Raw genomic sequence first — 117,946 nt, forward strand, 5'->3', positions numbered from 1 at the left:
CTTCATTTGTACACATATTCATCAAGCATTTCGTGGTTTAGTGCAGTGGAGAATGTTAAAATCAATATTTTTTAAAGTTCTACAAGTAAACATTTTTTTGGTCAATTTCAATTTTTTTAAATCACAGGTAAAAGGAAAATGGTTCCAAATCGTAAGAAATTTTCCAAATGAAATTAATTGCACAAATTAACTCACATAACCACCAGGATTACATTAATACTTTACGCCTCTCACCCCAAACACGGAAGGGCTAAAATAAAAAAGACAAATCGCTTCCGCTTAAATTGCACAGCGTACCTGGCCGACATGCCAGGAAAAATGCTATTACTATGCAAAGTAGGTTGGGAGTCATACAAAACGACCGATACAAAGCAGCAAAGCGACAGGTACACAGTGGCACAAAGTGTAAATGAAAAATGAAAAATTACATACAAATATTTCGCATTTGAAGAAGAGACACACAGAGTTCTTCTCAAACGAGATCTTAAGTGAGAAGGGGTTAATGTGCTGATGGGATTCAGAGCGTACTTGTAAATTTTAAAAGAAAAATTCGATTGCCCGTAAAGTTGCGTAGATGTAAAGGAGAGGATCAACATTTTCCTTGGTTTGCATCTGTCTTGCGAAATTTAAAAAAAAAATTTGATTATTGGTCTCGGGTACTTTAAAATCACGTAATTAACAATTGTCTGTATGCAGAATTGTTTACTTGATTTATGCTGCCTTAAATCCTTTTCATTGCATGCCAGAAAATTGCCGCTTTAACGTTGAAGGGTAAGTGTCACGGGTTGACAATGAAATATTGCACAAAAAATACGAAACTGTCGAAATAGTCTGCCACTCTGCCACTCATTGCATATGCACCTATAGATTAACCTACATACATATATAAGTATGTACGAATGTATGTACATGAGAGAACCGTGCGTAATTCTGATGCCCAACTGGCATACGGCCCGTGGCTTGCTAGTTATAAAAGAAAAGAACAAGAATATGGGAGTCCGAGAATATGGTTTAATGACTAAGAGAATTGACTAATGGGTGAGTCAAATGAAAAGTGCAAATATATTTTTGGATTCATCTTTATTTATGAATTAAAACTACCACAAAGAGAGATAAAATCAAATAAAAAAATGAAAATATGCAGGGTTTTCCAAGCAGAGGCGTTATTTTGATAGAGGACAATACCCTTTTCATGAAATTTTCCATAACCGAATTGCAAAGTGGCTGCCCTATGTCCTCGATAGCCTCTCGTTTGGCTTTCTACCTGCTTTCGCTTATTGCTCCTTCTCTTCTACTTTTTATTTTTATTTTTATTTTTTCTTTCTGTAATGCCGCTCTTGTGTACATTTATATGGCACAAAAAAAAAAAATGTTTTCTATTGCCAAAAAATTTAGAACCTGATCTTTTATATTTTTTAAATTTAATATTAATATTTAATTTATATTTTCTTATTCGATCGGTCGGTTTGAATTTTTCGTGAAATACTTTGCCTTTAGTAGAAAACTGTTTTCAATAATATTTACATTTACATTTCTGCGAATTTCTTAAACCAAAATATAATGCAAACTAAATTTATAGCAAACTTCCATATACTTTTCTAATAATAACTAAATATTTGGTTGTAATATCAAAAAATAATAAAAAAGTATTAATATTTACCTGTACCGCTGACGCTTGGAAAATTATCATTTAATTCCCATAGAAAATAAATTTGGTATAAAATGTTAAAAGCAAGAAATAATTGGCGCGTACTCATACTGTTAGGTGATTGGCCGAGCTCCTCCTCCTATTTGTGGTGTGCGTCTTGATGTTGATTCACGAATGGAGGAACCTACAGTTTCAAGCCGACTCCGAACGGCAGATATTTTTATGAGGAGATTTTTCTTGGCAGAAATACACTCGGGGGTTTGACATTGCCTGTCGAGGAGCGACCGCTATTAGAAAAAACTTTTTCTTTATTTTGCTGTTTCATGCACGGAGATTCGAACCTACGCACAGCACAAATCACGCACCAACCCACTCGGCTACGTTGGACGAAATATTAACAGATCGATAAAAAATTTAAAAAGTTATTAAATATAAACAATTTAATGTTTAACCGTTTCGGGACGGGAACTTTTGTGACGTACAATCTCAAAGAAAAGTGTTTATATCGTCTCCTATGGCTATTTTAAGAAAAGTAATTTGATAATATATTTTTAGCGCATCCCTAAAAGGAGATATTGTCCTGGGATAAAAACATCCCAAATCCATCTGTATTCAAAAATATTAATAAAAATTCTAGACTTAAATTCACTCGATTTCATTTTATTTTGTCGTTTATATATTCAATTTTATCTTATAAGACATTATATTTATATCTGATGGCAAGGAGTAAAACATTTTTTGCAAAATGCCAAGTTGCAAGCAATGCAAATCTGATTCGTACGGCTCTCTTTGCCCTTTTTAGCACAATTTACGCATCGTTGTCTCTTGTTCGTTCTTTGTGGCAAATGATCTCCCAGATTTTGTTTAATTTTTTTCTTCATTGCGGAGACCGGTCCTGTTCGAACTTTGCGCTGAATTTTCGCATTCTTTTTTCCTTCGTCGATCAGGCATTCGGATAGCTCTACCAAGAATCCCAAGAACGGTTCTCTTTTCTGACGTGGATGGTTTGTTTCCGCATGGATAATCCAAGCATTTACGGCGCATGTCATCATAAGTCGAAAGAAAACTTTTCGCCACCATTTAGCAGACTTTCGGTCTAGTTCATACAGGGTAACCATTTTGTCGGCTAAATCTACGCCACCCATAATGTTTCGGTATGTTTTCACCAAATCTGGACAAGTCACATCAACTCTGGTGCCATCTTTTTGTTTTCTTTGAACGGTGCCCACTGTAGCCTCATGGCAATTGCTTAGAAGCATTACATGTTTAGTATCTTGCCAAACCACTGCCAAAGTACCAGATGAATTACACTTGAAAACATATTCTCCTCTGTTTAGTTTTTCAGTAACTTTAGGTAAATTTTTTCTGTTAGATATACAGGTACCTAAAGCTGGAAAAGGAATATTATTTATCAATTTTGTTGACGTGAAAAAACGGTCAAAACACAATGTAGTGTCAGGATATCTGATGGTCGATGCCAATTTCATTATAACGCGTTCGCCTAATGTGGATGATGTATGCGAATTGTCTTCTTTTCCGGAATATATATTAAAATCGTAAGTATAGCCAGTCATACTGTCGCATCTCATCCATAATTTTATTCTTCTCTTCACTGGCTTCAATGGCATATACTGCTTCAAGGTAGAGCGACCCAAAAATTTGGTCATAGACTCATCAATGCTTTGGAATGGAGAGTCGGATCTACATTTTTGAAAGGTGCTTTTGAGGCAATTGACCAAATCATCAATGAAATATGTTTTAGGTTGTGGATCAGGCTGGTATGATAACGAGGAAAAGTATAGTTTGGACATAACGTGTAAGAACCGATCTCTGGACATGGCTTTTTTTATGTATGGATTCCCCAATGAAGGGCTATTTGAAAAATAGTCCTTCAAAGAAGGCACTCGATTATATGACATTACAAATGTGCATCCGCGAATTATGAGGATCTCACCAAAATCGGTTCTAGCTCGTTTGTTTTTTACATGGCTTATATTGTGAATATCAATTCTCTCATTGGTACAATATACTATATTATGTGATGAATAAAGCTTCTAGGCAATAGCTTGAAAAATACCTCCAATGGTTTCAGTCCACGAGTTATGCCCTCATTACTAATCATTCGTTCTTGGCTAATAGTGAATCGTGGCTTGAATGTCGGTTGTGGGTCTGTCCATATTATAATATCATCAGGCCATTCACTCACATTATCTTCTTCCAAACGTTCAACTTCGTATATTTCATCATCAGTACTTTCATTTTCACCATCATTTTCATCTATAGCACTTTCATTTCCACGATCAATTTCTATTTCTTCATCATATGCTCTGCCGGGCTGTGTGTTTTCTCCATCTTCTGAATCAATGTTGCTTTTTTCACTGGGACTGTATGCGGAACCACTATCAGCAAACAGATCATCCTCATCACTCGATTCATTCAAAAAGTTCTGAATTTGTGAAACACCCAGTCTGCGTGGTCTCTCCATTCTGTAAGTAAAATAATGTACATGAGTACGTATGGGATAATAATATCCCACAAATAAACAGATTTGGGATGATTTCTTCCCACGGAACTTACCTTGACTTCTTATAAGAAAAATAAGTTAGTCTTTATTCTAAACTTTTTATTTCAATAGATTAGCACTATTTGCACAAAATGTAACTATATTTCTAAGCTTGTAACTATATTTCTAAGCTTTTTCCAAACAAATACCATATACGCAACAACGTGTCTAAGAAAATGACATTTAATAAAAAACTGATGACTCCAACCAACAGCTGGTATTTTTTTTTTTTGTAGAGAAGAGTATAATGAATGATTTGGGACTGTTTTCAACCAAATCGCTTCCATATTGTGACAGATACGATTTTTTGAATTTCTTCGGGATAAAAACATCCCCATCGTCCCGAAACGGTTAAATCATTTAAAAAATATTTAAAGAAAACTTAAAGCCATCTTACATCACATGGCTTGTTATTAAAAATTTCTTAAGCCAGAAATCAAATTTTTTTTTAATTTCTAACATTTGTAAATTATTTCATATTTTAATAAAGCAAAGACTATCCGGAAATTAGAGGAAGAGGTAAATAATATCGATCTGCAAACATTTTTACGAAATTAACGGAAAAATACGTTTTTCCTATGAGAATTTAATGGCAATTCTCAAGGCGTTGGCGGCACGGGTCAAAGCTAAATAGAATTAAAGAAATTAACCCTCAACAAATTTAGGGGCTGCATCAAGGAAAAAAAAATATATTTTGCTTATGTCCTCCTAATATAATTATTTATATATGTATATTTGCATTTGCCAAAAACAGTTTACGCCAAAATTGAACTACGCTCATGCGGGTACTTCATTAGCTGGTAATTTACGAGCAAGTGGATTATATCCATTGTTGACAATTTGTCAAGTAGCTACGTATGTATGTTTTTATGCATGTGTATTTGTGCGTACATATGACCCATGCCCAAATCAGCAAAATCTTTTATGAGTGCAACTCCTGTGAAAATACCACCAACGAGCGGAGTGTAATGGCTCACAGTCGGATCAACAAAAGCAGCACAGCACATTCCTGCCCAAGCGCCATTTAAGAACTTAAAACCTAGCAATAAACAACATAAATACATACATGCACCTTTCGTTTTTACACACTTTTTGCATGCAGTTGTAGCAAAACAAAGACCAAAATCTAATTTGTGGTAGTACTCGTACGAGCAATTTCGGTGCTGAATGGACCAGCATGCGGTGGTAGCTGGTGGAAATTGAGTTACCTGCTGTGTTTATTTTGACACCTCGCTATGGACGGCTTATTCATTGTCGGCTACCCTTTCCTTCTGAGTTTTCATTTGTTTCGCATCCTTTCTGCTAAGCACGTCCTGTCGTGGCGTGGTTTAAATGTCGGCTAAAATGTTCTTTGATTGTTGTTTATTTTGTTTTTTTTTTGTGAAAAGTGAATGGACTGAAGGTGTTAATGCAAAACGAATTCGGGATTGAAATGCATTTGAATGCAATTGGACTATTTGCAATATGTTCTCGCACTGGTCACTCAAAAAACTCACTAAGAGTTATGAAGGATTTTTTTATTTTTTAAAACGTAGGGAATCAGTTTAATAATTTATAAGCCACGAAATTACATATATGAAAAAAAATCGAAAACTTTCATAGTTTTTTATAAAAGATATTTTTGCTTTTAGACACAAAATCAAAAGGCATTACTAATGTAAGAACTGGTAACTCATGCCTGCAGCGCGATATTAAAGTGGACTCGAACTTATTTAGCATTTACGTTCATACATACGAATATCGTCGCCTTTCTGTGTTAACCTCGTAACTTCATTTTTTTCGAAATTGAGATTTTTAATGAAAAACACTCCTGTTACGTAAAACAAAACATGCAATGTTCATAATGATTATAGAATTTTTTTCAGAGCGTTTCGATTTTTCTCGTATCTACATGTTCGAATTCAAAAAACTCGTATCTACCATAAGTAAATGTCAAATAAGTTATAACTTTTCATAGAAGTTAAGTAACTCTAAACTTTTTTATCGATTTACTGGAAATTATGAATTTGTAGATAATAGGTTAACACAGAAATATATATATCGTTCCTATATATACATATAATTAATTTGTTGCGGCACAAAATACTATAATAAATTGCCCGAAATTTTAAAATTTCAGAGGCCAAAATTAAATTTCAACTTTTTAAAAAGCAAATGGTCTCTAATATTTTTGTTTTAAGCTTCTCGAAATTATTGCAGCACCTGGATTTAAACGTTATATGAAATATTTGGGAAACAGTCATGCAGCGTTGCCAGATTTTTTATGTTTTTTTTTTCAAAAACTGTAAATATCCAAAGGAAAACTATAACCTCTGAACTAAATAGATGTTTTGGAAAATAATTTTTTTTTTAATTTTTTTAAATAACAATACATAACAAAAATTAACTGAAATAAAATAACATAAACAGTTTTAGTTATACTTAAGTTATAAACTGGAATAAGTTACACTTTATTTTGATGAAATTCAGTTTCATTTTTTCGGAAATTGTTTTGTTAATTTTTTAAAAACAATTTGATTCGTTAACTCAGCAATAGTGTAAGCAATAGGAAGCATTTTTTTAAGGAATTTTTTTGTTCTTAAAATATCAGAGAGTGCTAATTTATTTCAAATTGATTTTGAAAAATATTTTGGCGACTGAATGCAAAGGACATCTGAAACAATATTTGTTTCAAAAGAGGAAACGCTGAGGGGCGATTGAGGCCTCTTTTTGTCCCTGAAATTTACTACCAAAATATCGATCTCAATATTAGCGTCATCATTCTAACCGATCAAAATTTATGTGACGTACTTCGCACTATTCACCATCAACTGCCTGCAATTCTTCTTGCAGATTACATTTGTTAAACGACTATGAATGAAAGATATTTTAATCTATTCGTTCAAATCAGAAATGCCGCAAAACTGTAATTTGTACTCTGAGGTAATTGAAAAACCTCTAAGCTTGCCTAAAACACTGTAATTGACAGTTAAAGCGGTGAATCTGGCAACATTTTCGGCGTGACATGAATATCATTTTCAAGAATGAATCATAGTTTTGCATAAGGCAGATGATATTTTTTTAAACAAATACGCCGAACATAAAAGGCGCCATTATCCTATTAAATTTGAAGTATTGTATGAAAACTTGAAAATTTGTACGGTATGTATGTGTGTACATACAGGTACATAGATTTCTTCCACTTTCAGAATGAAATAAATATTCCCCGAAATATGCAAGTGAATACATTTGCTTTTTTCTGTCAAAATGACCTTTGCAGATTTCTTTTCTCTCCAGCAGTCATTCTTAAATTTCGACCTACAGCCGAAAATGGTCGGAATGTTTGTGCGACAAATCTGTAATCAACAACTGCGCGTTTCCTCGAAGAAATGCAAACTGCATTTGGTATATTAGGAGTGGATTTTTAAAATTATATCGTTATAATTTAACCTAAATAAATGCTAAGACTAACGAGGTATTTTTTCATTTAATAAATTTATTAATTTCGTTCGTTAAAATTTTCCAAGCCAATCCATACCTAAGAAAATAATTTCTTTCAAGAAAATCCACATTCATTTTCAGTAAGCTCTGATTTCGGTAAACGCGTTTGGAATTTGGAATTTTAGAGGTCAAAAAAAAGTTTGAAAAAGCCGAGTCTAGACGTTGTTTTAAAATAAAACATGTAAACATTTGGATTCTTTCAGGTTTCATTTCACAATATTTATTCAAAATACGTCTCCTTAAAATTACATGTGAAAAATTACATCATTTAAATGCCCACCAAAAGTACGTCTACTAGGAAAATCCCTCAAACAATCGACTTGTGAATGTCTAATGTTTGAGAACGTCGAGATATCAGTGTTGAAGATTGTTCAGCAACATTTTGCACTACGGCAGCAATATTCTCAATAGGACGCTCAGTTTTTGGACTATCTTCTATTGGTCATTTTTCTATCCTCGATAGAACCCATTTCTTGAATTTTTTCACCAACCTACTACAAATATATTTCACAAACGTCAAAGATGCCATCAAAATAGGTTCGGTCTAGGAATTATGCACTACTGACATCTAGGCGTCACTTTTGAAGGACCCTTTACATGCCATACATGTGTGTGTACAATATAAGTATATTTTAGATGTTGTTTATTAGCTTCAGCTTCCCTGAAAAAGCAAATCACCATAAAAATAGCATCCAATGGGTACGACAAGTTGTAAGAAAAGTTAGGAAAGGTTGTTAAAGGTGCTAGTCATCTCCGAATGTGGGCTGTGGCCAATGAGGCATATAACCCGGCGTTAAGAAGCAACCACTGGATGTGATACTCTTAAACGAGAAGTACTCTCCTCTCAGTTCTTAGATTTAGTTCATTCCCAACTTATGATAAGGTAAAAGCGAAAGTGTAAAGATTTAATATTATTTGATCTCAACAAAATTAATATTTTAAAAATAAATAGAGGCCGATTGTCCCAGCTGATAGTTGCGCTACTAATGTAATGTAATTTTTTATAATTATATTTCATATAAAAAAATCCTCATAAGGAAAATTATAAACTTTATTAACTTATCAAAAGAAAACATTATAATGCCTACATATGTATGTACATAGATATAATTAGCTGTGCGCAATCCCAACAACAAACCATCATATGTTCACATACATGCTTAGAATTAAACAAGAAAAACAAAAACAAATATTAAACAACAAAACAAAAAGTGCTAAATGAAGCCAAATTACTTAAATTTGTGGTAACGACAAATACTTATGTTCATACGTGTGGTATGTATGTATGTATGTATATGTGTAGTACCAAACAAAAGCCCCGAAAGCTGTAAAAATGCTCGCAGCGAATATCTGGTTTTCATAGTGCAACTTTGGAACTATTGCAGCGCTCCTTAGCGGTCGGGTTGTTCTTCTCGATTTGCTTGAGTCTATTATTGCAGTTATCAAAATGTAAAGCCCAAATAGAATGGAAAGTGGAGTGTCGCGACGTTTTGGCTTTGCTGCCACGTTGGCCGGCCACGTTGTCTGCACAAATACTACATACATACATCGCTTGGTTGCAGGCACACACTGACGTACATACATATCTACAATATAAGTGTGGTATTATGTGCATGTGTTTATATGCACACATAAAATATGTGTATTAGTATACATATGTAAATACATACATATATGTATACATATAGATATGTACGTTTGGCAGCACCTATTTGGTGCTAGCGACTTTTGTTGGGTCATTGCACTTTGGCAACACGCACTCAGCGTATACAGTGCCAACACCTACAGCAACAAGGCTTATGCTGCAACGCTATAAAACCATTTTTACCATAAAGGTATCAATAAAGTAGTTGTGCAAGCCAATATTTTGATAAATTCGTACGCACGAACATATTGTAAGACTATGCATGGGTGCAGAGGGGAAAAGCAAAGGGGAAAGATAGTGAAAAAGTAAGAAAGTATAGCAAACGCAAGCTATTTTGTATTTTGTTGTATGCAAGGCAACTCGGCGCCGCTCGCTTGATGTCGAAGTCGGTTGCAAATGAAATGCAAACACTTCATTAATACTCGTAGATTGGCACCAGCAGGAAATGTATAATGGAAGAAAACAAAAATATCAAAAACATAGTGTGCATAATATGCCTACGTACTTAATTAAATGATTGTTTGTACATATGTACATAAGGGTGATCCGTTTTCTATATAATCATTACATTTATAATACGCCCGATGAAAGAAATATCTTCCTTTGGTGCAGAATTGTTAAGCCCGATAAACTCGTACAGGAAACATGGCAACTGACATATAGACCAAAAATATATCCAAACTCAATTAAACTAGGGCACTAAAACTAGGCAAGAATTTATAAGTTATATATATCGTACTTTTAGTGCAAAATGATAAGTATTGGAAAAGAGGGCGTGGCACCTTTCATATAAACTGAAATTTCAAAATCGCTTTTCTCCGAAACCACAAAAGCTAAGCTAATGAAATTTGATACAGTTACACAAATTGTCAATACCTGTATAATGGTGAAAATTGCTAGGTATTCGAAAAGGGGGCGTGCCATCTCCCATATAAACTGAAACCCTCATATAGCTCTTCTCAGGAACCGCTTTTGCAAGTTAGGTAAGGTTTGGTTGTAATGGTTGCCCATAGAGTGGGCCCACTTGGACGAAAGAAGTTTGGTTCATCCTTTGTGATACCATTATATATATGTATATAATTGGCGCGTACACCCTTTTTGGGTGTTTGGCTGAGCTTCTCCTCCTATTTGTGGTGTGCGTCTTGATGTTGTTCCACATATGGAAGGACGTACAGTTTCAAGCCGACTCCGAACAGCAGATATTTGTATGAAGAGCTTTTTCATGGCAGAAATACACTCGGAGGTTTGCCACTGCCTGCCGAGGGGCGACCGCTATTAAAAAAACTTTTTCTTAATTTTGGTGTTTCACCGAGACTCGAACCTACGTTCTCTCTGTGAATTCCGAATGGTAGTGACGCATCAACCCATTCGGCTATGGCGGCCGCCGATTTGGGATACCATTGCAAGGGGGAAAAGGAGGTGAAGGAAAAAAAGATAGGACGAAAAGGAGATGTGTGGGGAGGGTTGAGTATTTGGATCTATACAAGTTAACAAAAATATATTTTGAAGCAAAAAAATAAAATAATAAGAATCAAATTAACTGTCCTGTTTTAGAAATTTTACCATCATGTCACATCGGTTTGAATGGCTTCAATCTATTCATGACCCTTCAATGCAAAAAATAACATAATTTTTGGTCAGAAATTCACTCTCTTCTCACCAATTGATAAAAAGCACCGGACAAAATGCGATACACAAGTATCTGAGAAGCCTCCAATTCCATTCCACAGATGATTTCTTATAATTTTCAATGAAATCACTTTGAGTGTGGGATAAGCAGTTTTCAATCAATAATTAAAGCATATGCTGATACCATTTTTGGAGCATTTGGTGGATGGCTAACAATGACGATGCAATCCAAATGTCATTCTTATTCCACAATATGGCCATGCTGAGCCAATATATACAACCCAAAAATATTTCAAAATGTTTAAAATTTTCAATACGCATTGTTCTGATAACCTTTAAAATGCCAAGTTAAACACCTTTAATAGCCTAACCTGTTTGATTACAAAAAGTTTAATGTCGAAAGCCTTCCGGCATTTGTCTTTCAAAATAATTTATGCAACTTGAGTTATTATAATTATTTAAAATTTTTCCTCAAATCATTAGGCATTCTTTCATATTCCATACTCAGTGGCAGTAGAAGCAGTATTTCTATTCATGGAAAATACGTCTCACCATCTTTTTGTCTCAAATAAGGCACACGAGCGCCTGCAATCTCCATACATTTTTAATTAATATCATTCCAAAGCTAGGCATAAAAATGAATTTCTACTTCATTTTTTATGTTTAATCTTTCCATAAATTTGTACTTTTCACATCTCGACTCTCAGAAACATTTCAAATGGAATGAAAATAACAACGCACAAATTGAAAAGCTAAAATAAATTTAAAATACATTAAAAGTTGAAATTCATCAGTTTGAAACCGACTCCGAACTGCAAATGATTCTTATAAAGAACTTTTTCATGGCAGAAATACACGCAGAGACACCGCTATTGGAAAAAACTTTTTCATTTTGCTGTTTCATGCACGGAGATTCGAACCTACGCTCTCCCTGATAGTAGTCACGCACCAATCTATTCGACTACGGCAGCCTATGCTATTGAGTAAGGTATAGTAAAATATTGGGTTTTCTAATATTTCTGATGAAAATGGAAATTAATTCACTCATATACGGACAACCCTAATTTATATATATGTATATATATATATATATATATATACTATGTATGTATGCACTATTTTAAGCGCATTTACGAGTGCGCAAACTGTACGAAAGCAACGTTTGCAAAGCGAAAGTAATGAAACTCGAAATCCTCCAAAAATTAACCAAGTGTACATTACGCATAGGGGAAGGTGTGTGGGCGAAGGAAATTATTCAACTTCATACACACATACATACGCATATACAACCAATGATTGTGTCGTTCGGTAAAAGTGCAGCAGCTGCACACAAAGCGCGAGTATGCATAATGTTTGCGGTTGCAACAATTGTTGCTATTGCTATTTCTGGCTCTGTCTCTACCATTTGCGCTATTCCACTGCTGCACCAACCGTGTACCAAATAACAAAATGGCGCAATGCGACACAATTCGCGTTGCTTGCCACTTTGATATGCATATAAATATAAGTGCATTACCTACATACATATGTATGTATGTATGTGCATATGTAGTTGAAATGTAGTCGACAGTACGAAATACGGGGAAAGTGTAAATTTTGTGAAATACTCAATCAAATTCTTCATATTTATTTATGTCTGATTTATACAACATAAACACATTTTTTTACTATTTTAATTGTAGTATATACATATTTCGTTTAACGTACAATAAGTAGGTAAATCTAAATGAAAAAAATTTGAGAAAAAGTTAAATTCAGCTGGAGTTCTACTTATCGTAGCATTAGCACTAAAAGCTTCATAATTTCGGATATTATCGACATAGAACATTCAAATTTGTTCGGGGAAGAAGGAAAGTTAATGAATCTGAAACCAAATAAAAAAATAACGAAACTGACAAGAGAGTTCTTCTATCTGTTTTTGTTAAAGTACGGAATCGGATCAGAAAAATTAAAAGAACGCCGAGAGAGATCTTGTGAGATATTTCCAACATATTCAAGTTTGGTACGAAACTAAAGCAGAATGCTGGTATCTAGAATTTTATAAGTATAATATAAATGAAAAAGGAGCTAAATGAGAAGAATGGCGTCGAAGACATGCAAGCACAACTATTGGAATGGCAATAATGTAATTTAAATGCGTAGTGAAACTCAATTTATTATCAAAACACACTCCTAAGGTTTCGAAATCATAAAAGAAGTAGTTACTTTGTGACACTTTTTGTTATTAAAAGATTGTCGGTTCCTAATAAACCAATTATAAAACTATTTAGTTGATTTCAAATTGAAGCATCGATTAGTCACAGAAACCTATTATTTCAGAATAAATTTTAAGATCATCGACATATAGAAAAACTTAGACGTGGAAAAGCAAGAAGAAATGTCATTAATAAATAAGATGAACATAGCTTCATTACGTTGTAGGAAAAACATTTATTTATTTGCATACATATTTTGATATTCATACCTACATACGCATAGCATCAGTACATAGCATTCAAACATTAAAAATTCCAAAATGCATCCTTTTATTTCCTCTATCACTCTATCTAAACAAAAAATACGAATAAGAGTAATTTTGCATTCGAATTTTCACTAGCTAAAACACGAAATAATGCACTTATAAAATTTAATCATATTTCTATTTGTTCAGCGGTTGGGTTTGCTTGAATGCCTCGTTATCGCCAGGCTTTCTTCAACATTTTCCATAAATGATACCATATTTTAAATAACAGCAAAGTGCATTGAACTGTTTTTCGGCATTGCCTTCACTCTTCGCTCCACTACTGTGTTTCGCATCGCAACTTTGTTGTTTTAGTTGCATTAAAAACAAAACTGAAAAAACTACATGCATTCTAATCTTATCAGCAGCAAAAAGTAGGTATTTACTTGTATTTACTTCAGTGCACATTTTTTATGATTCTTCATATGGAAAAGCAACTAAATTCAAAAATATATACGAGTATGTGTTTACTTTTCATTATTTGTGACATTTACTAAAGTATAAATATCAACACAGACGTATACATAGGTACATATGTACATGCACAGACATGCATGCACATTCGCACGTACATATATTTGTGAAAACCCCTCCATTTTTTCATAAGTCATTGACTACTGCTCCCACTTCTATTGTAATTCGTACATTTTCTTGCAGTTGGAACTTCTTATCAGAAGTGTGGAAATTTGACGATAATCACATAGCGTTTTTGTCTTTTCCCCGATTTCAAAAGATTGATAAAGATTTTTTAATTATTAAAAGTTGTGTAAAATTGTAGAATCTGTAAAATCGAAAGAAACTTTCTGAGGAAATTAATATTTTTTATTATTGCAAAACTCTTTATAAATACAACTCAAAATGCATACAACGATATCTTTGTGCGTAAACGTTAGCTCTATATAGGTATGTATGTAGGTATACAAGCTCGAATCCTACTGAAGGGCTAAGCCTATGGGATACCACAGAAAAACATCGCGGAACACACCACAATCCGTAGAGGAAACATGATTTAAACCTTGATTGAGTAAGGTTGTATACGCCACATTTTATTTCAGTTGTATTTAATATAAGAGATATCGGTTGCAGAAGAGTTGGAGATTAAACTCGTCGATGAAATGGGATTAAACTCTTTGAATGCTCTATAAATGGCAGCATTAGCAACATAATTAGTTCTGACTACTTTCGGTGAAAAAATGTCATAATTCCTTAGGCTCCTATGCAGGATATTAAAATAAATGCGTTCTAATGAGAATGGAGAACCAATAGCTCCGCGTGTGACGCGGAAAACAAAATTAAGCGAGAGTAAAGTACTTTTTTTTATCACAATGGAGCTGCCGAAGGTCTAAGTGTGTCTCACGACAACCCTAAAGTACTTTTATTGTGTAATCATTTCAGGTTATTGAGCATGCATCTGGCACTGTAAGAGGGAATAGGAACGTTAAACCTCAAAAAAACTTTCTGAATTCTTTTAAATCTATTAATGCTACATAGATCTACAAAAGAGACTGCGTATTAGAACTGCAATCGCACAAGTGAGGAAAGTTTTAGTTGAAAGTCTGATGTGAAATCTGAGCTGAACAGGCGATGAAAGCCGGCGTTGAATAAGATTTTACAATTTATAATTGAGTTAAGTAGTAGTTAATTGAGTAAAATACCACACCTAGATTAGAAATTTCACCACTACTGGTTAATCTAGAAACACCTAAATGATAGGAAGTGGGAGGTAAGGGAACGGGATTTGGAGCAGGCGATTTGACAACACTTTTGGTAATGTAATTCAGTTTATTTTTACTACACCAAGAAATCTAAGAAGAAGAAGAAGAAAGTAAAGTGAAGAAGTAAACAAGTTATCAATATCTCATTGCCGATTGAATGAGACTGAGTGACCTCTGCCCTAGAATACGATTTTCACAGAGCAATGAGCGATTTTTTAATCGACCCACCCTAATATATACATATATATGTATATAAAATGAGCGTGGCTTTTCTCCGATCTCAATTATATAGAGTTTTCCAATAACAGGTGTTATCGGTGAATGGATTGCGCTATCGAGAGAGGATTAACGATTTTTTATGGCCGGAATTGGATGGTATTGATCTGGACAACGTGTAATTTCAACAAGACGGCGCTACGTATCACACAATCAACGAAACCATTGATCTTTTACGGGAAAAGTTTCCGGACCATGTTATCTCTCGAAGAAGTGATCACAATTGGCCACCGAGATCTTGTAATTTAACACTTTGGGACTTTTTTCTTTGGAGCCACGTGAAAGAGAAGATCTACGCCAACAGCCCACGGTCGATTCAAGACCTCAAAGATGAAATTCGTGAGGCTATCGAGGACATAGGGCAGCCACTTTGCAATTCGGTTATGGAAAATTTCATGAAAAGGATATTGTCCTGTAAGCGTGGTCGTGGTGGTCATTTGCCTGATGTTATTTTCCACTATTAACGGCATACCTTCCTTACTATATACATATACGATGTCACGAATATGTACTAAGTTTAGGCAATAGTTTTTGTAAGTCGTTATGGAAATATACGCATTCACCCAAGAGAGTTTGAGTCACCGCTTCTTATCCAAAATTTTACTTGCATTCTACCAATTTGAGTAATTTTGCTTCGTTTATAATTAACAAATCACGTTTTTCTCCTTTTTGAAATTACGGTTATATCTGCCATATAATGGGCGATTGACCGATTTCGCACATTTTCAATACCTACCTACCTTCGACAAAGAGTAAATGTACCAAGATTCATTGAAATACATATATTTTTGTTCGAACTTTCGTGAGCGCGGACAGAAACAAATATAGCTAAAATATAGACTCCTCTCATTAGTCTGAGATTTTTTGTGTGCATGTACATATATACTTATATATGTCTATAGCTGTGCTCCAATGGTAAATGATCGGGATCCAGATCAAAATTTTGCACGCAAATGCAACAACAACTATGTGATCCCGATAGATACCTGGTTCAATTTATGATCCGAGCTGTTCGGTTTGCTTTCTGTCGTTCGCAGCACTGCCTTTTATGATTGGTAGCACTGTCAAATGAAGGTTTACATAAAAGTGAAGTTACATACATATTTACACATAAAAGATATGTGAACAAAGTTATAGTACACTTGTGTATAAATAAACAGAACTATAAACAAACCTATTTAATAAGACATTAGAATTTAATTACTTTAGAATATGCATCAAAAATTATATTGTTTTCAACAACTCAGCGTGCTACTTTACAAGTAGAAGCATACATATATACATACAAACATACATATGTATGTATATGCACAAGTATATTTTCCACCAACATCTAAAGGACTCGTTCACTCCTCAGTTTCCCGCTGACCTACGGCTTTTCTAATCTATGTGTCACTGCCCTCCTTTCTCTAACAAATCTCGTTCGAAAAACCAGAAAGCAATAATGACTTTTTGACTTTTCATGGGTAGATAATCCCCTACCATAGCACACTAAGAAGTTTTGCAAAAACAACAAAACAACTGCAAAACCATAATCCGATATTTAAAGTCATTAAGGAGACTTGCATAAGCCAACAATGCAAAACCACATAATCCTCCTACTCACTCATGACGGGCACTCCTACGATCTCGCTTCGGCACCCAGGCTACCTGTGTGCGAAAATTGTATGCAAATGACATCTTATTGCCTTTGTGTCCTTTGTTCTTTGTGCGAAAATGAAGACGTTTCGAAGTGAATGAGACAAATCACGGCCGTAGAAATACGACGTAGAATACCTTTTGATTGATGTATTGAAGCGTTCTTTGTAAGCATACACAAGTGCACATACATATTTACGTATAAACATATGTATGTATGCTAATAGCGTTCATGATTGGAAAGATTAGACTTATTTTGATTATTTGTATGTATTTATTATGTACATACGGGATTAAAAACATGGGCACTGAACTTTTTGCAATCAGCACTCGTATTTGTCTGCATGTGGCAAAAATCACAAAGGCATATTCCAGCGTTATTTCATCGCCATTCTGGCTCCAAATACTGGTATATACATATGCATTTCATTTTGCTTGTAACAACATTCGCAAATCAAATCGCTAAATATTTGTATAGTTCCATTGTCGCTCGATGACTTTACTTTGGCTATTATTTGCATTTTAAATACTTATGTATGTAAGCTTTGTGGAATTCTTATCTGGATTCGGGAAATATTTATGCACGCCATGAGCAGATTCGATTTTAGCTCTATTGCAGTTTCAAGATAAGTAGGAATTATAAATAATTTTTAAGTATGCACAGGCACGCAAATTATAAATTATTATTCCATACAATGACGGCTCATTTTCTTACTTGTAGATATTTTATTTTTTTTTATTAATTTTAATGAATTTGAGAAAGGAATGAAAATAATGCGAAGTGCATATTGGTAAATCTAAAATTTTTCGTTTCTTCAAGCTGCTTTCAGACAAAACCATGTACGAAGCTAGGAGTTAAATGAAAATTAAGTTCCCCGTTTAAATTAAAAAGGTAAATTAAGCGCCCTGGGCAGAATTCTCTTTCCATTTCATTCTCTATTCTAAGAGCAAAACCACACTGAATTTGATTATTTCACTTCTCACAACACTTATGTACGTTGATTTTTTAGTGAGTATGAATATTGTGAGCGAAAAACTCGTCGAAAGGAAAGTTCCTAAAAAAAACAGTAACAAGACTCCGACAATAGTTTCTGGTTCAATTTGTTTGTTCCAATTTTGTTTTTGAATAACTCGTTTACTAAATAAAAAATGATTTTGAGTGATGGAAATATTTATTTTACAGCCGTGCAGCTGTCTAATTCAAGTGTCCAATATAATTCATGTACGAGGCCATTTGCAAAAATTATAAATCTTCCGATGGGGTGATTAACATTTCAATTTTCTAAAACAATATTAAAAAAAAAAAAAACTTTAACTATTTTTTCAGTTTGATTACATATTCATAGAACATTTTTACCAATTACGCTGAAGAATTTAGCCCATACGATTTTTTTGGCTTATTAATTTCTACAACATCTCAAGAACATTATCCTAAATTTTCAAGTCGATCCGAATAATAGTTTCGGAGATACAGCCTTCGGAATGTGTGCGCTCCAAGCCACTTTTATTGTTACTCAAAACTTTAAACGCGCTTTTCTCGGAACCGTGTTTTCAAAGTCGGTTGTCAAATTTTCTCGAAAACTACTCAACCGATCTTGATGAAATTTTACACAGGTGTTTGAAATACAATTTACTCGTGCTTGAATGAAGGATTTTGTTTTTTTTTTCAATTACAACTATTTAAAAACAACAAAATGTCAAGCAAATTTGACAGAAATTTTCATTTTTTTGCAAAAATGTCTGTCAAAATTCCAATTTTTACTTTTTTTCTTTCCTTCATTCAAGCACGAGTTTATGGTCTTATGGTCTTATGGCACTTATTTTTGTTTTTTCATTTTTGATGAGCCTGTCAGGAGTTATGCTGACAACGCGGACGCACCTTTTTTTCGAGGGGTCACCGGAAATGACGTCACAATGGAGGAGTTATAATATTTTTTTTTTTTTAATTTCAGAAATTATTCTTTAAATATGTATCTATAAGACAGAAAAAAGTTTGAATTAAATAAATATATTAATTTTTTACATAGAAAAAAAAATATTGAAAGTAGGCCTTTTTTACCCGACGAAACCCATGTAACCCCTTAATATATGTATATATAGAGTAAATAAGCATATCGCAGTTTTTCGGAAACCAAAGATAGCAACACGAATATCTTCTTAAATCTAAAAACCCTAAACACATTCCATTATACAAAATATTTATTTTGCTTCTCTCACTGAATTCTATTCTAAATTATGATCACTATTTATCAATACATAGAAAAACCTTGCGCTTTGTTGATTCCAGTCGTTATGCCCAGATGCAAATGTACAAAAATTAGTGTGTCTGTAAGAATAATGAACCGTCCGCTTCGGTTCCTGCAAACCTTTAAGGAATATTCCACTTAGTTCCTTTTCCATTGTTCCTTTAATAAGTTGGCAGAGTGCGACAAAAACTGAATGATCGTGGTTTGCCAGACGCTTCGCAAAAATTTGCACTAACTCACCATTAACCCTTTTAATTGTTTCAACAACACAAAAAACATAAACATGAGACCCTAAGCGTTGGCGAAGTTACCTGAATGTTCACGTTGTCTTAGTTTTCTTCAGTTCAGCTGAATTTTTCCCAAGGACGTTTCTATTTTGCTTTTCCTTTACGCATTTAACTAACAATTTACACTTTTCATGCTGAATTTTTTTAGGTTGAAAACATTGCCAATTCATAGGGTTGTGAATCTTTGTACTTTTATGAGCTCAAAATATGTTTGCATGAAGCGAAAATTTTCAGGAAAAAATACTACACTGGCATGGATCGATAAGTGTAGAGAGACTGGACGGCAAAGGGTTAAGCTGAAAAAGAATGCAAATGAAAACTGTGTATGTATGCTTGTGTGTATGCGTGCAGACATAATGTCAGGCCTGTTGCAAATGCATTTCACACACATGAGCATATAATTACAAAAACCAATTTAGTTGCACACACTTATTACACACACTCATGCATTCATGCATGCATACAGCATATGTTGCCAAATTTATTTGTAAAACTCTAAATTTCAGTTTCCTTTTTGAGATCTGCTATCCATTTTTAGAAGAACAGAATGCCGCCGAAACCCCTCTTGTGCACACGATGCACATATGCGAATGAATGCATATACAAACATGTGCACATTAGGATGGCACAAAACAAAAAAAAAATTATCTTGATGCTACTCTCTAAATTTTATCCAAAAAATTTAGACAATTATTTTTAGTTGCTTTTTTTTCAATTAATATTTCCTATCGCATTCGTATGGGTAAACTGCATTTTTTTATAAATCTGCTATAAAATATTTAGGGCCCCCCCTAATATGCGCACTACCACATACATATGTACATAAGTACGTACTCCGTGCAGCACAAATGGTGAATTTTACATTAAAACCTAAAATTTTATTGCACATAGTTTTCTTCGCATTGACCTCTGCTTGTATATACCATACATACATATTTATATACTTGTCTTACCAGCTGACGTTTGAACATACGAATTCTGAGCAACGAAACCGGCTTAAATTTGTGGCATGATGAATTGATATGTCAGTGAAACTAATGCTGCTCGAAAAGCAAAGCCTTCAATTGACTTTGCGAGACGCCTAGAAATGCAGAAGTTCTTGGATACGAGTAATAAAAAAATATACTAATAATGAAGTGGAAGTGCAATAAATTTACACACATGCACGAGTCAATACGTATGTATGAGTTCAAAGCAAAAGATATTCGAATGGTGAGATTGTGTGGTTTATTTTTTTTAACTTTATAGATTTTTTGCAGTTTATGTGGATTATTCGCCAAAACTTATCGCGAATTTCGTTATCCATTTATCCATTGCGTTATACATTTTTGAAAGCGAGTTCAGTTTACTAGTTGGAATAAAATTGAAAACCTCAAAAGCTGCATTATGTAGGTTTCTGAAAGCGCCTCCCCCTTGCCATCGCTTTCATTCGCTTTCTTTGTTTCTCTCTCGTGCGGTGGCCTAAAGCGATATGCATTTTCGCGACAGTCGGTTCTACGTTACTGCAACGTCCCGAATTCATATCCGATCAAGGACTGTTACTGGACACCATTACCTGTTTTTTATGTTGCTACAACAACAACAATTCATCATTAATTACTAACCTAATTTCGTCAAAGTCACTAGCATCGAACTCTTAACCAATTCTGACTAGATTTGGCATTCTATGCTCCCTCTACCCTTCCCTGTTGGAAATGGAAATAATGAAAATGCCAATGCAATAATCTTTTGCTGTGAATCGAATGCTTCAAGAGAAAAATAAAGCGTGGAAGAAAGGCAAAGCAATCATAAATTTACATATATAATATGCGTACATCCATATGTACATATGTACATTCAAGTGGCTGTGTGCGTGCCTGTATGTATGAATGTTACGCCGGTTCTACCACGATTCATATGCTCATACCATCATTGGTAAAAGAGGAGAAATCAATTTCTTAATCCAATAATTTTATTCTAATTTTTAATTTATTCTTTTGTATTAAACTCGGAGAGAATCAATTTTTGATTGGACTTTCTGAATTTAGAATTAGCAGCATTGATACACGCCTGAAAAGGCATATGTATATGTTTAGGTATATACTCACACACTCACACACTTTCGTATAGCAGCTTTGTATAAATTAAAAGATGCCAGTACGTGGATTCCTAACTGAAAACAACAGGTAAAATATTGCACAAATATCGAATATGGACCGTTAAATTAACGGCTACCCTCAGCATACAATGTAATAAGTTTCCTTAATGCAAATTTGCATAAAAACCGCTCTTTCCGAAAGTTGGTTTATGTAAATTTTCCTTCAACCCATTTCCTTTGCCCTTTCTCCGTTTTGCAATGCCACAACTCAAACATACATATAGATATACAATGCATATATCCCTATATGCAGAATATTATCAGAGTGGGTTTTCACTTATGGGCAATGGTAATTTTCTTTCTAACAGTAAGCAAAAAATCAGCACGACCTGAAGAAAGTGGTATATAGCAAACTACTATCACGTATATATATATATATTTATATATATAATTGGTGCGTACACCCTTTTTGGGTGTTTGGCTGAGCTCCTATTCCTATTTGTGGTGTGCGTCTTGATGTTGCTCCACAAATGGAGGGACCTACAGTTTCAAGCCAACTCCGAACGGCAGATTTTTTTTATGAGGAGCTTTTTCATGGCAGAATTACACACGAAGGTTTGCCATTTCCTGATGAATAGCGACCGCTATTAGAAAAAACTTTTCATTTGGTCTTTCACCGAGATTCGAACCCACATTCTCTCTCTGAATTCCAAATGGTAGTCACGCACCAACTGATTCGGCTACGGCGGCCGCCGTATACCTTCCTCTAAATAAATATGTATATATACACATACATATGTACATATATCAAAATTCAAGTACTAGAATTAAACATTTTTTAACTTTGCAAAAACACAGTTTTCGTTTCAATTTCATTTTCAGCCATAGGATATCCAATTTAAAGAAGTTAAAAGGTATAGGAGTTGTAAATGCTCACAAGCAAGCATTTAAACATATTATTCCCATACATATATATGTATGCATGCAAGTTCAAACATAGAAACATACACAAGAACACACATACACATACATGCATTTAACTCAGTTCATGCAGCGCCGAACGCGAATGTGAAAAACGCGATGGCGATCGCAAACATCTCTTTTTCGTACACACACGTACCCTTTGAAGCCGCTAAAAAGTGCATATAACACAATAAGAAATAATATTAATTTAACAACAACAATACAAGTGCAGCGGCAGCAACTCGAAACTCGTATGTGGCCATGTGACGATCGTCTACTCGCACAAGTCGCGAACTCGCTCATTCGCTCACTCTGTTCCTATGCATTCCGATGGCATCGTAGCAATATACAAAATAAAAAACAAATCAACCTTTCTGTGCATTTTTTCATATTCCTATATTTCTTGTTGTTGCTGCTTTTCTTTTGCCAATGCCAACGATCGCTGTCGCTGGTATTGAGTATAGCGGCGCACGCATTTTTCCACTCTCTCACACTCACGTGCAAATGTGCAGCGTCTCTGAACACAAGTGTCAATGCATCGCAGTGTGCAATAAAACCTTTAAACTGTTATATCGTGCACTCATGTTGGTGAGGGGAAAGGGATATTGGCAAATGATATTGGTATGGTTGTGTTGAAGAGCACGATTAAAGCAGTATGCGAGCGATAAGGGGAAAGTCTGTGCAATGCACTGCGCTGCAGAAAATTGATGAGGAGAGTAGGCAATAATAAATATGTTGTTTTTGCTGCAGCTACTGTTGTTGCTTTATAACAGTATAGTAGCATAAAATTTCCCCTCTTCATACTGCGCACGCAAAAAATTGTGTGCTCCTCTCAATCCTTGCATTCATATCGTCCAAGGGCCACCTCCACCAACACACACAAGTGGCACACATTCACGCAAAGAGTTTATTAGCCCTTAAAGTGTGCGTGTGCGAGCGTGGGTCAGTGAGTTTTTCGTTTTGTGTTGCTGTTTAATTTCGAATAATGCCTCAGTTTTCTTCCATTTCTCCTGCAGTGTTGCGAGTGTGATGTTTTTTATGGCCTGCTTCTCGAAGGGGCAATGCTGAGGCGCCGCATTTCTGAAATAATACGCTGCTTGTCTTATTTGCTTGTGTGGTTCAAGGGAAGGGTGTGTGTCACACTGAGAGCGGGGAAACTAAGCAATGTATGAAAAATTTGGATTGACTTGCCGCGTGCACCGACAGCGCAGTTTTATTCAAGTTTGAGCACTCGGATCTGCAACAACGCAACGTGTCGCAGAAAAATCAAAAAATTGGGAAAAACAAAAATTCCGCATACATTTATAATTAGACTATAAGATTTCTGTGACATAAAAAAAAAAAAAACAAAAAAAAAAAAAAAAAAAAACAAAAATAAAAATTATTAAACGCTACAAAAACATATACTGCAAAAACAACGAACTAGATCAATTTCGTACGATTGCGTTGAAGGAAAATTGCAGTGTACAGACGCAGAAGAAACACACTATATTTTTAAAGTGAGCAAAACTGTTATTGTACATATTTTAATACCGCCCAGTATTTATTAATATCTGAAAAATTTTACTGATTTTTGGAGTTTTACAAATGCGAATTTTCGACGATATTGAACGATATACATACATACATATGCATTTAGCATATTTATATATATATTTATACGTGGCTTTATGTTCATTGGTGGTCGAAATCGGCTGACATGAGTGCTTAAGTGTGAATACACCTATGTGTATATGCACATATATTTATGTTTGTAAATACATACAAATGAATTGAACTGACTGTGGTTGTGCTAATAACAAATGCAAAAAAGACAAAAAAATAATTGTGGCGAATTTAAAATTTAAAATATAGATGGGTATTGAAATTTGGAACACTGTATCGCCAAAGAAAATATACACCTGCGCTCAGGTATTGTGAGAAGTGCCATTTTTTTTTAATTAATTCAAAATGAAATTTTATGCGAAATGGGTTACAGTGACATTCGATTTCGAAAAACTATTTACTTGTTTCTTCTTCTTTTTTTAAAGTGCAAAAACCTTAAAGTCAAAAACAGAAAAAAGGTATACACACATACATACATATACATTTGCATAAATAAATATTTTTTCAATTAACTCCTCTGAATTTAACCAACAACATCAAAACAAAACAAAAACTCCGCTACGTAGTACATTTTTCACTCGTTGTTTCACGCCCCCTCTTTGAATGATTACCCACCACCGCGCAATCATCTAATGCGGAATACTCTCTTTTACAATTTCAACCACCCCAAACATGGTGTATTCGAAAACCACCCATCCACCCACCCACCTACTCATGTAGACCATCATGGATTCATTGCGCTTTTGCGCTTCCGACAAAATTACCTGCCAAATTGAGCAGCGTAAAAATTTGCAAATATACACTTGCACTTGCATATGTATGTATACATGGGGATATTTACATGAGCTTATATACATGCATACACATACATTTATATTTAATAAGTTGTATATCATTTATCGTCATACGTTGAGCTCCCAAGTGAACCACAAAGTAACCGACACACATGTAAAGTTGCTCAGTTTTAAAAAATTCAGTTTTTTTAATTGATTGCAATTTCATTCATATGCAACTTATTCATAAAGTGTTCTCATTATGAAATCCGTACATGGAACTAGGCGTCATCTGGTATATAACGCTACTCTCAATTAAGGAAATTTAGAAAAATCCCATTCCAGTTCGTTCTACGTTACCGGGACGACCAAGGACTGTCACTCCAGCAACATTTCCCGTACATGTATGGTGAATTTTTATGCTGCAACAACAATAATAACAAACATCCTTTCTCTTATATACACTTTTTACAAGTTAATTAACTATGTTGAGTACAAACTCTACATCAGTTCATCTTTAAAATTTTCCCGTTTCAATACTTTGGATTTTTCAAAGAAGAAACTTATTAATTAATCTTTGGCGAATCATGCACCATTAAACTGAAAGTGCACATTGTGGCAAGGGAAGGTATCAAAGAACCGTTTAAACCAATTAAATTGTATCTTACATATAGCCACATACCTATAGTTGCGAGCAGTTTAATAGTAGTGCTCCCGCCATGTATCCAGAAATGTTGACACACATTTTTAGTTTGCAAAATCAGTATTTTTTAGTTCATAAATTTGTTATCACAACTTAAATAGCAGTTTTCGTATGCAAAACTATTTGCTTTGCATGATATTGAGGGTAAAATAAAATGATAGAGCAAAAAACAGCAGTAATTGAATTTTTTCTATTTGTAGACAATTACAGCAAAAATAAAAGTGAAATAGTACTTATGTAGTTGCATTCCTTTATTTTTATGGCTGCCATACATCTGTTCTTCATGGAGTCGACAAGGCACCGACATCTTTCACGCCCTTGAATTACTTCCCACCAACCTGTATTATTTGTAGTTTTTATTTCTAAACGACTTTCTTCATATCAGTCTACAAGTTCTAATAGCCTAAATGACCTGCTTATTGTGTTGGCCACTTCATCATATGAACAAACATCTTCTGAACGCATTTCCTCCCCATGGCAATTTTAGCTCATCTTTAATTTTGGTAATTGTTGCTGTTGGAGTGGCTCTGGTAGGACTTACTACGGTAGGCAGAATTCAGACCGTGTGTGGCTAACATCAGATCGTTAAACGGCTCTGAGATTATGTTATTGATATTTATAAGAAAAAATCAACGCAGCAAATATACATAAGTATATATTGTACTACTTTGCTACCGTCTGTACAACTACTGATTGGAAGAGCGTAAAAATGTGTGTGAGGTGAATTGGCATAATTCTCTTCCGAATACCCTATGACGTGGTGGTCGAAATTACTATCACAATTGCGCGCCGGATAGTGAAACCAGATTACACGATCATTCTTGGTCCTTCCTATGCGTTTCACAAGAGACGTCCATACATTTTTTTATGGCACTGTGTTTCAGATGAGCCTTGGTGTTTAAGCGCATAAGATATCATTTTTGCGGAGGAAATTTTTAATTTTTGTGTACTTTATTTTTTATATTTTTTTATATAAATAAACTTACTACTTCACTTATCAGACTTTATACCAAATGGCACTTCTTCGGGATACAATGTTTTCCGCGATCCACCGAATTGTGATAAAATCGGGTGTTTTTTAAGAGCTTGAGAACTTAAATTCTCAGTTATCGATATCGATAGTTCAATATGCAGCTAAAAAACACACGATACGTTAATTACTTTAATACGTTGTAGATAATTAAATTACTTACTTTTGTAAACCATATGTAGCCCATTTTAGATGATGGTCAAAGAAAACTAAAAACTGCTTACAAACTGCTTAGCCGTTTTCGCCTTACAAACCGCTAAGCGCTACAAAAATTTAAATGTCGAGATATGAACCTGTAGTTATTTCAGCATTATTACTTTCAAATAGTAGTGTTGGTAAACGCATTAGCAAAAATACAAATTTAAACCAAATAGTCTCTTCAGGGAACTGAAGAAATGTTTGTCTGAATAAAACAGCATATCATTTAAGGAACGTTGAAGGGCTAAATGTGCCTGAGGCGCATAAATAATCACGATGCAATACATATCGGCCCACTGAGACTACAATAAATTATGCGTGGTATGGTAAACACATACATTTATAGGTAAAGTATTAAAGCAAGTGTGCATATAAGTACATGTGTATGTATAAATTACAGTTTGCAGATTTTTTTCATAGCCCGTAACTCAGTGCGAAAAGCTTTGCTCTGCTGTTAATAGCGGTCTTTGGCGATCAAGTTTACTCACTATCTGTTATACCCTATACATATACATTATACATATGTACACTTGTGTAGCAGCAGCAATAAAGCTTATAAACCGGAAACTAAAATCACATTCAACAAGCACCAACAAATGCTCCGCAACTGTGTTTTGTTGATTGAGCTTTTCTCGGCCTAGTGAGTGCAAAAACTATAAGTACATACATTGAAAGCAACCAAAGGCGTAGCTGATATTTTTAAAGCTTTCAAACAGAGCCAAACCTTTCTTACTGGGCATAATTTCCCCATATAATAGTGATCTTCACACCAGCGAAATTACATTACTATAATTCCTCAGTACATCTGGCGGCTTCTCTTCTTTTCTCTCTGAGAATAGTATTTTTTTTTTTTTTTTTTGTTGTGACGATCATTTTCTGGAACATTCTAATGATTGCTCCTTAAAATATAAGAGAACTTCTCCTTGGCACATAGCCAAGGGAAAAATCACTTGCACCGCAATTCGATAAGGTGAGGCTTTCCCTCTCACACAATCTTATTAATTTAATCTTCGTCAATTTTAACGGTCCTACACATTAAAAACAAACAACGAACACTAACTTTCTGTCCTAATTAAGACACGGTGCATTTTCGAAGAGAGGGAAAAAAGTAATATAAATATACGAGTATAAGTTAATGTTTGCATGTGTTTGGTTTTTGTTTTGTTTGATTTGAAAGCTAAACACGCAAAAGCAAATCAAAATCAAAATAGGTACACACCACACTTGTAAGGCGAATGAAAGAAGAAATCAGCTTATCTAAGAACAGATTTGCTTATAATAATATAACTACATACATGAGGATTCCATTTGTGGACCAACATCAAGACGCACGTCACAAATAGCAGGAGGAGCTCGGCCAAACACCCAAAAAGGGTGTACGCGCCTACATACATATATCTATATATATACACGAGGATAGGATTATTAAAATTTAAATTTTTTTGGGTATATATTTTTTTAGGTACCCTTATCGTAAATAAAACATCAAAAAAAATAAGACACTAGCGAACTTTGAGATGGAAGTATTCTGCAAAAAAAAGTAGAAGAAAAAGAAGTAATCGTTTGACACCAATGAGGTTTCAGAGAGCGGGACTTTTTGAACATAATGCTAGAAAAGTGTGTCCAGTATAATCATAGTCGCAAAAACCGAAATTTCATCGATAAAGAAGCGAAGCGAATGGGTCTACTGGTGAACGAGGCCAAAACGAAGTCATTAAGTAAACAGTCGACGCACAAAAGTCTTGGCACCCACGTGACAAATACCGCAGGTGATGAAACCATGATAACAATAATCGCGTGGCAGGCTTTCACAACAGTGAACGAGAGCATCAAAGGACGGTGGACTAAACTTTTGACAGCCGACTTAGAGCTATGGCTGAAACGACCTCATGGGGACGTTGACTTCAAACTCACGCAATTCTTCACGGGCCACAGTTACTTCCGCAAATATCTCTAGAGAATGGGCAGAGTGGAATCTCCATGCTGCCTATACTGTGGAGATGTGCGCACCATAAATTCTTTGTGTGTGAACACTTCGCCGCCTCGCGAAGAAATGTGCAGTACAGAGTAGAGAACATTGGGCCGAGCAACATCATCGGGGCAATTACCTCCAGTTAAGGACGCGAAGCAAGGAACAGAAGTTGTCTGTTAAAAACAGCCTAAATAAACGCCCCATCTTAGAGAGAACATTCCAGCGGCTCACATAGGGCGCCTCCTTATCTGAAGTAATGCTATCGTAGTGTCGGATGCGGGGCAAACGCGTGGGTGGTAGGAGTTCGAGTTTTAGTTCTTAGATGAGTAAGTTTTAGTGGGAGTTTTGTTTGTTGTTGTAGCATCATAAACATTCCCATACGTGGAATGCTACGGGAGTGACAGTCCTTGCCCGGATATAAATCCAGGTCATTCCGGTAACGTAGAACCGATTGCAGTTTGTCCAACGCTGTTCTAGTTTGTTCATCCTTTCCGAATAATAGAATTTGTCCAAGCCTGAAAAATAGTACTTCCTTTCTGCAATCACCTCCTTCTTTGAATACAATATTTTTGCTGTTAGCCATTTCTTGAAATTGGGGAACAAATAGTAGTCCGAGGGAGCCAAGCTTGGAGAATAGAGGAATGTGAAATGAGTCAGAACCCTATTTCAATTAATTTTGCGACCACAACTGCTAAGGCGTAAGCTGGTGCGTTGCCGTGATGGAAAAGGACTGCAAATTTCCCGTTTTTTCACTCAACTTCCTCGATTCAAACAAATGCCGAGCTGGCTGAAACTTGGTGTGTGTTCTTTCGAGATATGCTGCTAACTAAACATAACCTCGATATGCGCCAGCAGTACCCTCTCTCAGACTTTGCACGGACTTTTCAAACGGCTGTCGTAGTTGCTGTGAAAGGGTATTACCAAACTAGCGGAAGTTAATCAGAAAGGTTGTTCACAGTAAAACAATTTTGCGGAATTGAGAACTGCCAAACCGACAAAATGTGGGTGTTATTCACGAGCGAGTTTCTCCGCTAGCGTCATGCACTTGCTTTATTTATTGTTACGTCACAGCCAGAATTACTCTCATGGTTGTCGCAATCTTGTAATCTATCAGTCTGGAATAATTATAATTATAATAACAAAAATAACAACATTACATTTTTGTTCTAAATTTAAAACAGTTCAAGGAACTACTCTCTGCGTATAGCCTTTTTTTAATCATAACGTCAAACATGGTGCGACTAATAGCACATTGAAGCGCACCTAATCGCTTGAAAGTGTTAACATTTATAATACGTCTTATTGTTTCAATTCTTAAAATCTCACAACCTAATTCGCTCAGCAACACGCAAAAGTTAATCCGATTTGATCACAGATCGTTTCTTCTGCGCCCGCTAGGCTGTAAAACATCGACCTTTACGCATGCGCAATACGAAAACTATCCCAGCAGGTCACTAACGTCATAAGAATGTCTACCCGCTACTGCATTTTATTGCGCAAAAAATACCAATAGCGCAAACAATAAAAAAATTGCGTTCTTAAACAAAAGAGATCTTACAAATTTTTGAAAGGATCCCTTAAAGCAGTCAACCTGATAAACTGACAGCCTGACAACCTGACTGCGCACCTATTGTTTGGCTGCGTTTGTCTGCATTTGTCTGCATTTATCTGCATGTGCAAAAGTTGTTTTTGTTTTTGCGTTCATTTCATTGCGTACATTTTTCATCAATATACTGGCGTTCGTCTTTTCTTTATTTGCACCCTCCATCAATTATTTCCTCGCACACGCACACGCACAATTCTTGTCAAAAGAAAAAGGTGAAAATCGCAAAGGAAATAAAAGGGAAATCAAAATGAAAAATTCGAATGGTTAACGCTCAAAACAATTGTGCCAATAATTTCCGAAGTGGAAAATTGTATACGAAATAGATTTTTTTCGTATCCTTATAATTTTTGTTTTTGCTTTTATGCATTCAATTTTTTACGTTTTATTTTTCCCCCCTTATTTCCTTTCGGTTTGAAGCTCCTCAATTCGATATGTTAGAAAAAGGAATATTCAGCATTGTTTGTCAAGTTATTGCGAAATACTAGCGATGCATATTACATGCAATTTCTCAAATTTCAATCGCACTTGCTTCCTTCGTCGATCAGGCTGAACGTTTCAATATCAGCTCGCGCTCTTGGATCTTTATTTACTTATTGTTTGTTTGATAAGATCGCTTAGATAGAGCTCAACTTACAATTGTTTGCCTTTATATTCCATTTACGAGTATATGAAAGTGAGTATTGGATATTCCTGGCGTGCTAAGAAAATGAATAGGTTTCGCACATTTGTAGGTATGTGTTTCCACGACAATAAGGCCTTTCACCGCAAATGCGTTTCATCGATATATTTTTTTGTTATTCGTTGATGCATATCTTACCCACACACGTTTAGTAAGACCAATGTCTTTTAAAAAGTTGTTCCTACTGATTTGTGTCGCCACTGGTTCGCCATCGACCGATCCTCAAAAACATTTTTGCGTTACATACATAAATGTTTTCTGCACAGTGTGTGATTTTTGTATTCTTGCCGAACTAAATTAACTTCTTCGACCCAGTCATTTGATATATATGTATATATGCATGCGTCTTTTGAAAGACCCTTTATTAGGATGTACATATGTAGGTCCCTCCGTCACGCACCAACCCTTTCGGCTACTCGGCCGCTGAATAGTCTTTAAATATCCAAGTCAGGGCGTATCGAAACAAAATAATAGATAACAACAGCATAAAAATAAAATTTGCTTGTATTTTGTTTTTCCAATTTAGAGATTTGATTGTGCAAATTTAATTGAGAATATAAACAAACAAACGAAACCCCAAAAAAAAACAGATCAGTTTGAAATTCAAACCACCAAATCGAAAGAAAAAAAACCAGATCAGTTTAAAATTCAAACCACCAAATCGAAAGAAAAAAAAACAGATCAGCGGCTCCTTATAACTATGAATTCGCTTTAATCCGTCTGGTGCCAATATGAAGTTGACTGACTTTTTACCACTAAATCAGCTTTCGCTGGTATAGTCCGAGAGCCAGGGGTCGATTTTACACTGCGTTTTTATACCGTTAAATTCTTGACTATACTTATGATTTAGCTTTCATGAATAACGAAAGTGGACATCAGCGGGCGTACCCGCGGTAGGTGTGATTGTGGGAGGGTACGAAACGTGTCGAAAAAAAATGTCTACCGACTCATTTATAATAATATACGTCAGTTGAACGCTATGATACATTCTTGCTTCGGCTGACGATCTTCCCACCACTATAAACGCAGCGGACCATCATTATTATATTTTCATATGTTTCCAAAATTATGTAAAAAAATTCAATCGGCATAAGTAGTTTTACTTTTTAATTTATTTTACAAGTTCACCTATTCAGCTGACGTATTTTCCCCCCTCTACGGCGCAGCTGACTATTCATTTTATTTTACTAAATGTCAACAATACAAAAAAAAAACTCAGCCGGTATTAAATGAGTTGTTAAAAAGTTTTTTTCAACACGTTTCGCAGCATCCCACGCACGTACCCACCGCTACTGAACCAGGTGACGGTTGGTTTCGCCATCCATTGGATGGCGTCTGCCTTTAGTATTAAAATCAGTCGGCATGAAATGATGAGGTCAAAATGACCCCTGGCTCCCGGACTAGTATGTGGGCGAGCAGAATTGATGTATATGGAGTAAGAACATTCCTCAAGCAGAAGATCTCCTGTGCCCGTTACATTTAAAAAAAGTTATTGATCGGTTGACATGGGAAAAGCAACATTGGGGCAAGCTTTTTCAAAACTGCAGGTGGAGCCAACATTGCTATTAATGGTGAGCGCTATAGGGAAATGGTTCCTAACCTTATGTTAGAAAAATTGGTACTAATGCCCCTATTACACGTGCTAGAATCGAACTTAAAATGAACTCTAACAAAATACCATTTGATATTGCTTTTTCCGGCCTAATGGATGTCATAGGATACTGTCGCGTCAGATGCTCGAACTTATTTTCATATTTTTTCTTTTCACTCGGATAAAGATTATTATTATTATTTTTTTTTAATCTAATTTGTTTATTGAATAATTTCATAAATTTTATTTGTTATACCCACGAGCACATAAACATAACTTTTGTATGTAACAGCAGAAAGGATGGAGAGATGGATATAGACGTATGGTTATATAACATACATACATGTTATATAAACCAAAATGCTAAGAATGATTTAACGTAATTGATTATTAAAGTCAACGGACATCGCTCTTGAAAAGCAATAAAAAATACTTACATACATATGTACATTTTATATCTACTGCGAAATTACGTATTAGCACAATTGGATACGCTAATAAAGCGAAAGGACGCAAAATATTAATATTGTTAAATATTAAAAATAACTGGTTATAACAACTCTTAAAGTAAATAATTCGAAACAAATAAAGACATAAGTATACATTCATACGTAAATAGTAGTTGCGGAAATAAACAAAACGGCAAACTTAGCTTACAGCAACTGGGAGTAATGGGAGAGTGTCACAGGTGCCGAAAGGGCATACGAGGGGAAACTGGTATTCACTATGCGGGTGGGTGTGGGAGAGTTTATCATAAAACACAAGCGTGTGAAGATAGAGATGAATACTGCCTGCAAGGTTAGTGAATTGCCCCTTTTTGAAATTTATGTGTGACGATTGTGTTACGAACATATCTAATGTGGATGATGCACTTAAGCAGATGCTCTCTATATCAAATATCAACAAAATACAAATTCGCGAACAGATAATAGTAATAGAGAAGCTAATAAGCAATCACAATAAGGAGATCATTGCTTTATTGGCAAGCAATGGCGCAAAGAGATTAAGAAAGCAAATAAGGAGAAAGACGATCTAATTAGGAGGGTAGAAAAATTGCGCTCGGTTAATAAAGAGTATTTAGTGAAATCTACTGAAAGCCTGTCAAAACAAAGAGAGGAGATAATACAGGAAGCAAAAAAAGTTGGGGAACAGAATAAAAATTAGGAAAAAATAAGGTGTCTTATGCAATTACTTTGAAAGGTGCCCCACGAATTATTGTCAAACCGAGATCTAAGTAAAAGTTGGTATAAGAAAAATCAATTTATAGAAATTGATGCTTATATGAAAATTAATAGGGCGAAAGGCAAATATGGATCGATTGTTGTTAGGGCAAACGACATTTCTGAAAAGAATAATATTAAAAATGTCATACTTTGCAGAATAAGTTAAATTTGAAGGTTGCATGAAATCAGTGAACCCAAAATCGTTTAATCAGAAATTAAAGTCATCTATGAGTGAGGAATATAGTGATATTGAAATAGTTACGATACAAAAAATAACAAAATGAATTTCGTAAATATACAAACTTAATAATAATAATAGCTCAAGATGCACTTTTAATGCAATTATTGGCATTGACCATGAGAAATACTCTGAAGCGTTAAAGCATGCAAAAATAAATATCACTTGATGATCAGAATATAAAAATATGCTATAAGAGTTTGAGTTTCAACCACAACCTAAACACCTGTACTAAGAAGTTGAAGTGTGGGCGTTGTCTGTTTGAGCATAAATCCGGTCAATGTGAGGTATAAGAATTAGGTATAATTTTAAACTTCTGTATTGAAAATCTACAGCAGGAGTTGCCCTATAAAGGCTAAACAATAAGGCGGGTCGATTTAAAAATCGCTCATTGCTCTGTGAAAATCGTATTCAAGGGATCAAAATAAGAAACTTTGCCGAAGAAACATTACCTCTAAAACGAATTCTGATGTCCCCCAATTTGGGTGGAACGAAAAATCGTACTTTGACCTATTTCAAGTGCTCCAATCGAGTCCAAATGTATGACCGACCCCCACTAACTTTGGACGGCCGATCCACCCATGCCAGTGGCACACCCCCTGGAACTCCCCTGGGGGATTCCCCATACAATCATTTCAAAATATCACAATTTATCGCCTTTACATGAGCAAAGAAACTAAAAAGTTCGGCCCAAATTGGGGGACATCAGAATTTGTTTTAGAGGTATGGTTCCTTGGGCAAAGTTTCTTATTTTGATCCCTAGAATATGATTTTCACAGAGCAATGGACGATTTTTTTGCCTCCCCACAAATCGACCCGGCCTTCTAAACAAAGTACAACGAACTGCCAGCAGATATAAGGAGCTCCAACGGCTTACAAAATTTTTAAAATAAGCCACTGCAAAATTCCAACTAATATGTAGTTCCTTGAATATCAAGCCTAGTCCTTACAACAGTTTGTGTATTTTTTATTTTTTGTTCATTTTTTGGCTTAACAACTAACATTGGATATATACCTTTTAAAGCATTAGCATAATACACACTCATACTATTTTCTCTTTATTTTGGCTTGTAGCCTTTAAAACTTCACTTATGAGCTTACTTTTTTGTGCATAGCCCACTGGTTGAATTATCTGCTCTTGTTATTTGCTCCCATTTACCAATGCACATGCTCCTACTATTTTTTTTATGATTTCGAAACTCTTTTTACTAAAATGTTCGCAGCCTGTAAAAGGCTTGGTTCGAACCACATTTAGAATTTCTTAGTTGTTTTCATTGAAAAAAGTTAAACAAATTAGCGCAGAGAATGTTCAGAAACCTGATTCCAAAAAATTCAGCACTTAAGTTGGTATATATGTATATAAATATGTAATATATATAATATATATGTAATAAAAATTGTCTTCCACCAAAAAATGTAACTTCAATAGATCTTCACAGCTTCTTGTGCTCAGTACAACATTTATTAGATCAACATTTTGAATGCAATTATTGCTCAGTAAAAATGCATGTCAGTTGCTTATACAAATGAAAAAAAGAAACAATTTTCGGGAAATCATCTGAAAACTGTAAATCAGTTTAAAAAGATTCAATACCGTAATATATGTGCCTATTTTCGTGGCCATTAGTACATTATACGTATGGTATATGAACAACCATATGTAGATATGTATGTACGAGTACATGCATGGAAAAAGTGAGAGCATTATCAAGTGTAAACTGTACTTTAACGTTAGAGTATCTTACAAATTTAGTTCTTGCTTTTGGTATCTTAATGTCACATATGGTGCTCTTTGTCAGTTGCCACCATTTGGAGACTACTTGAAACTGCCAAGCACATATACACACATGTTGCATTGGACAAGTTATATGCTCGCACATACACACGCGAAGATGCGCGTAACCAAACCTTTAGCAGAGGGGAAAAATCAAATATTAAAAAAAATAATTGAAACAGAAACATCTTGCACGAGTACCACCAAACAGACAGCGGAAGTCGCGCCATTTTAGGAGTTTCAGATAACTATTTTGAAATCGACATGCAAATGCAGGCAAACTATTATTCAGGTTAATGTGTATAGTCGTATACATATGTGTGTATGTGTGTATGTATGCACAAAGTTATGTGTGTATGCATAAATAAAAAATTATACCAGCCAAGGAAAGAGAGAATTAAAAATGTCCACCCCCAAAAAAGCAGTACTTTTTAGCAAAAATTAGTACACATAAAGGTATATATGTACATATATATATACATATATGGGCTTACATACACTTTGATGGCTCTCATTTCCACCACCATTTTTTGAGTGTATAAAACATAAAAAAAAACTTAATACAGCAAGTAAAACAACAAACACATCATACATTTTTTAATAAGTCAAATATTTATATACATACACACATATCTATGATATTTGACATATAAACAAATGAAAATTTTAATTTGTCCAAGCTTTATTTTACAATTTGTCTTAATCTGTGTAATTACTATTAAATATATACACACATATGTACACGTATTATGCGTTTGTTAAATCATGACTATTGAACTTGCTTTGGATTTGCAAAAATAAGGTAGACAACTCATATTTTGGGCTTTAAATTATAAATATTACTGTATACGAGTATCCTGACTCAATACCCTAGTCAAGGCATATACATACGTACATATATGTATATATTATTAAGATAAACAAATATTTTGCTGAAAGTCTTAAAATATCACCTCTATCAACTAGGTGATTTTTTGTAAAAAAATATTTTAAAAATGATTTCTTTTTATTAAAAAAAAAACTCTATTGTTGAAAAACTTAATTTGTTTTAATTAAAAAACTAAATTTGTTATTAAAAAAACTCTATTTTTGGAGCTAACGTAAATCTTAATATTATTCCGAAATATTTTGCAAAAGTATCAGTTTTATAATTTTTTTATATTCTCCCTTTTTTATATGGAGAGTAATACATACTAACATGCATATGTATGTATGTATGTAATTTATCACCAATAACCTGGAAGGCATTAGAAGCGGCTACATGAAATTAGAAGCAATAAATATTGCTGTGTACGCATATGTATGTATGTATGTGTATATACAAATTTATTAGAAAAAATATTAATTTCAAGTAGACTCGAATAAACTTTGCAATTTGCGCACTTGTTACAGTTTGTTTCCATTATGAAAATTGAAGCCAACCTGGATTATATTCGCAATGATGTAGAAAATTTCAAATTTGAATAAAATTCAGTTCAATTTTTCAAGAAATATTCGCAATATCAACGTTTAAACAATTTCTTTATCAACTACATTCGTACCATATAACAGTTTCAAATGGCTATTTTATGTATTTTTCGTGTGTGCTCTTCACAGGTCCACTAATCAATTGCAAAGCTTTAAACTGGCTCTCAAAATTCGCAAAAATCTCACCTATAATTCATCTACATCCTCATCGCCTTCATCATCCGCCATCGATCCCAATTTTGCTTTCTCATCCGCATATAATCCTGAAATCACCCTTCCATCATTATCATCTTCGCTTTTGCCGGCATCATTGCTAAGTACGACATTTCAGAGTCTCATACCATACGCCATTGCAGGCATCACGCCGAGGCCGCATAACATTCTGTCGCCGCCGTCATCAACAATATTGCCCCGGACAACAGCACCTCCGACTTCAAGCAGCATTACCAGCACCGATTGCAGCCCACAAACGACCGCTGTCACTGCAGTCACAACATACACAGCCATGGGTGGCCCCTACCCCCCATTACCGCCCACAATTGAGGGTCAAACATATTGTTTACGTTGGAATAATCATAAATCTAACCTGGTCGAAATTCTCGATGCGCTTATAAAGGTTGAGAGCTATGTGGACTGTACGATTGTTGTCGACGACCAAGTGCAATTTAAAGCGCACAGGGTAGTGTTAGCCGCCAATTCGCCATATTTCCAGGCCATATTGCAGGATGTACCAATGGATCATTGCAGCATTATTTTTCCCGGTGTGAAAGCATTCGAAATGCGCGCACTGCTTGATTACATGTACACCGGTGAAGTGAATGTAACACAGAGCCAAATACCCACTATAATGCGTATTGCCGAAGAGCTAGAGGTGAAAGGACTTTTCGATATGGCCGATCTGAAGGAGAAGTTTAACAAACTGAGCGAAGAGCATGCGGGACGGTCAAGCCATGGTTATCCATATGCGGCTACTAGCGCGTCATCTCTAACAGCGCCTTATGCCATGACGGCTAGTTCAACATCCGCCCAGAGCCTACCAAGCGGTGAGCACAATGGTGCTAAAGATCATGGCGTCGATTTACCAATGCCACCACAAAAGAACTCATCATCCGTGATCTCAACGTCCTCAAACATATCGCCATCGGCTGCAACTTCCAGCACCTCCTCGCCACCATACGTTAACTATAAGTCCCCATACTCAAATTTATATTCCAAATCTCCTGGCCCCTCCAATAGTGGTGGGTCTGCTGGCACCGAGAGCGCAGGACAATCTAAGTCCTCGAATACACCACAGACACCCACTCATTCACAATCTCAGCCATCAAATGCCGAACGTGGCCAATGGCCATTATCGCCGTCAGCAGCAGTAAGCCTGTTGGGCTCTGTCTACGATTCTGTGCCGGATAATCCGCTAAAGCGTAAGAAGCTTTCGTCGATGACCTCAATGCTAATGAACCGTGACACCCCTATTTTACGTAATGTCTTGGCTCAAGCCAATCCCGCCGACTCATCCCAACCAATGTCTTTCTCATTGTCTGGCGCAACTAAATCAGAAAAATCAAATGTCGACAAAAACTCGCCTCATACTGGATCATTGACAGGACATAATAACAATCACGGTCATCACTTCAACGGCGCCGACTACAACAGCGATAAGGTCAGTAGGTTCCATGGAGAACTTAACACTCAAACCTATTAGTTATACTATAAAATGTTGATATCCTATAAACTCCTTTTATTTGAGCAATAGGTAAAAAAGCAACAAATGTCCTTTATTTATTTTTTATAATTCTACTTCCCTTACAGAAATATCCTGATGAACCGCATTCACCCTACACTGATCGATCTTTCGATGACGATGGTTACGATGCAAAGGGCAATTATGCAGGCGGAGGGTTTAGTTCCAATGCGAATCAGAAACCGGAATGGAAACGCTATAAGCAATACACACGCAGCGACATTATGTCAGCTATTCAGTGTGTGCGGGAAGGTATGAGTGCGCTGCAAGCCTCACGCAAGTTCGGTGTTCCGTCTCGCACACTGTACGACAAAGTTAAGAAATTAGGAATAACCACGGGACGGCCAATGAATCGCACCATGAAACGTAGTCCTAGTAACGTAGAGTCGTCCACCGCTTTTCCGTACCCACACGGCTATGGCGCTGAGCCATTAATGTCGTCTATGCATGACGGACGCAACGATGAGCGTGAACCTAAAGATCACCATCGTGCTGAGCACCATCACATTCCTCCTCAGCTGCCGCATTCGTTATTAGATCACGCATTACTGCAACAGGCCTTGGAGAGTCGAGGTGGAGACATTGCAGGACGGGGCGCACTGTTGCTGGCGGCGGCTGCACACGCTGCCGCCAATCGTATTTCAACAAGCCCAGGTCCCAATGGGCCTAATGCCGTGCGTTCTCCCAGTCCACCTAATTACGGTAGGAAGTATGGGCGCGTAAGTGAGTCAGATTTTGCGATGGAACGTGGACTAGATCACGATCGAGAACACGCCATTGAACGTGATGGTGCCCACAGAAATGAACGTCACAGGTTGGAAAATGAATTGGAAAATGAACAAGAAATGGCAACTGAGAGTGACCGCGAACGAGAATATGAGCGTGACCACGAAAGAGAGCAAGCACACGATAGGAGACGTGCGCACGAGTTTGAGCGCGGACAAGAGCGGGAGAACTGCGAAAGGGCTCGCGAACACAATCGGAGAAATCGACAACACTCCCGCGAAGTTGAAGAGACTACTGGCCATGTTGAAGACTTATCTGTGTCACGCAGGCGTTGTATATCGCCGCAAGAGGAAGCATTACAACGACGCACGCGTTCACCCTCATACTCGCCACCCTCACCACGCGCGGCAACAATTCCAGCAGCAGTCGAATGCAGCACAGGAGTTATTAAACTCGCCACTGCAGCATCAGTGGCTGTAGCACCTGCAGCCAATAGCCCGAACAACCATCGAAGTCGAAGCTCAAGTCGGAACAGTAACGGTCTGACGATTGCGGACAACAACAGCGTTGATGAGTACAACAACGAATCAAACTCCACATTAGAAGCAGCAACAACAATGACAACTATAAAACGCGAGGTCATTAGTATCGACGATGGACGCACCGACTGATTAATGCTATCCATGGCGTGGCACTACGCAACCGATACTTGTTACGAATCATTGTTTCTGACCCGTTGACTGTCTGCCATACAAACCATGCAATGCATGAACAAGGCTGCAGAGAAATGGGGAATTGACATAACATAGCATAGCATAACTTTAATAACTTCTTAAGTAAGCTAGTTATGATAAAATTATGATCTTATATAATGTACACATATACGTTACTGCAATAGTGCAATAAGTGGATGGAGCAATGGGCAGTACTAAAAGAAGCTTTAAGTGAGTTCCCAAATGTTTTTAACGTATGTAAGGAACAGCAAAATATGCGGAACGTAGTAGAGAATTACACAAGTTAAACTTTTTCGTGAACCTAGTAAATATGTTTTAAATATATATATATACATTTTTTTTTTGTTGGCGTAATTTAGTTAAATAGCAAGAATTATGTTTTTACGGAATACGAATGGGTTTATTAAAAAACTGAAAGCCAGATATTCCTTAAAAATGCATTTGCGTTTCGTTCAAAAGGAAAAAGAAAGAAAATAAAAAGGAAGCTACTGTTGTCGGAATCACCCTGTGCCTAAAAGTAGACTTTTATAAATAAAACTGAGATGCTACACGTTAGATATGTAGTACTAAAAGTGTAAAATTAGATTTAGAATGAAACAAACAAAGAAGTGAGTATAGGACGTAAAATTAACCTCGGCTCAGACATTTTTATGTAGAACATAATGATCATTTGTTCACCCCACAAAAAAAAAATGAAATGCCACTTTGATGCGTGTGCTAACGTAGAGACAAAACTCACCACCGTTTATATCTTTAAAAGAAGAAAGCTTACACAAGACTGAAGAAGGGATGAAAGTCCGGAAAGCGGAAATGCAGAATCTGGAGAAATTAAAGAAAATTTCACTCAAAATCGCAGTTCGGTTGAAAAATTGTGCATATGTGCATGCAGAACAGCGAACTTCTAGAAGAGAGAGGAGACAACCACAGAACGTCAAAAACAGACCCATCCCAACACCAAAATTTGCAAACAACATTCCCCATTCAAAATATTAATTAGTTCTAAAAGGTACAAATCCGGAACCAATAGGTTTTTAGTTGGGTGAATGTTGGGCTCGAGTTATGATAGATCAGGGTTGAGTATGGAATTTTCGAAATTGTAACAAATCCTCTTAAAAATTATATTTTTTGTAATAAAATTGTACTCATTTTTGTTTTTGTGATTAATTAATATCTTCATTTGAAAATTAGTTTTTGTTTTTATATAAAAATAAGCATAAGAAAACACAAAGGATAATAACCACGGTATCGTTTACGTTTTCAGTAATGAATTTAAAATTAGAATGACACCAGTTGTCTGCCAAAAAGCTTTTAGTCCACGGTAACGTTTTCTAAACTAGTTTCACCGCTTTCTAATTTCCATTTTCATATTGGCTTTAATAAAATCTTTTGTTTTTACTATAGAGGGGACTGAATCATTGAAAAAATATGTTAAATTCTACCATTGCAATACAAAAATAATGCATTATTTATCAAAACTGTATCCGTTGTACTTAAGTACTTTCATTAGTGGTATTGTATGGAAAAAGTACAATTGCATCGAAAAACCCAACTCTGTGGTGGATGAACGAACCATTAGCAAAAACATAACAAGACAAGAAGATGCAATCCCGGCCGGTTTGTCTAACAAAACTCATCTAGAAAATTTCACCACCCAAAATCACATTAGAATTAATTCCAATCAGTTCAGAACTAATTGGCAGAGAACGTCTAAAAAAGAAGGTGCAACTTAAGTACTAAAATCTAACGAATTGGATTTAACTATGATAGATTTTGTGATGTTGAATTTTGTGCGCGAGTTTTAGTACATGAATTACACCTACTGTTATAATACGACTCCACTAAAGACCAAGGCATGGGTATGCAGATTTTGTGTTTCAGAGATAGCCAAATGTTTCCATTGGGTGTTTGATGAAAATTATATTTAAACTGTAAATCGTGTATTTAAATTTTTTATTTTGAAGTGCGATCTGCTGCAATTCTAAAATGGTGCATAAAATGGAAATTTGTATGCTGACTTTGTAATTTTATTTTGAAGTAATAACTAGTGACGCAACGACATATAATTAAAAAATCATATCTAAATTTTAGACACCTGCAGTCAATTAAATTGTCTCGCTATTGGACAACTCGCAAAACATTGTTGTCAGATTTCCTTAAGAATACAATGACAAAAGAGAAAATGTCAAGTAAATGAACACTGCCATTTTATTTTAAATTGCATACAGTGAGCTGAGAAAGTTTGAAATGGATTTGAGTTGTAATATTTGTATGGGATATGACAAGCCTTTTGGCTGGATTTTGCGCTTAAACTCGCTAGAGACAGCAAACCCAAGAATAAGCTGCGGTGGAAACGCATTAAACACTCGCTGCAATAGGTGTTTGTTTAGGTGATGATTTCTCCTAGCCGAGTTTTGTTAGTGGAACGGGCTGGCAACTGAACCTTGTTGTTTTATATGTTCTTCGGCGCAGTATCGGGCCCGTCCCGTTAACAAAACACGATAGGGAATTTGTCTTAATTAAAACTAATTGGCTCTAAATAGATTGTAATCTGGTCGAATTGGCTTTTTGTGTGCTGGATTCGCCTAGCCGAGTTCAGTTAGAGAAATGGGACGTGATTGCACTTTCTTGTCTTTGAATTTAGGTGGATAACTGCTTCAAAAACAGTTCTGTATTATTCTATTGCATGCCTCAAAAGTGGATTTCCTAAACAAATGCTGAAATAAACGGTTGTCCTCGATAAATGTAATGAATTTAAAATAAGAAAATTACACACATAAAGCCTTCTTAGGCGAGGCGTTGTGCAAAATGAAATGCCATTAGTAAACTTTAGAAGCTATTAATTGTCATATTTGTGTTTAGTGCTTAAAGAGAATTTTCAAAAACAAAAAAAAAATAGTTTTCAAAACTACACTCAAATCAATTTGTAATCTTTGAACGTTGTATGCCAGTGATTTGTTTATAAAAATATCCACAGACTAGTAATTAAGCTAAAAAAAATCTGCTGCACTATTTAGATGTCTACTTTTAATTTAGTATTTTTTCTTAAATTAATAATAAAGTCGCTCAAGTATGTAGAATATATAAGTAAGTATAGTTACCAACTAAGTGAATATACATATTTACAACAATTCTACCTCAAATCAAATATAAGTACTGCGGCGTTGTAAAGTCCTTGTGGGCATGTGCATACATACTTACATATGTATGTACTTACATGAGTACAGATGTTAAATTTTTGTTTGTAGCTTTTACTTTATTGTAATAAATATTTAAAAATTTTTTTTTTTTAATTTTGAAAATTCGCCACAAACTAAGTTCAATTTTAAAAGACTGACACTTACCACAAAATAATAAAAAAACATACAATAACAGAGAGGATTTCAGATGGAACATTTAGACTCCTGACGAACCAGTAAATGTTAAATTTAGTTCTATTTTCATGAAAGTTTATTCAAAAATCGACAAAAACCCTACAATGTATTTTTAACATTTCAAAAATAAATCGGAAATAATTCATAGTATAAATTCTCAAATCTTCTAATTTTAAACACACAAAGAATATTTATTCTCATAAATATTCAAAAACTGCGCTGGGGGCAATGCAATTAAAATTTGGATTGGCGTTTCGCATTCAACAAAAATTCAGATAAATTGAATTAATAAATTTAACTGTAAATAATATAAATTCAAATAGAAAATTTCAGAGTCTATTATTATAGTTTGTAAGATTATGTATCTATGTATATTATGTATGTAAGTTTATATGTCTTTTTTAAAATTTGATAAAGTAATTTGAAACAGTTAAAGCCAGAATTTGGTAAAATTGTCCTGTTTATTTTTCGTTTAAATTAAATTGTATTTTGTGTCCACGTAAAGTGTTGATTCCATTGCCAGTAACATTTCGTTGGTTAAAAACAGTTTACATACGAGTATATGCACATAGTTAGATTAGTATCCTTAATTTTTACATTTAACACGCGATTCGTAACCCGAATTGAGATTTTAGTAAAACATGTTGACTGATAAATTCAAAACCAAGAAACACAAACAAACTTCAAATAAAAAACTAAGTTAAAAATTAGCTGAAAACGCTTTTAAATCAATTATATATTTGCATACGATTTTCCTAGCAGTGGATGTTGATGTCGACGGACTGCCGGCTGAGCTATTCAACCATGGCGGCGAGGAGCTGGTAAGGTGCATGCATCAGCTCCTATGCAAAATATGGTCGGATGAAAGCATGCCTGCCGATTGGAATTTAAGTGTGCTCTGCCCAATCCATAAGAAGGGCGATCCTGCAATTTGTGCCAATTACCGCGGGATTAGTCTTCTAAATATCGCCTATAAGGTTCTAGCGAGCGTATTGTGTGAAAGGCTGAAGCCCACCGTCAACCAACTGATTGGACCTTATCAGTGTGGCTTCACACCTGGAAAGTCTACCATCGACCAAATATTCACAATACGCCAAATCTTGGAAAAGACCCATGAAAGGAGAATCGACACACACCATCTTTTCGTCGACTTCAAAGCTGCATTCGACAGTACGGAAAGGAGTTACCTGTATGCCGCTATGTCTGAATTTGGTATCCCCGCAAAACTAATACGGCTATGTAAGATGACGTTGCTCAACACCAGCAGCGCCGTCAGAATTGGGAAGGACCTCTCCGAGCCGTTTGATACCAAACGAGGTTTCAGACAGGGTGACTCGCTGTCGTGTGACTTCTTTAACCTGATGTTGGAGAGCATCGTACGAGCCGCAGAACTTAATCGCTCAGGCACAATTTTTTATAAGAGCGTACAATTGCTGGCGTATGCCGATGATATTGACATCATCGGCCTTAACAACCGCGCTGTTAGTTCTGCCTTCTCCAAACTGGATAAAGAGGCAAAGCGAATGGGTCTGGTGGTGAACGAGGACAAAACGAAGTACCTCCTGTCTTCAAACAAACAGACGGCGCACTCGCGTATCGGCACCTACGTCACTGTTGACAGTTACAGTTTCGAGGTTGTAAAAGGCTTCGTTTATTTAGGAACCAGCATTAACACCGATAACAATATCAGCCTTGAAATCCAACGTAGAATCTCTCTTGCCAACAAGTGCTACTTTGGACTAAGTAGGCAACTGAGCAGTAAAGTCCTCTCTCGACGAACAAAACTAACACTCTACAAGACTCTCATCATGCCCGTTCTAACGTATGGCGCAGAAGCTTGGACGATGACAACATCCGATGAAGCGACGCTTGGAGTGTTCGAGAGAAAGATTCTGCGTAAGATTTTTGGACCCTTGCACGTTGGCAACGGCGAATATCGCAGACGATGGAACGATGAGCTGTATGAGCTTTTCGACGACATAGATATAGCGCAGCGAATAAAGATCCAGCGGCTTCGTTGGCTGGGTCATGTCGTCCGAATGGATACAAACGCTCCGGCTTTGAAAGTATTCGATGCGGTACCAGCTGGTGGTAGCAGAGGAAGAGGAAGGCCTCCTCTGCGTTGGAAAGATCAGGTGGAGAAGGACTTGGCTTCACTTGGTGTGTCCAATTGGCGTCGGTTAGCACGAGACAGGAACGACTGGCGCGCTTTGTTAAGCTCGGCCAAAATCGCGTAAGCGGTTATCGCGCCAATTAAGAAGAAGAAGAAGGATGTCGATGTCGAGAAAATGTGAAGGCATTATAAAGGGTCTTTCAAAAGTGAAGTGGGTGGGCCTTATTGACTTTCGTTTCACATACGAGGCCTTGCCTCCCTTGAGGATGAAAACCACTCTGGCAATGTTTGTTGTTGTTGTTGTAGCATCAATACTAAGGGTCGATACACCCGATATGTGGCAAACGTTAAGGCAAGCTTTTACGATATTTGTGAGAAGGTGGCTTGGAAGGTCATAGGCCGCTTGTAATTCAGCGGAAAAGCTGCCATCTTGAGTCCTTGAGATGTATACACCGTTGGACGGACATAATTACCATTTCACCTTTTTCTAACTTATGATGTTCCCGGAGATACTCCGGGTTCTCAAGTTAACAGTGTTCCAAACAAGATCCCTTGTGCACCTACGAAAATGCGTGCGCATTAGAACTTCTAGCATTTTGTTGCATAAATATATGATTTGCCCAGCAGTGGAAGTTGATGTCGAGCAATATTCAAGGCATTATAAAGGGTCATTCAAAAGTGACGCCTAGATGTCAGTAGTGAAAAACTCCTAGACGGTACCTTTTTTAGTCATCTTTGACATTTGTCAAGTGGACAGATGTATAATTTTGCACGATAGAACAGCGTATTAAAACTATTGAAACTTATTATGAAAATGGTCGAACTTTAAGGGCAATATATCGCAAAACTCATAATTTTTTGGTGGAAACAATCACCCGAATGAGTCGAAAATTCAAAGGTTGGCGAAAAATGTTCAAGAAACTGGTTCTGTCGAGAATAGAAATAGGGCAGTCGTCTCAGCGTTACCGAAACGACCCAGATATATATCTATTCAAAGACTGTCACTCAAGCAGCATTCCCCGTACACGTATTGGGAATGAATATGCTGCTACAACAACAACATGATAGGAAAAGGGTTGGCAGACCAAAAACTGTAAGTTCTGTTGTGGTTTTGTTGTAGTAGCAAAAACATTTCCCATACACGTGCGGGGAGTGCTACTGGAGTGACAGTCCTTGGCCGGATATATAGTAAATCCGGGTCCTTCCGGTAACGCATAAGCGACTGCCGGGCGAAGTTCTGTTGAGAATATTGCTGCTGTAGCGTCGACATCTCGACGTTCATAAATTATGTAATTTTTCACATGTATTAGGTTGGGGAATAAGTTCGTAGCGTTTTTATCGAACACTTTTATTTAAACAAAAATCAATAATTATATGAAGTTAATCAATTTTATATTCCCCGTTGCTGTTTGGGTTTGAGGGCCTGAAATATATGGATTAATAGTATGTAAATTTGGAGTTTGTGAGAAAGCCTGCTTGCGGTTATGTGGGTTAGCCTGCTCGCGGTATGATAGGGGTGGTTTCTAGGGGTTAGGGCTGTGTGTGACTCGGTACCCAAAGGTTAGATAGTGTAGTGGTGTGGGGAGTTAGCACACTTATGGTGTGAGACAAAATTTTAAGAAAAATAAGACTCAATTCAAGAAAATTAGTAATCGACTATATCATGTCTATGTTATCTTAATCGATTTTCAGGTGTAGGAAAATTTCGAAACATGAAAATTTCAAAATGCGATATCTCTGCGAAAAAAAATGATATTTGAGCAAACAAAACGCCATTTGAAAAAAGAAGGATTGTATTTAAAGATGCCATCCTTTAATTTTGGTGAAAGAAAACATCTGCAAGGCTACATAACCTCAAATATGGGCAAAAATGGGGTTTTTTGCACTTTTAGGTTAGGATATCTCGAAAACTCAAACTAATAGAGCAATTCTGAGGCCAGATTTGGATTCAGCGCATCATAAACCTTCGGAAATATATAGTCTGGTTTCTGGGTCTGAATGTTGGTTAAATTTTGTCGGCCTGTGTAATTAGCAGCGGTGATGTCAGTAATAGATAAATTTTTACGGCCAATGCCATAACATTGGCATTAATATCATGACATTTAAACCACCACTTCATCTTATATGAATTCTCATCAGGCGGGTTGTTACGTTGCAAACACAGTGCACGCTGAGACGAAGACGAAGATGAAGACGAAGCTGAAGAGAAATTGCTTGCGTTGCGAGTAAGCGAATAGGTTGCACAGTGCAAGTCGAATTGGTTGCGCTTTTGTTATGTTAGTCGCAATGGATTCCTCATTAGATGATAACCTGCTGATTGAGCAAAGCTTATATTTTAAATTAAAACGTATAAAAGTAAATAAAAAAGCACACCCTATAACTTAGGGTAGAGAAGCATTTGGTGAATTTCATCATTTGTATGATGAGCTGCGCCACAATGAAAAGAAATTTGTGGAATATACCAGAATGACAATTAGAACATTTGATTATATTCTAATTAAAATTGAGCCACGTATTATTAAAAATTGAACTAATTTTAATAAAACGCCAATTATATGTGCTGAAAGGCTAATTGTGACGTTAAGGTAAAAAATAATTTAAAATATATTTAGTTTTATGCCTTTTATTGATTATTACTTCTCATTTAATTACTTGTTTATCGACTGTTTTAACTTAATTACGTGCCAAAGCATAAACAGAACAAACCACGAACCAAAAACCACGGTAACTAGCAAGCGATTCGTCTTCGAATTCAGTACAGCAGCGTTTGAAGCTGATTGCTTGCGTTTCGTCTTCATCTTCGTCACAGCGCTCACTATGCGTACGAGCGAGCGAATTCATACGATTTTTTCTGCACTGTTTTTCGTCTTCAGCTTCGTCTTCATCTTCGTCTTCGTCTCAACGTGCACTGTGTTTGCAACCTTAGCATCAGAAAGCCAGTTTTGGTCGGAACTATATTCGGAGTATATTGAATATAAGCTTTTATAACGTAGTCCATGGGTCAGTGCTGAAAGTCAGTTAGGATATACTCAAGCAACACAATTCAGTACAAAAAAAAGTTTACCTTCATTTCTCCTATTATGAGAGTGTACCATAATTCCCGAACAGGCCTTTTCGAAGTATGCCTGGTATGTCTCTAACTAATGCGAGGTGAAAATAAAATACACCATAGATAATTGTGCCACTTCATTGAACTTGGATTTTCAATTTCTATATATTTGCCTTAAGTGTGGCAACGCTAAATAAACACGGTATAAGATTAAATAAATTTTGTAGTAATAATACAATACGGGAAAAGTGATAGGACTGCCGAAATACTTTTGAATAAATATCGTCTTTAAATTGGCGATACCTTACAAAAGTTAATTACACTTTGGACGCGTGAATAGTTATGCAGAAGAGCAAAAGAATGCGCGTGTCGGGGGCAGACAAGAGTCGTGGTGTTGTAAAGAATTTGCCCAGTGGGGGCCAAGAACGAACCACCAATCGTAAGCAATAAAAATGCTATTCTTCAAGCAGTTTAATTTTATATTGCTATATTTTATATTACTATACCGTAATTTATGTTGTGCATTTTGCAGGCCAGAATGGAAACAAAACAAGTGGCCTTCAAAAGGGGGCGCAGCTGTTCGTCCAACGAAAAAAGCGCCGTTCGCTGCGCGCTGAGAATAATTCTTCCGAGGGAGAAAAGATCTATAGTAATACCAAATGTTGTGTTATCTGTGGAAACAATAATGAAGTAGTTGATTTATCTTCAAACCCTATAATGAAGAGGACAATGGCCTCCTACTGTCAAGACGACGGTGTGGTGAGTAAAAGAGTTAAAATAAGTTTGACCTCCTAATTTTTTTTTAAGCACAAAGTTTTTATCATTTTAAAACAATTGTTAGAAGTTTTGTTGAAGGATGTAAATATGGTTCGTCGCCGGTACATTGCAGACCAAGGATGGGAATGTAATAACAACACTCTTATATGTGAAACTATTATAATTTCTATCAACGTTCAAAATCGGTATAGCCAAACGGGTTCGATATCCACTGTGGACATCAAAAATTAAATGATAAAAAAGCGTTCGCTCTTCCGAAGGCAATAAGAAGCATACTAGAACTCTGGCGTGAAAAAGCTTTCATAAAAATTATTCGCCGTTCAGAGGCTGGGCCTTCTATTGAGGGGCGGTAGGTCCTTTTGATTGTTATACAAAACAGAATCGCGCACCATAAATTGGAGAAGATCCTCGGTGAAACTAAAGAAAGGATCTAAGCATCAATATAAATAAATATATGTATATATAGTACCGGACATCAAATCCGGACTCTGGGTTTTAAATTTTTGTTGTGCCTCTTAGTCCACATATCATTTTATTGTATATTTAAATGTTAGTCGTGTGGTTTTCTGCAAATAGAGAGTCCTACAATTTTATGCCGACTCCAAGCGACAGATGGTTTCTTAAGAGGAGCTTTTTCATGGCAGAAATACACTTAGAGGTTTGTCATTGCCTGCCGAGGAGCGACCGCTATTAGACAAAATACTCTATCAATTGGTTTCGAACCTGTGCACTTCTACCGAATGCCGACCACAATAAATTAGCGAACTAATTGTTCAAAGGTGTTTCTACGTCCAAGCAGAAAAAATATATTATTACTTGAAAAAATACTCTAATTTGATAAATAAATTACAATTTCCAATCAACACTCAATATTTTTTTTTTTTTTTTTGAAGTTTGTGTTAAAACAACAAGGACATTGTTAATTTTTGAGTGTCCGGATTTCAGTGCCTGCTACTGCATATACAGCGACTTAAACGCTTAATATACATATATATGTATCACCAAATTACTCGCAGTAGAACAATTTAACTCGGCAGTTTTATTCAACCACGTGGCTTCTAACACTCAATACTCAATTGAAACATGAAGATGTGAAATGTACAAGTCTTTTAATGAGGCTTGATGAACAATACTCTTACTAAGGTAAATTAAAAATGAATATGTATTAGTTTAACTAGGCGGCCGCCGTAACTGAATGAGTTGATGCGTGACTACCATTCGTGAGTGCATAGGTTCGAATCTCCGTGCATGAAACCCCACAATGATAGAAAGTTTTTTCTAATAGCGGTCGCCCATCGCCTCGCATCAAGACGCACATCACAAGTGGGAGGAGGAACTCGGCCAAACACCCAAAAAGGTGTAAGCGCCAATTATATATTAAATACAATATACATATAAGATATATACTCAATTGAAGCTTTCATTACATCTTCTATTTTCACTATACATCCATACTTCTTCACTTTATAGCCAGTAATTATAAAGTTAATATTACAACATATTACTTTCTTTTTAGAATCTCGATGACTGTTTATCCTCCCTTTGCATAGCATGCGTATTTAAGTCAAGAGCTGTGGAAGAAGTTCAAAATAATATAAAAGTACGCTTGCAAGGATTTAGTAATGGTCTAATGTTGAAATCGACTAAAAGACAAGGTTTTAATATGGGCAGAGAAGAATATGCTGAAGGAAATACGGCGGAAGAAACCATTTTTGGAATAAATGACAGCAATGAACACTCTTCTGAAATGAAACTCAGTGTTATTAAGCGTTCCAATGATATGAGTAGTGAATCGATTCAAACTTCACTTGAACAAGTAAGAATCATGGAATCATGCGAAAGTGATTCTCGATTATGTTGTACTGCTTCCCTAATACCTGCTTCAAGTACTCCACTATCATTTAACCATCCGTCCCGACCCCAACGACACCAACCCACTTTAAGTAAATATATTTACAAAAATAGTGTGCTCGATAACTCCATCGAGAATTCAGATAATAAAAGTAATGTCCAATTGGCGAACTATACACTGACTGAGATTTCACAGCTGTCCTCAATGCATAATGTGGACTCGATGAATACGAAATATAATGCTGAGGTGCAAACTTCTTTATACCAAGAAGGAGTAGAATTAGTGACAATATCGAACCATCCGTCGTCATATACAAATTCTACACACTCGCAGAACGGTATAAATAATTCAATGCTACAAGTTATTCGTGAACGCTCTGAATCAGTTCTAATAACAGAATCCGGTGGAAAAATTAATAACTATAAACGTACTTTGCGCCCAGTAGGCCCGAGGCTCTGCCAATATTGTGGTATTAGCTACATACGCAAAGACCATTACAATAAGCATATACGACGCTGTCGAACACTTTCTATACGAAGTGTATCTTCCTTAACTGCCACTATTGAAGAAAAAAAAGAAACTGTTAGTGCCAAACGTTTTCGAATGAATGGTGTAAACAATTGTGCTCCCCCCGCAGCAATTGAGACATCCAAGCGGACGCGCAGATTTCATTGCACCGAATGTCTGGCAACGGTGGATAGCATCAAAGAGTTGAAGGAACATCGAGCAACTCATCTGCGCAAATATAACTGCGATATGTGTGACAAAAAGTTTAATACCTTGCATGAACATGATTTTCATCGAATCGTTTGTTTGGCGGAAAAGCAGGTCTGGCAAGATCAACAACTCGATGAAGATCAGAAAGAGCGGCATGTAAATAACAAAAATAAATCAATTGTCAGATCGGAGCGATCTGTCACAAAATCAGTAATGAATTGTCGTATTACACGTGCTCGAAGTCGAGCTCGGACAGATGTGGTGGAAAAACCGGCAGAAAAGCCCAAATTAACTGTTGACGAGAAAAGTGATATTGATGCTGGTTACACAAGCAATGATGACGACGATGATGTGTCCGTTGCAGACTCAATGGATTCGAGACGAAGAATCTACACGGATGATTGGTTGGACCAACGCAATGTTACTGAAATTTATGATCTGCCAGTGATGCACATAGATAATGAAAAAGAGTATGGTATGTGTGCTAAAATCAATCGGATCAAATGATACAGCCTGATATAAATTTCAACTCTTTTATTTTTTTATTCACAGATCTTTATTTACTAGAAAAACTAAAATCGCAAATAAAAGCGCAAGAGTTTACGTGTTTGGCCGAAAACTGTAACTTCTTCACAGACACACTATTGAACTTAATGCTTCACGACTATGTTCACCATTTCAAAAGCTCGTGGTTTTATTGTCAGAAATGTGGTAGCGTATTTACAAGCAAGTTAGTATTCTAGTTTCAATTACATTATATATTACATATTTGTTTGTTAGATTTACAAAATATACTACATATATATTACATATACAGTCATGTGAAAAATAGTGACACTTGCTTTAACATATGTCAAACCTAACTCTGCTTCAATTCTTATATGTTGGCTCGAATTAATTAATTAACTTTAAAGGATATACCTCTTATTTGGAATACCTTTTATTGCAAATAAAACAAAGTATAGGTACATATTAACGACCCGGATTTATACCTGGCCAAGGACTGTTACTACAGCGGCATTCCCCGCACATATATGGGAAATGTTTATGCTGCTAGAACAACAACAATAATACCCTGCCTGTAGCGCCCAGCTTCGAGAGTAGACAAAATCCCTTTGAAATAATTTTTTTGGTAGAAAATAGAATAAAATATATGCCATAAAAGAAAGCACGCGAACGAATTGCATAAATATCTCCAGGTCTTGAAAAATCATAGTGAAAAAGAGCCCACATTAAAAGTGAATTTTCTTTGAACGTCGCTACATCCGCCATTCGCAAATTAAAGAAAATTTAGAATCAAAGGCCAAGGAAAGTGTCTCTTCTGTGCAAAAATGGTGCAAGAAAAATGCTCAGATGAGCCTAAATTGGATATGTTTTATCCCGGAGCAGTACACAACATGTAGACCGTAGACCAGTGAACATCGCTTTCAAACCGCCACAAACAATTAAAATTATTGAACATGGAGGAGGATCAATTGGTGTGGGGATGCTTCTCCCAGTAAGGGTTGAATTAAGGATAGAATGTCGGTTACCACTTATTGCACTTATTTATTAAATCAGATAATGTTACTTAATGCCACATCGATGGGTGTTTCAGCAAGAGAACGACCCCAAGCGCACTTCGAAGCTGGCCAAGAATTGGTTTTTGTATAAAAAATCAACATATGGCCTGCTCAGTCAGCCGACTTAAATCCCATTGAGAACTTGTGGCAAGAGGCAAAAATAGCTTTGAGGGGTGAAAAAAGCAACCAATAAAATAGCACTCTAGTTGCTCATTAAGAAAACCTGGTTAGTTAGTTTAAAATTCGTTCAGCCTCGCCGATGTATGGCTGTTATACAAAACAAAGAAACATTAAAGAAACAAAATACTGTAATGATAACCTTTTTGTAAGTATTTCAATATTTTTCACAGCGTAATATGACTTAAGCTCTTAAAATTTGTGTTTTGTTTTTCATATAATTTGAGTATTTTCATTTATTATTTTAAAGGAAGTAACATTAGTCAATTTCGAAATTAAACACAACTCAGAAATTATTGAAAATATAGGTAGTATTATTTTTCGCATGACTGTATATGTGCTTTAAAATGCACAAATCTATACGTTATTTGTTATTTATAAAATCTTGATTTTAGAGTTTTCTTGGATTACCACTTGGATCGTCAAAATGGAGGCAGATTCATTTGTTATAAATGTAACGAACAATTCATGTTTCAACATCAACTGGACTTGCATTTTATAGCACACACCAAGCAAGTGAATCACGCTTGTGGTAAATGCAACTGTGAATTTCTCACGGAAGGAAAATTGTTTCAGCATATAAAGCTTGAACACAACAATGAGATTGAAAAGAAACTAATATGTATTCAGAGTAAAACAACATTCGCATCTTCTCGATCGTTGGATGAAAATAGGTATATAAATGGTAGAGAGCATAGAAAGTATTCCGTAAAAACACTGAATATGCATCTACCGCGCATGTCATCAAAGAGGCCTTTGGAACTACCGGGACATAAACCATACCGTCGTCGCATTGGTGTCATTGAATTCGAGAATGAGAGAAACCCTAATTGTTGTAGTTGTAAATAGTATTTACACAATCAGGGAAGTTGCCCAATGAAATATTTCTTCTGTAGGGTCAATACAAATTTGGCAATCCGTACAACACTCAACAAGAACCAAATACTTGATGGTACAAAAATTCTATCGTTTTAAAACCAAAATATGTATGAAAGAATTTTTGTGCGCTGGCAAATATGTTTTATCCGTCAATCTGCATCCTTTGGTCGCTTTTTGTTTCAAAACCTAGTTTTGAGAATTTTTACCGTACTTAAACTTAACCCATAAGAATTGCTCAACTCTACTTTATAAGAATTCTATGACCTATCCCGTTTCAAACTATAGGAAATTTTATTTTTTGCACTAATATAAAACAAGATAAGGTATTATAAGATAGCAAATGTTTGTATATAAATTACATTGTTGCCTCACTTGTATAAATAAAACAAAGTGTAATAGCCACTGGGCCTTTACAAACGAATTGGATCAATTTGTTAGGTAATTATGTATAACAAGCTTTACACAATACCAAGTACATATATATATATATATATATATACAATATAATTTTTTATTATGCTTTTTATATCGTACACACTTTGTATATATCGCGTTCAAACCCCCATAATGAGCAATCCAATCCTTGTGGCTACGCAATTAAAAAAAGTCTGAACTACTAAACCTTAACTCGAAGAATAAGGAGAAATTTTAATAAAGATGTATTGTACATCTTTTATATACGCAAGTGAATAGTTTTAGAAAAAATGTATACAATGCGTCATTAAAATATATAATTAGAAAAATTCGAGAGATTCGCATGTCTTTATTTAAAAATTGTTTTTGCCCTTTTTTGTTGAATAATGTTATTAGTGTATCTTAAGAGATTATATACTTACATGTAGTATAACTGAAAATTTAATAATAAAAATATGTTCCGCACACCCATATATAAATGCACACCTAGCATATGCGTAATCTAGTTGTAAAAAGGATGTGTAATATTTCAGGTGTAAACCAGTGTCATTAGTTAAAAATACACTACGCTTTCTAGTAACTTAAGCCACTATGTATGTATATTGAATTGTTTATACTAAAAAATTGTGAAAAAATAAATATGTGTATTGAAATACATATGTACGTATGTTCTTAAATTTTTATTATAACAACATAAAATTCAGCATTACCATTACGTTATCTACATAGTTCAGAAGTATACCCGAGTAAGTGCTGGCTGTTGTAGCAGGAGTTAGAAGAGTTTAGTTTACGGGTGAAATTAAGATATGACTAGCCTCTCATCAGGGTAGATTCTTTATAGGTACAAAATTGTTTTAGTGTACAGTTTACCTCACGTTGTTGTTGTTGTTTTTTTAACAGCATAGGTAGCCCTGTCAGTGTAGGCATATCATCGGTCATCATCGTCTAGCTCATCTAGGGGTAGGCCCAGGAAACATGCTGTTTCGACAGGTTGGGTCCAGAGGGAGAGGGGGGGCTAGATGAGTCGGTTTGAGGGGGCATGTGAAGAGGTGGTTAGTGTCGTGCGGGGTACCTTCACATGCCGGACATGTGTTTGGTATGTCGGGGTCGATTCTGGATATGTAGGAGTTTAACCTGCTACAGTGTCCAGAACGTAGTTGTGCCAGTGTTACACGAGTCTCACGGGGAAGCTGGAGCTCTTCGTCTGCAATATGTGGTGGTTGGACTCCGATTACGGCATTCACGGGACGGGAGTTCATGAAGGTGGTAACGGTCTCACGGTGGATGTCGTTTATTGACTGTCTAAGTACTGTCCGGTCCCGTAGGTTGCGGTCAGTTTTGTCCTGGATTTCGTCAGCGTAGTCTAAAAGGTGTCTCCTGACGTGCCTGGGAAGCGGCTCAGGCTCAAGCAGGTGTCTGCAGGGGTGAAACCTGCGGTAACATCCAATCACTACCTCACGTAGTGATTGGTTGTTAATTGTTGTTGTTTCTTATAAATTTTATGGAGAGACGTGCTGAAATGAAAGCACTTGGCCGGATAAAAAACCGAGTCGGTCCCGAAATGTAGAACCGACTGCAATGGGAACGGGGATCCGAACTCTGTAGTTCCAGGTAATTGAGATTATATATATACGGCGCCTACACCCTTTACTTGGCGCTCCAATTAGTGGTGTGCGTCGTGATGTTTACTTGATTATAGAAACCGAAAAAAAAAGATTGGCTATGTACATACATACCTTTACCCTCAAGTCATAGCATTCTACATATTGACAAATAACTCTATTCTCACTTCATTCCCGAGACTCTGGCCCTGGTTCATTTTGTGGGAAATGGCACCACAGTACTTGATGTACATTTTAAACTTAGAAGCACATAAAGCTCAGCCGAACTCTGATATGGAACTGGAGTCCAATAGAACGAATTGTCGTTCCCACGATAGTTGGTTCTACGTAACCGGAACGACCTGGATTTATATCTGGCCAAGGACTGTCACTTCAGCAGCATTCCTCGTATATGCATGGGGAATATTTATGCAGCTACAACAACAACAGAACAAATTTTGTGTGAGGTAGCTTTCCTCACTGCAACTATTGAAGAGATATTGGTTTACTCTCCTGCACCACAGTGTTGACTTAATTGTGTTGATCAAAGTAGTGCTATTCCTGGTCTCATAAAGTAATTATAAAGAAATATAAGGATGTTCTTATTGTGCATAGCTAAAACTGAACTGGACTTATATACTCCGTTTTTATTTTTTTCATACATAAATAAAACTAATAATCTGGGAAATATGCGCTGGACAACCTCTCCCAATCCAAGAAAATAGTTTGAAAATGAATAATCCCATTTATAACTAGTCTGTAAGAATTGCAACTTCATAGACCTGTGATTAAAGAAATAAGTAAAAATACGATGATCATTACAACATCCATTAATTCCGGTAGTTGTTGTAAAGGGTGGTAGGAAAATTGAACAGACCATGAGCAATTTTTGGAAAAGTCTGGATACATGTGAATTTAATTAAATGTTGCAAATATACCAGAAGAAATGTTAGTAATAATAATACATCTCTACTAAAGAAACCACCACATTATTGGGTTTATTTAATATTTCTACATTTCTTTATTAGAATCGCCCTGTTATTGTTTAATTTCATAGACCTGGCAACAATATAGTTATGCGCCATGTTGATGGTTCCCGTAATTTCTCTACAAGAATTTTCCGCATTCTCATTTTTTCACCGCCGCTGTTCGACACAAATTGAGAGTCGGTTTTTAAGAGTAAAAAGTTGCACTATTTAACCTGAAAGAAAAAAATAAAATAACGAAATGGGCGTGCAAGTTATACCTATTAGTTCCGGTGATGGTAAATTTATTTGAAATATTAAAATGTGATTAATTCTAATTCTAACCTTTGTGTGTTTTTCTGAACTGTTGCCGTGCATATATTTTATACATGTGTATGTATATATGTATGTATGTACGAAAATAGGCAGCACATTCCCCAAAACAGGACAGGTGGTCTCTGTGCATTATACCGGAACATTGGACAATGGCACCAAATTTGATTCTTCACGCGATCGTAATAAGCCCTTCAAGTTTACACTTGGTAAGGGGGAAGTAATTCGCGGTTGGGATGAAGGTGTCGCTCAACTATCTGTAGGTCAACGCGCCAAACTTGTCTGCTCGCCGGACTATGCATACGGAAGTCGTGGACATCCTGGAGTTATTCCACCAAATGCTACTTTAACTTTCGATGTAGAGCTATTGAAGGTTGAGTAGCTTGATCCACTTCTAAATCAGTGTGGTATAATTATTGATTATGAATAAGAGTAGAGAAAAAATGCGCAGAAATGCGAGTTAGAAATAGTAAAATTACACATTTATCTCAATTCAATTAAAAACCTATGGCTTACATATGTATTTAACTAAAAACACATTTATCCAAACGCAATGAGCGTGAAAATACTATGTACAAAAGAAATACAAATAGAACAGAATGATTCTTCTAAGGTTTATATAAAAAGTAATGTTTGCGAGTATTCGAAATATTTAGGTACATGCTTATAACGTACAAGCAAGTAAATTGTACCATTTTTATTAAACGTAATCAAAAAGTATGGTTTTCGGAAAGAATTTTCATGGTAGATATGTTGGAATCTTCATTGAGTATCTGAAATGCATTTAACGCACCATAACAAAATTTTACTATTAAATGTTCTTTTACTTGTAGTGTTATAAAATCCCGATTTCTATCTTGCTAACTGTAATTATTTCAGTGATTATAAGCAAAAAATTATACCAGTGTAGAAAGTTGAACAAATAAATTAATGAAAACATACCTACGCCTTCAATATTGAGTTCAGAGTGTAAACTGGCATGTGAGAGAGTAGCTTCTATGTGAATAAATGGATGATAGGTCAAGCCGTTTTAAGACTCACGACAGCCTGACAGTTTTGAAGGTTAGGATGAATGTTTTTTTTTTTTTTGAAAAGTGATCGAAAGCAAAGAAGAAGTGATATTTCAAAAGAAAAGAAATTGAATATACCTTCTTAACGAAATTATATTAAAATTACGATTATTGGGGAAATGTTCGAAAAAAACAAATTGTTTCATGTGACTTCCTTTTTTTCATAAAAACTTTATTTTCTCAAAAACCTCAAGTCTTAAGAATTTAAGAAATATTTACATCAAAAGTAGGGCTTTTAAATTGACTTTTTAATGGTGTACTGGTGACGATTTTGTAAAGGAATGAGTGTGTTTTGAGGTATAAGTTTTAAAATGCATAAAATGGACCTTTGACCTCCTCTCCATTTTTACTTTACATGTAAACATTTTAGGTTTTTAATCAGCATAAACATTTCCAGAGAACCTAATATCTGTTTTTTTTTTAACGAAACGATACGTGTTCGTTACTTATGTATATCTTGAAAGTTGTTCAAAGAGTCGTAGCTTCTTAATATTAAGTTGTACATATATGCAATATCAAAGGAAAAAAGAGCGCCGTAACTGAATCGTTTGTGCGCGACTACCATTCGGTAGTACCCGGGTTCGAAACCCACTGTAGGTAAGAAATAAAATATAATAATTGGCGCGTATACTTCTAGTAGGTGTTGGCCGTGCTCCTCCTATTTGTGGGGTGCGTCTGGATGTTGTTACCACTCTACACTCGGAGATTTACCTATACTTGGCTAGGACCCCTATTATCAACAACTGTTTCTATTATTTGATGTTCTCGCACAGAGATTCGAACCTACGCACTCCCGATTGGAAATCACGCACCAAAAGATTCGGCCATGGATGCCGAAAATATTTCCCTTCTTTTTGTTCATATTTTTTCGGAGCCTGCCATCACAGCGAATTCGAAAGGCTCAAAACTTAAGTATTGGGGTTGTCGTGAAGGTTCGCACAAAATTTTGATTTTCAGCGAGCATAACCGTTTGTGGTGTGGTGTGCGAACATTATATTGAAGAAAAAAAAATCGCATTTGTTGACGCTTGAAGTGTGCGCATTGGCGGAAAAAATCTACGTCCATACCCAACATTTTTTTTATCTAGATCTAGATTCCGACAATTTAAGACGAAAGCTTCACATAGTATATTTCTTCTTCTTCTATTAGCCAATCATTTACCCATACTCTTCTGTGTTTTCCTTTTTATTTTTGCTTTCTTTTCCATTTACTTTTTAAACAAAAAAAATTACGCAAATCAGTAAAAATCACATATGAACCGCTCGCCGTCTGTGGCAAAGAACAGCGAGCATGCTCGTGAGCATGTTCGTCGCCTGTTTCCCACTTTATTCAATCATTCTTGTGAATAATAATGCCGAGACAGAAGTTGACAGAGATGCGAGCTGCCACATCTGGAAATCACGATAATTGTTAAACACACGTACGTAAGCAAAGATGCAAGAGCACAAAGTAATCAGTTGTAAGTTAAGCTTTTGAACGTGTAAACGTGTTGAAATTAAATAAAGCAAGTTGTATTGTCATTAATTTGTGACTTTTATGACTTGCCGACTTCAGAGTATCAGAGGGAAAAACGTTCCACACCGATGACACGGTGCAAACACGATCATAAGTTAGCAGATTGTCAACGCTTCATTAAAGCGACGGTACTTGATCGTTAGTCAGAAACTAAACGCCTCCGCCTATGTTTTTCCTATTTCTTCACCCTAGCCACTCCACTCATGATTGCCGTCACCGAAAGACCTGTATCATAAATGGCTTTAAAAAAGCGCATCACAAGCCCTTATACGATTCCACGCAGAAGTCAGCTCCAGTCCTAGATTCGTCTCCAGCACCTTCAGCTTCGCTAAACCAAGGTAGCAGGCAATCGGTCTTGAGCTGTATTACCGACTTAGTGTAAAACAAGTTCATTTTTCGAATCCTATCAGTAACGCTCTATAGTCGCTCAAAAAAGTCGACACGTGTGGGCCTGCCATTTACCAATTGGGCCTGCTTCGGAAATCCTCAAAACTGTCTTTAAATGCGTACATATTTTTGATTTATAATTACATATGTATATAAAAAAAATTTTAGAAATTCAGCATCTAGACCCATGATTGCATAATAAAAAGTTTGCTTAGTAAGCAACTTTCTCGTTCCCTCTTGACAAATCGGCTCCTTTAGTAAGGCACTAGCTCTAGAAATGTTGAGTAAAAGTGGAGGAAAAGTAAAGTTTATAGAAAAAAAATTTCATTTTCAAAATGATCTGCAACGAGCTGTCCAGAACTCGTATGGAATACATCCTGACATACCGCTTAAGTCAAGCCATGATAGAAAAATTGAGGCAATCCGAGATCAATACATTAATGGAGAATTTAAAAAGCTTCATTTCTTATGATGTGGTGGTTTTGAAAGAATTCATGTTTGGCAAAGCATTACAACAGGGAGCATAACAGGATAGTATACACGCGATCTATAATATGCATTCAATATAAGAAAGTTGGGATTGGAAATTATTTCCAATGATCCTACCTGGATATGGGTGGATGAAGTGTCCAGAGAAGGGTTAGAAAAGCACAGTACCAGCTTTCTGAGTATTGCTAAAAAATTGGATTCTTGCTAAGGGAGCTGATTTGTCAAAAAGGAACGATAAAGCTGCTGATTGAGCAAACCTTTTATTATTGAACAAGGACCTATAATGAATTAAAACCAAATATGAAAATAAGGACGCTTCAAATTTGTGTGCCTCAAACTGGTTGGCATACTTTGTATGATTACACTAAGCTATGAGTTTTCACAATACAAATTATATTTACTTAAGCCGGTAAACAGATTGTAATAATACTGTTCAACCTTCGATTGTTAATTTATTATTACATGCTGCCGTCTATGCATGGAAAATATAAAGAAAGCTGTGATAGCCGCAACAACACAATTGCTAATGGAATGTTTTTCATCCGACAGCGATGTGAAATGGAACAAATTATTGTGGACAAAACAAGATGTGATGCTAAGCTCGTTATTATTAATTTTATTTGCTTAATTTATGTGTATTTATTTGTTACGAGGTAGCGCAAATAAAAAAAAAGGAATTTTTGTTATTTTTCCTACCAACGGCTGTCCGTAAAACTTGCAAATTGTTACTGGTTTTGCTTTCATGTACTGTTATTGAACAGACCTAGTGTTGGTAAAATAGTTGTGACATATCTTTAGCAGCTGGCATTCCAATAAGCCTCATTAGCTAAAGAACGTACGCTCTCAGTATTTGCTGACGGCGAAGCAATAACAAAAGAAGTACAGAAAAAATATTAAATTGAAAAAATCTGTATGAACTGCATAAGTGGCTAAAAAAATTTGTGAAAACGCGTTTTGCTCCCAAAAAGGTACCTACCTTCAGGGGGTACGAAATAATATAAAAATTAACACTGGGCGAATCAAAGTTTCGCCAGAGTAAACCGGGTAATGGAAGGTGTTCGCAACGAAATTTTGGCTTCAAATGAATCCCAAATTCCAGCAACAAAAAAGGAGAAAGATTTTTGTAGCAAGGACACTTTCATTATCGATAATGTAGTGCACAAGGATAATGATTCAATGTCGAATTTGGCAACCACTCGAGCCGATAAGCGGCCAGTATATTTAGACGCTCTGCCCGATGAGATATTAGAGTTCATACTCACTTATCTACCACCCTACAGAGATTTGGAATGTTGTAGCTTGGTTTGTAAGCGTTGGAATGCAGTTGTTAACAGTAAGTATAAAATACACAAAATAAAAACCAAACTCATATACAAATTCTATTTGAAAGATCTTATACGTCGCTCTAAATTAAACCTGCATAAAGGTCTGCTGGATTACCGATTAAGATGGGAGGTTTTTTCGCAGCAAACGGCTGCGAAAGTAGCGGCATGTAAAAATACAACAAAAAATTTAACAGCACCTCCTGCCACGCCCCCAATCATAGCTGGCCGCTTCTCACATTCTGCAGTGAGGCATGGGAATTCGATGTATGTTTTTGGTGGCGGGTCATCTTCGGATACAACATTTAATGATTTGTGGCGCTTCGATTTGTCCGAAATGATTTGGGAACGTCCGCTATCTATGGGATCATATCCTTCACCGAAGGGGAGTGCATCGATAGTTTATTGGGGCGAACAATTGGTGTTGTTTGGCGGATGGCGCTACCCATCATTGCATCCACCCTACCAACCTTGGTGCCTGTTTGACGAACTTCATTTCTACGATTTAAATAGCAACCGTTGGACACTACGTATAACTTTACCAAGCCCACCGCCTATGGCTGGTCACTCGGCCAGTGTGCATGGCGATCGTATGGTTATCTTTGGTGGCTACCAAATTGCAGAGGGTTTGAACAGTAATTCTAATGAAACATGGTGCTTAGATCTGAACGAGTTAAAATGGTGGCAACCGCGATTTATGGGCAACACAAAACCTCCACCACGCTATGGTCAGTTTCAGTTGGTTTTAGATGAGTATCACCTGTTGATTGTTGGAGGTTGTGGCGGTCCAAATAGTGTATACTCAGACGCTTGGCTATTAGACATGTCGCAAGAGGCTTGGTTATGGCGTGCTATACCGATACGTAACAAAAAATTTGGTGCTACTCACATGTGGTGCAATCCTGCCTGTAAGATCGGCTCAAAATTGGTTGTGCTAGGACCCACTCCTAATATGCCACAAGATTTCCAGATGATGAAGCAGATGCGAGTGCATGTGGGTGGATTTAGACGACCAGGTGGAGCACAAGGAGGTGATGTGGCCGCCGAAATGCCAGCACCTCGTTATGGTGCTGTGCAACAACAAAATAATCGAAACAATCCTTTCGATCGACAACGACTTTTAGGAGGCGGACTGCAAATGGCTGCAATTGCACCAAATCCACCTCCTGGACAAAGACTAAACCTACAACATAGACTTGATAATGCACGATTAGTTGGTCCTGATGAGCAATATTTCGCCAATCGGCGTGCTATTCTACAACAGAATCAACAGCAGCAGGCTAATAATATTTTTAATAATAATGATAACAATAGCAATAATAATAATATTCAACCGCGACGTGGCCGGCTTAGTGATTTGCATGTCAATATATCCGCTCAAAATTCACTGGCTGTCGAGGAGCGTAATCAAAACCGTCCAACTTGTTCAAACTCCGTGGCACCCTCCTCTTCTAATTCATCAGCGGCCACATCAACACTTTTATCGTCATCAAGTGCATCCGTATTCCGCACTAATGGAATCCCCTCCCCACGGAACGATAACGACTCCCCTGCGCCTAATAATGGAGGAGTTTCAGCAACTGTGAGTGGTAATCATTCTAATGACATAGAAGCGGCGAATCGTTTGCAACGAAACTTAGCACTACGTTGTAGAGATAACGAACCTTTATTGCCCAAACGTTTCGATGAATTATATGAAGTGAGTACGGAAACAACTATACCTATTGTGTATAATACACAATAACGTATTAGTATTTAAAAAATTATCTAGATTCAATCGCTATATTCAGCTAGTAGAAATTATGAGTAAATTATAAAATTATGCTCGTACCTATTCTAGTATTGTATTTAAAAATATATATTTCAGGATATATTATTTATCATATTTCCAGGATCCTTTTAGAATGGCGGCATTTAACGTTCAAAGTAAGCCTCGCAGCGTTTCAAAAGACCATAATGAGCGTATACGTCGGATGGAAGAAAAGATGAATGCTTTAAGAAACTCGCGTCGTAACGCAATGATAGGAGAACCCAAGGCAATAAAAGAGCCTTCTCCAAAACGAATTAAGCGAAATGTTCTTTCCTTATTTGTATGTGATCTCTCGGCGGCAATGGATAAAGACGATCCTTATCTCCAGTGGGTGGAGTATAAAAACTATGGTGTTATAGCTGGAGCTCCGGAACGATTAATACTATCCACAATGGTTGCGGGACATGGTGAACTGATATTGTTTGGTGGTGTGCATAAAGAGACACTGGGCGAGATAACACATCAGGTTTCGAACTCGGTTCATTTCCTAAGCGCGCCGCGTGAAATAATTTAATTTATCTCAAAGGTAAATAAGGTATGTTATAAAATAAGATTTAATTTTATATTTTTTGTAATTTTATACAAATATAAGCATGTCGGTTGTATTTATCTCTTTTTGTTTTAATAATTGTTCATTTTTTTTAAATAACATATATGTACATTTGTTTTAATCGTTCTATTTGAATTTTTTTACATCCTTTTCCAGAATTTAAAAAATAAGAGAAGTGTGCTGTTCGAATCTTGTTGGAAAGGAATAAGTGATATAACCACTAGTTTTCTAATCCCCTTTTAAAATATCTAACTGTGTTAGAGTTAAGAGCGTTTCACTGAGGAATTTAAAGTGTGTAATAATTAAAAACAAATACAAACATGCTGCCAGAAGATCGAAAAATCAAACTTATATTTCAACGCAGAATATAAAAAATGTAAATAGTGATCAATTTCTATTTTTAAAACTAACCAAGGTACATTTGATAAGTTTTTTCGTCCTTCAGAATAATTATTAAAAATTATTAAGATCAAGTACAATCGGAATTTTGTGTGTGTGTGGGAAAATTAATCGGTTAAAGATCAGATTTTTATCTCTTGTGCAAAAGATGTCAGCTTAATTACTAGTATAAAATATTATACTTAAAATGTTCCAATTTTCTTTAAATATGTTCAATAAAATAATTTTGAATCCATAGATTTACATTTTAAAGGTGCTTTAATTTGGCTCATCTGGACACAACTTTCGGTTCAGTGGCAGGCTAGATTCAAGTTTTATGATGAACAAAAAAATGTAATATTATATTTGTCATTTGTAGCATTAACCAAAAGTTTCAAGTGATAGAAATTGCTTCAGCAGGCAATAGAAAACCTCAAAGTGAATTTCTGTTTTAAAAGAGTTTTTCATATCCCAAAGTATATAAGGATAGTCTGAGTTTCGAAAGTGGCAAAAAACTAGTGCCATCCATATGTAGGGCAACATGAAATCTGCATTCATCTATTCATTCCGGTTTCAGAATAGAATAAAGAAATAAATCAGAATTTATCCAGAATATAGCAAATAAGGATATATGGTATATGCATAAGAATGAAAATTTCCAATATACTGCCCTGAAATTTCATAAAATTTTGACGTGATAACGTCTTATAATTCGATGGAGCCGGCTGCACGCACCAAAACATGCGTCGTTACCTTGCTTGAACTGCAAGCGATAGCGCGGAACGAACGACAAAGAGGCACAATCGGTCCCCGCGTTCGGCAACGTTCGACATCTGGCTCTCTCCTACTTGAGTGAGCATATATAATATATGTATGTATATGCGCATATGTACATATATACATAAATTCACATATTTGTATTTGCATATGCCTTCTTCCTGTGTGCATGGTAATGAACCATTTCTCTGTTGAGAATAGGACGATGATAGGAAAAGTAGGAAATGAATTGAAAAAGTCAAATCGATGATGGTGCCTCTTAGTGTTGTTGACTTATTAACGTCTGATGCACAATCGAAATTGAACATATCTTTTATGACTTTGATAAATGTTTCGTCTTTTTTCACGTTTGTGTAAATGTAACTTGATCTATTCCATTGCGATTCCATTTACCTCCTTCTCTATATCCATACAAAATATCTATCAAACAAATAAAATTAAAATTTTGTTTTGAAAATTGCAACCATTACATCAGTATTTTCTTATGACGTTGTCACGGTAAACTATCGTCAGTAAACCGACTTTACAGACAACCTCTTTTTATTTTAAGGTGATAGTAATTTTTCGTTCTACGGTCCCATTCGGCTTGAAAATGGCACGTATCGCATCCGTTATAACACTGAAATTGGAAACCTTATTGGTGGTGAAAATGTAATACGTTTTATTAAAGCGCAGCGGATTGGATGGATTGCCCACATCATAAGAATGCCTAACGAAAGAATCCAAAAAGGTATGCTTACTTTGCGTTCAATTGGGGGAAGAAAGAGAGGGCGACCAAGAAATGTGAAGCTAAGAGAGAGAGAGAGAGTAATTTTTCGTTGCATTTAACTTTCAGTTGTTTACGCTACGATAACTTTTTAAAAATTAAATAGCCTATCAAATTGTTCACAGCCTATGTCATAGCTGTCAATAAAAAAGATTTTGGCGAAATGTACGTTTGAACCAAGAATGATAAAATACACAATTGCGCCTTCCGAATTCGCTGTGTCGAAAGACCCCATGAGTAAACAAGCCAGAGGAAGGGGAATGACTTGTTTGTGAAGAAGAAGGGTAGGCGAAAGCAATGGAAACCACCAAACACAAGAAGTTATACATACTTTCTTGTCACGGTGTCTTCCGCTTAAAAACGCAAACAAACTGAATTTAGCGGCTTTATATTAATTTGTGCTTCCACATTTTAACACACGGCATTTCGTTTTCATTGGATTGATTAGTTTAAATCTCACAAATCTTAATATTACCAAGCAATTCACTTAATTTTCACAAACATGTACAATAATTTTAGACTTGTCAAAGTCGCGAAAAATAAAGTAACTGTTTTTTAATGGCGCCACCTTAGATGTTCAATTCGCCTTGCGTTTGAATAATTGCGAATCTACAAAATGTGGTGGCACTAGAGCAGCAACTACATTTAAATGTACTTTGTTTCTGTAAATTGGAGTTTTGAATGTCAACATTTCCATGAAAATATAAACAAACAAAACAACAAAAAATGAGCCATGGCACTTATCAAAGTGGCATGAGTACTGATGATGACGCCTTCCCAAAACAGTTTCTTTATTTTTCATGATTTTGACAAGTCTAACGTCAAGTTCGTTGACAATACAAAAATTGCGAACAAAACAAACAAAAGGAGAATTTTTATATATGTGAACATTCAGTGATTGCACATTGATGCCACCTTGTTAAAATGATTTTGGGCAATAAATGAAATGAAATGAAATGAATTCGCTTTGGTTTGAGCAAATAGAAAGACAAAGTTTAAGAGTGTAAATACACAGTAATATATAATACATAAATCGAGTTCAACTCTGTGCGCATTTGTCAAATTTGTCGAAACAAGGTTGTTCATCTAAAAAATTCGAAACTTTTAAACACATATTGCTTCTTGATTTAAAAATTAGGGGATATTCGAAACGACTGAACTTTAGTAATATGAGAACTCCGACACAGCGTAGGAAGGGCCAAAATGATATCCAACTAGCACGGGGACGTTTCAGAAATGTATTAAACGATGCATTGGGAGGTTCTGATGATGATGGAGACGCCACTGAAGAAGATTTGCCACATCGTGGACGACCGCCAAAGAACCTAAACAATTTGCAAAGGGAAATGTTATCACCGCGTAGCTCTCGCAATAGCAGTTTGTCACCAGGAAAATACTTAACTCCAACGAAACGTCGAAAGCGCGAGGAGCAAACTTCTGGTGGTATAGGCGAGGAAAATGTTGGAACATCTACTCAACTGACTCAAAAAATACAAGCAGAGAGTTTCGTTATGAAGTTGTTCGATCGTAGTCTTGATCTCTCAAAGTATACGGAACAAACCGCTTTATATCCTATTTGTCGCGCCTGGATGTCCAACCAACCACGAAACCCAAATATTCGTAGCTATCGTGACAAAAGATCACCATCACCAGTTGAACGGGATAATAATGCGTCTGAAATGCTCGAAAAGTTAAAAAGTAGTGAAATTCGAGAAGTGAGGGCCATGCCGGCATCACAACCCACTAATTTTCCAAAAATACCTATATTGAATCGCAAAATACCGAGCACAGAGGAAATAGACGCTGAAATTTTGGGTAAAGATGGATTAGAGTTAAATACTAGCAAAGATGATCTACTAGGGATACATTTGAATAAATGGAGAGAACTCAAATCGGATTGGCTGAAGCAGAACAGAAATTATCAGAAGCGTTATGAAACAAATTATTTAATCTTACAAGAACTATTTAAGCCTTAGATGTGCCAATACAACTTTGATTTACTTGACTGTTTATTTGAGTGTTTTATAGTATATTAAAGAAATGAAATCTTTGTTTAAAAGACATTCACACGATAGACGACATTCACACCTGCATGCTATAGATGTGATTCACTATTGAGAATGAATTATTCAATCTCAAGACGAATGTTTAGTGACCCATGGTTAATATACTGATTTCGATATTGTCTAGTGTAAAATAAATAATTTAAATTTAAAAATAAGCGTTTTTATGTCTCTTATTCTCTTATACGGCAATACTGCTGTTTCCGTGGCGCCGCCATTTAATGGCGGATTATTATAGAACTCGGCAAAAGAAAACGAAATGAAAGAGTAAAATTTTTTGATATCTCGCTTAGTTTTGAGATATTAAATAAAAAATAATAATAATTTGTTCTTCAGTTTCGATAGAATTCGGCGAGATAAGACAAAATATAAAAGTAAAATTTTTTACTTCTTTTCGCGTGGGCCGCTGTTGTTGTTGTTGTTTTAACAGCATAGTTAGCCCTGTCAGTGTAGGTATATCATCGGTCGTCTTCGTCTAGCTCATCTAGGGGTAGGCCCAGGAAACATGCTGTTTCGACAGGTTGGGTCCAGAGGGAGACGGGGGTTAGATGAGTCTGATTGAGGGGGCATGTGAAGAGGTGGTTAGTGTCGTGCGGGGTACCTTCACATGCCGGACATGTGTTTGGTATGTCGGGATCAATTCTGGATAAGTAGGAGTTTAACCTGCTACAATATCCAGAACGTAATTGTGCCAATGTTACACGAGTCTCACGGGGAAGCTGGAGCTCTTCATCTGCAATAGGTGGTGGTTGGGCTCCGATTACGGCATTCACAGGACGGGAGTTCATGAAGGTGGTAACGGTCTCCCGGTGAATGTCGTTTATTGACTGTCTAAATACTGTCCGGTCCAGTAGGTTTCGGTCAGTTTTGTCCTGGAGTTCGTCAGCGTAGTCGAGGAGGTGTCTCCTGACGTGCCTGGGAGGCGGCTCAGGCTCAAGCAGGTGTCTGCAGGGGTGAAACCTGCGGTAACACCCCAGCAGGAACTGCTTGCTGAGCAATTTGTTGTGCTCCGCAACTGGGAGCATTTGTGCCTCGTTGTGTAGATGTTGTATGGGTGACATCAGGAGGCACCCGGTCGCTGTCCGAATGGCGGTATTTTGACATGTCTGAAGCTTTGTCCACTGCGAATCACTAGTACCAGGCGACCAGACAGGCGCAGCATAGTTTAGAACCGGCCGGCCAATTGCCTTAAATGTCGAAAGCAACAGTTCTTTGTCTTTGCCCCAAGTGCTGCCGGCCAGCGATTTGAGGACCTTGTTGCGATTTTGGACTTTAGTGGCAATTGCGGTTGTATGCGCAGAGAAGGAGAGCAAGCTGTCAAAGGCTACACCCAAAATTTTGGGGTTATTCACAGTCGGAATTGGTGTGTCGTCGACTTTTACCTTAAAGGACAGCTTGACCTCCTTTGTCCAGGTGGTGAAAAGGGTCGCCGTGGACTTGGTGGGGGAAAGTTGGAGATTCCTCGCAGTGAAAAAGCGAGAAAGGTCGGTGAGGTAGTTGTTCACTTTGGAACACAGGCCATCGATGTCATTGCCCGACGCCATTATCGTGCAATCGTCAGCGTATGAGATCAGGGAAACTCTCGCTGGTGGTTGCGGGAGCTTCGAGATGTAGAAGTTAAAAAGCAAGGGTGAAAGGACACCACCCTGCGGTACGCCTTGCTTAATCTTCCTCTGCTTTGACATTTGATCTCGAAAAATCACTGACGAGTGCCGACCGCTCAGGTAGTTCGCGGACCACCTCTTCAGCCCTGGCGGGAGTGTCGACTGATAAATATCATCTAGTAGCGTGGAATGGCTGACTGTATCGAAAGCCTTCTTTAGGTCCAACGCTACTAGGACAGTCCTCTCGCAGGGGCGGTTTTGGTTAAGCCCGCGATTTATCTGGGCGTTTATGGCGGTGAGTGCCGTGGTGGTGCTGTGCACTCGTCGGAATACGTGCTGATGTGGGGCTGGGGCCAGGTGTGTCATGTAGAGTGGGAGTAGGAGGGCTTCAAGTGTCTTCACTACTGGGGAAAGGAGAGTTATCGGCCGATAAGACTCCCCTTGGTTGGCGGGTTTCCCAGGTTTCAATAGTGGGACCACTCTCCCTGCTTTCCACTTGTCAGGGATGATGAGAGTGGCCAGAGACAAATTGAAGACCCTTGTGAGGTATCCTACTCCCAGGGGTCCCAGATGCTTCAGCATCAGCGCGTTTAGTCCGTCAGGGCCAATGGCTTTCGATAATTTCGACTTGTTGATGGCCCCCTGAACCTCATCACCGGAGAAAGTAAGTGGCGCACTGTTGTTCGTCAGTTTGTGCAGCCTTCTGGTAACACGACGTTTGGTTCTGTCGCCCGGAGGATGCAGTGTAAACAGCCGGCTAAAATAGCTCGCGCATCTCTTCGGGTCCGACGAAGTACAACCGTTGAAGGTGATAGCCACCTTGTCGTTGTGTTTCGTCGGGTTCGACAGGGACCTAACGGTGGACCAGAGCTTACTCACTCCGGAGGTGAGGTTACAAGTCTTCAGGTGCTCAACCCATTTAGTCCGCTTATGTTGATTTACCAGTTGCCGGATCTCCAAATTGAGATCCCTTATGCGGGGATCCCCGGGATCGGCCTGGCGTAGGTGGTCACGCTCGTTTGCTAAACTGGCTGCTTCTGCTGGGAAATGAGGACGGATGTCCTTATAACATCCAGCTGGGATGAAGCGAGCCGCAGCAGCTGTGAGCACCTTGCGGAATGCGCGTTCGCCCACGCGCACATCAGTGGGGATGGGAAGAGCGGCGAAGGTGTCCTCGGTGAATTCCGTGAAGCCGGCCCAATTAGCTTTTTTAAAGTTAAAATAGGACCGGTGATTCGCGGAAACGAAGTCGGCAGGTCTCTCAATCGAGACGATAATGGGCAAGTGGTCTGATGCAAGCGATAGCATAAGTCGCCACGTTATGCTATTTATCAGACCCGCGCTAGCTATTGTTAGGTCAGGCGAGCTGCTACAATTGCCCACTACCCTGGTGGGGGCGTCGTCGTTCACAGTGCTGAATGTCGAGTCGTCTATCTGTTCTGCCAATTGCTGTCCCCTACGATCATTTGGCAGGCTTGAATGCCAAAGATCGTGATGCGCATTAAAGTCACCTACAACCAATCGGTTTTCACCTCTGATGAGCGCACCTATATCAGGGTGATATCCTGCCGGGCAGCAGGTGACAGGGGGTATATATACGTTAAATATTTCGAGCTCGGAATCGCCTGACCGGACAGCTATGCCTTGACATTCTAAGGTGCTGTCCCTGCGGTCGATTCCTTCATCGATGAGACGATACTGCACTGTGTGGTGAACTATGAACGCTAGGCCACCACCATTGTCTCGCTCGCGATCGTGTCTGTGCACGTTATAGCCATCCCTGGTGATCAGAGATGACCTAGCGTGCAACTTTGTTTTCTGGACCGCAGCTATTTTAATACTGTGCCGGCTCATAAAGTCGACTATCTCGTCGACCTTACTCGTAAGTCCGTTGCAGTTAAACTGGAGAAGCTTGAAGCTTCTCGGTGAGGTCAGTGTAATCCGGGGGGTGAGGGACGCGTGGGGTTGTCTACGTTGGACCTGCTGCGCAATCCACTGTGGTTGTTGCGGCCTGATGGTGGTGGGCGGCCGCGCCTCCGGGGGCGGGGGCCTTCGGCCGCGCTGCAAAAAACTAACCCTCATCAGTCCAACTCCGGCTACGCAATCTACAGTATTTTTGCGTAGAACTCCTTTTCGCGTGGGCCGCATTCGGCCGCGCTTCAAAAAAATAACCCTCATCAGTCCAACTCCGGCTACGCAATCCACAGTATTTTTGCGTAGAACTCCTTTTCGCGTGGGCCGCATTCGGCCGCGCTTCAAAAAAATAACCCTCATCAGTCCAACTCCGGCTACGCAATCCTCAGTGTTTTTGGGTAGAACTCCTTTCCGTCCATTTTTCCAGCCTTTTTTTTATTCAATACCTCGAAAACTAAGCGAGATATCAAAAAATTTTACTCTTTCATTTCGTTTTCTTTTGTCGAGTTCTATAAGAATCCGCCATAAGATTGCGGCGCCACGGAAACAGCAGAATCCCCTCTTATACCTACTTACAATACACGGACGCCAGAAAACGTACATTAGACGTTCTCTGTGCACGCTTCTAGACATGATGAAAAAAATTCAGCAGGTGTGGCCAATATCACCTCTCAGCGAATTTGGCTAACATACCTAAAGCGATTTCGTGATTTTAACAAGTCTGACGTCAGGTCACTTACCAATACAAAACAAACAAAAGGAGGAGAAAATACATGCTTATGAAAATTAAGTGGATGGCTTGGTGATATTGTAGTTTGCGATATTTAAACTAAACAAACTAATGAAAATTAAGTTCCTCGTTTTAAATTGTGGAAGTGGAAGCACACATTAATATAATGCTTCCAAATGAAGTTTTTATGCGGAAGACACCGTGTGCACGTGTGCGTATAATTTCTTGTGTTTAGTTTGTTTGTTTGTTAACAGTAATAGTAGCCCCGCCAGTGTAGGGCATAGCACCGGTCGTCTTTGTCTAGCTCATATAAAGGTAGGCCCAGGAAACACGCTGTTTCGACGGCTAGGGTCCGGAGGGAGAGGGTTTGGTTGTTTCCATTGCTTTCGCCTACTCTTTCAAGTAATTTCCTTCATTTTGTTCGATTATTCATGGGCTCTGTGGGCATAGCGAATTCGGAAGGCGTATCTTGTATTTTATCACGATTGGATATACCAGAGGTAATGATAGCGGTTTATTTACGAAAAAACTGAGATTGTGTTGGCGAAAAACGAAAAGAATTCACACAGCCTATGCTCTAGAATGCGTCTTCGTTGCGACGTCTTGTTCTGAGAATACACAAACAAAACTTAAATTGGAGAATATATTGAAGGTCAAAGGTCAATATTTTCTGATGTATTTTGTTTTTATTATTAACGTTTTTGAAATTCGTAGCGGAACGGTACATATTATTTACTTACCATTTTAGTTTACGGAAAAATACAGAACTGCGAAGAAAGTGGATGGATGCATGATTTGTGAAAGCCATATACTGTATGTAATTTTATTCGTACTGAGGTACCTTCTTATTCTCCTTAACTGAGGGCATAAGGACCACGCCAGGGGCCCTTCTTCATTGTCTTTGAAGAGATGTCACGATTTTATTTATCTAGCAACTTGCTCCGATTAAATTATTAACTGAATTTTATTACATAGATGTATCGTCTTATCATTTCTTGACATCATTTTAGCACCAACTTTGTGATTGTTGTTGTAAAGCAGAAATATTATTCACAAATGTTAGGGGAATGCTACTGAAGTGACAGTCCTTGGGCGGACAGTCCAGCTAGTTCCAGTAACGGAAATTCACCTTTCGCGGGAACATGCCACAAGCTTGTGCTGCTAATATTGATGTTTTCATGTGAACAAAAGAACTCAAATATATATAAAGCAACATTTCACTGAAACTATCGTAAAATCTAATATTCTCTCTAAACAGAAAAATTTCAAGAGTTCCCCATACCTTTTGACTCTGCACTCACTCCAGTTTATGTGTTGTGCGGGTGCTAGTCGGAAGTGATTTTTTTAATATTTCGCGGAAAATCAAATAGTAGCGCAATGTAGTATAACGTAAATATTCTATAATTAAATAGTGCGCGTAAGTGTGATTGCTTTGTGGCTTGGCATATTTGTAGGTGAAAGTTGAATGTCATTCAACTAAATATGTGCAGTTACGTCTTTTACGCACTTACGTTTTTTGAATCTGACATGTTGCATGAATTTCGATGCAAAAAATATTACTTGTGGTAACACTGCTTTTGAATAAAAATAACCCCGGCTGGTTAACTTTGTTTTGTTTGTTACTTTATTACTTCTGCTACTTCTGTTCATATATACGCAGAAGACATCGTATATTTTGCTTTCTGTTGCAATTGGAGAATTCGGGATTTAATTATGAAAATAAATAGAAAATACATTAAAATTATTGCGTTAGTAAAATTTAAGTCTTAAAGAAAGTTGAAAACAAGACAACATCTAGTTACTGAAATAAAAAAAAATTGTTCTTAATAAAACAGTATATGAGTGGATGTGTGTGGATGTATTATATCCTGAGTAATACGTAGATAATGAAATTTTTCTCGAGTTAAATAGCTTTTCAATCGTCGATTGCAAGATAACGCAAATCTGTTTAACTTAGAGTTTGTGAAATCTTCGAAGAATAATTGTATACTTAAACGGACCTTCATAGGGAGGTAAGTAAATATTCACACTCCATTTAAGATCTTAGGTTGGGTACAGTATTGTTTCACTTTATCCTTTATTTAAAAGTATTTGTTATACTTTTTGTGCTGCATAGGTTTTGTGTGCTTCAATGGAATAAGTGCTTGCGACATCCTCTTTTTTGTGAAATATATTGGGAATTTTTAAATGAAGCTCACAGGAAATGTTGGATTAGTGCTTTTTTTTATTAAAATTAGCACCACTATTTTTATTTGTATGAACAATAAATGAAGATTTTAAAGGCCACAAAACTCCTAAGGCGCCAGCCGAATTAACAATAGCTGAAAAGCAGGGCTGAAATAGTGTGCTGTCAGAAGCAAAAGAAACAAAATGAATGCGAATAAAACCAAAGCAATATAGAAACATATATACGTGCAATCTTTTTTGTTAGAAATTTCATTAGAATGACAGGGTAGGTGGCTTACAACCCCAAAAATATGTATATATAAGTACTTATATCTATATATTTAAAAACAATATTCCTGCGGCGTGGTATTCCTGCCGGGCAGCAGGTGCCAGGGGTATATAGACATTTAATATTTCGAGCTCAACATCGCCTGACCGAACAGCTAGACTTTTACATTCAATGGTGTTGTCCCTGCGGTTGATGCCTTCGATAGGACGATATTGCCCAGTATGGTGCACTATAAACGTTAAACCACAACCAGTGTATCGCTCGCGATAATTGCGGTGATTACCAGCGAGGAGGTACTGTTCAGTTTTGTTTCTGAGACCACAGCTTTCAATATTCCGTGCCGGTTCATAAAATCGGCTATCTCGGAAATCTTGGTCGCGAGTCCGGGATCATCTACGCCAGTTCGATCCCGTTCATCCTCGCCTAAATAATCTAAATTCGGAGATTCGACCACTGGTAGTTTCTTATGTTTCGCTCAATAGTAGTGATAATATGTACCAAGCGCATGCTGATGATGTCATTTCTGTAGTTCATAGGACAGAAGACAATCATTTATGTCTTTTAGGTTATTTTAACTGATATGATGTACGTTAGTCAGAAGCATCTCAAGTTTTGCTGTCACGCCAATGAATCTTACTAAAATTCTCATTGATAATCCTTAATCTAAACAAGGTAATAAATACGCTTATAAATTGGATAGAATTCTGGATCTTATTTTTGTGAGTGATAATATATTGTACTTTTCATCAATTTCGACTACTTATGAATCACGTTTCTTTAATTGTTAATGTCAAATTTTATAACTTTTCGTCTTCTACTTTAAATGACGAAATTTCATTTTATTACAAAGCTTATGACTTTTTAATATTAAATTGCCAAAATCTTAAGCTGCAATGGTAGAAATTATTCTCCTCTTCTGATGTTCAGAATGTATCGTGCTTTTAACAGTTGCGTAGAATAGATAATTTTTAATATACTGTCATATTACAATAGCGAACTAAAAACCATTAATTAAAAAACAAAATTTTAAAAAATAAATTTAAAAAAAAGATGTGAGAAATGTGGGAAACAAATTTTCTTTGCAGAAAATCAGAAATATTTAAAGGAGTTTAACTGTTCGGATAAATTTCTTTATATAAATATTAAAGCAAATTTGAAAGTTGGGGCTTTGTTGAAGGTCAAAATTTTTATTTTAGTATAACTTCAGCAGTATTTCTCGATAAAAGTTTGCTCGAAATCGTACTAATGTTGTTAATCTTTTTTTCAAAATTTTCTGCTGACCGTGTTCGTTATATGTTCGATTTCGATTCTCCAATAAACTCGCCTGTCAATTTTATCTCTTTGACTTTGTCATCTGGTGATGCCTCTTATAGGATCACCAAGCTTAAATCATTACTGAAAATCAATATAGACGGGTTTTCTGCATTTTTAATTAGGAATAGAAATTCTTTCGCCCATTTTTCGCTGATTGTAAAGTTACCTGCATTAGCCCTTTGTTTAAAAGTTTGCAACTTAATGGTTGATATCTCCAGACCAACATGGATTTGTTACCGTCGGCTCTGCAGTTTCTAACTTAGCTGGCTTTAATGAATACTTCTTCGCATGGTTTTCAGGTTAACTGTACATATAAGTATACAGATTTTTTTCAAGGTTTTGATAAAGCGTCTAATTCTATTTCAACTAGCAAATTAGTCCGGGAGCCAGGGATCACTTCGACCTCATCATTTCATGCCGACTGATTTTAATACTGAAGGCAGACGTCATTCAATGGATGACGAAACCAACCGTCAGCTGGTCCAGTAGCGGTGGGTACGTGCGTGGGATACTGCGAAACGCGAAAAAAATTTTTAACAACTCATTTAATACCGGCTGAAATTTTTTGTGTGTATTGTTGACATTTAGTAGAATAAAAAAAAAATAGTCAGCTGTGCCGTAGAGGGGGGAAAATACGTCAGCTGGACAGGCGAACTTGTAAAAGAAATTAAAAAGTAAAACTACTTTATGATTGAAATTTTTTTACATAATTTTGGACACATATGAAAATATAAAAATGATGGTCAGCTGCGTTTATAGCTGTGTAAAGACCGTCAGCGTTGATGGGAACTTTTCTACTCTTTTCTTGCTTTACTTTTTGGTCTGTTCTTAAACGATGTAGATAGTTTTTTCTTCTTACACTTATTTTTTGATTTATTGATTGAAAAATCTATTATTTCATAAACTTCAAAATGATTTGTATCTTTGGTGTACGAAAAATCATCTTTCTTTGTATTCAAAAAAATGCTTTGCGAAAATTCCTAATGCATTGTTGACGGCCTCCGTAGCCGAATGTTGTTAGGTGCGTACCATTCGGAATCCGGAGAATGTAATAGGTTTGAATCTTCGTGAAAAAACCAAACTGAAGAAAAAGTTTATTCTAATAGCGGTCGCCCCTCTTCAGGAAATGGCGAACCTCCGAGTGTATTTGTGCCATGAAAATGATCGTAAAATATTTGCCGTTCGGAGTCGGTTGAAAACTGTAGATCCATCCATTTGTGAAACGACATCAAGACGCACACCACAAATAGGAGGAGGAGCTCGGCAAAACATCCAGAAAGGGTGTAAGCGCCTCCCCATATATAAATATTCGTGATTCGTTACAACATTTCCAACTCTACAACAACTCAATGAGATCTAGGCATTATTTATGACTCTATGTATGCACTTTGAAGTTTAAGATTGCGTATTTATTCATTTTAGCGCAAAACTAAGTTCAAATGAAGTTATAGGTCCATATTTCCATATTCATTTCCATTTCGGCAATATTGTGTCATCTAATCAGCTGAGTATCAGCAACAGGCCATCGGAATTACAATATTGCTGTAATTATTGAGTCCATATGCATGGCATGTTTTAAGCATTATAGTGTCTATGTGGTCGTAATAAAAACTCTTTGGTCTCATCAAAAAGAATTAACTAACCAATCGAAAATCTATCACGTTGCGGGATAATCAACTGTGCTATCAAACCTAAATTCAAATTTACGAAAATGGCAACACTGGTGGGGTGGATAGGTGGTCCAGAAACATATAAACATAAACGTATAGCGAATATGCGTACTTACATACCTACATGTCTTACCTACCTATGTAATACAGATATAAATATGTATAAGAGAGGAAAACGTACTATACTATTATTGGCATTTACATATAAATGTACATTGGACTATTTTTACTTGAGAAACTATGACATCATTGTGTTTACGAATGGTCAAACAGCAAAGTGATGTGAGAGAGCAAGCAAAATTGAAACCAAACTATTGTGATTTCTAATCACTCGTGAGCTTCTGCATTCGACAGATGTTTTATCAGCGGACGATAAGAAAGAAACTATTTAAAGCTCTTTTGATCGGGTTTCCGTGCAAGTTGTACCAAATAGCGTTAGTTATAGTAGTGAGTAAAATTTTAAAACAATAAAAACAGCGTTAATCTCAAAATCAAAAGGTCAACAAGTAGTGCAAAACATCACCTGTGCGTTTAAAAAAGGTGAATGAACATTTTAATTTTAGTTTACAATTTTCGTTTGGTGACATACAAGTATGTAGTATGTACTCCTTTGTTCACAATAACAGCAGCGCGACATATTGCAAAGTTATAACAATTTATTTATATTTTTTTATTTTTGTGGTGTATTTAATTTTTTATATTTGTTTTTTATAAAAATATAGGTCATACTGTAACAAAAACTATATACCTAACTCAAAGTTCCAAGCTTAATGTTTTAGTTTTTTTTATAAAAAATATATGTAGTTCATATTACAACAAAAATCATGTAACTTAAACTTTCAAGCTCAAAATAAAAAAAAAAATTCATGAAATTTATAGAAAAATTCTGGATATGCATTAAATTTTGTTATAGTATTGGGCTAATTTAAAGTGTCTCAAAATTGGCGTTGATTTTTGATAATTGTTTTTGTTGACGGTGTTAAGCATTTGTTTCCACATAACGAATGCTCCAACTTTCATCTTTTCGCGTGTGTCGACAATCCTCATATGTAAAAAATATTATTTCAAAAATTTTGAAGCCGAATTTAAATAAGTATAAATTTAGTATATGCAGTTATTATTGTAAATAACAATTTTACGAACTTTATTATGCATAATTTACTCATTTCACTGAACCCTTTGGATATGGATTTATTTGAGATAATATTTGTATGTGGAACCGATTTAATTTTTGGTTGCTTGGTGCTTGGAGTAGCAAATAAAAGCAGTACATACATCTTACGTAAGAATGCATTTATTTCTAAAATATTTGTGACATATGATAAGATGAAATGAACAGAACTGTGTATTTTAAATATTGTCTAAACTCAAATTACGTCTTATACACGTCACCCCTTCCTAGGACAAACAAGTGCATGACGTATGTCAAATGTACCCAAATGGTTAATGCCTTCGATGCCAATGCGTTTATTGTATCAAGCACTCCGGACCTTAGCCCCTAAACGGGTTTGGCCGGGTTCAACAAAGTGCGCCAGACGTTTCTTTCCGTGCAAACCGACGTCATTTAGAAATGCCTCTTGAAGTCAAGTGCTTCTCCACTTGGTCCTTCCAACGCAGTGGAGGCTTTACTCTTCCTCTGCTACTATATTACATCCGGGCATTATATCGAATACTTTCAGAGCACAAGACCTTCAGCAAAAAAAATTGCCAAAAATCAACTCGATTTTTGAGCCAATTCAAATTTGCATTAAAATCGAATGGACTATAAATCTGCATACTTGTAATTTCTTTAAAAATTCTGATTAAATAGTTTGAAATTTTCATGAAATATTGTAGAATTTTTTGAAATTTTGTACAAAGTTGGAACCTTAAGTTATATGGCTTTGCTCTATATAAACTAAACTTTAATAAAGGGATAAAACTTTCCAATACTTTGCGTTGCTTTTACTTTGAACACAGGTGTATGTATGTAAATCGTACAAATGTGTACTTTTGTTATGATTATTTATGTTCGTAAGTACATAAATTGTTTGTAATTAGGTTTTTTATTGCCAAACTTCTTCATTTCTCTGCTTCTACATTATTCTCTCTTGTTTTGGTGAACTTTTTGTTTTTACAACATATGCGTATGCATACCTGTTCGCACAAGGCCAATACATAAATATGTATTTATTTATTGATATTCCTTTTTGTTTTGCTCTTCACAACAAATGCCTTTGCTGTTGCATCAACATACCTTAGCAAAATTTTGAATGAGCTGATTGTTTAACAATTTTGTTTCGCACCGTTCGAGCGATCACAGTGGTAGAGAGTGTAAATGTTTCGTCTCTATTCTGCTCTACAAGTTGTTCACAGGTTCAAAACCTGGCGAACGTTGTGTTGCGAACGCGTGTAAAGCTGTGCTATTAGAATTGTTAGTAGTTATAATAAGTATAAATATATATTTGTCTGTATACCTCTATAAACAGCTTATCAACAATGGGTTATTGTTAAAATTGTAACATTGATCCATGTTGTTTATCGAAGATGTTGAAGCTGGTAAAGAAATTGAATACTATGGACTCAGGCTTGTAGATTTATAACGTTATGAAATGTATGTATGTAGTTATGTAGTCTAAACTCCCTGAGTTACAATATTTTGATGATACCTCCAAAATTTGTTCTAGAGCGAAAAAATGTAGCCAAATATGTTTTATTTTTATTTTTTTTTATTTACCTGTGCCGCTAACGCTTTAAAAATTGACATTGGATTCTCAATGGGAAAATACACTTGTATTATTAAAAAATGTTTAATGTTTTATTAAAAAAAAAAATTATATATTTTATAAAAACATCCCAAAATGTAAGAAATGTTAACAATTAAAAAAGATTAAAAATCAAAATTCAACAGCATTCCCCGTATGTAAGTATGGGGAATGTTTATGCTGCTACAACAACAACAACATTAAAAATCAACAAAATGGAAATCTTAGCACCTGAACAGAACGGACAGCGGGAAAAAATAAAATAAAATTAATAGCATGAAATAGCTCTGAATTGCAGTGGGGACGGATTTCTTGCCGTAGATTATTTTTATGGCGGCAAAATAATTACATTTATTTCTATTATCCCCGCCTGGTTGAAGGCTCAGGGTTATTTTTCTGATGACTTCATGACATTTTGTTTGTTTACAGGCAACAGCAGGCAAATAACAATCACATATTATATTATAATATTTATTCGATTCGCACAAGAAAACTTGCAAAATAACAATAATCTATATATATATAAATTAAGCCGAAAAAAAGTGTGCATTTGTCCGGGGTAATCTCAGCAACGCGTGTAAGGAAAACAATGAAAGTTTCACACATTGTTGGGGTTTCTTTGGCAAAGGTTTCTGTGAAGTTTGGTTGAAATCCGATAACGCGTATGTGTGCGGTGCGTCGGTTAAGTGAGTGTGTTTTTGCTATTTGCCGCACGTATATTTTGTACCGCACATAGCATTCATTAGAATTGAATACATTTTGGTCGTGTGTGTCTGGGCCGATTATTATGAAATTTGGTATATTCGCGGGGTCTATTTTGAGAAAAAAATATAATTTAAATTTTTTTTATTATTTTATATTTTTTGTGCTAGGTTTGCCAAATTTGTTAACATTTGGAGAATTTTTGTAACATTTCGTTCCTGAATTCAAAACATTGGAAGAAAGTAAGAATTGATAATTTGGCTTCCACAGTATTTTGTACCTCCAGGTTTTCGTCATTAGGCGGCGAAGAGGGGCACCCTTATTGCGCTATTAAGAAGTTTAGCAAATTAAACTTTTGATTGAGCTCAATTTTCCATACAAACACTCAATTAATGTTGTTGTTGTTGTAGCAGTATCTTCGCCCTGTCAGTGTAGTGTAATTACCGGTCGTCTTCGTCTAGCTCATCTAACGGTAGGCCCAGGAAACTGGCAGTTTCGACGGGTTGGGTCCAGAGGGAGAGAGGTGTTCGATGAGTGGGTTTGATGGGGCATGTGAAGAGGTGGTTAGTGTCGTGCGGGGTACCTTCACATGCTGGACATATGTTTAGTATGTCGGGGTCGATTCTGGATAGGTAGGAGTTTAACCTGCTACAATATCCAGAACGTAATTGTGCCAAGATTACGCGGGACTCTCGAGGAAGCTGGAGCTCTTCGTCTGCGATAGGTGGTGGTTGGACTCCGATAACGGCATTCGGGGGTCGGGAGTTCATGAAGGTGGTAAGGGTCTCCCGATGAATGTCGTTAATTGCCTGTCTGTATACTGTCTGATCCTGGAGTGGTCTGTCCGTTTTGTCCTGGATCTCGTCCACGTAATTGAGGAAGTGTCTCCTGATGTGCCTGGGAGGTGGCTCAGGCTCGAGCAGGTGTCTGCATGGGTGAGGCCTACGGTGACACCCAAGCAGAAACTGCTTGCCGAGCATTTTGTTATGCTCCTTAACCGGGAGCATGTGCGCCTCGTCGTGTAAGTGTTGGATAGGGGACATCAGGAGACATCCTGTCGCGGTCCTGATGGCAGTATTCTGGCAGGTCTGAAGCTTCGTCCACTGCGTATCACTGGTTCCAGGCGACCAGACAGGCGCGGCATAGTTCAGAACCGGTCGGCCTATTGCTTTGAAAGTCGACAGCAACATTTCTTTGTCTTTGCCCCAAGTGCTGCCGGCAAGCGACTTGAGGACCTTGTTGCGATTCTGTACTCTCGTTGCAATAGCGGTTGTGTGCGCCGAGAAGGAGAGCAAGCTGTCAAAGGTGACTCCCAAAATTCTGGGGTTGTTTATCGTCGGTATTGGGGTGTCGTCGACGTGTACCTGAAGTGGCAGCTTGACCTCCTTTGTCCAGGTGGTAAAAAGGGTCGCCGTGGATTTAGTGGGAGAAAGTTTTAAGTTTCTCGCAGTGAAGAAGCGAGAAAGGCGGGCGAGATAGTCGTTTACTTTTGAGCATAGGCCATCAATGTCATTGCCCGACGCCATTATCGTGCAGTCGTCGGCATATGAGACCAGTGAGACTCCCTCTGGTGGCTGGGGGAGTTTCGAAATATAGAAATTGAAAAGCAAGGGTGAAAGGACACCACCCTGCGGTACTCCTTGCTTTATTTTTCTCTGTTTTGAGGTTTGGTCTCGAAATACTACCGACGAGTGACGACCACTCAGGTAGTTCGCGGTGCACCTCTTCAGCCCTGGCGGGAGTGTCGACTGTAAAATGTCATCTAGTAGCGTGGCGTGGCTGACTGTGTCGAAAGCCTTTTGTAGGTCCAACGCTACTAGGACAGTCCTCTCGCAGGGACGGTTTTGGTTTAGTCCGCGGTTAACCTGGGTGTTTATGACGGTGAGTGCCGTGGTGGTACTGTGCACTCTACGGAATACGTGCTGATGTGGGGCTGGAGTCAGGTGTTGTGTGAGGAGTGGGAGTAGAAGGGCTTCAAGTGTCTTCACTACTGGGGAAAGGAGAGTTATCGGACGATAAGACTCCCCTTGGTTGGCGGGTTTCCCAGGCTTCAGCAGTGGGACCACTCTCCCTAATTTCCACTTATCAGGAATAATGAGAGTGGCCATGGACAGGTTGAAGACCTTTGTGAGATATTCTACTCCCAATGGACCCAGCTTTTTCAGCATCAGCATGTTTAGTCCGTCGGGGCCAATGGCTTTTGATGGTTTCATGTGTTTGATAGCCCCCTGAACCTCGTCGCTGGTGAAAGTAAGCGGTGCACTGTTGTAGGGCAGTTTGTGCAGCCGTCTGGTGGCACAACGTTTGGATCTGTCGACCGGAGGATGCAAAATAAATTGCCGGCTAAAATAGCTCGCGCATCTCTTCGGGTCCGACGAAGTACGACCGTTGAAGGGGATATCCACCTTGTCGTTGTGCTTCGTCGGGTTCGACAGGGCCCTTACGGTGGACCAGAGCTTGCTCACACCAGAGGTGAAGTTACAGGACTTCAGATGCTCTACCCATTTGGTCCGCTTATGTTGGGTGACCAGTTGCCGGATCTCCAAATTGAGATCCTTTATACGAGGATCCCCGGGATCGGCCTGGCGTAGGCGGTCACGCTCGTTTGCCATAACGGCTGCTTCGGCTGGGAAATTGGGACGTAATTCCCGGATCCGTCCAGCAGGTATGAAGAGAGCCGCGGCGGCTGTAATCGCCTTGCGGAATGCGCGTTCGCCTGCGCGCACATCGGTGGGAGTGGGTAGGGCTGCGAAGATGTTCTCAGTAAATTCCGCGAATCTGGTCCAATCAGCTTTGTTGAAGTTGATGTATGACCGGTGATCCGCGGAAACAAAATCGGCGGGTCTCTCGATCGAGATGATAATGGGCAAGTGGTCTGATGCAAGCGATAGCATAGGTCGCCAGGTTATGCTATTTATCAGTCCAGCGCTAGCAATTGTTATATCAGGCGAGCTGCTACAATTGCCCACTACCCTAGTGGGGGCGTCGTCGTTTACAATGCTGAACGTCGAATCGTCTATCTGCTCTGCCAATAGCTGTCCCCTACGATCATTTGGCAGGCTTGAATGCCAAAGATCGTGATGCGCGTTAAAGTCACTTACTACCAATCGGTTTTCTCCCCTGATGAGCGCACCAATATCGGGGAGATATCCTGCCGGGCAGCAGGTGACAGGGGGTATGTAAATATTGTGAATTTCGAGCTCGGCATCGCCTGACCGGACAGCTATACCTTGACGTTCTAAGGTCCTGTCCCTGCGGTCGATGCCTTCATCAATAAGACGATACTGCACTGAATGGTGTACTATGAACGCTAGGCCACCACCGTTGTCTCGCTCGCGGTCCTTTCGGTGCACATTGTAGCCGTCCCTGGTAATCAGGGGGGAGCTAGCGTGCAGTTTTGTCTCCTGGACCGCAGCTATCTTGATTCCGAACCGTCTCATGAAGTCGACTATCTCGTCAATCTTGCTCGTGAGTCCGTTGCAGTTCAGTTGCAGAAGCTTAAAGCTTCGCGGGAGTGTCGTCGTAATTCGGGGGGTGAGGGATGCGTGATGTTGTCTGCGTTGGTCCTGTTGTGCGTTCCGCAAAATGGGGAATGGCCTGATGTTGTCAGATGGCCGCGCCACGGGGGGCGGTTGCGGGTGCAGAGCTCTGCAGCAGGGGGCAACGTAGTCGCGTGTCCACTCACGGGTGGTGTGCAGGCCGGAGCACCTCCGAAAGTGACACCAGCCACTGCAAGAATTGTATTGGATAGTTGTCAGGTTCCGAGGTACTACGGTCTGGCACACGGAGCAGACTGTGCGGGGGACCAAGAGCTGCTGGTTTGTCCCCGCACTGGGGTAGGAGCAGGAGGGTTGTGGGTTGGAGAGGGAGTCGTGTTGCTCTTGGGAGCTCCTGACCGTTGAGGTGTTGTTAGTGGCGGCAGTGTGATGTGCCATATACCTTGTGGACCACTCCCTGTGACTCTTAAGGCCTGAGCAGGTCTTAAGATGGCACCACCCGTTGCACTGGTTACACCTAACCGAGGTGGAGTTCGGGTGGAGCCGTTTGTGGCAAATGCAGCAGTAGAATACTTCAGGTCCGGGGTTGGGTTCGACGCCAGCCCGGAAGAGAAGTATTTGGAGCAAACTGGCTGCAATGAGTTGCTCCTGTGACGATAGATTTAGGGTAAAATACGGTACACTAGACAGGGCTAGTATACTGGGGCGGCAGCCCTTGGTCGGGAATAAAAACCCGAGTCATTCCGGTAACGTAGAACCGGCTGCCATGGGAATGTAACACTCAATTAATAGGATAGGTTGGGTTGCCCAGGTTCAGGCCCATTACGATATTTCCTTTCTCCTAACTAAATTGCTTGAACCGCTTAGATCTTTTTAAGAAGTTAACTAGTCTCGCCAGTGAGACATTTTGCAAATTTCCCAAGTCTGCAAAGAAATAATCGCCAAGATATTTGGCACGGCTTCTTTGAAGTAAAGGGCATTTCGACTAAATTTCCGACAATTTCTGCAGAACTAAATAATTGTGACGTACTCCCATTCTACTGCCAGATGAATCGCAGTGTATAATTCGTTTACAGGAATGCTTAAGTCCCTTACCACTCGCCGAAAGTCAAGCTCATAGCCTTTCCTTGCACATTCGCTCATCCGCTTTTTCATTTCCCTCCGCTCCACAGTGGCCGGGAACCCAACAAAATGTAGTGTTGTGTTGTTGGATCAGAAAATAACACCTAAAATTGAAAAATAAGGAGGATAGGCTGCTTTTGTAGCGTTCACTGGCTCATCTAACAGTAGATCCAGGAAGCGTGCTGTTTCGACAGGTTGGGTTCAGAGGAAGAGGGTGTTAAGTGAATGGGTTTGAGAGAACATGTGAATAGGTGGTTAGTATCATGCGGGGTGCTTTCACATGCCGGACACATTATGAGTATATCGGGGACGATTCTTGATAAGTAGGAGCTTAACCTGCTACCACATCCAGACCGTTATTGAGTCAAAGTTACGCGGGTCTTACGAGGTAGCTGAAGCTCTTGGTCTACAATAGGTGGTGGTTGTACTCGGATAACGGCATTCGGAGGTTGGAAGTTTAGGAAGGTGGTGAGACTCTTCCGATAAATATCATTTAATCTCTATCTATATACTCTCCGATCCAGTAGTTAAGTCGTGTTTGGTCCAGGATCTCGATAGAGGTGGCTCAGGCTCTAGCAAATGTTTGCGGGGGTGATTCCTGTGGTAGCCAATCAGGAATTGTTTGCTGAGCTTTTTATTGTGCTTTTTGGCCGGGAGCATGGAAGCCTCATTGCGAAGGTATTGCAGGGGAGACATCAGGAGGCATCTCGTGGCTGTCCTGATAGCAGTATTTTCACAGGTCTCAAGCTTTGTCCCCTGCGAATCACTAGTACCAGGGGATCCGACGGGCGCAGCGTAATTTAGTATACACCGGCCAATTGCTTTAAATGTCGCCAGCAACATTTCTTTGTCTTTGCACCAAATTTCTTGTATTACGGTAAAAAATTAATTTTGTTTGAAAAAGCATAATAAAAAACAATCATTAATTAATCCATGACCATCATAATTTCTGAATCAAATTTATAATAGTATTGATTCACAATATATAAGTTTCCAGTGGTCAACACCCAAAAAGAGGTGTATATATCATAGTGTAATGATGCAAAGTGTGCCAGGCAGCAATGCATTCTTTTTCAGTACTCGGACTTGACAGTTAAACAGTCAATTTTTCCTTCATTCTGCCTTCTTTTTCAAATAATACTGTCCAAAATGAATATAAGGAAACTTCAAATGGGCGCACATCAAAGTGGCTGGCACAATATGTACATATTATTAAACTATGGCGTATATTTTACATAGTATTTATTTGCATTTAAAAATCACATAAGCATGTATCTGAGAGCACTTCAAATCACTATTTGTTTTAACTATTGAAATTGTAGATATGAATACCTCTAATTAAAATTCTGATAATGTCTCTGCTGGTTTCAGTATATAAAACCAAAGGCCAGAATAAAGATTAGTCTGTGGCGATTTATGGATTACGCGTCCGTAGCGATATCAGTATTGTTGTTGTTGTTGTATCATGTATGGGGGGGAATGCTGCTGGAGTGACAGTCTTTGGCCGGATATAAATGCGGGTTGTTTCCGTAACTTAGAACCGACTGTAATGCGTCCAATATCGGTATTGTGTATTTTTTTGGTTCCAAAAACTTGCCGACATCGCTGCGGAAACGAAATAATTTTAATTTTTAAAGCGACTTTTCCGATAGTCCATTGAGGATCTGACATTTACAGCGCGAAGACATGTATCAAAACAATGATGTTTAGCAATCTGTAATGATAAAAATTGTTGGCTTCAACTTGAAGAATGAAAATCAAAGGTTATAAGCAGCATTGCGGCAAAACAAAAACGAAAGCAAGCCCGTGAAAAAACCGAAATGGGCTCAGTTATTTATTTGGGACCTAGAATTTTTATATTTGTGGATTTACTTTTGCATACTAATCAAATCAAGGTAAAGACATGTAAAAAATATAGAAATAAAGAATAGGTTCGAAATAGAGACAAAGGTAGAGATAGATTAGCGCGGACCGCTCTCTATCTAGTTAATGGGCTGTAGAAGCTATAATATTGGGAATTTCCGCATGCAAATTTCACAGTATATTCTTAAAATAATATACTTTCGAAATAGGGAAAACGGAAACGATTTTTTGAAATTTCTGAACCACCGGGTCCCTTAATTCTTCACTTCGCTTCCTGCATACTTTAAGTCGATGGTTGTTTGTGTAGCAGCATAAACATTCCCCGTGCATATGCAGGGTTTGATTGAAAAGTAATGAGCCTTATTTTTTTAAGCAGTTTTATTAAACCTTTTGGCTTATACAACTAATATTCTTCAAAATAGGACCCTTGAGCGTCAATACCCCGCTGGTAGGGGTCCTTCCACTGCAGGAAACATTTTTTAAACTCATCCAGCATAAACAGCAAGACGGTCAATGTTTAAAAATTCACGAACCCGGTTCACATCTTCGTCTGTTTGCGTCGTCGAAGTCCTTCCAGAGCGCTGTTCGTCTTCGACGTCCTCCCGGCCTTTCTTGAACGACTTGTGCCACCGTTTTACCTGGGCACTGGACAGAGATTGGTCCCCGTAAGCCTCCTTGAGTAGCCCAATGGTTTTGGTACTCGTTTTGTTTAGCTTTACGCCATTTTCGCCACTGCAAAATCCTAACACACTTTTAAAACAGCTTTCACGTACGGAGCGATGTTGACTGCACCGCTGTTGCCAGCGAACTGGGACCGGTTTCTAGTGCAAGGGGAAGGTCCAACGATCATTTTCCCCCACCAGCCGATTCGGTTGATCGCTTGGCAGACGCTCCGCGCGGGAAGGCTCATTACTTTTCCATCAAACCCTGTACGAGGAATGCTGCTGAAGGGACAGTCCTTGGCCGGATATAAATCCGGGTCGTTCCGGTTACGTAGAACCGACTGTCGTGGGAACGTTAAGTCGATGGTGTTTGTGGATGCTTGCAATACAGAAGCTGTAATCGGAGCACTTTCCAAAGGATTTTTTTCAATTGCTTTCTTGATACGGCGTTTATTGCTCTCAGTTAACTTCCTTGGGCGGCCTGATCTCCGCTTATTTTCGATACTTTCCTCCTTTTTTAAACTTTGTATTACCTTTTGCACTGTTGCTTTCCTCATGCTGATGGTTTTCCTGATTTCTGAGTATGATTTTCCATTTTTATGCATGCGCCCAACAATTTCCCTCTCCTATATTGTGAGAGATATGATTGGACACGTAAAAACGTAAACACAGATGCGAATAAATGATTTATGTCTCAGTACTTGATATCAAGATTGCCTCAAGTCGCTTAAGAAATGCCGAAATTTCATATGTACGTCAATTGGTGGTAACTACGCAAAAAATATTAGTATAGAATAGGCCGGGTCGATTTGTGGGGAGGCAAAAAAATCGCCCATTGCTCTGTGAAAATCATATTCTAGGGATCAAAATAAGAAACTTTGCCGAAGGAACCATACCTCTAAAACGAATTCTGATGCCCCCCCAATTTGGGTCGAACTTTTAGTGTCTTTTGTGGGGAGGCAAAAAAATCGCCCATTGCTCTGTGAAAATCATATTCTAGGCATCAAAATAAGAAATTTTGCCGAAGGAACCATACCTCTAAAACGAATTCTGATGTCCCCCAATTTGGGTCGAACTTTTTAGTTTCTTTTCTCATGTAAAGGTCAAAAATGGTGATATTTTGAAATGATTGTATGGGGAACCCCCAGGGGAGTTCCAGGGGGTGTGCCACTGGCATGGGTGGATCGGCCGTCCAAAGTTAGTGGGGGTCGGTCATACATTTGGACTCGATTGGAGCACTCTAAATGGGTCAAAGTGGGATTTTTCGTTCGACCCAAATTGGGAGACATCAGAATTCGTTTTAGAGGTATGGTTCCTTCGGCAAAGTTCCGTATTTTGATCCCTAGAATACGATTTTCACAGAGCAATACGCGATTTTTAAATCGACCCGCCCTAGTATAGAAACTACTTTTAGTTTTTTTGAGACGTTAATTGGCAGGTAATTGTGTAAATACGAATTCGTAATTACACGAATACGTCATTCGCAAATGAATCACTGAATGTGAATTCTATTGTGTTGAATAATTTTATTTTGTGCCCATTCCGTCATCATTATTTTATTATTTATGTAAGCTATTTATAGTTTTCTTAAGGTCGTTTTCAAAGGGTAGAAGATTTATTTAGATAAATCTATCCATGCCTGTACATATTTTAGTTTGCGGTTCAATTTTGTTTTTGTAGAAATATTTGTACTCGTAGATTCTACGGGGGCCTGGCTATTGTACCATTAAAAATATATGCTTTATTAATTTTAACGCCAAACTGTGGCAGTCCACTTAGGTTGCTAATGATGTGCATTGATTTTTTCCTGGTTTTATCGTTATTCTATATACATATGGACCTACATACATATATGTGTATATACATACATGCATATACATACATATGTATGCGGTCGCTTTCTATGGCGCATAAATATGTATTTTTATATGCATGCAATCGGAAGTGTTATTTTATTTTAACGCATTTTCCTCGCACGTACGAAACACGTTTGTCTAATTTTCAAGCTTGTAATTCCAAATATAGTGCAATAACCCTGACACAATTTCCACAACAATATTACAGCATAACAAGTTGCTTTGTAGCATATCGTTTGAATATCATTGAGTGTATACCTTCTGTTCAAAAAGTAAACAAAATTTGCCAGTGAAAGGGAAACGGATTAATTAAACCGTTTGAGTGTCATTATGTGTCGGGCGAAGCGAATGTACTAGGGTCATATAGTGTGGCCTCCAAAACATTTCGCATTCTCATTTTTTTTTTTTTTTGTTAAATTACGTACCTAAGCGATTTTTGAAATAGTGGAAGAAAAACGGTTAAAATATTTACTTGAGCAAAATACCTACATAGTTTCGTCATACATATATTGTAGAATTTCACGAGGAATATTTTTGTAATATAGAATATTTTATATACAGTTGGCGCTTACATCCTCTGTGGGTTTTTGACGAAGCTTCTCCCTCTATTTGTGGAGCGCTTTTTGATGTTTCCCACAAATGGAGAGATATATTAATAGATTTACGCCACCTCCGAACGGCAGATGGTTTTTATGGGGAGCTTTTTTATGACAGAAATACACTCGGATGTTTGCCATTGTTTGCCGAGGAGTAACCGTCGTTAGAAACAACTTTTTTTCTCATTTGGTGTTTCGTGCCCAGCGTTTCGACCCTGTACACTTCCAAATGGTAGTCACGTACCAACTCACTCAGCTACCGGGGCCGTTGTTGTTGTTGTAGCAGTTCACTGGGACCTGCCAGTGCGTGTGCTCACCGGTCGTCATCGTCTAATTCAAAAAACGGTAGGTCCAGGAAGCGTGCTGTTTCGCAGGTTGGGTCCAGGGAAAAGTTACGCGGGCCTTACGAGACAGTTGAAGCTGTTTGTCTGCAACATGTGATGGTTGGACTTCGATTACCGTATTAGGGGGTCTAGAGTTTAGGAAGGTGGTGAGAACCCCATGATGAATATCGTTTAATGTCAGTCCGATTTACTAATTGCAGTTGTGTTTGATCTTGGAACTGCTGGTAGTTAACTGCTACAACAACAACCACAGGGCTGCTATATTGAAACCATTACGTTTCTCAACCATTAAAACATTTTTTCTTTAAATGCGATTTTTGAATCGCATTCAGCTTCTGTGAAAACTTTCGGTCCATGTCACGGGAATACGAAACGTTTTTTATATTATATTTAGTCAAATAGTCGTCTACAAGATGAAGTGTGTTTTGGAATTACTTCATGATGGTTTTTTGAATTTTGGCTCACCTGAGAAGCAGCATTCCGATGATTGTTGATTGTTTTCTATGCCATTTTATATGACTAAAAGGGCTCTAAATTAACACCAACCAACTTAGAAAAAGTTATTTTAATTTTATATTCAAGACGAGGTCGGTTTGATTGAGAAATTCCGGGTACTTTTTGAACAGAAGGTACAAAACATGTTTATGTGATGAACTGATAATGTTGTAATTTTAATTTTAAATTCGAATTCTTATATCTTGCTGACGTATAAAACTAAATGTTCACGCGTTTGTATAAACAATACTGAAATTGCCTTTACTATAACACAAATCTATTTACTATGAAGGTGGACATCTTGTCATAATAGGTGAAGAAAATGCGACAAAATACTATCCCAATTCAATATCTTAAATACATATCGCTCACTTGTTCCAAGAGTGATAATCAAATAAAAAAATGAGATGCAGAAATAACCATCCGCGCTTCCTCTATGCTACTTAAAAATGTATGGCGATATCTATAAGTATAAACCGTATTTGATTAGATGAAAATGTGGCCATTCCCATGGCAGTCGGTTCTACGTACCAGAAGGGCTGCCGCTCCAGTAAACTAGCCTTGTCTAGTGCGGTCACGTTTCCTCAGAGTTCATCCCCATGTTTTGGATTTTCTGAAATTAAGAAGTTTCCTCAAGTTCTTTTGACGGCTCTGCCCCTCTATTTCGTACTCTTCTCAAATAGTTTATAAGATCTGTAAGCTTCTCCTTTTTTTGCTCAATGTAAAGAAATTTTCCAAAAAAAATCATGAAACTAAATAAAGTTTATACGAGTACAAAAAATAAAAGCAAAACATAAAAACACCAAATTATACGAAATCAACAAATTTCTTTCAGCAACATTTCGAATAAGTTATTTCACAAATGTTTGTATATAATCTTGTATTAGAATCATCGTTGCGAATATCATAAAAATGTCACTGGACACTGAGTGTGCATAGAATAAATAATAATATGCTACTTACAGGGTGGGCCATATAGCGTTTGCTTTTTGAACCACCTATTTTTTTGAGAATGGTAACACAAATGACATGTCAAATGTGTTCATAATTTACTTAAAGGTTTAAATGTCAAACCTAAATGTCAAACGAAATGGGACGCTATACGCTTGAACAAAATTGGGAAATATTGAAAACCTATTTCCAAAGTGGTGAGTCTTCTTCTTCTTTTCTGATTTTCACATCGGTGGCTATGTCAATAAGCAAAATTGTCCACACGTTACTGTAGAGAAGCAAATGCATCCACAACGAGTCACTGTTTGGTGCGGTTTTTGGTCTGGCGGCATCATCGAGCCATTTTTTTTCGAAAATGAGCGAGGAGCCGCGGTTACAGTAAATGGCGAGCGTTACCGTGACATGCTGAACGAGTTGTTTCCAAAAATTGAAGAGGATGGCAGGGACGACATTTGGTTTCAACGGGACGGTGCAACTTGTCACACTGCCTAAGTTACATTCGAACTTTTGGCTACCGTTTTTGAAAACCAAATAATCAGCCGAAATTCCAATAACAATTGGCCACCTCGGAGCTGTGATTTGAGCCCGTTGGACTATTTTTTGTGGGGAGCCGTTAAGGACAAATGCTATGCGAACCATCCAGAGACGATTGATGCTTTAAAACACGAAATCGGAGTTGTCATTCATGAAATTGGAGCCCAAACAATTGAAAATGTGCTTAAAAATTGGGATGATCGAATGGCCTACTGTAAAGCCAGTCGTGGCAGTCATTTCAACGATATTATTTTTCATTCATAAATGACAAGGTTCAATCTTCAAAAAAAAAAAAAAAATTGAAAAAATATTTTTTTTATAGCCGATTCAAAAAGCAAATTTTACATGGCCCATCCTGTAGTAGCCAATATCAACATTGTTTGTTACTTTAGCAAAAGTCATGATTTATGCTCAACTTCAAAGGAGTAAAGATACTCGAATTTTATTAATGCAGCTATTCATTCTTGGTGCTTTTTTTAATTTACTCGTACATAATTAGCTTGATGACTTAAGCCTTTTCATGGGCAAATGACGTCCATGAAATCAAATAGAGTGTCACCTACAAAATTGTAATGCAGCAGCACATACATCCATACACACATGCAAACATATCTACTTGCCTACACAAGCATGCTTATCTACTTAAATGCCGCACACCTTATGTAGGCCAATAATTAAAATTTGGTAGGTTAAATGAGGCCATCAAAAATATTTTGAAAAAGCCTAACCTAACCTGCAAGGCTAATAGAACAGAAGGCTTGTGGCAAGCGGTGACGTCATTGAACCAACATCGTCATACTTACAGTGGGCGAACTTCAACATTTTCTTAAACAAAAAGTTATGTTATAGTCTTTTTTTATATTTACTTCTTCGTTTTAAATTATTATCCGTTAAAAATCTACTAAGAAATTAATGTGAAGATACATTCGGGATATGAAAAATAGATCTTTAATATTTGCACTATAATCTTTCAAATGTTTTCCGAGATAATTTTCTGTTGTCAAAATATTTTGGCTATTTAACTTCTGGTATCTCTTTCCACATTGTGCCATCCATCATCTTCATTGGTTTCACCAGCCCTCCCTCACTTAAGTTCGCCATTTTTAAAGTCTTGCCCATTTTTGCAACTTTTATCCATTTGTAATATTTTTCAGTACCTCTCACAGGAATCCATATTTTTGCTCAATACTACACGTCTTTGATAAGAATTATTTTTGACGGAATTCATAATATTACTATAACAACTGGGTTTTTGATACGGAATTTTTTTTTTAATCCCGTCAAGAAATCAGAAACATTAGGCAATACTAGTATTTGTAATAAAAAATCATCGTACGCAAGACGAGATTTTTCCATTCTTGTCGTTTACGTGCCCATTCTTAGTTTCTGACACCCTCTGCTATTCTGTAGTTTGGGACTTTGTTTTCTTTGAACACTTGTCACCTTAGTCTCCAGTAATCTTTTCTGCACTCTCTTCGTATCCATTCATTTCACGCGTCTTGCTATTTTAATCCTCTGGGACTTAACAAATTTCATTACGTCATACCTTTGCATTAACTTTTTATTCCCTCATTTCTTTTTATTCTTCACTCGTGCTTTTCTTTTATTGGTTTTCCTTAATTTTCCATTACGTAAATATTTTTTTTTTCTAATTTTCTGGCTAGTCTTCTCAGATCCCCTTCTCCATTTGTTGTACCAGCATAAACATTCCCCGTGCATATACGAGGAATGCTGCTGAAGTGACAGTCCTAGGCCGGATATAAATCCGGGTCGTTCCGGTTACTTAGAACCGACTGTCGTGGGAACGCTTCTCCATTTGTTGTTGTTGTTTTTGTAGCAGCATAAACATTCCCCATACTTACATAGGGGGAATGCTGCTGGAGTGACAGTCCTTGGTCGGATATAAATCTGGGTCGTTTCGGTAACGTAGAACCGGCTGTCGTGGACGTCGTTGTCTCCGCGCCATAGCAAAAAACTAGTTTCACCATTTACTGTATTGTCGTTTTACATTTCTTGTAAATTAGCTTTGATTTGAATATTTTAAATAAAATAATAGTATGTTGTTGTTGTTATTTTAACAGCATAGTTAGCCCTGTCAGTGTAAGTATATCATCGGTCGTCTTCGTCTAGCTCATCTAAGGGTAGGCCCAGGAAACATGCTGTTTCGACAGGTTGGGTCCAGAGGGAGAGGGGGGTTAGATGAGTCGGTTTGAGGGGGCATGTGAAGAGGGTGTCGTGCGGGGTACCTTCACATGCCGGACATGTGTTTGGTATGTCGGGGTCAATTCTGGATAAGTAGGAGTTTAACCTGCTACAATATCCAGAACGTAATTGTGCCAATGTTACACGAGTCTCACGGGGAAGCTGGAGCTCTTCATCTGCGATAGGTGATGGTTGGACTCCGATTACGGCATTCACAGGACGGGAGTTCATGAAGGTGGTAACGGTCTCCCGGTGAATGTCGTTTATTGACTGTCTAAATACTGGCCGCCGTAGCCGAATGGGTTGGTGCGTGATTACCATTCGGAATTCACAGAGAGACGTCGGTTCGAATCTCGGTGAAAGCAAAATTAATAAAAAACATTTTTCTAATAGCGGTCGCCCCTCGGCAGGCAATGGCAAACCTCCGAGTGTATTTCTGCCATGAAAAAGCTCCTCATAAAAATATCTGCCGTTCGGAGTCGGCTTGAAACTGTAGGTCCCTCCATTTGTGGAACAACACCAACACGCACACCACAAATAGGAGGAGGAGCTCGGCCAAGCACCTAACAGAAGTGTACGCGCCAATTATTTATTTTTTATTTTTTAAATACTGTCCGGTCCAGTAGGTTGCGGTCAGTTTTGTCCTGGAGTTCGTCAGCGTAGTCTAGGAGGTGTCTCCTGACGTGCCTGGGAGGCGGCTCAGGCTCAAGCAGGTGTCTGCAGGGGTGAAACCTGCGGTAACACCCCAGCAGGAACTGCTTGCTGAGCAATTTGTTGTGCTCCGTAACTGGGAGCATTTGTGCCTCGTTGTGTAGATGTTGGATGGGTGACATCAGGAGGCACCCGGTCGCTGTCCGAATGGCGGTATTCTGACATGTCTGAAGCTTTGTCCACTGCGAATCACTAGTTCCAGGCGACCAGACAGGCGCAGCATAGTTTAGAACCGGCCGGCCAATTGCCTTTATGTCGAAAGCAACAGTTCTTTGTCTTTGCCCCAAGTGCTGCCGGCCGCGACTTGAGGACCTTGTTGCGATTTTGGACTTTTGTGGCAATTGCGGTTGTATGCGCACAATTAAAAATTGCCGATAACAGTGCATATCCTTGTTTCACTCCCGTCTTGACTGCAAATTTTTTTCCTATTTTTTTTGACAGGCACCTAGGTATGTAATGGTGTGAGTGCTTGATCTTTTTGCTTGAGCGTATTGGTGGGGCTGCTATGCCAAATTAGAATTTTTATGATAACATTAAAAATAATTGAATATCGCAAGTATAATATCTTGGACTTTGAAAATTTACAACAATATTTTTAATACATTTCTTAGCTATATTAGAATAATGTTTTTTTATTGAGAGATATCTAGATTTGTACGACATTTTGATGCGATTTTCTATGAAATTTAAAAAATTTATGCAACCATGTTAGAGTAAGTAACCTTTTGGAATCAGGTGATCTCAGCTGTGGTGATTTTTGTCGATCACCTCATAGTGATTTTACGTATGGATGTGTACAATAATTTTATACGCTGCACAGTGCGGCCGATTCCCGAAAAGCTGGCCAAAAGTCGAAAAAAAAAGTTTCTAGATAGAGTTTTTTTGTCTTTGGGTTGGCTACAGTAATGCCTTGAGTAGTGAAAACCGTTCATAGCAACGTCCTGTACCCTAAGTATCCTCTGTATTTTCAGTCGCAACGTGGCCTTCGTTTGAGCATCGTATTACTGTCGATGAATAGTGAAAGTTGTACACATTTGAAAGATTTTGTAATGGAGTAAATTGAACAAAACCAAATGGAATCATCTTCGGAAGGTTAGTAAAATACGAGAAATCTTTAGTACATATCAATACCTCGACACAAAATTTTTAGCTGCAGCAATACGTAGACACATTTTTTGCATTTGTTTTTTATAAAATTTGAGTTTTCAAACTGTATAGTAATACAACGCCGTCATATGCTGCTTTGAAACCTATTAAAGGTTACTCAAAAAAGTAATGGTTACTGAATAAAACAAGATTCAGCTGCTACCACTTGCTACCTTAAAAATAAATAATTGGCGCGTACACTTCTGTTAGGTGTTTGGCCGAGCTCCTCCTCCTATTTGTGGTGTGCGTCTTGATGTTGTTCCACAAATGGAGGGACCTACAGTTTCAAGCCGACCCTACCTTGCTACCTTGCGACCCCGAAAACATATAAATTTACATGCATCTTGATTATGTTCTTGAATATACGCTATTTCACGTGAGGGGGTGGAAGGGGGTGGATTTTCAAAATTTTAAGATCAAATTCGTAATCAGCGACCCTGAAAACATAAATTAACATGCATCTTGATTATGTTCTAGATTCTAGAATCTAGAATATACGCTATTTCACGTGAGGGGGTGGCCAATAGGGGTGGAAGGGGGTGGATTTTCAAAATTTTAAGATCAAATTCGTAATCAGCGACCCCGAAAACATATAAATTAACATGCATCTTGATTATGTTCTAGAATATACGCTATTTCACGTGAGGGGGTGGCCAATAGGGGTGGAAGGGGGTGCATTTTCAAAATTTTAAGATCAAATTCGTAATCAGCGACCCCGACAACCCCCGAGTAAGAAATTTTGAATCAATTACTTAATTTTTTGAGTTTTGGCCAGCTTTTCGGGAATCGGCCGCACTGTGCGCTGGCAGGTAGTCAAATTGTCTCGATATTGACAAGCTGTAAAACATTGTTGCCAGATTTCAAAAATAATGCAGTAGCACAAAAGAAAAAGTCACGTAAATAAACATTATTGCCACTATTCAATATTACAATGCATGTAAATCCAACACCGAGCTGTGGAAGACGGATTTGTTTAAATTGTAGCTAATATTTTGTGCGTCACATTTGGCAAGGATATCACCCTATAATTGGCACAATTTGTTTGTCACCTTTGTTAACGGTCGGAATGCTCACTACCATGTTCCATTTATCTGGTATCGCTTCGCTATTCCATACACTCTTTATTAGTTTCTGGAAAATTCATAAAAATACTCATTGATAATTAATATTATTTTAATAGTTAAGTTGCCCTTTTCTGGAGCTTTGCCTTTCTTCATGTGGCTTATTGCAGCTGCATATAAAGTCTTCGTAAAATGGAGGCATTCTATGCTCTATTTAATTCTTTTTTTGTACTTAAGTTTTTTTTGAGCATACATTTTTGATTATGCCTCTTTATTTATTTTCTCATATATCAGATGATTGACAGAACACCAGTACATACATACCTACATTCAGAGTGATATTATTATTAAAATAAATTAAATTATCATATTTTAGTTGTGTTCGGTAATAAAATTTGCCATCTCTAGCCATCAATCCAAATTAAGAGCGTGAGCGGAAAGTCTCCCAAAAGCAGAAAAAACAAAAAGTTAACGAACACAAATTTTGCTATCACCTGCAAAATCCCATAGAAGAAAACGTATCAGCTGAGTTCGTTGACACATTTTTTGGGGTGTTAATATAAATTACTGTAAAGGTGTTTTATACATACATATACCTATCATACTAACGTTTTTTGTTTACTGTTTTGGCGTTTTGACTACAAACTGCAAATTTTAAGCCGGCGCGAGGGCAGAAGTGCACAAAATACCAGATTCTTCAGAAAATTTATTTGCTTATTTACAAAAGGTTCAGTCATACATAGGTATGTGTATGTTCCCGTGATGGATAATTTTTGTTGATTAAAATTCCTCCAGTATAAAATGATTGCCTCTCCGCCATTCAACTATTCAACCGTCACTTTGCTCTCTCAATACTTGCAAAAATTGCAAGTGTTTGTGTTATCACAAACAAATTTTAAGTCTTACATATTTGCATAATGATGTAGGTTGATAAGATTATTCGGCGTGCACGTTAGCTCCTTTATCGAAAACAGAAAATACATAAAATAAATAACGCAGATACCAAATGTAGGTAATCTGTGAGAAATATTTCATATTAACTAACGATTTTTCTATTCTGTTTCCTTAGGGGCAGTAAACTGAAGCGAAAGCGGTTGGCTTCCAACACATTGCCCTTTTGAGTTGTTTCGACTGACAAGCCCTCGATATGGGTCAGCTTATGGTGAAACTAGCGGAACCGCTACAGCACTGCAGTGACAGTGTGGCGAACATATTGGCTAGACGACGCAAGCGAAAGCGATCCATAGATTCACGTTGTTCTTCCGACGAGCTTAAACATAGCGAAACACAATCGCCAAAGAAGTAAGTATTGCATAATTTTTAATATACGCGTATTTATAAATATTAACCACTTAATTTGTACAGGAAAAAACTACTCACCACCACACAATACATTTACCAAGCCCTTTTTAAGGAGCAAAAAAATTCCGATATCGCTGTAATGGCTCTGGGTAAGGTATGGAATCTACACAAGGTGTATCTCTGCCAGAGTCCATATTTCTATAGTATGTTTAACGGTTCGTGGAAGGAGTCATGTCAGGACTTTGTGCATATCAAAATATTAGATGACCGCATTACGTTGGAAGGCAAGCAAAAATAAATAAAAAATTAAAAAAATTGTTTATATAATGGCGATTGCATGATGTCGATTTGTAGCATTGGACGCTGTTTTTGGTTCCATGTATTCTGATGAGATAGAAATCGATCCGAAGGCTGTGATTTCGGTATTGGCCACCGCAACACTTTTCCATTTAGATGGCATAATTGATAAATGCGCGGAAGTGATGATTGAAACTATTAATACTGAAGTAAGTGCAGTGAATTTTATAACAATCCTTGTCCAAACTAATTGCACTATTTGGTTTCAGACTGCCATTAGTTACTACGAATCGGCTTGTCTGTATGGAAGTGTAAATGTGAAGAAGGCTGCAATGGTATGGCTGGAAACCAATTTGCTATGCATTTACCCGAAAGACGAACAATTATTACGACAGATAAGTGTTGAACTAATGACAAAGTTAATAGCCAGCCCAGATTTGTATGTAATGCAGACCGAGTTTTCCTTATACACACTACTGCGTTCATGGATGTATCTACGTTTGCATCCTCAATATGATCCTGAAAATAGTTCTAATATAATGCCATCAACTGCTGACAGTGATAGAGATAGAAGCAACAGTAGCATTGCTAATAGCAGCAATAATAGTGGCGACAGTCCAACTCTTGGAGAACTCATTCAAGCGTACTTTGCGAATCGCAGAGAAAAACGTCCATTCCTGGCCACACCTGAAGGTCAACCGTTTGTTCCTCCATTTCAAGCGCTACGCACACAGTACTTAACCAATCATCACACGGATTTGAAAATCGTACTTAATGATAATATCATTCCAAAGGAATGGCTGCACAGCCATGTACTGAGTCACTGGCACTCAATTTTGAGAGTCGACCACTTGCCAGAGGAAGGGTAAGTAGATTAAATGGATGCTTTTAAATGAGTTTGACATGAGAGCTACAAATTTTGTAAGTTGATACGTCAATATTAAATACTCCTACGTGTAACTGCATATGTATTGAGGCTGTAATAAAATGTAGCTTTGCTTGCAATTTCAAAAATATGTAAAACAAAAAAATATTAATATGTGCATATTTCCAGCCCAATTACGTAACTAAAATTATAAGTTTGGTAAGAAAATCATTTCGGCTTCTGCGAACAGACAACATTAGATTTATCTTGAAGTACAATACTTCTGTTAGCTAGGTTGAAGCTGTTGTCTACTACGGGACTCGGTCGGGCATATAGCCCATTGTGATACCGCGTGGGGAACTTGTTCTTATTTATCCTAAAACTAGTGTGTACTTTGTTAAAATTTTAAAAGATCCCTGAAATTTTCCAATTCATTAAAAAATTGCCTACCTAAAATGGTAAACCTACATCTGGATAGAGCAGAACAATGGCTCAGGAAGTGTGAGATCGGCTCTTCCTCATCTAGACAACTTCTGCAGAAATCATGTATGCTCTGGACGTGTCGGCCTATTAGGCAGTGCCCCGTTATGGCGTAAATTCGTGTGCTAAGACTATGTTTATTTTGGCTTAGCAGAGATTCTGCGAATTTAGCATTGAGAGACGGCCACAATTGTCGGGCGATTCTGCAGGTGGTTTCATTACGCCATCTTTCGTCCGCTGCTCTTACAATTTCCTTAAAAGTAGGTAGCTTACAAGTCTGTCAGGGTATGTCTGTGTCCTTGGCTGCATACTCATCAGTCAACTTGGTTCCGAGTATCTCTAGTTCATCAGCCCTACAGTTACCCTCAATGTCATAATGGCCAGGACAATGTTAGCGCTATTTCGAACTATTCTACAGCATTTTCATTCTCCTTATGCAAGGAAAATGATTGTATAAACAGTAGGGAAATCAAGTTTGAAAGTTTATTGTTCTCGGTATTGGAGGTTTGGTTTCAGATAAAAAAAGGAATAATGATTTGGGGTCATGCTATTCTGGGTTTTGGTGCAACATAGAATATTTAAACTTTGCACATACTACTTCTGGCATAAGGAAAATGATATGTAAAAAAGTAATATAAAAATATAAAAATCATTTCTCCTTGCAAGCGGATTCGTCTATCGGCATAGAGCAGACCTGCAGCCCTAAACATTTGCTCACAAGCCACACTCGATGGATAAGCAGATATATAAGTTTATTTTAAAGCCATTTTTATGTCATTTAAAGCCAATGGAAAATGTGGGCTTTGATACCAGTATTCTATAGTAGAAATTTTACAAAAGTAAAGGTTTAAAGAAGTTCTGATCAAACAAATTTATAGAAATGTTCGCCCAATGTGGGTTCCATAGTTCATCTACTGTTCACTTGCGCGGTGATCCAGAACTTGTTTGAGGATAAACGGATGCCCAAATAGCAGAATAGAATGAGTAGAGCTGACTGATTTAAGAGCAGTTACCCTCGCCAGCTCGTCCGTGATGCAATTTCCAGGTATATCTCCATGCCCAGAGACCCAGGCCCTACATTTAATTGCTACTTTTGAGGCAATATTATTGTATTGTAGCATGTAGACGCTTGAGCTCTCGAGTTAGCATATTCGTATTTCAATCAAAGTGCTCAAACAAATTACCAACTCCAATGCGCATTCTTCATAAATATTGATTTTATTTCATACTTCAACAAACTCGAAAATAAATTCCATATGGTAACTATCATAAGGCAACTTTCAACCGAAAGTAAGCGACAATATGTAACTTCAATATACAAGTTTTGCGAGATATTAAATTAATTTTTTTACGTTCTTAAGACGGGGCGCCTGTTGTATTGGTTTGTTTTATGCGTTTTTATGTGTTTGGCCGAGCTCCTCCTCCTCCTTTTTCGACAAATGGAGGGACCTACAGTTTTATGCCGCCACCGAATGGAACATTGATTTTTATGAGCAACTTTTTAATGCAAAAATACAAAACAGGTTTTTACTGCCTGGCGAGGAGCAACCGCTATTAGAAAAACACTTTCTATTATTTGATGTTTCGTTCCCGGGGTTCGGAACCTGTGTTCTTCCCAATAGCAGTGACGTTTACTGCTTTTCGTCACTTAAATAACTTCGGATACATTCGAAAGCTTTTTCTCATATTAATATAATTCATGCATAACGTCCAGCAATTCATCTCCATAAGCTGAAAAGCCCGCTTTAAGTTTAAAAGGCCAGATACCACCACCTTTTTGTCAGCTACATCCTCTTCCTATTCTGTTATTACCATATTCAGACGTGTTTCACAAAAATGGCTTACATTCAGTTTGGAAGCCAGTTTTCAGTATTCCGCAAAGTGTTTCGTGTGATACATATGTAGCTTCTGCTATTTTTTTGAGCTCGTAATAGCTTCTTCTTCTTCTTAGCCTCACAGTCCGTGGTGGACCATAGCTTCATCAACAATTTTTCTCCACTTTATTCTATCCATGGCTACATCTCTCCAGTTGTGTACGTTCATTTGCTTAAGATCTGATTCGACGTCATCTAACCATCGCTTTCGTGGGCGTACTCTTTTTCTTCCTCCAATTGGTGTTAAAATAAAAGCTTTCCTAGCATTTCGCTCTTTCGGCATGCGCAGTACGTGCCCAATCCATCTAATTCGTTGGGCTTTGATAAAACGTATTATATTTTGTCCTTGAACGATTTCTTCGATTTCATTATTGTAGCGAATGCGGTAGCTGCCATCTATTGTTGCAACCGGACCATATATTTTCCTTATGATACGTCTTTCGAAGCACATCAGCTGATGAATATCATTTGTTTTCAGCGTCCATATTTCTGCACCATATGTAAGGACGGGTCGTATCAGTAATTTGTACATTCTTATTTTCTGTGCTCTGGACAAATCTTTTGATTTAAATAGTTTTATGTTAACGTAGTAGGCGTTATTTGCAGCTTGGATTCTGTCGTTAATAGCTATCGCCGAATCTTTATCTGCTGATAGTTTAAAACCCAAGTATTTAAATTCAGTGATATTTTCGAAAGCAAAGTTGTTAATACTTAGGTCATCGCGTGTCGTGTTGTTGACTGACCGAATCATGTATTTGGTTTTCTCGGTATTTACGTGTAGTCCCAGAGCTTTTGCATCTTTATCAATACATTTAAAGACGCGTATAAGAGTGCTTCTATCTTTAGCCATAATAAGAATATCATCAGCGTAGGCACATATCTGAAAATCATTATTAAATAATGTTCCATTCGTGTTTATTTCTTTAACAGTCGTGTGTAGCATTAAATTGAATACTAAACATGACAATGCGTCTCCTTGTTTTACTCCGGATATGATTTCGAATGGGTCTGAGAGGCTTCCTTGCACCAGTACTTTACTTGTTGTGTTCGACAATGTACAGAGAATCAAATTAATTAGCTTCAGAGGTATTCCAATTTTCTGAAAGCAGTATTTTATCCGTTTTCTATTTATACTGTCAAATGCCTGTTTGAAGTCAACAAAGAGGCAAAATATATCAATTTTATATTCGTAAAACTTTTCGAATATCTGGTGGACAGTAAAACCTTGATCAATCGTTGAGCGGTTGTTTCTAAAACCACATTGGTAATCGTCTAAGATGTTCTCAGCATAAATATTCAGCCTTTCAAATAGAATGTTTGTAAATACTTTATAACCTGTATTAAGTAAAGATATGCCTCTGTAATTTTGGCATTCAGTTTTATGTCCTTTTTTGTGTATAGGTACTATTATGCTTGATGCCCATCCAGTGGGTATTTCATTTGAATGCCATATTTGGCTTACTAAGGTAAATATTTGTTTATGTAGTTCATGTCCGCCATATTTCAGAAGTTCTGCGGGTATTCCATCTTCACCACAGCTTTTATGGTTTTTAAGTTTTCTTATAGCCAATAGTACTTCGTCAAAGCTAGGTTCTTCAACATAGATTTCGGCCGTATGTACTACTTGTTCCTCCTTACTTGTATTATCGTAGTTTTCTTTGTTAAGTAGTTCGTTGAAATATTCTTTCCATCTATCTATTACTTGTTGTTTTTCGCTGATTATGGAACCATCCTTTGCTTTGCATATATTTGTTCGAGGTTGAAATGTTTTAGTCTGTTTTTTGATGTTCTGATACATAGCTCTGACATTTTTGTTTCTAAAATCGCTTTCAATTTGTTCAATTTGCCGCTTCATGTAGGTTTTTTTCTTTTTTCGCATTATTTTCTTAGCTTCTTTTCTTTTATTTACATAATATAATCTATTTGTACGTGTGTTTCTTTCCATATATTTTATTTTAGCTTCCTTTTTCGCATAATTAGCTGCTCTGCATTCCTCATCATACCATTCGTTCATTACTGATCTCTTCTCTCCAATAGTATTCTTTGCGGATTTTATGATTGTAGCTTTCAGTTTATTCCATTGATCTTCAATATCTAATTCAGTTGAGTCATTATTTGTGCTATTTTCATTAAATAAAATGTTTTCAATCGCATATTTGTACTTTGCTTTCATATCTTCATTATTTATAAGTTCATCTGTATTCCACTTTAATTTTTTATAGCCTTTGTTGTCATTTACTATTGAAATTCGTTGTCGTAACTTAGCTACCACGAGATAGTGATCTGTGTCGCAGCAAGCGCCTCTATATGATCTCACATCTATGACTGATGTAGCATGCCTTTTGTCAGCAAGTATATGATCGATCTGATTAGCCATATTGCGGCCCGGCATTTTCCAAGTTTGAAGATGAATTCGTTTGTGCTTGAAGGCTGTACTACTGACAACTAACCCGTGGGCACTCGCAAAGCTACACATTCGCATACCATTGTCATTTGTGTGGTTGTGTATAGAGAATTTTCCCGCAACTTTATCGATGATGCCTTCTTCCTTTCCTACTTTTGCATTGTAATCGCCTACAATCAATAAAATGTCGTGTTTGCAAATATTGTTAGTTACGTCACTAAGGTCGTCATAGAATTTATCTTTTATAGCATCAGTGCTATCGTTTGTAGGTGCATATATACTTATAATAGTTATATTTTGAAATTTACCTTGCAATCTTAAATAACATATACGATCGTTCACGGGAGAAAAATTCAATATGCTTTTTCTGGTTTTACTGTCTACATAGAATCCTGTTCCGCGTAAGCCTTGAGTTTCGTAATAGCTGCCATTGTAAAAATGAAACTAGCCGATGGGCCACCCCTTTATTAAGCAGAAAACAGTAAACAAATAAATAAAAAATTTACTGCTTGGAGATGAATAGTTTTTGATTCTTAGCGAAAAAAAAACAAACAAATATTAACATCATTTTGTGACAGTAAATATTATTTTTAAAGGCTGGTGTATTACTTATTTATTACTAATATTCTATAGAAATCATTTCTCCCTAATTCTTGTATCTTTGCAGGCCGCAAGACCTTGATCCAGATGTCTTCTATAAGAATTGTATGCGTTGCGGTCGCATACTGCTGGAGCCCGGCTATCAGAAATGGCGTTGGACAGGCTTTAATTTCGGCTTGGATCTCGTGTTGGTCGCTGATTCACGCCTGCTGAGCATACGGCGTCACCATCGTAACGAGCATGAACGCTTGCTCAGCCTTCAAACCAAACGGCAATTTATGATACGGTATTGTCAAAAATTAGATTTCAGTAAAAATTTAAAATTATATGCCCAATGAATTTCTTACAGTACTTCCGTAACATCAATCAATTCACAGCGGCAGCCTACGTTTACACAAAAAACCGACATTACCTCGCTTAGTTTGGAAAAGAATCAGGAGGTAACCATAATGCTAATGGATACAAAATTGGTGCACCCGCTGCTCATATCGGTAAATCTCCTGGTGGTGTCACCCACGTCGCAACAATTTAAGCAAAATATACTCACCAACGAAGAAATGGCCAATGCGGCAGCTCCTATATCAGAAATCGGTGCCAACTGTAACCCTGCCGGTGACGACGAATCTTTGCAAAGGCCGAGCACACCAACAAATGCAACCCCATCGTCCGAACGAATGATGATGGCATCTGCCGATGATTCGGCGGTGTGTGTTGTACCTCCTTCACCGCCAAATGCACTGCCTTTGCTGGTATTGCAACCAACACATCGAGCTGCCTCCACAACATCGACAGTCTCGACGGCTTCATCGGTTAGTTCAGCGTTTTCGGTCGCATCGGCTGCGTCGTCATCGGCATCGGACTTTGTATAGAGCTTTACGAAAATTTAAGAACTCTTAGCCATATAAGTTATGGATACGTTCCATGAATTTTGTGATTATTGTGTTAATAAGTTCGTGTTCATGTTTTGCTTTCGTTTGAAAATAATTTTTTTGCACCAATTTATCATGGATCTGCCATAGGTACATAATTCATAATACTTATATTCGTATTGTAGGCTTATAAACTACGCACTAAAATCAACACTTTGCACAAGAAATTAAAAAATATGAATTTTTACACGGAACTTGCGTTGTTTTACAAACGCAACCGAGTTTGAACATTTTTATACTTTCCTTAGGCATTTGAATTCGAATAAGGATGTGTGTCCAAGTAAATTAATGAAGTTAAATTAATAGTTAAGCCACCAACTTGAATAGGCGATTTTTTCGGTGGCAAACGCGTACTTTAGATATATACATACATTTTTACTGTAAATATATTTATATCTTGAATTGAAGAAAATTTATATATATCTATATAAACTTATTAATATGTAATACTATATGTACTAACTCGTTTTCTACTATGTACGTACATGCATATATGTGTACTTACGTTTCGCACAAATAATGTAAAAAAACTTTCGTCGAAAAGAAATGGAATTCGTGTTTTTTTATATAAGTTAATAAAACGGGGTGTCCAAATTTGATATCGCATAGTCACATGAGAGTCTCGGATATTTAATTAAGGTACGCTCAAATTGTGAAAAAGTTTCTCATAAAAATAATCACAGAAAACATGTCGTTCGGATGCGGCAAAAAAGCATAGATCCCTGCATTTGTGGAACAACGTTGAGATGCGCACTATAAATTGGAGGATAAACTCCGCTTTGTATATACCAAACTTTCGTGTTTGTTCCAGTGAAAACAGTAATTTGTTTGTTGTTAATCTCTATCTTGTTTTATGTTTTAATCAATAAATGCAGCTACTCTTAGTTTTATACACGAATTTTTATATCTGGCGTTGCGAAATTCAAATAAAAACAGTCACCTTTGAGCTTTGAAAACTGTGTAAGGCCTAATATGGGGGTTCTTTAGTAATCGGTTTAAAGTTTGGATTCTGACAAAATTCCACATGGTTAAGCGTTAGCAAAGTGGCGGCGTATAAATAGACATATCTTGGCAGCGCTGGAAGAGAGCTGCCTAAAATTACATTTGTTTGTAAAATAGTGAGTTTATGAATAGCGAATTTTGTTCGATAACTTTTTTGTTGCTTTCACATGCAAATTTTTCGTCTACATAGTGAGCCGAGCAGAGAGATTGCGAGCAGAGAAGTGGCGTATAGAAAAGGCCTGTAGTTAAATCAAAGGAACTGGTCAAACAAGAATAATTACCAGATTTGTATGCTAAAAAAATCGCTATTCTGGCTTGGCGTAAATCGAAGGAGAAGGTTCGTTGATGGTTTTGACAGGTTTCTGCTCAAGGATGATAGATTACAAGGTGTGGCCATCCGCAGAAAAATTGTGAGGTTAACATCGGCTGCCACGTCAACGAGGACTCGGATCAGAATTCTGTCCGCTTATTTCACGCGTATTCTTACACTCATCCAAACGGTCATTTTTCGTATATAAACAACACAACCTCAGTTTTTGCCAACCTGCGTCAGCAATCAGCTGATTCCGTCAAAATCGTTGAAAGCCGGTTAACGGTCTTGGCCACACCTGACTTCTTTTCACCCTGGTTTCTGCTAATGCCCACAAAATTCTCGGTGCACAAACTTGTTAGTTGAAAGATAGCATGACATAGGAGAGCTGTAGCTCTTGTTTTTTCTAGATGCCGAATGCATCTTAGCTAATGCTGTGGTTGTATTTTTATGTTTATGCCATGAAAAAAGATTGAATTACATACATATGTAGGAAGCGAAGAGGGAAATCGATTAGTGTATAGCAAAAATCCTTAGATAATTATAAATCACACTGATTTGGTTTAATACATACATATATAAAGTATACAAATAAAAAATAATTTTTTGTGATGAATTCTGGCTTTTTTAAGAAAGAATAGCAGTTGAGTAATCTCGAAAGAAAGATCGAGGCGAAATTATGGCGATTGGCGAATAAGCCACAAATATTGAGATCTAACATTTGCGTGCTTATGACAATGGAATACTTGATGTTTGTAGCTTTGTCCATAGGACCATCAAGGTGAACTTACCGTTTTGAGTTTGAATCAACCGGTTTTGTCATATCGCTCATTTACTTCAACAGTGTCATAACTCAAAAAACAAGATTTTTTAGTTAAATACGAAAAAATGTGCTCAAATACATGGTTAATATTGTATAAAAAAGTCTTTGTGATTAGTAGAAAATTGAGCGCGTGAGATGAAAATGTGCCGTTATTCCACTTGTTGTTAGGCGTTATTTTTTTACAACGGCATCGACACATTTCAGTTTAACTTCAGTCGTCGTCGTGTAAAGATTATTAGTTTTTCCAAAAAAACTATATTATATATTTTGAATTACAGCGATTTATGTGAAAAGGTAGTTATATTTTTCGTGTTGCTAATTTTCATGTAAACTATATTATTTCGCGTTGTGACTGTACTGCTGAAAAATGTTAGTTCCTCATAATTTGCGCAATACAATATGTGACGTTGTTGTTGAAAACAAATTAATTGCGTAATTAGATATTTCGTTTCGTGACGTTTTTTTCGTGAAAAAATGAGCTCTGTAGAAAATGCGATTTTGTTTTAATAAAAAATATGTCATTATTTACGAAAATTGTATCCGCTATAATGTAAAACACCTTCTAATAACGCAAAATGATACGCTCTTGCTGATAATAAATGACGAATTTCGACTTTTTCTAGCTTACTTGGAAATGTCGTTATCCAAAAATAATGGCGCATTTTCTCCATCATCGTTGTCAGAAGATAGTGACAATTCCTTAGCTGACGTGACATACTACCCAGGTTCCGCTAACGATTCCAGAGATACTGTCTACAGCAATGATGAAGATAACCCGCCATATCCGACCGCGGTAAACAGCCAAATTTATTATAACTGTTTCGACGAAGATTCTCCAGATCTAGAATTATGCACGCCAGTAGCTAAACAAAACTCTTTTGATCTACAGCCAAGCACATCAACTTCAAACATAAACAATTCTCTCACCATTTTGGCTAGTCCGGCGATGAAAGGGGGAAAAAAGAGGAAGCAGCCGGAAAATTGGAAGAAAAACATTGTCAAAAAAAAGAGAAATAGTGGTGAATACTATGTAAGCTTAAAAAAAATCATTCGAAACAAAAGAGAAATTAAACCTCCTTGTGGTGAGAGCTGCCGGTATAAATGTTCAAATAACGAATTAGGAGCATGCGTTTTTGAATACATTAAAAGTTTGGCAAAGACTGATGAAGATGAAATAATATTTTATTCCGATAATTGTGCTGGACAACAGAAAAACAAGTTCATGGTTGCCTTGTATTTATACGCCGTTCGCTACTCGGGTATAAAGTCCATCACCCACAAGTACCTCATCAAAGGCCATACCCAAAACGAAGGTGACTCAGCACATTCCCTTATTGGGAGAGCAACTAAACGAATCCTTAAAAGTAGTCCAGTATACACCACTGACTCATTCATTACTATAATTCGATCAGCAAAGAAAACAGGCCACCCATTCTTAGTGCAAGAAATGTCTTATGGAGACTTTTTTGACATCAAATTACTCTCTAATGACATGGGTTCATTGAATATGGGAGAAATTAAACTCTCTGAAGTGAAAATCTTGAAGGTTCAACGAGAGTCACCCAACTCTGTGCTTTTCAAAACATCATACGCTGAGGAGAAGTTCAGAGAAGCCACTATAATCAAATCGAAGAAGAAACATAGCACATCGATTGATTTACAAAAACCCTACCACTCCAAAATCGGAATTCCTAATAATAAAAGAGAAGATATCAACGAATTAATTGAAAAGAACTTGATTCCACGTTTTCATCAAGAATTTTTTAGCAATTTGTGATTAAATTTTCCCTGTATTTTCCTGTACTTATTACACTGGTTTACAGCCAAAATGCACCAGAGACGCCGTTATGAAATTCCTATGTAAAATCACCGTGTGATTCCGAAAATCAAGGTTATTTTTTATTCTATGGTAACGTTTTTGAGATATTTACGAATTACCGTTATTTCAAAAAAAAAAAAAAACTGGGCCCACTTAATCATATATATCTCGAAAACGAATTGAGCGATTCGAAAACCGTTTGAAGGTTTTAAAAGGTAATAAAATTTGCTATAAACTGTGTGTAAAACACTTTTTGCTAGGCCCTGCAGATTCAAAGATAACGAACTATCATAACGGATTTTTAAAATTTTTTTTGTAAAAATATAAAAAAATTTTTACTTTGAGAGAAAGGATCTCGAAAACTTTTTACTTTTTCGTATATTTTTTGTTTTCACTCTAAGCTCTGTTTTATAACAAAAAAAATAAACTTTGATTAAACAAAATCGATGAACTAGTACAAAAGTTACAAGCATTCAAGTAAATATATCCATTTAATACTTAAGTACCCTACTGGTAATATGTGTTAGTATTCGCATATCAGTTAGTTACAGGTAGATTTTGGAAGGGTTATTTGATCTAAAAAATTGTTAGTGTCGTTATCTCAAACACAGATACATTTCAAGCAAGATCATATGTTTAAGGCAGGTAGTGTTTTCTATATATAACTAGGGAACCTTTTTGTATTGGTAGGCTTGCATTTTTAGTTGATCTATGTAAGTATAAATAATAGTACATGTGCCTCGTTCCTTCATAATTTCTGCAAGGATCGCCGGATACTGTTCACTTTATAATTGCAGTTTATAATCCGTCATTTACTTCAAAAAAATTTAATTTGAATAGAAGGGCGCGAGAGTTTGAGTCTAAACATGATCCAGATATGTTCTGTTTCATCTGCGGGGAATTTATCGTTAAAAGGATGCGACGTGTGTTTTCAAATCGTTTGAAATTTGCATACTATAAGTGTTAGGGAATTGAGCCTAGAAACAATGTAAAACCATGGACACCGAATACTGTGTGCACCCCATGTCGAGTCGAATTGATATTTTCGGAAACCGGAACCAAAAGGTGAACCATATGATTCAAAAGAGTGGCGATTGTTCATAGACGGCAATAAATTAAGTTTAAAGGCCGTATTATTACATATTGGCAACCAAAAGCCATCTATCCCGATCGCGCATGCAGTAAATACGAAGGAAACATATGAGACAATTGCTTAAATTAATTAAATACGAAGAACATGATTGGAAAATATGTGCCGATCTAAAAGTCGTTGGAATGCTATGTGGTCTACAATCTGGATACACAAAATACTGTTGCTTTCTATGTAAATGGGATAGCCGAGCACGTCAAGACCACTACATCATAAAGGATTGGCCAGAACGAATCGAGTTTCAAGTTGGGGTGGATAACATAAAATACTCACCACTTATAAAGAAGGAAAAAATAATTCTACCTCCGCTCCACATCAAGCTCGGCCTTATCAAAAACTTTGTCAAGGCTTTGGACAAAGAAGGCGAAGCTTTTCATTATTGGAAAACAATCTTTCCACAGATTTCAGAAGCAAAAATAAAGGAAGGGATTTTTGTGGGGCCGCAAATAAGGAAAATAATGGCCAATACCCACTTCAAAGAACTATTGTTATCAGTGGAGGCAGCGGCGTGGGACTCTTTTGAAAAGGTCGTTACTTCTTTTTTAGGCAAACACAAAAGTAATAACTTCGATCTGATAGTGAACGATTTAATCAAAAACTATGCGGAAATGGGTAAATAAAAACACACATATAACACCGTTTTCTCAGTTAACTTTAAAACTAAACAAAAAATTTGAAAGCAAATTTTTAAATTTACATGAGAATATATAGCCCTTAATCTGAATTTATTGCCCTGCTCCGAACAAACAAGAACGACCAAAATTTGTTCTGAATTGGAAGATTAATCCAGCCTAAGAAAATAAAATGCTAATGTGTCACTTATGTATTTATCTAATTCCCTTTTTAATTTTCTTTCAGGAGTAAATATGTCTTTAAAAATTCATTTTCTGCACTCCCATTTAAATTTTTTCCCGCAAAATCTTGGCGACGAAAGTGACGAGCATGGCGAAAGGTTTCACCAGCAAATGAAAATGATTGAAAGTCGGTATCAAGGATTCTGGGATGTCGCTATGATGGGTGACTACTGTTGGTTTCTCATAAGAGAAACCGATCCTTATATAAATAAGCGTCAAAACAAGACACATAACTTTTTCAATTATAAAATAAGATCATAGAGTTAAGACAGAATCATATGTACATATGCTATTATTTGTAGGGTACTTAAGTTTTACTATATGGATATATTTACTTGAATGCTTGTAACTTTTGTATTAGTTCATCGATTTTGTTTAATCAAAGTTTAGTTTTTTTATAATAAAACAGAGCTTAGGGTGAAAACAAAAAATACACGAAGAAGTAAAAAGTTTTCGAGATCCTTTCTCTCAAAATAAAATTTTTTTTAATATATATTTTTACAAAAAAAATTTAAAAAATCCGTTATGATAGTTCGTTATCTTTGAATCTGCAGGGCCTAGCAAAAAGTGTTTTACACACAGTTTATAGCAAATTTTATTACCTTTTAAAACCTTCAAACGGTTTTCGAATCGCTCAATTCGTTTTCGAGATATATATGATTAAGTGGGCCCAGTTTTTTTTTTTTTTTGAAATAACGGTAATTCGTAAATATCTCAAAAACGTTACCATAGAATAAAAAATAACCTTGATTTTCGGAATCACACGGTGATTTTACATAGGAATTTCATAACGGCGTCTCTGGTGCAGAAAAAAAGTTGAAATTTGTGATCCAGTGTTATTAGTACCATTTTTAAAAACTGAAAATGAAGTTCATATAAAAATATGTTTTAATGCTATGAATTTTTCTATTTAATTTATGTTTTAGTTAAAAAACTTCGAAAATAAAATGTCTAAATGTAAAAATATTGTATTTTATTTCTCAACAATAATGACACATTTACTTTATGACGGAGAAATTTCTATATATTTTCAGAAAGAATGACATAATTCAAAGCAGAAAAGTTTTTGTTCAAGAAAAAGTAGCAAATCGCTCATTTCGGTCGAATTTTCTTCTATAATGTATACTACATGTGATATATCACTAGTTTGCATAGAAAATCTGCGACTTTAGCTTTTATGTAACCCACAAAAGAAAGCTGAAATCTATAAATTGCTCTCCTGAATAATTTTGTTTTTTGAGTTATGACACTATTGAAGTAAAAGAGCGATATGTAGGCCCAGTGATTGTTCTATTTAACATTTTAATTCATAATCATCATCATACATAGCATTACAGCTTAGCTTCCTCCACAATTTTTCTCCATGCATCTCGGTCCATAGCCATAATACGGTGGTTGGTCGCTCCTAAGCTTCTTAGATCGTCCTCAACGTCGTCTAATCATATCTTCCGCGGTCGCCCTCTTCGCCTTTCAGAAAGCATGTGTGCATCCAAAATTTTGCGAGAAGTCCTTTCATCTGGCAGTTTGCAAACGTGTCCTAGACATCGGTTGCGCTGCGCTTTAACAAACCGCACGACGTTCCATGTAGGAATTCCTCTAGCTCGTTATTATATCTGATGCAATAGAGACCATTTTCTTCTCGTAAGTCTGCACACGGTCTTGGATAGCAATAGTTTTATCATCTGTTTTACTGAGAAACAGTCCTAGACATCTTATTTGATGTACGCTTTCAAATTTATAATCGCCAATTGTAAGGTTTGGTGCTTTTCTCAACGTGTACCTTGTGGGGTATTTCGTTTTGCTTTCATTGATCTTTAATCCAAAGAATTTTGCTCTTACTTCTTTGCTTTTGTTTCTACTTCTTTTAGAACATTCATATTTCTCGCCAGGTCATCAGCAAAGCCACATATTTGGGAAGTTTTGGTGAATATAGTCTTCGATGGATCAACATCTTTATTTACATAGTCTGGGATTGGATTGAACACAAGGGTAGACAACGCCTGTTTTACTCCTGTCTCCCGGTTTAACTCCTATTTCAACTCTGAATAAATCAGGCGCTTTGCCTTGTAAACTTCGGAACATTTTAATTTCGTTGGGCGATATGCGTTTGTCTTCTAACTGGAAAAGTGATTGCAAAGAGATTGTTGCTGTTCCTCGAATGCTGTAAAAATTATTATATTATTGACAGTGGATGTCGTTTTAGACAAATTTGAGGTGCTCTTAATGGTAAATTTATTATACTCTGGGAGCCAGGGGTCATTTTGACCTCATCATTTCATGCCGACTGATTTTAATACTGAAGGCAGACGCCATCTAATGGATGACGAAACCAACAAAAAAAAAAAAGTATTTGAAGAATTGGAATGGCGTTTCTAAGTTATTAATGAATGCTGGCAAAGATGTACTGCCTCGAAATGTGATGTCGTTAACGTGAAGTTGTAATGACTTTTTCTTCAAACAAATTTTTTGAAATTCTTTCGATCTGATATCGATTTCCCCCACATTTTTGCAGCTAAATCCTCCGTTAGATGGAATTGACAAAGGTCCCTCGATTTCAATAAAAGGAAGCGGAGATCGTGGTCGCTTTGATGGTTTAAAAGGTATTGCTGCCGAGGTGGTAGGGGCTAGTTTCTCTTAAAAATTAAATCGAAATTCAATGTAAAGGAAAGTACAGTTTTTTCAGCTATACCTTGTTCAACAGAGCTGACATTCAAAGACAAATCCAAAGCATTCAAAAAAGCAGAGCTTGTGTTAGCTTCCTCCATTTCATCTAAGCACTCCAATATTGCCCTATCTGTACTCTCCTCAATGAAATCACCAGGTGGAAAGTCAGGGTCAGAAATATCGTCGTCACTATCGAAGCCATCATCGTTGAGTTGCTCATCAACTGACATCATATATGCTTCTATCTCCTCATCCGACATCGTAGACAACTTACATTTTCTCATTTTGTCCATTACTTGAAAAAATACGTTACAAAATAGCCGATATATAAATGAAAGTCATATTTGGTATGAATATGTAAAATTTCGCATTAACCGTTATGACCGTCTACAGACGGTCATCAGAAAATACTAGAGGGTATATTCAATAACGCATTATAATGCGTAACGTACTTTTGCAGTGTTGGCAATGCGTTCAGAAATGCAAATATGGCAGTACTGCAAATGCATCGCGTTCCAAAACGCCATTTTTGTATCAAACGTCGCGCATTATTTGCAGGAAAAATTTTAATACTGCCAATCTATCAATTGCAACACTTGTCACATTGGCAGTGCTGCCAGCGCTGCAATTACTGCGCATTTATAATGCGTTTCTGAATATACCCAGAATAATACATATAACCTTCGGTTTACTCAAAGGAACATGATAATTTATCAAAATACCTATATATTATTTTAAG

General features: G+C 37.1%; 6 protein-coding genes across 11 annotated transcripts; all 6 read left to right on the top strand.

Moving 5' to 3' along the window:
- The first annotated feature begins 23,847 nt into the window (after nt 1-23,847).
- LOC128867328 (uncharacterized) lies at nt 23,848-44,497 on the top strand. Its single transcript, XM_054108447.1, has 3 exons — nt 23,848-24,166; nt 37,656-39,183; nt 39,333-44,497. Exons 2-3 carry the CDS (start codon nt 38,032-38,034, stop codon nt 40,659-40,661), a joined length of 2,481 nt encoding a protein of 826 aa, XP_053964422.1. The 5' UTR covers nt 23,848-24,166; nt 37,656-38,031; the 3' UTR covers nt 40,662-44,497.
- A 4,927-nt stretch (nt 44,498-49,424) lies between these two features.
- On the top strand, nt 49,425-56,292 carry LOC128867448 (zinc finger protein 432). The gene is made up of 5 exons (XM_054108651.1): nt 49,425-49,696; nt 49,790-50,016; nt 51,551-53,078; nt 53,156-53,333; nt 54,738-56,292. The coding sequence occupies exons 1-5, from the start codon at nt 49,600-49,602 to the stop codon at nt 55,189-55,191; spliced, it is 2,484 nt and encodes an 827-aa protein (XP_053964626.1). The 5' UTR covers nt 49,425-49,599; the 3' UTR covers nt 55,192-56,292.
- Nucleotides 56,293-58,328: 2,036 nt separating this feature from the next.
- On the top strand, nt 58,329-59,475 carry LOC128865960 (peptidyl-prolyl cis-trans isomerase Fkbp12). The gene is made up of 2 exons (XM_054106407.1): nt 58,329-58,500; nt 58,627-59,475. The coding sequence occupies exons 1-2, from the start codon at nt 58,464-58,466 to the stop codon at nt 58,914-58,916; spliced, it is 327 nt and encodes a 108-aa protein (XP_053962382.1). The 5' UTR covers nt 58,329-58,463; the 3' UTR covers nt 58,917-59,475.
- A 3,297-nt stretch (nt 59,476-62,772) lies between these two features.
- Nucleotides 62,773-66,313, top strand: LOC128865959 (uncharacterized). Of its 2 annotated transcripts, none has more exons than XM_054106405.1 (4): nt 62,773-63,328; nt 63,386-65,016; nt 65,210-65,662; nt 65,834-66,313. In XM_054106405.1, the coding sequence occupies exons 1-3, from the start codon at nt 63,043-63,045 to the stop codon at nt 65,639-65,641; spliced, it is 2,349 nt and encodes a 782-aa protein (XP_053962380.1). In that variant the 5' UTR covers nt 62,773-63,042; the 3' UTR covers nt 65,642-65,662; nt 65,834-66,313. The 2 variants fall into 2 exon arrangements, with proteins under 2 accessions (XP_053962380.1, XP_053962381.1); XM_054106406.1 differs by having other exon boundaries at nt 65,210-65,653.
- A 2,316-nt stretch (nt 66,314-68,629) lies between these two features.
- On the top strand, nt 68,630-69,610 carry LOC128866049 (protein lin-37 homolog). The gene has a single exon (XM_054106524.1). It carries the CDS (start codon nt 68,768-68,770, stop codon nt 69,572-69,574), a length of 807 nt encoding a protein of 268 aa, XP_053962499.1. The 5' UTR covers nt 68,630-68,767; the 3' UTR covers nt 69,575-69,610.
- Nucleotides 69,611-74,388: 4,778 nt separating this feature from the next.
- Nucleotides 74,389-109,477, top strand: LOC128865938 (protein germ cell-less). Of its 5 annotated transcripts, XM_054106372.1 has the most exons (8): nt 75,519-75,921; nt 98,599-98,719; nt 100,904-101,136; nt 101,200-101,420; nt 101,491-101,642; nt 101,703-102,298; nt 107,724-107,942; nt 108,006-109,477. In XM_054106372.1, the coding sequence occupies exons 3-8, from the start codon at nt 100,982-100,984 to the stop codon at nt 108,523-108,525; spliced, it is 1,863 nt and encodes a 620-aa protein (XP_053962347.1). In that variant the 5' UTR covers nt 75,519-75,921; nt 98,599-98,719; nt 100,904-100,981; the 3' UTR covers nt 108,526-109,477. The 5 variants fall into 5 exon arrangements, with proteins under 5 accessions (XP_053962349.1, XP_053962347.1, XP_053962345.1 ...); XM_054106374.1 differs by lacking the exons at nt 75,519-75,921; nt 98,599-98,719 and adding an exon at nt 74,389-74,409; XM_054106370.1 differs by lacking the exon at nt 98,599-98,719.
- The last annotated feature ends 8,469 nt before the right edge of the window (nt 109,478-117,946 follow it).

The sequence above is a fragment of the Anastrepha ludens genome, chromosome 6 (assembly GCF_028408465.1).
Source record: "Anastrepha ludens isolate Willacy chromosome 6, idAnaLude1.1, whole genome shotgun sequence".
NCBI classification, from domain to species: domain Eukaryota; kingdom Metazoa; phylum Arthropoda; class Insecta; order Diptera; family Tephritidae; genus Anastrepha; species Anastrepha ludens.

Excerpts from the sequence above, each read along its gene's own strand:
- LOC128867448 (XM_054108651.1), top strand. The coding sequence starts at position 49,600 with ATGCAGAAGAGCAAAAGAATGCGCGTGTCGGGGGCAGACAAGAGTCGT. Across the intron at positions 49,697-49,789 it reads CCAAGAACGAACCACCAATC|GCCAGAATGGAAACAAAACA; the intron begins GTAAGCAATAAA and ends TGCATTTTGCAG. Across the intron at positions 50,017-51,550 it reads ACTGTCAAGACGACGGTGTG|AATCTCGATGACTGTTTATC; the intron begins GTGAGTAAAAGA and ends CTTTCTTTTTAG.
- LOC128866049 (XM_054106524.1), top strand. The coding sequence starts at position 68,768 with ATGAGAACTCCGACACAGCGTAGGAAGGGCCAAAATGATATCCAACTA.
- LOC128865959 (XM_054106405.1), top strand. The coding sequence starts at position 63,043 with ATGGAAGGTGTTCGCAACGAAATTTTGGCTTCAAATGAATCCCAAATT. Across the intron at positions 63,329-63,385 it reads TTGGAATGCAGTTGTTAACA|ATCTTATACGTCGCTCTAAA; the intron begins GTAAGTATAAAA and ends TCTATTTGAAAG. Across the intron at positions 65,017-65,209 it reads GTTTCGATGAATTATATGAA|GATCCTTTTAGAATGGCGGC; the intron begins GTGAGTACGGAA and ends TCATATTTCCAG.
- LOC128867328 (XM_054108447.1), top strand. The coding sequence starts at position 38,032 with ATGGGTGGCCCCTACCCCCCATTACCGCCCACAATTGAGGGTCAAACA. Across the intron at positions 39,184-39,332 it reads CCGACTACAACAGCGATAAG|AAATATCCTGATGAACCGCA; the intron begins GTCAGTAGGTTC and ends CTTCCCTTACAG.
- LOC128865938 (XM_054106374.1), top strand. The coding sequence starts at position 100,982 with ATGGGTCAGCTTATGGTGAAACTAGCGGAACCGCTACAGCACTGCAGT. Across the intron at positions 101,421-101,490 it reads TGACCGCATTACGTTGGAAG|CATTGGACGCTGTTTTTGGT; the intron begins GCAAGCAAAAAT and ends GTCGATTTGTAG. Across the intron at positions 101,643-101,702 it reads TTGAAACTATTAATACTGAA|ACTGCCATTAGTTACTACGA; the intron begins GTAAGTGCAGTG and ends ATTTGGTTTCAG.
- LOC128865960 (XM_054106407.1), top strand. The coding sequence starts at position 58,464 with ATGGGCGTGCAAGTTATACCTATTAGTTCCGGTGATG. Across the intron at positions 58,501-58,626 it reads ACCTATTAGTTCCGGTGATG|GCAGCACATTCCCCAAAACA; the intron begins GTAAATTTATTT and ends GTACGAAAATAG.